At 38.7% G+C, this 144179-nt stretch overlaps 1 protein-coding gene across 1 annotated transcript; it reads left to right on the forward strand.

The window, feature by feature from the left end:
- Positions 1-4204: 4204 nt before the first annotated feature.
- PPA2 (inorganic pyrophosphatase 2) lies at positions 4205-110752 on the forward strand (the record flags this gene model as incomplete). Its single annotated transcript, XM_080697324.1, has 12 exons — positions 4205-4286; positions 29452-29516; positions 32324-32368; positions 36091-36144; positions 46092-46211; positions 54069-54155; positions 75063-75189; positions 92241-92368; positions 94651-94736; positions 101811-101880; positions 109346-109385; positions 110724-110752. Exons 1-12 carry the CDS (start codon positions 4223-4225, stop codon positions 110750-110752), a joined length of 915 nt encoding a protein of 304 aa, XP_080553450.1. The 5' UTR covers positions 4205-4222.
- Positions 110753-144179: the final 33427 nt, after the last annotated feature.

The following is a 144179-nucleotide window of genomic DNA, read 5'->3' on the forward strand; positions in this document are numbered from 1 at the left end:
GAAGTCGTAGTGACCCAGGGAAGGCACAAAATTCTGAAATCATGGGAAAGATGAACAACAATAGAGCAATGAATGCCCACAACCCCATATTATCAGAACCTGATAACACAGAAATTCAGGAATCTCCAGTAGATCAAATCAGGAATATAACTGTAGAAATAATATGGGACTTCCGAAAAGAATTTCGAGACAGTCTAAAAGAAATAAAGGAAGCAATCATTGAGGTAAAGGCCTCAATTCAAAGTATAAACAATCAATTAGACCACATGGAGAATAGAATCTCGCTCCTAGAAGATGATCACTCCAAAAACGAACGCATAATTCCTAACTTAGGAAAAAAAAATCAGACAGCAGGAATCTGACATTGAAGAAATATGGGCCCATTTTAAGACAGCTAACCTAAGAATAATCGGAATAGAGGAGGGGAAAGAAGGTGAAACCAAAGGGATCAACAATCTCTTCAAAGAAATAATAGGAGAAAATTTTCCAAACATAGAACAAGAGGTCGATACACAGGTCCAGGAAACTTATAGAACTCCCTTTAGACAGGATCGGAGAAGAGGATCCCCACGTCACATAATTGTCAAAATGACCAGTGTGGAAGCCAACTAGAGAATCTTAAAGGCAACAAAGACAAAAGGCCAAGTGACATTCAGAGGCAAACGAATTAACATCACTCCAGACTTCCCAAACCAAGTTTGAAAGCCAGAAGGGCTTGGAGTAACATATTCCAAACTCTGAAAGAAAACAACTTCCAGCCAAAAATTTCCTACCCAGCACAACTATCTATCAAATTAGATGGGGAAATAAGAAGCTTCCATGATAAACAGAAACTGAAGGATTTTATGTCTTCAAAACAAGCGCTAGGGGAGTGGTGAGTTGGCCTGGGCCAACCTTCCCCCTCATGCCATTTTGGCATGGGTCTGTAACTATTTTCTGTATTTCTATCTTTTTAATAAACTTCTTTAAATCTTCAGCAACTGAAAAAAAAGAAAAGCACTAAAGAAAATACTCAAAGAGATTAACTACAAAGAAGAAATAGGTAATACACACCAGAACCAGAGAAACAAGAGTTTTCATCCAGCAGACAACTAAGCAAAGAAGAATATTTTCATGTGTTCATTGGTTAAAATCTTTGGAGATTCATTAGTTATCTTTTACCTATTTCTAAAATGTATTGTTTGCTTTTATTGTTGCTAATTTTTAGGATTTCTATTTGGAATATTAATATACCTTCAGATATAGCATTTGGAAATATTTTATCCCATTCTATCAGTAACTTTTAACTCTGTTTACATTGTCTTTGGATGTACAATATTTTTTATTTTTAGGAAGTTTGTTTATTCTGTTGTTGCCTGTGCCTTTGAAATCATATCCAAGAAATCACTGCCAATTTCAATGTTGTGAAGTGTTATGACCCAGGTTTTCTTCTAAAAGTTTATAGTCTTAAGAGTTACATTTAGGTCTTTTATCTATTTTGAGTTAATATTTGTATATGGTGTTAGGTAAGGGTCCAATTTTATTCTTTTTTATGTAATTATTATTTTTCAACAATATTTAGTGAAAAGATTATTTCCTTCATCAAATGTTCTTAGAAGCTTTGTCAAAAATAACTTGACCATGGGTGTATTCATTTCGAGTCACCCCTCCATGCCAGTCTGGTATGGAGCTGTATTTCTATATTCTGTATTTCTATCTTTCTCATAAACTTCTTTAAATCTTCCAAAAAAAAAACTTGACCATATATGGAAGAATTTATTTCTAGGCTTTTTACTTTACTCCACTGTTTTATATATCTGCCTTTATAGCAGTACTACACTGTTTCAAATATTGTAGCTCTATAAGGTTTGAAATAAGAAAATGTATATCTTCTAGCTTTGTTCTTTTTCAAGATTCTTTTGGGTATTTAGAGTTCATTTTTCATGTTAGAATAGATTTTTTCTGAAAAAAATGTACAATAGTTTTACCTTAAAAAAGGAAAAAGAAAAAAAAATATCCTCTGGTAAGAAAGAAAGCAAAAACAAATACTGAAATGTTATCTCTAAGTGATCAAAAGTTTGATATCAGACAAATGAATCTGTTATGTGAGATTATCATTGTTAATTTTGGATAAATTGCTATAATATTAGATGTCAACCACTAAGCCAAGCATGGGAGGGATAGGGAGGGAATGGGGTGGGGATTGGGTAGGGGCTAACTGGGCGATGTGTGCATGTATGTCTACACAAGTTTTTATCCCTGATGTATGAATACAGTGCACCAATAAAAAAATTTAAGAAAAGAAAAAAATGTAATTTACAAAATAAGTTAGTGTCAAGATTTCATTTAAATAAACATTAATATTCTGAAATGCTTAATACTTTTATTAGTTTCTCCAAATCATGATGCACATATCTTGTCAATTACTAATAAAATACATTGGTAAGCTTAAGGGAAGCTAATGGCAAGAAGGGCCTCAGAACTATACTTTAGATTCTCTCAAAGATAAACTATAAGCCTTAGGATACTGAGAGTGATACTAATTTGAGAAATATGTCTCTGAGAAATTCTTCTTTTCACTCTTTCCTATAGAAAGCCATTGCTTTTAATGTCATGGGGCAGTTATGTCTAAACATCAGACACCTAGAAAATTTGATCTTCATCTAAGAATCTATACATCATTAGAAATGAGCCCACAACCTTATCTCAGTATGAATTTGTCTTGTTGAACCATTTGATCTTCAAGGGTTAATTGAACAACTGTTTTTCTGCATAAAGATACAATAAAATTATACAACCACAATGCTATATACACAAAATATGTTCTCCTGTTTATGATAGTCTGCCTGATAGTTCAACGTAGTCAAGCTGACACATTACAAAGCCATCAGTGTTGACAAAAAGCATTTTGGGATCCATAGTCTAAATAAGAATCTAAGTGGCTACTGACCTCTCTTAGAGATCCTTTCTGGAAGGTGGGCAGATCAGGCTTCTCATTTTAACTGTCATGGTTAAAATTGTAGATACTCAAAGGCCTTGTTGAGAGTTGGAGTAGAAACCTGTAGAATTTTTACAGTCCTGTCCAATGAACTAGAGGTTCCTCAGAGAAACAGTCTGTAGGAAAAGAAACTGTGGCTGATTGTTGGATGCTCTCAGATATCCATTCTCCAGTAATATAGCTCCCAATTGTTCATGGGCCATGACCACTCAGAATAAAGTTACAGTTAGCTGTGGCCTCCGATTAAGTGCTGTACAGTGGGGTACAAATAGAGGTAGCGAATGAAATTTATAGGAAGTCATCTCTACTTGGGTTAAATAAGAATGGCCAGCCAGACGTGGCGGCACACGCTTGTAATCCCACACGTTTGTAATCCCGGCATTTGGGAGGTGGAGGGCTGAGACAGGAGGATTTGGGTTCGCGGACAGCCCTAGCTACTTAGTGAGGCCAGGCGCAATGCAATGAGACACTGTTTCAAAATAAAGCACGGTGGCGGCGCACACTTGTAATCCTAGCGTTTAGGAGGTTGAGACAGGAGGATTGCACAGGTTTGAGGTCAGACTCAGCTACTGAGTGAGGCTCTCTGCAACTTGGTAAGACCCTGTTTCCAAATAAAGTATATAAAAAAAAATAGGTCTGGGAGTATAGCCTGGAAGTAGAAAAGCCCCTGGGTTCCACCCCCAGTATCACAAACATAAATAAATAAGAATAAAAAGGGGGGGCGGTGTAGCTTGGGTTCCATTTTCAGTACCAACCACACACACAAAAAAAAAAAGGAAAAAAAAAAGAAAAAAGAAAAAAGAAAAGGCCTTCGTGAAGGAAGTGGCATTTGAGGAACTTAAGGATGGATTTTTGCTGAGCCTGTGTGAGGGTCAGGTGTTCACAGGAGGCGGTCAGGCCTTACGGGGCGCCCTGTGTGTGTGCCAGTTGGTCTCTACGTGGGTGGGGTATAGCGCAGTCTGGCAGAGTCATCACTCAGAGTGTATGACTGTCGCAGATATGTTATGACAGTAACGCGGAGGGGGACACACGCAGGAGGCCAGCCTGAGCGTCGGCCCGGGGCCGTCCGCCCCGGCTGCAGTGCCGACTCCGGGCGGCAGGGGGCGCCGGCGCGCCGGGCCTGGGCGCCAGCCCCTCGGGCCCTCCCGCTCCCCGTCCCGGCCGCCGTCCGCCATGCGCGCGCTGCTGCGGCTGCTGCGCACAGGGCCCGCCGCCGTCGCCGGGCTGCCCGGGCCGCGCCGCGCCATGGCCCTGTACCGCACGGAGGAGCGCGGCGCGCCGCACACGCCGGATTACCGCGTCTTCTTCAGTGAGTAGCCGGCGGCCCTCCCCGCGCCGAGCGGAGGCCGAGGCCGAGGGCCTGCCCGCGCCGGCGGCCCTGCTGAGAGCCGCCCCCGGACGCGCGCCCCCGGACGCGCGCCCCCGGACGCGCGCCCCCGGACGCGCGCCCCCGACGCGCGCCCCCGACGCGCGCTCCGCACGTCACACCCGCGAGCCCGCCCCGCCCCGGGCGAGGCCGAGCCGCAGTCTGCGTGAGCGTCGCGACCGGGCCCTGGGCGCGCTTCTCCGTTGTGTTGTAGTGGGTCCGGGGATTAAACCCCGAGGCGTCCCGCCTCCGAGACACACCCCCAGCCCTATTTTTTAGTCTTTTTATTTTTGAAAGAGGATGAGTTGCCGAGGGCCTCACTAAGTAGCCGAAGCTGGCCGGAAACCGCGATCCTCCTGTCTCAGCCTTCCAAATGCTGGGATTACAAGCGTGCGCCACCACGCCCGGCTAGTGTCATTATTGATAAATTTATAAAATATTTATAGTTATCCTACTTCAGTTTGCAGCTGAGGATTATTTTATGGGAGAGAGAACAGAGCTTGCAGAAACTGGTTGCTCTGCCCCTCCATAATACAACTGCTTCCTCGTCATTATTTGCTCAAGATTTATCAGGAAACCCTTAACAAAAAAATCTCAAGTTTCTTTTCTTTTTTGTGGTACTGGGAATGGAGCCCAGGGGCTTTCTACCTCCGGCTACACCCTCAGACCTATTTTACATTTTATTTTGAAACAGGGTATCACTAAGCTGCAGAGAGCCTCACTAAGTGAGGCTGGCTTCAAACCTGTGTGATCCTCCTGCCTCAGCCTCCCAAGTACTGGGATTACAGGCCTGCGCCACCACACAGGCCTTAAAATCTCAAGTTTCTAAATGGATTCTGTTCCTATTACTAGGAATTGATTTCCACAGAAACAATGTTATACAATGGCAGTTAGATTTTTCTGTGTGTGTGTGTGTGTGTGTGTGTGTGTGTGTGTTTGCATGTGCACAGGCACCCTGGAGATTTAATCCAGAGGCATTCCATATGAACCGTGCCCTCAGCCCCATTTCATTTTTTATTTCGAAACAGGGTCTTACTAAGTTGTTGGATGGCCTCACTAAGTTGCTGAGGCCTATCCCCGTTTCAGCCTTCCAAATACTAGGATTACAAGCGTGCGCCACCATGACACGCTGACAGCTTTTTAAGCAGATAGGAGCATGTCTACTGCAAGATGTGATGAAAGTATTCTAGATTTTCAATAAGTACAGTGATTAATAGTTGATAAAAATTAAGTGTCTAGCATACTTGGTAGATATGGTACAGATAAGGTTTTAGTTATAGGCCTTGCCCATAAGAACTTTATAATATCAGCACAACTAATTAAGGAGAATGTAAAAATACTACAAAATATTTGCTTGACTGTTGGTTGAGAAAAAACAGTTTTGAAGAAACGAGCTCAACAGCATAGCTGGCCAGTCACTGGATTGGAATGGGGAGTCCTAGGCCTTACTTCTGGTTCTGCCATTAACACACACAGTGTCCCCCTCCCCTCTTGTTAAGCAAGCGATTACTACATTTATTTCTCAAGAGGCTAGTTTCTTCATCTAGAAGAAGAAGTTTGCCTTGAAGTGCTCCTCAAGGTCCTCCCGGTATTTCCAGAAGGCATTGAATGAATAATGGACATTCTAATAGTCTCTATTGGGACAGTTCCTGTTGGGGTCCTTTCTAGGCTATATTGACCTGTGGTTGTGGTTGGTTTCTTTTCTGTAACTAAAATGCCATACATAAAATATATTTTTAATTCAGCTGGGTAAACGGGGCAGAAAAGAAGAGGAAGAAAAAAAGGTTTTGCTGCCCGAATTGGACAAGAAATAGAAGAAAGTAGAGCGTGCTTTGGGGAGGGCTCAAAGAGTGTGATTCTGATTGGAAGGGGTTGAGTGAAACAATTCTTGAACTAGCCACCAGATGGCATTGTTGGCCCATTACTGCTTGCTGCTAGAGTAGGACAAAAATGACTGGAAGCCACTTGAGGGTGGCTGGGGTGAGGGGAAAATAATAAGTCAATTGCTCTTTGTGAAGGTGGTCAGAAGTAACTTAGAGCATAGAGTTTGAAATTTCCCAACACATACATGATAATATTTGAGGAAATGTTAACTACCCTGATTTGATCATTAACACATTATATACTGGTGTTGAATTATAATATTTACCCCATAAATAGGTACAGAGGAGTATATGTCAGATTTTTTTAAGAGATGGACACACACTCAATATGTGTCTGTCAGCACTATTAGGGTGTAATTCTGTCTTAAAAGAAAAATGTGAATGTAGCACTACAGGGCAGAAAATCGTTATTCAGTACTATGAAAGTGGAAGCACTTCCCACATTCCCAAATATATCCCAAGTCTCTGAAATACCAGTATGGTGGGGGATATGATATTCTGAGCTTAATCTGTGTAATTGGTTTCTCTTTACTGACATTAAGAAGAATATGAATAAATGACTGACGTAGTACTTCCTTTTTTAAATTGTTGTTGAACTTTGTAGAAACTATATGGAAACAAGACAGTATGGTATAGGGGAAAGAGCATCCAGACTCATCAGGCCTTGTTGGTGCCAGCCCTGTTCCTACCTGGAGGCATTGAATGAATAATGGACATTCTAATAGTCTCTATTGGGACAGTTCCTATTGGGGTCCTTTCTAGGCTATATTGGCCTGTGTTTGTGGTTGGGTTCTTTAGCTGTGAATAGACTTTAGACTCATGATTTTTCTTTTTTGTGGTATTTTTTATTTCCTGGAGGAGCTCCCTGCAGGGGCTCAGGTCACCTCCTCTCTCTGTACTTCCTGTCATTAAATCATGGAGTGAGGAGATTGTACCAGGTCATTTCTCAAGCTATGCCTAGTGAACAAGCATTCCAGTACTTTCTCAGAACATTGTGAATATCTAAGTGACGCTAGGATTTTATTGAACTCAGTTTGAGAAGCACTGTGGGAGATGTTTTTTGTTTTGTTTTGTTTTGTTTTATACTGGGGATGGAAACCATGGGCTTTCTACCTCCGGGTTTTACTCCCAGACCTATTTTGTATTTTATTTGGAAATAGGGTCTCACTAAGTTGCTGAGAGCCTCACTAAGTAGCTGAGGCTGCCTTCGAACCTTTGCGATCCTCCTGCCTCAGCTTCCCAAACGCTGGGATTACAAATGTGCACCACCACACCCTGCAGGAGATGTTTTTTGCAACTTCCGGAAGCAACCATGTGGTGGCAATAATTCTAGACCAATATTCAAACACAGAAACCTTGGTCTTGACTTCACCTTCTTGGATGACCACTTGGCTGGGAGAACTACCAGATGGCATCACTTAGCTCAGAGGATACTCTTTAGCTCAGTTTCTCTGTAAAATGGGGTTAGCACTAATAATTCTATAGAATTGCTGTGTTAATTAATTGAGACTATTAAAAATCAGTGTCTTCTATGCTTTTTCCTTTTTTTCTTTTGACTTGTAACACAGTAGACAAATTCTTATTGTTAAATTCTGCGAATGGTGAAAGTAATGGAATGTGTGTAAAAGTGAATCTTTTGAGTGCTAAATTACTAATTCCTAGATCTTAGAATTTTAATGGATATTTCCCTACAGCCTTTTGTATAGTTTTTAACTGTAAAACCATCATGCAATTAGACTTGTTCTCATAGGACCAAAGACCTACCATTTCATGTCAATACACCTGTGATGACTTGGGTGTTTTGTTGTATTAGCGAAAATTTTATATTTTAAACTTTTCTTACAGATTAGAGAAAAGCTAGGCTTTTCATAATTTGGATTTTTGTTACTGCGGAGTAGAAAACTGGTTTACTTAGAGAAACAGTGGTATAGATAATACAAGTTACTTTTAGGTAGACTGAGGATGAATCATGCAGCTCTTTAGGAATTGGCGTTATCATTTACAGTAAGCATAGGCTTATGTTGAAATGTTTTCTGTAAGTAAATCTTTTGAGTAATAGGTGGAACATGCCAATGAATGAGCCATACATTTGAGCTTAATGAAACTTTCCATGAATACATTCCTGTAACCTTTTAATTTTTAAATTGACCTATATCAAGGTGGAACTGACATAGTAAGCCATGCTGGATACCGTGTAAATAGAGAAAAATTAGATTTAGTTGACTTGAGGGCCCTCAATCCTTCAAACATCTTAATTTCCTAAAGTAGTATGAAATAGAAATAGTATGCTCTAGATGGAAGAAAGGACAAATTTTTATTGAAGTTGATTTTTAAACTTAAGTTTCCTAATTCTATCAGAAAATAAAATAGCTAGCTTTATAGAAGTTCCAGGAAGAATCTCTTTTTTTTTTTTTTTTGGTGAGTCTGGGGGTGGAACCCAGGGGCATTCGATCTCCATCTCCTGTCATATATATATATATATATATATATTATTTAATTTTGAAACCGGGTCTCACTGAGTTGCAGAGGGCCTCACTAAGCAGCTGAGGCTGTTCGCGAACTGCGACCCTCCGGTCTCAGCCTCCCGAATGCTGGGATTACAAGCGTGCGCCACCACGCCTGGCTAAGAATCTCTATAAATGGTTTTAGTAACTGTGAAATAGTATGTTGGTACCTGGCATCAATGCCTCCATTTGGTGTGTATGCATAATATGAGATACAGGTTTCACATTTCCTTCGGCTTTCTCACTTGCTAGTACAAGTAATAAATTTTTAGAAACAGGTCCCTTGCAAAATGATAGAATAAAATCTAATTTCAGACCAAAGGGAAAGTTTTGATACTGGCCATATCTTGTGTATGTTGATAGGCCTGATAGAATTCATTAATTTTTGTCCAGGCATACAGCCTGATTTTGACAGTAAAGGAACACCAAGACAAAAGGACCTGGTGACTGCCTGGCGTGGTGGCACACGCTTGTAATCCCCGCGCTTGGGAGGCAGAGACAGGAGGATCACGCAGGTTTGAAGTCAGCCACACTGGTTTAAGAGACCGTTTCCAAATAAAAAGTATAAAATAGGTCTGGAGGTCTGGGAGCATAGCCTGGAGGTAGAAGGGCTTCCAGGAACCCTAGTACCACCAAAAAAACAAACACAAAAACAAAAACACAAAAAAAAAAAAAGGACCTGGTGACTACAATCATTTATCTTACCTTTCTCCTAATAAATATTAAAGTGATACTAAGTGAAGGTAAGAAAGTGTGATCCTGAAACAACAATTCGGAAGCCTTAGAGCTTGGGATTTCAAATATGTTATAAAATATGTTTTTAGAAGATGGATAGTTACAATGAGGCAGAATGGAGGAGATCCCAGCTTAGGCAGATGTGCACAGGGGGATTCTCCCAAAGGAAGAAGCTGACCTGCTTTGGAGAGCCTGGGAGAGGCTGTGGGTATGTTGATACGGATTGGATAGAGGGTGAGAGTGAGAGGCGCAGCCTACAGAGGGGAGTAATTTAATATATATCACAAATATTTACCTTGCAGGTTTGGGCTCCCGAGGTGCCCTGGTTCCTCCTATAGAAATTGGAAGTGGGAAGGGAAGGAGAAAGGCTGACTGCCTAGTCCCCCGCCTGAACAGGATTTCTAGTCACTTTTCCTAGTTTCTTATTTTTAAGTGTAAACCAAATAAATGACCAAGGATACTTCAGTTGGGGTGTGATCACTATAAGCCCACCAAACTGTTTTTGTGAAGGCCACCAGTGACCTTCATGCTGCAAATATAAGGCTCATCTTAAATTTTAATGTTCACTTGGTGTGACATATCAACAGAACTCATCACAGTTGGTCACTTTCTTTCTTTCTTTTTATATTTTTTAGAACTGGGGATCAAACCCAGAGGCATTCTACCTCAGAGTTATTATTTTTCTACCCAGCCCTATTTTTTAATTTTATGTTTGTTTTGGAAATGGGGTCTCACTAAGTTCCGGAGGGCCTCACTAAGTAGCTTAGGCTGGCTGCGAACCTGCGATCCTCTTGTCTCAGCCTCCCAACCACTGGGATTACAAGCGTGGACCACCATGCCCAGCTTCACTTTCTTCTTTAAAACACTTTTTTTCCTTCTTTTTGTCTCTGGACAACATATCTCTTAGTTATCATTCTTTGATGGCTTCTCTTTCACATTCTTCCTTGCTGGTCCCTTCTTACAGTTCTAAATATGAACCTTTGAAGTGCTCAGGTTTCAATTCTTAGTATACTTTTCTATCTATACTGTCTCCGGGACAAAGGTTATTATCAAGCCTTTTCTGTAAATGACCACTTAGGAAATATATTTGGCTTTTTTTTTTTTTTTTTTTTTGGTACTGAGGATTGAACCCAGGGACATTCTACCTCTGAGCTACACCCCCAGCCCTGTTTTTTATTTTTTATTTTGAAAAAGGGTCTCACTGAGTTGCAAAGGGCCTCACTAAGTAGCTAGGGCTGTCCACAAACCAGGATCCTCCAGTCTCAGCCTCCCAAATGCTGGGATTACAAGTGTGCACCACCATACCCAGCTTATATTTGCCTTTATGAATAATACTGTCTATCACAACTGCCCAGATATGCCATTTAGCATACAAACTACAAGACAGTAAATGTATGGATGTGCTAGGTTTCAGTAAGACTTATTCACAAAAGTAAAAACAGGCTGGATGTGGCCCACTAACCTGAATTTGCTGACTTTTGCTTTTGCTATAGGTGAGTCCATTAAGCGCTTTAGCATTAGAGACCATCTACAATTCCCAGATTTGTACCAGTGGCCTCAGTATAAACTGATTCGGTTCACACTGATTCCTATTGAAACTCAAGATTTACACACCCAGCTTCCCACTTTGTATTTCTACTGAACTGTTCAAAAAGCACCTCAAGGTTAACATGTATAAAACAGAAGTCCTGATCTCCCACCCAATTTGTTTCTTTCTCTTTCTTTATCAAATTAGAATTAGCATATTCAACATGTAAATATTCTTTGTAGTAAGAGCGTTAAAAAGGCTTTTTTTCTAGCTATCTTGAGATTATAGTTATTATTGTATATTGAAAAATGCATCATTATTAACTATGGTCACTCTACTGTTTAATAGAATAGAACCAGAACTTAATCCTCTTGTCTATTTTTTGTTTCTTTGCTTATGGAGCTGGGGATTGAATCCAGGGCCTCATGTATATGTATGCTAGGCAAGCTCTTTACCACCAAGCTGCATCCCCTGCTCCAATGTTGTATTGCTTGACTGACCTCTCCCTCTTCCTTAGGAATAATAACCTATAACCTAAGAACCATTCTTGTTGCTTCTCTTTCTTTTACACAAATCTAGCTCATTCGTATATCCTTTGAAAACACATCCAGCTCTGCAATCAAAACTTACGTAAAGGACAGTACTTTCTTTTTTTTTTTTTTAATTGTTGTTTGTGGTACTGGATATTGAACCCAGGGGCATTCTACCTCTGAACTACATCTTCAGCCCTATTATTTATTTGTTTGTTTGTTTATTTGGTACTGGGGATGGAACTCAGGGGTATTCTACCTTTGAGCTACACCCCAGCCCTATTTTTTATTCTTTATTTTGAAACAGGGTCCAGCTGAGTTGCAGAAGGCTTCAGTAAGTAGCTGAGGCTGTCCGCAAACCGCAGTCCTCCTGTCTCAGCCTCACAAATGCTCGGATTACAAGTTTGTGCCACCACTCCTGGCCCTAATCTTTATTTATTTAATTTATTTATTTTTTATTGGTGCATTATATTCATACATCATATTAAGGTAAAAAACTTGTGTGGACATACATGTGTACATCACCCATTTAGCCCCTACCCAATTCCCACCCATTCGCTCCCCATCCTTCCTTCCCATGCTTGGCTTAGTGGTTGACTTCGATATGTTTAAATACATCGTGTATTATAGAGAATTTCCTTACCTAGAGGACAGTACTTTCTGTACCTCTATTCCTGCCACTTGGTCCATGTCACCATGTTCTTCAGTTGAACAGTTGTAGAAGCTTCCTGGTTCTTCACCTTTAGTCCCTTCTCATACAGCAGTCACACTGATTCTTTAAACCCATCTAGGCTCTACTCCAAACCCCAATGGCTATCATACTTAGAAGAAATATTTACCTTGGCCTACAAGGTCTGGTTTGGTGTACTACAGGGCTTCCCCTCTGATCGCACCACCTGCCGGTCTTCCCTCTGATCGCTGCACTCCTGTCATCCTGTCTCCTTGCTGTTTCTTACACTGGCACCTGTGTTCCCTGCCGTCACCTATCTTTTCAGTGCGTGGTGCTCCTCCTCCCTCAGGGTTCGCCAGAACCACTCCTTCACTTACTCAGACCCTCCAAGAGCTCTTCCCTGGCCAGTTAGTATAAAACATTGCCCTTCCATGAGCTACTCCTTATGCATCCTGATTTGTTTTCCCTTATAGTGCTTGTCATTCATACCAGCTATAGTATATACATATTCATTGCTTCTATTCCCCCACTAGAATACAAGTTATATAAGAGCAGAGAATTGGAATTTGTATTCCTGATACATAGAATAGTGCTTGGTATAGGGTGTATGTTCAGTAAATATTTACTGAATGAATTAATGTAAGGAAAGCTTAGAAATTAAATAGGAAAAATAGAAAACAGAAAGAGGAGACCTTGAATTTGAAGTTGGTTAAGTGTTTTCTGACGTGTGTGTGGGGGGGAGATGCTGGGGATTGAACCCAGGGGCATTCTACCTCTAAACTACACCCCCAGCCTAATTTTTTATTCTTAATTTGAAACAAGGTCTCACTAAGTTGCTGAGGGCCTCACTAAGGAGCTGAGGCTGGCTGCAAACCCAGATCCTCCTGTCTCAGCCTTCCAAGTACTGGGATTAAAAGTATGTGCCACCACACCCGGCTTTCTGAGATCTTAAATGCTGTTCTACCTGTGAAAAAGGAAGAGGAGGCTGTGAAGAAACAGCCACAGAGCTCTTGGAAATTAAAGTACAATTGCTTAAATACATAAAGAAAACCTTAGTACAAGGTGTAGCGAATTGTGTTCTGTTGTAAGCCACATTTGTGATGATTTGTTAGAGCAGCCTAAGAAACTTGCTGAGACAAGTTAGAGGAGAAGGTAACTAAATCTACCAGGAAGTAGAACGAAATGTCAGAAATAAAAAATGAGGTAAAAGGAAGAGATGTGGACATTCTAAGATTTCCATCAGATGACTAACATGAGTTTCAAAAGGAAGAAAGAGCTACATGGAGAGGACATTCTCAAAGGGATAATAGAGCTCTAAAAGTTGAAGGACCCACATGTTCAGATTCCCAGTCACCTTATCATGCAATCTCAGAAGATAGAGACTATGATGAAGACCCAAGAAGTGACTGAGGAGCTGAGGGTAGGAGGAGCCCAGGTTGCCTGCAAAGGGTCAACTTGTGGCTGACATACTGGCACTAGGGAATGGTTCATGACCATAGAGTAATACCTTTATAATTTTGAGAGAACATAATTTTCCTCCTGGAATTCTCTACCCAGCCAGCCATCAGTCTGGGGCAAGGACCACATAATGACATTTCATACTTAAGGAATTTATTTCACATGCAATCATTTGACAGAACACATGTTAGGGATTTGGTTCGGCAAAATAAGCAAGTAAACCAAAAGAGATGGCTGCATGTATCCAGAAAACAGAAGGTCTTAGCTGGGGGCAAAGGAGCAAAATCTCAGGATGCCAGGAGAGCATCCTGGCTGATTGAGGCAGGAGAATAGAGGGTTCCAGAGGGAGCTATTTAGGTAAGGAGGGGATTCCAGTTTTGATGGTGTCTGTGAGGCACTGGAGTAATTTGTACAAGATGTGATCATGACAGACAGTGCATAAAGGTTATTAGCCCAAAGAAAATAAAAGTTGAAGGAAAAAAAATTGATTTTAACAGCCACTTGCCCAAAATCACCAAGATAATGCTTCTCAAACTTGCATGAGTGTAAGAACTACCTGGAGTACCTGCTAAGATTAAGTATCTATGCCTTTCTCCCTGAGATTCTGATTCACTAATATGTGGTTCAGGGATCTGCATTCTAATAAGAGCTCTAGGTTTATCTTGTCCTCAGAAAGATTTTGGAAATATACTAATCAGAAAAGCATAGAATATCTGGTATGATTGTTGATCATTCTGTCAGCCTTGAAATGAAAAAATATGAGTACAAAAAGTTCAAAGGGAGAAGAATGAAGAAAGAGAAGTAAAAGGTAGGGTAGGGGAGTCAAGAAGTACTGCATAGCCAGGCCTGGTGGCACATGCTTGTAATCCCAGTACTTAGAAAGCTGATAGGAGGATTGTGCAGGTTTGAAGCCAGCCTCAGCAGCTTAGTGAGACTCGTCAGCAACTTAGTGAGACCCAGTTTCCAAATAAAATATAAAATAGGTCTGGAGGTATGAATCAGAGGTAGAAGGCCCCTGGGTTCCATCCACAGTACCACACACACACACACACACACACACACACACACACACACACAAAAGTACTGCATAGGGTTGGCAGAACAGGGAACTAAGGCATAAAGTGCTAAAATTAGCCAATCAAGAATTTAAGAGGCAAGAACTTCCGGGAAGATGGCGACTGAGAAAAGCGGGGCTTAAGAGCCCCGCTAACAACCAATCTCCATTACCACAAAATCAGCGCCATTCATAGCCAGAAAACATCATCACCAGAGAAACAAAAAAATCACCAGGCTCCAGAGAGAAAGCGAACTGAGAACAGAGCTCAGAGCCACAGAGGAGATACACTGGCCTCACGCCTGAGGACGTGGCAGCAGCGCCATACTGCCGGCGGCAGCAGCGGCGAACACACCGGACGGCTACAGCAAGCCGAGGTGAGCCGCTGTGGAACAGCCAGGTGGGATTTTTCAGCGCAGGGAGCATCTAAAGCTCCCAGTGGCTGAGCTCAGCACATGCTGCAGGGACTCAGAGTGGAACTCAAAACCAAGAAGAAATAAGCTAGCCTCATGGCCGAGGGTGTAGCAGCGGCGCCATATTGCCACCGGCGGCAGCAGCAGCGAATTCACCAAGTCCAGTACAGCTACATCTGCGAACTCAAGAACAGTGAGTCAAAATGCGGGTCACAGAGGAGAAATCCCAGTACTGTACTCCCTGGGACTTGACCCAGTGGGGGAGTGGCGGTGGCAGAGATATCACACCATAGGAGAACGTGCAACCTGGCACCCCCCCATAGTTTAAAGTAGCCTCTATCAACTCCCTGGGTCGGAGACTCTGTGATACAACCCAGTAAAGGAGTAGTGGGGTCTGAGATACTACAGACTTGAGATCTAGAGCACCTTAAGTGAAGTCATAGTGACCCAAGGGAAGAAACCAGAGAAGGCACAAACTTCCGAAATCATGGGAAAGAGGAATAACACTGGAGCAATGAATGTCCACAACCCCACAACATCAGAACCCGATAAAACAGAAAATCAGAGATTTCTAGAAGATCAAATCAGGAAAATAACTGTAGAAATAACAGAGGTGCTTCGAAAAGAACTCAGAGAGAGCCAAAAAGAGATAAAGGATGCAATTAATGAAGTAAAAGCCTCAATTCAAAGCACAAACAACCGATTAGACCACATGAAGAACAGAATCTCGCTCTTAGCAGATGATCATTCCAAAAATGAACGCATAGTTTCTAATCTAGAAAAAAATATCCAACAGCAGGAATTTGACATTGAAGAAATATGGGCCCATTTTAAGAGAGCTAACCTAAGAATAATTGGAATAGAGGAGGGGAAAGAAGGTGAAACCAAAGGGATCAACAATCTCTTTAAGGAAGTAGTAGCAGGAAATATTCCAAACATAGAGCAAGAGGTTGATACACAGATCCAGGAAACTTATAGAACTCCCTTTAGACAGGATCAGAGAAGAGGATCCCCACGCCACATAATTGTCAAAATGACCAATGTGGAAGCCAAGCAGAGAATCTTAAAGGCAACAAAAACAAGGGGCCACATGACATTCAGAGGCAACCCAATTAGAATCACTCCAGACTTCCCAAACCAAGTCATGAGAGCCAGAAGGGCTTGGAGTAACATATTCCAAACTCTGAAAGAAAACAACTTCCAGCCAAAAATTTCCTACCCAGCAAAACTTTCTATCAAATTAGATGGAAAAATAAGAAGCTTCCATGACAAACAGAAACTGAAGGAATTTATGTCTTCAAAACCAGCGCTAAAGAAAATACTCAAAGAGATTAACTACAAAGAAGAAATATGTAACACACACCAGAACCAGAGAAACAAGATTTTCCATCCAACAGACAACTAAGATTGGTTATCTGTGGAGATTCATTATTTATGTTAGTCTTTTACCTATCTCTAAATGGTATTGTTTGCCTTTATTGTTGTTAATTTTTAGGACTTCTAGTTGGAATATTAATATACCTTCAGATATAGCATTTGGAAATATTTTATCCCATTCTATTAGTAACTTTTAACTCTGTTTACATTGTCTTTGGATATACAATATTTTTTTATTTTTTAGGGAGTTTGTATACTCTTCTGTTGCCTGTGCCATTGAAATCATATCCAAGAAATCACTGCCAATTTCAATGTTGTGAGGTTTTATGACCCAGAATTTCTTCTAAAAGTTTATAGTCTTAAGATTTATATTTAGGTCTTTTATCTATTTTGAGTTAATACTTGTATATGGGATTAGGTAAGGGTCCAATTTTATTCTTTTCCATGTAATTATTATTTTTCAACAATATTTAGTTAAAAGATTATTATTTCCACCACCAAATCTTCGTGGAAACCTTGTCAAAAATAACTTGACAATATAGGGAAGAATTTAGCTCTAGGCTTTTATTTAACTCCAGTGGTTTATATATCTGCCTTTAGAATAGTGCTACACTGTTTCAATTATTGTAGCTCTATATGGTTTGAAATCAGAAAATATATATCTTCTAGCTTTGTTCTTTTTCAAGATCATTTTGGGTATCTAGAATCCATATTCCATATTAGGATAGTTTTTTTCTGAAAAATAAATATATAAATATATGATAGTTTCACCTAAAAAATAGAAAAAAAAATTCTCTGGTAGGAAAGAAAGCAAAAAGAAATATTGAAATGTTATCTTTAAGTCATCAAAAGCTTGATATCAGACAAATGAAACTGTTATGTGAGATTATCATTTTTAATTTTGGATAAATTGCTATAATACTAGATGTCAACCACTAAGCCAAGCATGGGAAGGAGGGATGGGGAGAGAATGGGTTGGGGATCGGGTGGGGGCTGACTGGGTGATGTGTGCATGTATGTCTACAAAAGTTTGTATCCCACTATGATGTATGAATACAGTGCACCAATAAAAAAAAAAAAGAAAATATACAGAAAAAAAAAATTTAAGAGGCAGCACCCGTTGCCAAATGAACTAAATCCTTATCTCTCACAATAGGAAGTAGTAGACAGCTTCTAAAATTGATATATGAAAACTAATAATACATATTACCTAGAAACATAAAGATAACCACCTCTATAGTATATAACTATAGTAAGTTAAAGAGGTGAAAGTGGGCCAGACATAGTGGTTAATGCTTATAATCCCAGTACTTGGGAGGCTGAGACAGGAGGACTGCAGTTTGAGGACAACCTCTGCAAGTAGTGAGACTCTCATCAACCTAGTGAGACCCTGTTTCAAAATAAAAATAGGCTTGGGAGTATAGCTTGAAAGTAGAATGCCTCTGGGTTCAATCCCCAATCACACACACTCAATCATGAGGTGAAAATGGTTTGTCTTGGGTGGGCAGATTGGAGAGAAGCAGGGATTTTTGTATTTTTTTTAAAGATGCAGGCACATTACTTTGATTTATTAACAACAAAATAAGTTGGCAACAACAACTTGTTTCTGGCAACAGCCAGTCTGAGCTTCAGATAACAAAAGTGATGTCATTAATTTACTCTAGCTCGGAGGAAGGGCCGTCTGATGTGTGCTTTAGTTCTGTCATCTTTAGAAGCACTACGTGTTTCCTTGGTGCTCATTTCTTGGACCATGTATCTGTCTGTAGCTTATTTGTATAGCATAGAGGCCCCTTTCATCTGAGAAAGGATCAGGATGGCCGCCTCTAGAGAATCTTAATTCCATGTAAGTAGAGTGTAGTAGCATGTGAAGAGCATATAGAGGCCCTGGAAAGCTTGTAAGGAGTTCCTATCCTTCCTTTGCCCTCTAAGAAAGTGGCCTGCCCTCTGAGTGCCTTTGTGGTTAAGCTTACCAGGTGATGGTGAGGACTGGAGGAATGCATGCCTTAACTTAGCTATGGGCACCCAGCACATTCTAGCACTTTTGTGTCCCAGAATCTAGTACATTGCCTTCTACATATAAAACACTTTGTAAATGTGCATTGCTCAAAGAAAGAAACCTTTGAGAAACTTAAGCTTCAGAGAAATGGACTAGAAGTCAGGCTCTTGTATTCATTGCTCCTGTGCAAATTCATAGATTTATTACCTATTAAATTATTATCATTATCTGAGATCTAAGGCTATATTTTTCCAAAAATAGGTTTTAATTTTTTTCTTTATTATTTATAAGTACTATTTTTTTATCCAAATAGCTCCTAATAAATATGGTCACCTAAGTAAATACTAACCATTTATTATGATTATGAAAAAATATCTTCCTTCTTTCCTTCCTTACTTCCATTGTATTGGGGCCTATACCCAGGGCATTCTACCTCTGAGCTACACCCCTAGCCCTATTTTTAAATTTTTGTTATGAAACACAGTCTCACTAGGTTGATAAGAGTCTGATTACTTGCTGAGACTGTTCTCCAAACTGTGATCCTCCTGTTGTGGGCACCACCACAGCCATTTGGTAATTTTATTTCTTTTGTTCTTGTGTTGCTCATAGATACCTTTGAAAGTCAAGCAGATAATTGAAATCTGATGAAGAATAAACAAGGGAAATAAGGGAAATATATATATATATATGTATGTATGTATGTATGTATATGGAACCCAGGGGCCTTCTACCCTCAAGCTACATTTCCAGCCCTATTTTTTATTCTTTATTTTGAAACAGGGTCTCACTGAGTTGCAGAGAACCTCGCTAAGCAGCTGAGGCTGTTTGTGAAACCAGATCCTCCTGTCTCAGCCTCCCAAATGCTGGGATTACAAGTGTGTGCCTCCACGCCCAGCTTAAGGTTCATTCTTTTAACTGATAAACGTTCTAGATCCTAGCAACAGTTTAATGTACTTTGCCATATGTGTGCTCTTTCTCAGCTTTATCCCTACCTACCTTCTTCACTTGTTCTGCAGGAGTTACCTTGTTGTTTGAATGGGAAAATAAAAATTAACAGTTTGTAGGGGGAAAAATGAAATAGTAGTGGAGGCATTTATTCAACAAATACTTGATGATTAAATATTTATTGAATGCCAACTAAGTGCTGGTTTTTTTCCAGATGCTGGGAATGCAAAATAAAGTAGAATAGAACAAGCAAAAATAAGAACAAACAACACCACAAACTTCCTTCCTTAGGACCTTAATTCTAGTGATATGTGCTAGGCACACATAGCATGTGAGGAGAAAGAAAAATTTTGGTGAGGTAGGGATCATCATTAAATTAAATACTTCTGTTTTTATTAGGGTGAAGCCAGGGCTTTTTAAAAAAATTGTTGTTTAGTAAACTTTTTTATTTTGGAACAGTAATTATAGATTTGGAAAAGCTGCAAAGATAAGACAGAATTCCAGTATACTCCAACATGGATACATGCTCTTAGCTCAACTCCAGACCTTATCCACTTGTTTTTCCACTGATGTTTTTCCATTCCAGGATCCAGGGGAGGATACCACATTGCATTGAACCGTGTTTCCCTAGTCTTCTCTAACCTTTAAACTATTTCTCAGCCTTTGATTTCTTTTTCCACATTCCTTTATTTATTTATTCATTTATTTAGTCACTTATTTTTTATCAGTAGGTTCTTGTATATTTTATAGTTTTTCTTCTATTTCATTAATCCATTATTTATTTTGTTACTCACATTGATCTGTCTTTGACTTATCAAAACTCTTTCAGATTAACTCATATTTCTCTTCAACATTTTTGCTTTTAGAGTACTTAGCTTAATTAAGTAATTAACTAATTAACTTGGTACTGGGGATTGAACCAGGGGCATGCTACCTGCGAGCTATACCCTTAGCCTTTTTCTCTTTTTGTGTTTTGTTTTGAAACACAGTCTCACTAGGTTGCTGAGAGTCTCATTAAGTTGCTAAGACTGGTCTTGAACCTGCAATCCTCTTGTCTCAGCCTACAAAGTACTGGGACTACAGGAATGTGCCACTGTGTCTGGCCTATTTATTTTTAAGAAAAAAGGTTTCACTATGTTGCCTGAGCTGGCCTTGAACTCCTGGGCTCAAGCAGTCTTTCCAACTCAGCCTCCTGAAATTTTCTTTTCTGGGTGCTAGTAATCAAATTTAGGGCCTTGCATGTGCAGGCAAGTCCTCTACCAACAACCCACATTCCAGCCCGTGGTTGATTTCTGGCCCTACAAAATCCTCTGGGCTCATCTTGTGTATTCTTTTTTCCAGCATGGCAACCAGCCCCTTCAAGAAGCCCAAGTTCCTTTTATTGGAGAATGGTGTACAGAAACCAAGATCTGGTTGCTGGGGGCGCTCAATGCAATTAGGTGATAGCTAATCCTGGTTTTGTTGTGTTAAATATATGTGTGTGTGTGTGTGTGTGTGTGTGTGTGTGTGTGTACTGGGAATTGAACTCTGGGGTGCCCTATATCTGACCTATACTCCCAGCCCTATTTATTTAATTTTTATTTTGAAACAGGATCTCACTAAGTTGAGGGCCTCACTAAGTAGCTGAGGCTGACTGCAAACTTGTGATCCTCCTGTCTCAGTCTGCCAAGTACTAGGATTACAAGTGTGCACCACCACACCCAGCTTGTTAACAATATTTTTAAAGTCTAATTTTGAAAATTATGCTAAAAGTAGCAGTACTTCTTTAGCATAGTAAAACATACCATGACTTAACAAATTACAAGATGAAAATTTTGCATGGCTGTATTAAGCCCACCTTTTACAAACATGTATTTTAGTAAAAGTATATATTGGGTTATTGCATTTGTTTAAATAATACATGCTTTAAAATATTTTAAATATACATTTCAGTTTACAACTTTTTTTATCGTTTTTTTAAATTGAAATATTAGTGTTGGTCAATGGTGTTATATTAAAAATTAATATTTGTATATATTTATGGGATATAGTGTGATAATTGATTATATACATACAATGTATAATTAACATTCCAATCTCCTTAAACATTTTTTAAAATTTTAGATTACCACATGGTAATTGCACATATTCCTACTTCCTTATCACTACTTTGCGTTTGGAGCCTTTAAACTCTTTTCATTATTTATAAAATAAAGAAGAAGTAATTTTGAACTATGTTCATCCTACTGTGCTGTACATATCAATAAAAGGTAGCTACTCTATGTTTGTACCTAGATTTTGTTCTAAAATTTTTTTTAACAATTTTTTTATTGAACATAAATAGTATACATTTACACTATATTTGGTGCCCTCTCCCCCTCGCCCCCGTTTTCTCTTCCCCCCTCCCACCAATGGTTGTCCAGGTTAACCATATCTTATTCATAATTTTACACATGTTCAGGTGTAGACCCTCATTAATCAAGATCAGCCTTCCTCCTCTCCTATCTTACCATCCAAACTTAGCTAGTATTTCCCCTTCAATATCTGGAGTCCCACTGGTATCCTTTGTGTTTCCTAGTTTGGGCATATTAGAGGAAACATATGTATCTTCTCCTTCTGTGCTTGGCTGATCTCACTTAACATAATGCTCTCCAGGACTTTCCATCTTCTTGCAAATGATATAATTTTGTTCTTCTTTATGGCTGAATAGAATTCCATTGTGTGTATTTACCACAGTTTTGCTATCCATTCATCTCTTGATGGTCATCTGGGTTGGTTCCATATTTTGGCTATTACAAATTGTGCTGCTGTGAACATAGGTATGCATATGTTGCTGTAGCTCTCTGAATTCAACCCCTTTGGAAAGATACCCAGGAGTGGTATAGCTGGATCATATGGTGGATCTATTCCCACCTTTCTTAGGAATCTCCACACAGATCTCCATAGTGGTTGAACTAGTTTGCATTCCCACCAACAGTGTAAAAGAGTTCCTCTTTCCCCACATCCTCGCCAGCATTTGTTGTTGTTTGATTTCTTTATGCTTGCTACTCTGACTGGGGTTAGATGGAATCTCAGTGTAGTTTTGATTTGCATCTCCCTGATGGCCAGTGATGAAGAACATCTTTTCATGTATCTATTAGCCCTTTGTATCTCTTCTTTTGTGAAGTGTCTGTTTAGTTCATTTGCCCATTTCTTGATTGGGTTGTTTATTTTGCTAGTGTAGAGTCTTTTGAGCTCTTTGTATACTCTGGATATTGGCCCCCTATCAGAATGGTGGCTGGTAAAGATCCTTTCCCATTCTGTAGGCTTCTTCTTTAGGTTATTGATAGTTTCCTTTGATGAGAAGAAACTTTTTAGTTTGATGTTATCCCACTTGTTTATTCTTGCTTTAATTTCCTGAGCTTTGGAGGTTTTGTTGAGAAAGTTACTGCCTGTGCCAATATGTTGTAGTGTTGGACCTATGCTCTCCTCTATTAACTTCACAGTCTCAGGTCTAATTTCTAAGTCTTTGATCCATCTTGAGTTGATTCCTGTGTTTGGTGAGATATAGGGGTTTAGATTCATCTTTTTACAAATGGTTAGCCAGTTATCCCAGCACCACTTGTTGAAAAGGCTGTCTTTTCTCCAGTGTATGTGTTTGGCCCCTTTGTCAAAGATTAATTGACTAAAGACGTGTGGGTTTGTTTCTGTATCTTCTATTCTAATCCACTGGTCAGTATATCTGTTATTGTGCCAGTACCATGCTGTTTTTACTACTATTGCTCTATAGTATAGTTTGAAGTCTGGGATTGTAATGCCTCCTGCGTGTTTCTTGTTATTGAGAATTGCTTTGGCTATTCTAGGTCTTTTCTTTCTCCATATGACGTTCATGATTGATTTTTCTAGGTCTCTGAAGAATGTCACTGGTATTTTAATGGGAATTGCATTGAACCTATAGATCAGTTTTGGCAGAATGGCCATTTTGATGATATTTATTCTGCCTATCCATGAGCACGGGAGATCTTTCCATCTTCCAAGGTCTTCTTCAATTTCTTTCTTTAATGTTTTATAGTTTTTGTTGTAGAGGTCTTTTACATCTTGGGTTAGGTTTATTCCTAGGTATTTTATTGGTTTTGAGGTTATAGTGAATGGAATTGTTGTTTTTGTTTCTTTCATTATGGATTCGTTGTTGGCATAAAGAAAGGCCACTGATTTCTTTAGGTTGATTTTGTAACCTGCGACTTTGCTGAATTTGTCAATCAGCTCCAGAAGTCTTTTGGTTGAGTTCTTTGGGTCTTCCAGATAAAGGATCATTGGTCTGCGAATAAGAATAATTTTAATTCCTCTCTTCCTATGTGGATTCCTTTGATTTCCTTCTCTTGTCTGATTGCTGCAGCAAGAGTCTCAAGGACTATATTGAAAAGGAGTGGTGATAGTGGGCATCCTTGTCTTGTTCCTGACTGTAGCGGAAATTCTTGCAGTTTTTCCCCATTCAATATAATGTTGGCTTTGGGTTTGCAGTATATTGCCTTGATGATGTTGAAGTACTTTCCTTCTATCCCAATTTTTTGCAGTGTTTTTAACATAAATGGGTGTTGGATTTTGTCGAATGCTTTTTCAGCATCTATTGCTATGATGATATGGTTTTTGTTCTTGGTTCTATTTATGTGGTGAATAACATGTATTGATTTGCGTATGTTGAACCAGCCTTGTTTTTCTGGGATGAAACCGACTTGGTCATGATGTATTATTCTCTTGATATAGTTTTGAATGCACATGGCTAGTATTTTGTTTAGAATTTTTGCATCTATGTTCATTAAGGATATTGGTCTGTAGTTTTCCTTTCTTGAGGTATCTTTATTTGTTTTGGAGATTAATGTGATACTGGCCTCATAGAAGGAATTTGGAAGAGTTCCATCTCTTTCAATTTCCCAGAACATGTTATGAAGTATTGGTATTAGTTGTTCACTGAAGGTTTTGTAGAATTCAGCTGGGAACCCATCTGGGCCTGGACTTTTCTTTGGTGGAAGAATTTCTATTTCTATTTCTATTTCTTTGGTTGTTATTGGTTGGTTTAGGCTTGCTATGTCCTCTTGGTTGAGTGTAGGAAGGTTAACTGTGCTTAGAAATCTATCAATTTCTTCCAGGTTTTCAAGTCTATTGGAGTATAAATTTTTAAAGTAGTTTCTGATAATATTTTGAATTTCTTCACTATCTGTGGTGATATCACCTTTTTCATTTCTAATTTTGATAATTTGAGTTGATTCTCTTTTTCTTTTGGTTAGGTTGGCCAGGGGTTTATCAATTCTTTTAATCTTTTCAAAGAACCAACTTTTTGTTTTATTGATTCTTTGAATTGTTTTTTTGTTTTCTATTTCATTTATTTCTGCTCTAATTTTGATGATTTCTTGTCTTCTGCTGGCTTTGGGAATAGACTGTTGCAGAATTTCTAGATCCTTGAGTTGTGTTATTAGGTTCTTTACTTGGTGGTTCTCCGTCCTTTTTATGTGGGCACTCAATGCAATAAACTTTCCTCCTAGTACTGCCTTCATGGTGTCCCATAGATTTTGGTAGGTTGTGTCTCTGTTTTTGTTTGTTTCCATAAATTTCTTTATTTCTTCCCTAATTTCTGCTCTTACCCATTCGTCATTCAATAGTGTTTCATTCATTCTCCATGAATTTGAATACTTTCTTTCGAGTTTCCTGTTGTTGATTTCTACTTTTATTCCGTTGTGGTCTGAAAAGATGCAAGGAATTATATTACATTTTTTGAATTTGCTGGTATTTTCTTTGTGTCCCAGGATGTGATCTATTTTGGAGAAGGTTCCATGGGCTGCTGAGAAGAAAGTGTATTCTGTAGTTCCTGGTTGAAATACTCTGAAAACGCCTATTAGGTCCATTTGTTTTATGGTTTTCTTTAATTCTAAGGAGTCTTTACTCATCTTTTGCCTTGAAGATCGATCCAGTGGTGTGAGAGGCGTATTAAAGTCTCCCAGAATTATTGTATTTGGGTCTACTTGGGATCTTATGTCCAGAAGGGTTTGTTTTACAAATGTGGTTGCACCCACATTTGGGGCATAAATATTTACTATCATTATATCTTCTTGGTGTATTGTTCCTTTTAATAAAAGGAAGTGCCCTGATTTGTCTCTTTTGATGTGTTTTAGTTTAAAGTCTGTTTTGTTGGATATCAGGGTTGCTACCCCTGCTCTTTTTTGGTCACTGGTGGCATGGTATATCTTTTTCCATCCTTTCATGTTCAGCCTGTGAATGTCTTTGGCTGTGAGGTGCGTTTCTTGCAGACAGCATATATTTGGATTATGTTTTTTAATCCACATTGCCAGTCTATGTCTTTTGATTGGTGAGTTAAGTCCTTTGACATTAAGAGATATTATTGAAATATGATTTTTGTTTTCTGCCATTTTGTGTTCTGTCTACTCTTGGGTGGTGTGATCTTTCTTCTTTACTTAAATGGCCCACTTATTAACTTCCTTTCTTCTCTGATTCTGAAGTCTACTTCTTTTTTCTTCCTTATGGTTTATTTCTTTAAGAATTTTCTCTAGTGTTGGCTTTGAATTCATGAATTTTTTGAGATTCTGTTTATCCTGAAAGACTTTGGCTTCCCCATTGATCTTGAATAGTAGTTTTGCTGGAGAGATGAGCCTTGGTTGGAATTTATTTTCTTCCAGGGTCTGAATCACGTCGTACCAGTCTCTCCTAGCATTCCTGACCTGGGTTGTATAGTCTGGGGTGATTCTTATTGTTTTGCCTCTATATGTCACCCGTCCTTTTGTTCTCACTGCTTTTAAGATTCCTTCCTTGGCCTCTATGTTTGTCAATTTGGTTATTATGTGGCGTGGAGTGGTTTTTCTTTGGTCCTGTCTCAGTGGAGTACTGTATGCCTCTTGGACTTGAAGATTCAAGTCTCTTTCCATATTTGGAAAATTCTCTGAGATTATTTCCTTGAAGATATTACAGATGCCCTTGGTCTGTACCTCTATCCCTTCCTCAATGCCTATTATCCGTAAATTAGGGCGCTTCATATTATCCCATAATTGCTGGATGTTTAGGTTTTGTTGCTGTAAAGATTTCTGTATATCGCTGACTATGTTTTCGGTTTGGGATGTACTGTCTTCTAATATTGATATTCTGTTTTCCATTTCATCTAATCTTCCAGAATTTCTTTCTATTGCTGTCTTCATTTCACTTATTGCCTCTTTCATTTCATTCCAGACCTCTTTCTGATTCTTTTTTAGTGTTTCTAATTCACCTTTAACCTCCTCTATACTTGTTTTAAATCCTTTCATCATATTGAACATCAAGATTCTGAACTCCCCTTCTTGCATTTCTAGTAGGTCAGTATTCGTGATTTCTGCTGTCTCTTCATAATTCCTGGTTCTCATATTTATATCCTTCACTGTCCTGTTTTTCTGATTTCTACCCATCGTTCGTGAGTATTGTGCTTAGTCAAATCTTAATATTAGGAGTTTAGGGGTATCGGCTAGTCAGCAGAGCCTTTCCAGTGTTGAGGGCGGGTGATGTGTGAGGAGCTGACTTGGTTCAGGATTCCGTGGGAGTCTCTATGCAGTTGTGATCCAGTCGCTGGTGAGCACACAGAATTCTGACGTGGGTGCTGCTCGCTGCTTAAGATGAGGTCCTAAGTCCGTTTTCAGTCCCGGATTATCTTGCTGCGGTAATATCGGGCAGGCAGCTCCGCGGGCAGCCGCGAAAGCAGCCCGCTGATCGGCGTTCCGATCGGCGTTCCGATTGTATCTGTAGCAGGTCCCGTGTCCGATCTTTGTTCTTCTTCTTCAAATTCAGGGTTCCGCCGAGGTACCTGGATGTGTTTTGGTTCCTGGTATGTATTTATTTTGTTGATTAAGACACTGCTTTCTAAGTATTTGAACTTTATTTGCTTCAGCTACTGAGAAGTGCTGTGTCCCTCAGTCGCCATTTTGAAAAAAAAAAAAAACCAGTTTACAACTTTTAAGGTAAGATAGTTTCAGTTATTGAAGTTTGTTTTAAGCTTCAATATTAGCACTTTTATATCTTTGAGTGGAAATACATGATTTTTTTCTTTCAGTGGAGTAGGGCCTTTGGGCCTTTCTTTTTATAGATTATAGGTGGAAATTGGGAATTTCAGTTTTAGGTTTCTCCCAGAGAAATTGACATCAGTGTTAGTCTAATTCACTTAGTAATGAGTTTCTTTTAAAAAGTAAGATTTTTTAATATTTAGTCTATTTTAGGTATTTTCTGCTTTTGGCTATTTTAAGTCATAAGGATAATTAAATTATTTCAGCAACCCAATATAGTTTAGGTGGTATATATTTCTCTTTGATCCTCTGATACGAACAAATTTTAAAAGTTGAATTAAACTTTAAATTGGGAGTTTACATTAGCTTTGAAAAAAGTGAAAAGTTTATTTTTTTATATTTTTATTGGTGCATTGTAATCATACATCGCATTGAAATACAAGACTTGAGAGGATATACAAGCACACATCATCCAATTCACCCTCATCCAGTCCCCATCCCATTCCCTTATCCTCCCTCGATCCCACGCTTGATTAGTGATTATCTATGATACATTTGTTTACGTACCTCATGAGTTTTAAAGAGGTTCCATCCTCCCCCATCCTATCCCCTCTGATTGGTCACCTTAATTGATTCTCTATAGGGCCCTTTCTACGACTTGACCTCCTCCTATTACCCCTTTCTTCCTAGTTTTTGCTAATTAGGGGAAGCATCTGGTTTTTATTTTCTGTGATATTTCTCTGTGCATGCTACATTGCAAGTTCTGATCCCACTCTTGATGGCCCCAGTAATGGCCAGGCCACCCAGAGGACTCTGATCCCTACCTCGCTGGCTCCAGCACCGGCCTTACCTCATGGGAGGCTCCGATCCCGGCCTCACTGACCCCGGCACCGGCCTTACCCCTCGGCAGGCTCCAATCTCGGCCTCGGAGGCCCCACCACTGGCCTTGCCTCACAGCAGGCTCCGATCCCAGCCTCGCTGGCACCTGCACTGGCCTCACCCCTTGGCAGGCTCCGATCCCCGCCTCAGAGGCCCCAGCACCGGCCTTGCCTCATGGCAGAGTCCAATCCTGGCTTTGCTGTCCCCGTCACCAGGCTCACCCCTCAGCAAGCTTCAATCTGAGCACTCTCTTCACCCAGCAGGTTGTCCCATGTTCCCGAGGGTGTGTGGTGGTAGCATTCTTCCTCTGGGGTTATTTCTTCAAACATTCCAGGTATATTGTATCAGATCTCTGCCTCCCCTGAGTACTGGCTGCTGCCACTGCCGCTGCCTCCACCATTTCAAATCTTTCCCAAACTCTTTTCCCACACTGCATGTTGTCCAGTGTTCCTAAGCATGCGCGACGGGAGCATTCCACCTTTGGGGTAATTTCTTCAGAAGATCGGGGTGGGTTGGATTAGATCTCTGCCTCTCCCAAATACAAGCCTCCACCGCCATCACAGCCACTGCTGCCAACACCTCCTTCCTCTTAGGTCTCTGCTAAACTCTCTCCTTAGAGGTGATGTCCAGATTCTTAAGGATATAGAGAAGAAGCAGTCCTCCTTTGTGGGGAATTTTTCCAAAAGTTCCAGTTCAGTTGGATATGTTTTGTTTGCATCTCCAGTATCCTGGCTGCCACCGCGGCCATGTTGACCCCTCTCCAATATTTTTCTTTTCTTTTTTGTTTTCCTTTTTTTTTTTTTAAATAAGAGAAGACAGTATGTGTGGTTTGAGGAGGTTGTGGGATCAGGCACTCGGTAGCAATGAAATTTTTTTTCCTCCCTTCCAAGAGCAGGGTCCAACAGCCTCAGCACGCAGAGCAGAATCTGCTGTTCTAAGCCCACCATGGCCTGGCGCAGGACAGCAGTGCTGGGTTCCTCTGAACCCATGGCTGGGCCTCCTGCCTGGCACCATGCCTTCCCGGGGGGGGGGGGGGGGTGTGCCCTGCGCGCAAATGTGAAAATTTTAAAAGTAAAAGGATATTCTTGCTCTCTACAACAGCATGTATATTGCTTTAATTCTGTATTTTGTTTTTTCCTTTGCAGAGAATGTAGCTGGTCACTACATTTCCCCCTTTCATGACATTCCTCTGAAAGTGGACTCTAAAGAGGTACTGTATCAACTTGTCTTAGGAAGAAAATAGGTACTGCTAGTGTTGCCATAAAATGCTTCTCTAGAAGCACCTTAAAAACAAAGAATATAGTTAGAAGTCAGGAAGAATAACTGAGGAGGGTTATAAGTCTCCTTCATGAATTAAAATTTGTATGAGGATAGTGTTTTTTGGAAGGACTTGGGAGAAAGGGGTGTTAGTGGCCTATTAAACTTATAATTTGGAAGGAAATAAAGATTAAAGATAAATAACAGGAAATTAACAGGAGGCTCATTTTTTTCCCGTTTTGTTTTGTTTTTGTTTTTGTTTTTGGTGGTACTGGGGTTCCTGGAAACCCTTCTACCTCCGGGCTACACTCTCAAACCCATTTTATACTTTTTTATTTGGAAACGGTCTCTTAAGCCAGCGAGGCTGTCTTCGAACCTGTGCGATCCTCCTATCTCCGCCTCTCAAGTGTGGGGATTACAAGCGTGTGCCACCATGCCTGGCAGGAGGCTCGTTTTTAATAAGAATAATATAGTTAACATTTATAGATTATCTCATTTGTTAACCACTATGTGGACATATTTAATTCTTTTGAGTTGCTGTTATTTTCTCCATGGACACTGAAGCTACAAGCAATTTATGAGCTGTATAGTACCACACTGGGCAAGTGCCACAGCTGCTGTAGACTGGCACTTCTGACCGCAGAGCTCATGCTCCATTACCTCTCTTTGAAACAGTACAAAGAAGAAAGCTGGGAAAAATGGTAGTCTTTGGATGGCTTGATTTTTAGACTCTAAAGTCACTTGGCCATTGTACTGGTATAAAGGATGTTTGTTAAGTAGAAGTAGAGGGGCCACTGCTCTAGGTAGAATTGAGAGGGCCTTAAAAATGTTAGGGCATTTTGATGTCTTTCCTCGCTGGAAGCATGACATATTTGGTGGCAGTTGTGAATGCTCATCATTAAGTCCAAATTTATTTCCTTAAAGTCCAGGTGGCACAACTGTTGAGTAAATTACCATCCTTACTTCCCAGATTGAGATTATTTAGGTTAACTATGAAGAGATCAGCATAGGTATGGATATCACTGAAGAGGTGAAGAGGCTACTTCAGATGCAAGGGTGGTTTGACCTTTTTGGTTACTTCAGAGGCTAAGTATCATGTGTCATACTGAGGTTGTGGTACATTGAAGCAAGGTATCAAGTTGTCAATAGTAGTGATGACAGGGAGAATGACACTGAGGTCATTGGGTGCTTATGGTGCTTATGAGGTACTGTACTCAGTACTCTACACCCATTACCTCAGTCTTTGGAGACCTACTGTGATTACCTTTATTTTTTTAAAGAGGACAAATGCCTTACCCATAGTCAGGAATCTAGACTGTTGTAGAGATGGGACTGAATGTAGGTGCTTTAATACTAGAGTTTGTCATCTTTATTTCTTGTATAATGTCTCTAGTTCATTACTGTAAGTTTCTATATGACCAGGGCTCATATAGTCTGGAGAGAATAAGAAACCAGAAAGGACAGAAATAACTTAGTGTTTCTGTGTATTTCTCTGAGTGTGTGAGTGTGTGTAATGCATGGCTATGTGTTTTGGCCAGTGAACTATCAGACTTAAATATCTCATGTTTCCCAACACCTCTTCTTGATTTTGGCCAAAGTGTGCATGTATTTATTTATTTATTTTTGAATTCCTTCAATAAGTAATTCTTGCATATATGTTATGAGCCATACTTAGGCACTGGGTATTCAGTGGTGAATAAGATAGATGTCCTTCACACTCAGTTGGAGGAAACAGACAACCATTAAACAAGTCAATCAAGTAATGTCAAGTACTATCAAAGGAAGTGTAGGATAAAGTGTGACTGGTGGATGGTATTGTCAGGGGTATGTGATAACAAAATTGAGTACCTCATAACAATAACAATAAAACTGTGTATTTGAGAATAATGTAGTAGGTATGGGTGGAGATAGAACAGGATGAGATGGAAACAGCTTAGTGAATATAACATTCTAAAGAGAATGGATTTAAAAGAATATGAGATTTGAGGTTAGACAAAATTGAGGATAGGGCAGGACATATTATAACAGGATATACCAGTGAGTTCTGGAGATACAGAGATTGGTGGTTATATAAATAGGATTCCCTAGTTTTCGGCCAGTTATGACTAGAACTTTGCACTTTGTACTCTGGGATGCAGAATTTTAGGAATAAATATGTTTTAGGGCTGACTTGGAATAATTGTTTTTCTGTTTGTTTCCTTCATTAGTAGTCCTTTGGGTATGTAAATGTTACATATACTGGGTAATTTGTGAATGGCATAATTTTTCTTCCCAACCCACCGAATCACCTGGCTTAATTTAAAAATGCTTGGTGGAGGCATAATACTCACACCTTGGTAAGATCCACAGGCAGGAGGTGTAGCCAGGTCCTTTCATGGCTTGTTAGTCATGCTCCCTGGAGTTTCATTTCAATAATGAAATAACTGTTTATTTAAGCATAATTGCTGGAAACTGCCAGTCTTTCCTTAAGGACTGAATGGAGCTTTTGCTTATTTTATAAAAACTTGGAAAATATACCTAAAAGAGATTTAGTTTTCCTGATAATGTATTTTGTAAAGCATTCTTGGTCTGTTCACTGGGGATGTTAATGTTGAGGGAAAAATGAACCAGGCACTTGGTAGGTTCACTGTTGAGCCAGATTTCTGGATAGGCTTCTATAATAGAAAGGATATACAATTGGCATTTTTTTTATTGTTATACAGTGCATTTGTATTCTTTTGTGAAATAATATAATCATAAATACTGGCTTTTCTTTTATAGGAAAATGGCATTCCTACAAAGAAAGCACGAAATGATGAATGTGAGGTATATCTAAAAGTTTTTAGTTTTGTGAATTGCTTTTATTCTGTCTCTTAAAGAACATGATAATACAAATAAAGTCTGTTTAGAGTAAAAAAAATAATAAATGATTTTTTGCATTTGTCAGGTGTTTTCTGAATGTCTTTCTCTCCCTTGCAAGACTTTCACATGCATCGTGACATTTTTCTTCTGTTATTTTTTAAGGCAGACATTACCATTTAATCTTTTTTATTATAGTAAAATATTCATAACATAAAATTTACCATTTTAACTTCTTTAAATTTACAGATATTTGTTGTGTGGTGATCAGCACTATCTATCTCTATAACATTTAATCGTCTCAACTAACACTCCACACCCATCAAAGAGTATTTTCCATTTCCTGTTCTCCAGTCCCTGGTAACCTCTCCTGCTTTCTGTCTTTGAATTTGATTGTTTTAAGTACTTCATTACAATGTCATTTTTTTAAGTGAAAAACCTGAGATTCTAAACATGAACCTAGATTTTTAGTTATTTATCATGGTTGATGGTCTAAGGTAAATATATTTTATGAAAATTTGGCAGTATATCTTTTTAAAAAAAATTATAACAGATAAGATAATTTTGACAATCTGTTTCAGAATTGAGGAGCAGTAGTCTTTTGGGAATAGAGGAAAAGAAAAAACAATTCTACCAACTGTATAGTGAAATAAATATATTCCAAATATATCTTTTAATTTAGTGACTGTCAGTTATTTACCTAAGACTTGAGGCTTTGGTCACCATTGTTCCCCTTCTTGTGCTCTGGATGCCCTTTTATCCCACGGGTGCTGACAGCTGCCTTTTTTTTTTTTTTTTTTTTTTTTTTTGGTACTGAGAATTGAACTACGGGCCAGACCCCAGTCCTATTTTTTATTCTTTATTTTGAAACAGTCTCTCTAAGTTGTGGAGGGCCTCACTACTAAGTAACTGAGATTGGCTATGGACCTTTGGTCTTCATGTCTCAGTCTCCCAAGTACTGGAATTACAAGTGTGTGCCACCATGGTTGGCTCACCGTTTGTTTTTCCATCCTTATTATGATCTATTCTCTGACATTAGTGAAACTTTTGACCCCATCTTTTGAATCCACTTCCACACATACCTTTAGGATTAATTCCTACAGGACTAATTCCTACAGCCGTGGCCTGCCATTCCTCTTCTGTTTTCCTACAACAGTGTTGGCCAAATGGTCCTTGAACACTGGAGCCACTTAAGAGCACTGGTTGAAAATTAAGAGTCCAGTCCCTATCCTCTGTCTACTAACTCAGAATCTGTTTCATGGGGCCTGGATACTCTGTGTGCCTAGTAGGAATTTCAGGTACATTCTCAACATGAAGTTTGAGAATCACTGCCCACATGTCAGGTGGACATTTCAGGACTCAAGGCCTTATACTTTGTAATGACTTTTTTTATAAACCCCAAACAGTTGTTTCTATGGGAAAAGTATATTCTGAATCCAGACAAGTTAAAAAGTCATATAACATAGTTTATATGTTAGAAATTATCTGATTTGTGTTTATTTAAGGATTTAAGAGTTAGGAAAGAAGGCTGATATCTTCTTGTTCTTTCCTCAAAGTAAATAATAAATTTTATTTATCTTTCTTCTTTATGTATTAAAAAATACAAAGTAAAAATGGAGAGAAAGAAAAGGACCGAAGGAGAAGTTAAATGTCTTGGTCACATATACCACTTTCCTGTCTAATTTGTATTCCTTTTTATCTTTTTGATAAATTTTCTGATAAATCTGGCAGGCCATTGTTAGTTTGTAATTAATACTAATCTTAGGGAGACCAGGCTAACACTGGCTTTAAAAATGACGGGCCAAATGCATTTTAGCCACGGAGAAGCAAGGCAGGCTTGAGTAAGCTCTCAGTGATGCGCTGGACTGTGGCTTTGAGGCTTTGAATTCAGACCCATTCTTCATCTATTTTTCTTTTGGCCTAATTCAAGGCTCTGAGTGGTCTGGGTAGGTGTCACTGTACAAAAGGATTGTCACCCACATGGCCCTCTCTGTCATCTCTGAGTATTCATTCACACACACTTGTTCTCTCATAGCCAGGCTTTCAGGAATGAATAAATTATATGAACATCTGCCATTTACTTTGGTTTTTCTTTTTAACAGCTTCTTCAGACATATTTAAACAGGTGCAGGGGTACCTCATGAAAGAGCATAGAAAATGAACCCTAATAGCAGGGCTGTATATAAGGTTGCTAAGATAGGTGTGAGGCATACTTCTAAGGAATAATTGTTAAGATCCAGTCTTGCTTTGTTTACCTCCTTATGGGTTTGCAGTTTTGCCATTTGTAACATTTAGTCTTGTCTAGAAAGTCATGATAAAAGCCATCATTACTTTTGTGGCTCAATATATATTTACGTTTAATTGTGCAAATGACATTCTTTGAATTAACAGCACTCGTGTTTCACTAAGAAACCCCAGGGTATTGAGTAGCAATGCTTTAAGCCAACTCTGGCTGCATATTAAATTGCTTGGAAAGCTTTTCAAAATAAGCAGTGCCCTAGCTCCACCCCAGACTAAGTGAATTTAAATAGATGGGTAGTAAGGCTGAGGCATCTTTTCTTTCTTAATTGGTTAAAGCTCACCAGGTGATTTTGATGTGTGGCATGATTGACAATAAGTACATTAAATTACTCAAATGATCTATGGTGAAGAACTAGTATTTGTGGTTTATTTTTATCTATTGTGAACTGATAACTTTTAAAAAAAATTGTCTAAATGAGTGATTAGAAAAGTATAATTCAAGTTCCAATTTTTTATTATTTCATTCAACAGACATAAAAATCACTGTCGACTTGCTACAAATGTCTTTAAATGAGCCAATATGGTCCTGGTTCAAGGCCACCCTTGGAATAGCACTGTTTTAAACCGTTGCTCCTCCATGATCAAGGGTTCCTTCCCAATATCAAAATGGCATGCAGATCAGTCTGCCTTTAACTCTTAACAATTTCTCATTGCAAGGCAAACTATGGGACTTTTTTTTTTTTTTTTTTGTAGTCTGCTTTTGTTCTACAAAGTTCAGAAGTAAGAAGCCATGGTCCTTTTGTAACTCTAGGGAATCTGAAGTCACTAGCCATGCCAGCTGAGTTTAGAAAGGCATGTCTCTTTGTGAACTTTATAACTGCCTGTATGATATTCTTTATTTTACATTATGATTGTAACTTGAATGTAAATATTTTGTAATTTTCAAATATTTGACTTCATAATTTTCTTTTAAATTATATAATTGATCTTATTGAGAGTCTTGAGGTGAGTGGGACAAAGATAGTTACACTTAACTTCCCGCAACATGAAAACGAACCTAAATTCATTTATGCATATGTGAGGGAGCTGGTCCCTCCTGCGTTAGCTGGAAAATGAAAATGGCCGTACATTTCCTGACTCCATCCGAGTGCAGTCAGTACACTGGAGAGGTTCCTCCAGATGCGTAGTAGCCCTTCACACTGTGCAGCAATCAAATGACACGAATGCTTAAATTCTGCTGCGTTTAGACGACTTCTCTAATTTTTAGAAGAAATGTAGGCATAGGTAGATGTACGATTCAGACACTAAACATTTTTTGTGTGATAAGAACTTATAGCATTCTTTTAACTGCTATAATTATAATTGTCCTTTAGCATAAGGTTCTCCAAGTGAAAAAATAAAAGGTAATTTTTAAATTCTTTCTCTTTCTATGTCTTTTTTAACTACAGAATTTATTTAATATGGTTGTAGAAGTACCTCGATGGACAAATGCTAAAATGGAGGTATGGGTATATTTCATTAATGGAAAATCACAATGCTAACTTAATGATATAAAAACATTGTTTCTAGCAATTTGGCATAGTATTTTGCATTGGAAATGATTGACAGATTTCTTTCTGATGAAAACAAATATTGCTGTGAACTTAGACTTTAATTTCAAAAAGAAATATATTAAAAACTGAGTATACATTTTTTACACTTTTGATACATTGTAATTATACATCATACTGAGGTATAAAGTAATAGGAGTGTACATGCACACAGCACTTGGTCGTTTCCTTCCAGACCCCACACCCCTCTCTCCTCTTCCCCATATATATTGTTGAGATTGGTATGGATAATTTCATATACTTGCATAACATAATTTAAACTGTTACTTCCATTACATCTTTTTTTTTTTTTTTTTTTTTTTTGCGGGTCTGGGGATGGAACCCAGGGGCATTTGACCTCTGAGCTACACCCCCTGCCCTATTTTTTATTCTTTATTTTGAAACCAGGTCTCACTGAGCTGCAGAGGGCCTCACTAAGTGGCTGAGGCTGTCCGTGAACCGCGATCCTCCGGTCTCAGCCTCCCAAATGCTGGGATTACAAGCATGCGCCACCACACCCGGCTCCTTCTTCACATCTTTATCACCCCTCCTCCTTCCCCTAAGCCCCCTCCATTGCTCCACCAGAGTCTTATTTGAGGTCTCTTTTCTTTCCACATTTCTCTCTACCTTCCACATCCAAGAGAAAACATACAACTATTTACTTTCTGAGACTGACTAATCTCACTTAGCATGATATTCTCATTTTCCTGCATATGACACAATTTTCTTCTTTATGACTGAGTAAAATTCCCTTTTGTGTATATACTACAATTCTGTGATCCATTCTTCTGTTGATGGACACTAGGCTGGTTCCATAATTTGACTATTGTGAATTGTGCTGCTGTAAACATGGATATGCATGTATTGCTATAATATTGTGACTTCATTTCCTTTGGGAAGGTACCAGGAGTGATATAGCTGAGTGATATGCTGGTTCCATTCCTAGTCTTCTGAAAACCTCCACCCTGATCTCCACAGCAGCTGTACTATTTTGCTGTACCACCAACAGCGTATAAGACTTCCTATTTCCCCACCTCCTCTCCAACATTTATTATTCTTGTAGTCTTGGAAACTGCCATTCTAGGAGCTTTTGTAATCTCACAGTAGTTTTGACATACATTTCTCTGATTGCTTATGATGTCGAACACTTTTTTCACGTTTATTAACCATTTGTATTTCTTCTTTGAAAAGTGTTTATTCAGTTCAGTTGCCCATCTTTTTAAATTTGATATTTTTAGTATGAAATTCTTTAAGCTTTGTATATTCTAGATATTAGTCTTCTATAAGAGGAGTAGCTGACAAGTATTTTCCCATTCTATCAGTTCTCTCTTTGTACTTATGAATAAATTTAATCAAGGAGGTAAAAAACCTTTACAATAAAAATTATAAAACACTAAAGAAGGAAATTGAAGATTATCTTAGAAGATATAAAGACCTCCTGTGCTCTTGAATAGACAGAATAAATATAATCCAAAAGGCCATTCTACCAAAAATCATCTACAGACTCAGTGCAGTCCCTAATAAAATACTAATGTAATTTTTTACAAATCTAGAGAAATCAGACCTAAAATTCATGTGGAAAAACAGAAGGTCCAGAATAGCCAAAGCAGTTCTCAGCAATAAGAACCCTGCTGGAGGCATTACAATACCTGACTTCAAATTATACTACAGAGCTATAGTAATAAAAACAGCATAATGGATACATAAATCAGTGGAACCAAATAGAAGCTTAAGAAACAAATTCTCATATTTTAGCCATTTAATTTTTGACAGAGGTGCTAAAAGCATATGTTGGAGTAATGGAGTTGGGAGAACTGGTTATCCATTTGTGAAAGAATTAAACCCCAACCTCTCACCTTGTACAAGTGTCAACTCAAGATGGATCAAAGACCTAAAAATTGAACCAGAAATGTCAAAATTACTAGAAGAGGGCATAGGAGCAACACTCCAACATAAAGATACTGGTAGAAACTTCCTCAATAAAACCCTGAAAGCTCAGAAAATTAAAATGAGAATTAATTAATGAGATGGCATTAAATTAAAATTATTGTAGCAAAGGAAACCACTGAATTTAAAGAGAGAGCCTGAGTATGCATTTTTAAAAAGAATGATTTTCAATTTGCATGTCTAGTTTGTTGTATGCATATTTATTTTTCTTTGCCCTTTCTTTGACAAGATGGCAAATATTCAAATATTTTAAAGGTTTATGTAACAGATGTTGAGGTGTATTTAGTTCATAGACACAAGTGAAGTGTTTAAGGTTGATAGCAATTTTAATTTCTGAGAACTTAATTTTCTTTTAGATTTTACTCTGCTTAGAATGAAAATATTTCCCTGACTAACTTCATTTATGAACAGTATCTAAAAGCACCTATTCCTCTAGTTAGCCTTCTTAAAAATTATTTTAATTTTAATCTTTTCCATGAAACATGAATCTATCAAGAACATTTCTTTTGTTTTTTCATTGTTATATTGTCCTCTCTTCAGTTAGGTAAGATCCCTTATGGTTCTGAGTCAAATTTAATTTGTAGCCCTTAGTTTGTGTAGTTAATTAAGCCTTCTACATATGAGTAGGGGTATGATGACAAATATTATTTTAAGTATTTAAGTTAAGCATTCTTATTTGATGTATGATTTTCAGAATTTATATTTGGGAAATTACCTATTATTTTACCAGTTCCTGGTAATATTTTTGTTAACATTTTAATAGGAGAATGTATAGATATTAGATCCTTCTTTTGGACTAGTTTTGAGTATAATATTTCATCACTCTTTTTGTTCTCTGCTCAGCTAGGTAGGGGACCAGAGGTCTGTGGGATTCTTCCTAATTACCACAGTGTTTCTTCATTCAAACATGGCTTCATCTATTTTTAAATTTTGTAACAGATTGTTTTTATTTTGTAAACAGATTTTTTTTCTTTCTGAATGACCATGTGAGTGTGTGTGTGTGTGTGTGTGTGTGTGTGTGTGTGTGTGTTAGACCTATTTTATATTCTATTTGGAAACAGGGTCTAACTAAGTAGCTGAGGCTGGCTTCAAACCTGTGCTATTCTCCTGTCTCCGCCTCCCCAGTACTAGGATTACAAGCGTGCACCACCATGCCCAGTGTGAATACATTTGATAGAAAAGTAACTTTGAAATAGAATCATATGTGAGACTCAGGTTTTTTTTATGATTTTATTCTCTTTTTCTTTTTTTCTTTCTTTCTTTCTTTCTTTCTTTCTTTCTTTCTTTCTTTCTTTCTTTCTTTCTTTCTTTCTTTTTTTTTTTTTGGTGGTACTGGGGTTCCTGGAAACCCTTCTACCTCCAGGCTACACTCCCAGACCTACAGACCTATTATATACTTATACTTTTTTATTTGGAAACAGTCTCTTAAGCCAGCGCGGCTGGCTTCGAGCCTGCGCAATCCTGTCTCCGCCTCCCAAGCGCGGGGATTACAAGCATGTGCCACTACGCCCAGCAAGATTTTAGAAAAATATTATAGGTGGACAATTTAGATTTTATATACTTACAGAGTAAAAAACAATATTATGATTTATTAATATAATATGGAGAAATTAAAAATTAAATAAATCTGTGTTACCTCGAATACTTTTTTTTTTTGTGGTGAGGGCAGTTGGATTTATTCTTTCGGCAATTTTTCAATATACAGCACATTATTAGCTATTTTCACTACTTAATGTGGTAGATATTTAAAAAAATCTTAGGCCTTATATCTGAGATTTTGCATCCTTTGACCATCATCTCCCTATCACCCCGGTAGCCTACTTTTCCAACCGTCATTCCACTTTCTGTTTATGTGATGTTTTGATACATGTATCCATTGTGCAATGTTTAAAATATACCTGCTCAAACATTTTTTCTGTATAGTGTAACTTTCACTATAGCTTTATGATTTGCACAGCCCATCATTGTTTTCTGTAGTCATACTGTGCAATACACACCAGAACCTCCTACTTACATCTGACTATATCTTAGTACCATGCTCCTGTCCTTCCCTCCCCTGTATTCTCTCCAGTCTCTGGCAAGCACTATTCTACTCTCAAGTTCTGTGAGATCAACTTTCTTAGATTTTACATGTGTAACATCAAGTGGTATTTGTCTTTCTGTGCTGGCCTATTCAGTTAATTTAAAGGTCTCCAGTTCCATTCATGTTGTTGTAAATAGTAAGCTTTGTTATGTTTTATGGCTGAATAGTATTCCATTGTGTATATGTACCTCATTTACTTTATTAGTTCATCAGCTGATGGATACTTAAGTTGTTTCCACTTTTCGGCTGTAGTAGACATGAACATACAAGAGGCTTCTTTGCCATTCTGATTTAATTTCCTTTGGCTATATATCCAGGAATGGAATTGCCTAATCATGTGATAGTTCTATTTTTAGTTTTGTAGTTCTATTTTTAGTTGTTTTTTTGTGTGAACCTTTCTAGTAATTTACATGCTCACCAATAGTGTGCAAGAATTATTTTTTCCTACATCCTCACCAGTACTTTTTTTTTTTTTTCTTGTGATACTGGAGGTGGAACACAGGGGCAGTCTACCTCAGAGCTATACCCAGGCCCTATTTTTTTTTTTTTTATTGTAAAACAGGTTCTCATTAAGTTGCTAAGGCCTTGCTAAATTGCGGAGGCTGGCTGCAAACCTAGTATCCTCTCTCAGCCTCCAAGTACTGAAGTTATAAGTATGCGCTATCACACTCAGCCTGTCTTTGTGATCAGAGTCATTCTTATTGATGATTTTCATTTTGATTTGCATTTCCTTAATGCTTAGCAACGTTGAGTTATTATTCACATACCTGTTGGCCATTCGTGTATTTTCTTTTGAGAAATGCCTGTTTAGGTATATTTTTCAACCAGTTTCATTTTTCAACTAGGTTGTTTGTGTCTTTGCTATGGAGTTTTTGAAGTTCCTAATACATTCTTGCTATCATTCCCTTGTCAGATGTATAGTTAGCAAATATTTTCTATCACTTCTCAAGTTAATTTTTTCACTCTGTTGATTGTTTCCTTTGATGTATGGGAGCTTTTAAATATTATTATAATTGTATTTAATTGTGATATGGGGATCAAGTCCAAACACCAAGATCAACATGTTGTTTTCTCCCTGTGCTTTCTTGTAGTAATTTTTTTTAATTTTTTATTGGTGCAATGTATTCATACATCATAATGGTATAAAAAAATACTTTTGTAGACATACCTGCACATATCACCCAGTTAGCCCCTACCCGATCCCCACCCCGTTCCATCCCCATCCCTCCTTCCCATGCTTGGCTTAGTGGTTGACATCTAGTTTTATAGCAATTTATCCAATATTAACGATGATAATCTCACATAACAGTTTCATTTGTCTGATACCAAGCTTTTGATGACTAAAAGATAACATTTCAATATTTCTTTTTGCTTTCTTTCTTACCAGAGAATATTTTTTTCTTTTTTCTTTTTTTTTTAGGTGAAACTATCATACATTTATTTATTTATTTTTCAGAAAAAATCTATCCTGATATGGAATATGGGCTCTAGATACCCAAAACAATCTTGAAGAAGAACAAAGCTAGAAGATATATATTTTCTGATTTCAAATCATATAAATCTACAATAATTGAAACAGTGTAGTACTGTTCTAAAGGCAGATATATAAACCATTGGAGTTAAATAAAAGCCTAGAGAGAAATTCTTCCATATATTGTCAAGTTATTTTTGACAAGGTTTCCACAAACATTTGGTGGTGGAAATAATAATCTTTTAACTAAATATTGTTGAAAAATAATAATTACATGAAAAAGAATAAAATTGGACCCTTACCTAACACATATACAAATATTAACTCAAAATAGATAAAAGACCTAAATATAAATCTTAATACTATAAACTTTTAGAAGAAAGTCTGGGTCATAAAACCTCACAACACTGAAATTGGCAGTGATTTCTTGGGTATGATTTCAATGGCACAGGCAACAAAAGGGTAAATAAACTCTCTAAAAAATAAGAAAATATTGTATATCCAAAGACAATGTAAACAGAGTTAAAAGTTACTGATAGAATGGGATAAAATATTTCCAAATGCTATATCTGAAGGTATATTAATATTCCAAATAGAAATCCTAAAAATTAGCAACAATAAAAGCAAACAATACAATTTAGAGATAGGTAAAAGACTAACATAAATGATGAATCTCCACAGATAACCAATCTTAGTTGTCTGTTGGATGGAAAATCTTGTTTCTCTGGTTCTGGTGTGTGTTACATATTTCTTCTTTGTAGTTAATCTCTTTGAGTATTTTCTTTAGCGCTGGTTTTGAAGACATAAATTCCTTCAGTTTCTGTTTGTCATGGAAGCTTCTTATTTTTCCATCTAATTTGATAGAAAGTTTTGCTGGATAGGAAATTTTTGGCTGGAAGTTGTTTTCTTTCAGAGTTTGGAATATGTTACTCCAAGCCCTTCTGGCTCTCATGACTTGGTTTGGGAAGTCTGGAGTGATTCTAATTGGATTGCCTCTGAATGTCATGTGGCCCCTTGTTTTTGTTGCCTTTAAGATTCTCTGCTTGGCTTTCACATTGGTCATTTTGACAATTATGTGGCGTGGGGATCCTCTTCTCTGATCTTGTCTAAAGGGAGTTCTATAAGTTTCCTGGACCTGTGTATCGACCTCTTGCTCTATGTTTGGAAAATTTTCTGCTATTACTTCCTTGAAGAGATTGTTGATCCCTTTGGTTTCACCTTCCTTTCCCTCCTCTATTCCAATTATTCTTAGGTTAGCTCTCTTAAAATGGGCCCATATTTCTTCAATGTCAGATTCCTGCTGTCGGATATTTTTTTCTAAATTAGAAACTGTGTGTTCATTTTTGGAGTGATCATCTTCTAAGAGCGAGATTCTGTTCTCCATGTGGTCTAATCGGTTGTTTGTGCTTTGAATTGAGACCTTTACCTCATTAATTGCATCCATTATCTCTCTTTGGCTCTCTCTGAGTTCTTTTCGAAGCATCTCTATTATTTCAACAGTTATTTTCCTGATTTGATCTTCTAGAAATCTCTGATTTTCTGTTTTATCGGGTTCTGATGTTGTGGGGTTGTGGGCATTCATTGCTCCAGTATTATTCCTCTTTCCCATGATTTCGGAAGTTTGTGCCTTCTCTGGGTTCTTCCCTGGGTCACTACGACTTCACTTAAGGTGCTCTGGGTCTCGAGTCTGTGGTACCTCATTCACCACTACTCCTTTACTGAGTTGTATCACAGAGTCTCAGACCCTGGGAGTCAATTGAGGCTGCTTTTAACCATGGGGGTGCCAGGTTGGGCGTTCTCCTATGGTGTCATATCTCTGCCACCACCACTCCCCCACTGGGTCATGTCCCTGGGAGTACAGTACTGGGATTTCTCCTCTACAGGCCACAATTTTACTCACTGTTGTTGAGTGTGCAGATGAAGCTGTCGTGGACTTGGTGAATTTGCTGCTGCTGCCGCTGGTGGCAATATGGCACCGCTGCCATGCCCTTGGCCATGAGGCTGGTGTATTTCTTTTCTGTTTTTGAGCTCCGCTCTGAGTCCCTGCAGGGTGTGCTGAGCCAAGCCTCTGGGAGCTTTAGATGCTCTCTGTGCCTAGAAATCTGCCGAATTCCTCCCGGCTGCTTCACAGCGGTTCACCTCGGCTCACTGTCCACTGTTCCTCTCTGAAGCCTGGTGGGCTGTTGAGTGCATTGGTCTGGTGCCGTCCGGTGAATTTGCCGCTGCCACCAGCAGTGATGTGCTGCTGCCGCGTCCTCGGGTGTGAGGCCGGCTTATCTCCTCTATGGTTCTGAGCTCCATTATGAGTTCCCCTCCTCTCTGGAGCCTGGTGCTGCAAGGGAAAATGGCACCTGCCGCTTTGTGCCTCGGCTCCGGCTGCAGCACTGCGGTCTGATTTCTGGTGTCTCGTTTTTCCAGCCCTCTTTTTCTCTGTCCCTTGAAATTACATTTTTTTGTTTCTCTGCTAATGGTGTTTTCTGGCTATGAAAGGCGCTGACTTTGTGGTAATAGAGATTGGTTGTTAGCGGGGCTCATAAGCCCCGCTTTTCTCCGTCGCCATCTTCCCGGAAGTCTCTTCTTGTAGTAATTTGAGTTTCTGATCTCATATTTAAGTCTGTAATCTGTGTGCGTGTGTGTGCGTGCGTGTGTGTGTGTGTGTGTGTGTGTGCATGGGTGTGTGGTCATTTTGGGAGTTGAACCCAGGGACATTATACCACCAAGTTTCACCCCCACCCCCAGCTTTATGTTTTATTTTGATTCAGGGTCTGCTAAGTTTCCAAGGGTCGCACTGCACTGTGGAAGTTGGTCTTGAACCTGCAATCCTCCTGTTGCAGCCTCCCAAGCACTTGGATTACATGTTAATTTTTGTGCATTTGTGAGGTATAAGGGTCCAATTTTATTCCTCTAAATGTGGATATTTAGTTTTCTCAACCCCATTCATTGAAGAGACTATCTTTTTCCCATTGTACATTATTGGCATCTTCATTGAACATCAGTTGACTGACCAAATATACATGAGTTCACTTCTCAGCTCTCTTGTTCTATTTCACTGGTCTGTATGTCCGAATTTTTGTTTGTACCATGCTGTTCTTTTCCTTTAGCTTTATAGTATAGTATGAAACCAAGTAGTATGATGCCTCCACGTTTGTTCTTTGTACTTATAATTGCCTTCTTTATTAAGGGATATTTTGTGGTCCCAGGTTGTTTTTTCTGTTTTTTTTTTTTTTTTAACAATGACTTTGGAATTTTGATAAGGATTACATTGAACCCATTTAAACACTTCAAGTAGTGTGGACAATTTAACATTATTCTTCCAATCCATGAATATGGAATATTTTTCCATTTATTTATGTCTCCTTTAATTTCTCTCATCAAGATTTTATAGTTTTTAGTGTGTAGGACTTGTCTTCATTGATTAAATTTATTCCTAAGTATTTTAGGAGTTTTTGTTGTTGATATTGTAAATACTAAATTATTCTTGATTTATTTTGTGGATATTTCTCTTTTAGTGTATAGAAATGCTATTGGGTTTTGTGTGCTGATTTTGTATCTTGGCAGCTTTGCTCTTTTTATTCATTCTAACAGTTTTTTTTGGTGTCCTTTAGGTTTTTCTATATGTGATTGTATTATCAGCAAATAGTGATCAGTTTACCTCTTCTATTTTTTTTTTTCCTTTTTTGTGGTACTGGGGATGAACCCAGGAGCATTCTGCCTCCAAGCTATACCCCCAGCCCTATTTTTTATTTCGTATTTTGAAACAGGGTCTTGCTAAGTTGCGTAGGGCCTCACTAAGTAGCTGAGGCTGTCTGCAAACCGCAAATCTCCAGTCTCAGACTCCCAAGTACTGGGATTACAAGCATGCACTACCATGCCTGGCTACCTCTTCATTTTTTATTTGGGGACCTTGTAAATTTTTTCTCTTGCCTAGCAAGGACTTTCAGCATTTTGTTGTATAAAAGTAGTGAAAGTGAGCATCCCTGAATTGGTTTAGATTTTACAGAAGAGGATTTTGACCTTACCATTGAAATATGCTGAAAATCTTTTAGTTAACTTTATTGTTTGTTAACAAAAGGTCCAAGATTAGTAACAAAAGCAAACTGGTTAATCTTTATTCTCTTGCCATTTCAATCATATGGAATGTGTAAATAATACAGTATTTAAATATATAATTGTTTCTTTTACAGATAGTTTTTCTTTTACAGTATTATAAATTAATAACAAAAGCTGGTTTAAAGTACCTTTGATTATTAAGTTAAAATATGAATATTTAGTCTGAAAATGGCAGTTTTAAAAATACTATTGGATGTAGAATTAATCTTTTTACTTTCTCTCTCTTTCCTTCCCCTGTGATCTGCTTAGATTGCCACTGAGGAGCCATTGAATCCCATTAAACAAGATCTAAAGCACGGCAAGCTACGCTATACGGCGAATATCTTCCCTCACAAGGGTTATATATGGAATTATGGGGCCCTCCCTCAGGTAACATTTTTGTTATAATGGTAAAACTTTCCTGTCTTCTGAAAAAATTGCCTTGTAAATCCTGTGAACTACTTGAATTTAAATTGGTTCTGAGGATGTGTCAGTTTGAGAGATTTCTAAATTTAAGTTTTTAATGTGAAGTTTTATTGTATCAATAAATTTTTTTCAAACCATATATATATATATATATATATATATATTTATTCAAGTTAGAGTTATTCATGTAGAATGTTCACATTTGACATTTTGAGCCCATTTCTTTTTCTAGGCTTGGCTATTAATAGTATCTGAAAAACTTTTAAGCAAAGCTTTATCTGTAGTCTTTTCCTTAATTATGCTTTTGTAATATATCATTACAATAAGATGGATTTCATTTTAGGCTCTGACAGATGAATCTTTTAAGCTATTAACTTTTTTCAGAATTAATTGTGAATTGATAACTTTTATTTGTATTAGTCACTGTTGTGAGTTTATACTTTTTAACTGAAAACATAGAAAGCACGGTATAAGTAATGGGAAGAGCATTCCTCTGGGAGGGTTTATTTACTCTTTTTTCTTTTCCTCCTTTCTTGCCCTCTTTTGTTTTTCTTGCCCCTGTTAAGCACAAACTTTTCCATATTATTTAGTGAGTAAAACTCAATATGCCATATACAAAGTCTTTATTTGGGGGCATAGATAAGCATTTACTTTTATGTTTATAAAACCAATTGGATCATCTGTCTGAAGACTTTGTTTTTTATTTATTTTAATTTTATGTGTGAAATCCAAGGATGCTATTGGAAAAATATCTGAGAAAAGGGGCATCTGGCTTTATCCAATCTAGCAAAACAGCTGGCCATGTAAAATAAACATTCATAAGAAAAGAAAAAAGAAAATTGTTCTCTAAAGAGTCAGGCTGCCTTTGAGGCAGTTAGACCACCCAGTTGGCTACATTCTTGGCTAAAACGGGCTCTTTTAAAATGATGTACTAAGAATGAGAATGTCTGTTGAAACCATGAAAGCAGGTTTTCTAACTCCTCAGGTTCCTAAAGAGACATTCTGTTTGACCCAGTAGTGCACAGTTACAAATACTCTGTAAAGCGTAGGGGATCCTGAGAGGAGAGGATATATGCATGAGGGAAAGGCCAAAGCAGCCGTTGCATTAGAGACGGAACAACTAGGGGATAAACTAAAGTTTGTGTTTTTGTTCCTTCCTCTAAACAATTAAGAGTTATGTACTGGACAATGTATTAGGCATTAGGTGTCCAGAGACAGATGAGATGGAGATTTAAGATCAAGATGGTGTATTAAGTGACTAGTTGAGAATGGATGCGGGGACAGAGTACCTCCTAGTCATGCAACCTTGGGCAAGCTTCTTTGTCTTCTTCCCACTTTCTTCATTTGTCAAATGGAGGACAAAATACCTGCTTTATATGGTTGTGTTGAGGTAAATGAGTTTGTTGTATTAGAATACTGTGTAATGGGTGGTAATCAGTTATTGCTATTACTCTTAAAACTAGGACTTTTATTATCTTCTTATCTATCAACTTAGGTGGCATGATGGATAGTACTAACGCTAATTCTGTTATTTTATTGTGGAAAAATAATAAAACAAACCTACCAAGGAGAAGGGAAGGGGTAAGAGATGAAAGCAAGAACAAACGAAGCTTCTCTGGTTTTCTCTGCTAAAATGTGGACTCTGGATGTCTGTGATCTTAGCCTGTCAGATCAAGTAGTTCTTGTATTAAAGGAAGTCAAGCCTCAGGAAATGAGGGGCAAGTAGACTGGATATTTATTTATTTATTTATTTATTTATTTATTTATTTATTTTCGGGTCTGGGGATGGAACCCAGGGGCATTTGACCTCCGAGCTACACCCCCTGCCCTATTTTTTTTCTTTATTTTGAAACCGGGTCTCACTGAGTTGCAGAGGGCCTCACTAAGTAACTGAGGCTGTCCGCAAACCACAATCCTCCAGGTCTCAGCCTCCCGAATGCTGGGATTACAAGCGTGTGGCACCACGCCCGGCTTAGACTGGACATATAGAAAAAGAGCAACCCAACTAGAACAGCAGTCGGAAGAACCTGAGATAGAAGTGGGCCCCAGGTATTTGAGCATCAAAAGGGTGGCTTTATAGCTAGGATGAGAGCCAGCCCTATTTACCTTTTTGGTCTCGTCCCCATCTATCCTCGTCCTCCCTTTTTCCTTCCTCCCATCCCCTTGCTCCCCTGCTAGCACTCCAGTATTCTCAGTCCTTCACAGCTACAGTGCCCTCTGTGAAACACTTTTTCCTAGATAGGCACATAGCTCACTCCCTGAAGGGTTTGTTCACAAGTTGCCTTCTTCATGATGCCTGCCAAACTTTCTTTAAAATCTTTAACTCTACTTAAGACCTCTTTTTTTGTTATTATTTCATGCTTTACTATTTTTCCTTTCTATGATACCTACCAATTTGTAACTTTCTCTCTAATTTAGCTATTTATTTATTTGTTTGTTTGTTTGTTTGTTTTATTTTTTGTGTTACTGGGGTTCCTGGAAGCCCTTCTACCTCCGGGCCACACTCCCAGACCTATTTTATATTTTTTAATTTGGAAACTGGGTCTCTTAAGCCAGCGAGGCTGGCTCTGAACCAACCCGATCCTGTCTCCGCCTTCCAAGTGCGGGGATTACAAGCGTGCGCCACCAGGCCCGGCTAATTTAGCTATTTATTATGCTCGTCAGTTTCTTCTAGCTGGAATGAAAATTTCATGAGGGTAGGGATTCTGTTTTGTTGATGAGTTTATCCCAAATGCCCAGTTGAGTGCCTGGCACTGGGTTGGTGATCAGTTAATATTTGTGGTAATAATAAATTAATGAAAGCATTGTGTATGTGCTTGCTTCATAGGCATATGTGGGTATTGGATTTTGTTGTTCCCCTGCAATTTGCCTTGCAGTAGCAGGAAATTTGTTGAGAGCAGTTACCAGGCCAACTGCTTGAAAGAACATTTAGGCAGCAAAATGCTGCTTAAGTAGAAATTTCCCACTTAGCTTGTAACTCATCAGTTTGTTGTCTTTACTTCAGACTTAAGCTTTAGATTCTTAACTGTAATAACTTTTCCCACATAGTACTTTCCTCAGTTTGAATTTGGCCTAAAAATCATCTTTGTCTTCCTCTAATTTGCTTATGTTGCCCAATTATAAGAGGTTATTCCAGTGTTATATCTCTCTTAGTGAATGTAGAATATTTGTCTGAATAATATTAAAGGACTAAAACTCACTTTAAATTCAAGATTTCTTCAATCTTAATGTAACATTGATGTGTTTGTTACTTTGATTCATTGACTCTAAATAGTATATAGTATCATTTTTAGCTTTGAGAGGCTGAGATGGAATCTTTGTAGGCCTGTTCATGCATCTATGTGATCATTCACCTACCCCACCAGGTTACTGTAATACATGAGATGATCAAAACAGAGCCGTTAGCACCATGGTGAGTTCTCAGTGATGTTGGCGTAGGGATGCCGCTGTTGGCTTAAGGATGCCGCTGGATGCCCTGTTGTAAACAGACTGGTAAAGACTCTTGCTCCAGCTTGAAGCTGGAGAAAGGCAAGTGGTGGTTGAATAACTCTTACTTCTTTTGACTTGGTGATGGGAATAATCTTGGCTACTCAGGAAGGAATTCTCAAGACCTACCTAAATATATGGCTTTATGCAATCAGTGATTTTCAAAGAGATCTAAGGACCAGAGCATGGTAATTATAAGCATATTGGTTAATATTTATAGATTATAAAGTAGTGAACTCAGACGCCTGCATGAGGATGGGTAAGATTTGCTTTAGGCTAAATCAGTAATGTATGTATTCTGATTTGTCCATTTTCATAGATTTATAATCATAGCATTATGTATTTTCCTATTAATAGGTGTTAGTTTTTTGTTATGCCTTTCTTGGATCCATGCTAATATTTTTCTCTATACATAGAAATGCATTCTTATACATATGCTTAGGAGTCATACTGTGAGTTATATACCTATTTTATTTTTTTGAAGATTTAAAGGAGTTTATTAAAAAGATAGAGATACAGAAGATAGATACAGCCTCATGTTAGGGTAACGAGGGGGTAGTTCGAGCGAATTCACCCTATATACCTATTTTATTTTACAGTATATAGGGTTCCAAGTGCTCTACATCCTAATTACTATTTAAGATTATCAAATTTTTTATATTTTTGAAATAGTATTGCATTGTAGTTTTAATTTGTACTTCTCTAATCAGTATTTTCTCATAAATTTATAAATCACTTGTGTTTTTTTCCTCTGGATTACCTGTTCATGTCTTAATCCCATTTTAGTTGGGTAGTCCATTTTTTATTTAGTTGTAGAAGTTAGTTCTAAATTCTTGATGCTTAATCTTGATCAGTTTTCTGAAGGAAATACTAAGATTTTGAACTTTCTCTTGATATTTCTTCTCCAGAAACTTCTCATTGTTACTTTGCCTAGTTATACACCTAGACCTCTATAAGAGGGCAAGCTCAAGGTTTTAAATTGTCAAGAATTCTTCTCTTGTTTAAATTATATTTTCAAGTTAATTTTCTTTTGTGTGTGTGGTACTGGGGATAGAACCCAAGGGCATTTTACCTCTGAGCTATACCCCCAGCCTTATTTTTTATTCTTAATTATGAAACAGGATCTCACTGAGTTGCAAAGGGCCTCACTAAAGTAGCTGAGGCTGTCTGTGAACTGTGATCCTCCTGTCTCAGCCTCCCAAGTGCTAGGATTACAAGTGTGTACCACCACACACGGCTTTTAAATTTGAGGTCATTTAGTGTATATCTCTTGTTGTAATAAGACAAAAGCCTGTAGGTGTGAAGTATTAAAGACGAGGTGGCATTTTTGCTGGTACAGGAAATCATGAAACAAAAATGACTTTAAAGTGAACAACGTTATATAATTTAAAAATTTTGCACTTGTATACTTATTCCTTAACAGCAGAAACTGAAATGATACATAATATTGAAAGTGGAGTTCTGAGGAGAATGCAGACCAACCAATCAACAAATAGAAACTCCAACCTAAATCAGTTGTATTCAAGTAACAGGAAAATGGTTTTATCTTAATTTAAAGAAGGACTTTCTTAAAACTGATCAAAATGAGCTAAATCAGTTTATAAGTTTGTAAGCTTCCTATTCCCTGGCCGTATTCATGCAGAGTATGAATGAGTACTAACAATCATGGAGTGTTAGGTCTCGATCTATCTAAAGATCATCTTATTTTTGCCATGTTTCCTATAGCTGAAGAAGCTGAGGTCTGGGTGTCTGAGGTAGGGATAGAATCTAGTCATAGGTTCCTAAAGTGGGCAATGCCACCCTTCCCCGGTGGTGGTGGGGTCACTGGAACAAAATATAGATACATAAAAGAATGAAAATTTGTCACTGCCTCTTTAAAAGAAGAGCTTTTAAAAGAAGGTGGGTTTCCAGAGGAGCACTTAGTAATTTTTTATTTTTCCCGGAAAGGGACTGGTAAGCCAGTTAAGTTTGGAAACCTCTGATGTCTTTCTTCAGGCCACTGTGATTTCTAGCTTTTCATGTTTGATCTCTGTGGGTGTAGGAATAGGGCCAACGGGGACTCAAAAGGATTCCTGCAATAGGAAATAGGAACCTCTTGACTGTTTTCTGATCTAGGTTATCCAGTTTTGATTATACTTTGATCCCATGTTGGTTTCTCTAGCACATTAAGGTCATTGGTATAAGTCAGACATGGTGGTACACACCTCTAATCTCAGAACTTGGGAGACTGAGACAGGAAGAGCACAGGTGCAAAGAAAGCGTCAGCAATTTAGGGAGACCCTTTTTCAAAATAAAAAAGGTCTGGGTGTATAGCTCAGTGATAGAACACCTCTGCTTCAATCCCCACTGCAATGTACACACACACAAAACAAACAGAAAACAACCCACTGTTCTGCATTGAATGAGATACTCTCCAAAGTATTGACTATTCCTAGCCCACAGTACGTATTCGATAAATATAAACATTGCTCACGATGTACTTAAGAGATTTGAGAGAATCAAAACAATAATTAAGAGAACCACCAAATAGAACTTACTATTGTTATCAAAATTTGGCCATCACAAACAGTGATTAACAGCATGAGTTCTAATCTCATCTCAACCATTTAGAAACCAAGCGGCTACTTTCTAAATGGTTGAGATGGGATTAAATAAATTTAATATTATAGATAAACTAGATTTCTGTGTATTTATCTGTAAAATGGGATTGATAATGGTACATTCCTCACAGGGTTTATTAGTGTATATGTGTATGTATCACTTAAGAAAGAGTCACCTAGCTGGGCGTGGTTGGCGCACGCTTGTAATCCCCGCGCTTGGGAGGCTGAGACAGGAGGATCACATAGGTTCAAAGCCAGCCTCAGCTATTTAGTGAGGCTCTCGGCAACTTAGTGAGACCCTGTTTCCAAATAAATATAAAATAGGTCTGGGAGTATAGCCCGGAGGTAGAAAAGCCCCTGGGTTCCACCCCCAGTACCTACCCCCCACACACACACGTTGACAGTTATGATTATTTTTATATTTTATTAGTAGTATTAGTATTTGAGGTATTAAAATATTGTTGGGCCTGATTTTTTTCTATAAGGTTGCATCAGTTTATTCCTAGAATATAGTAAAATATAGAAGGAAATATAGGAAGAAAATATTGGAATTTTCTAGGGTTTAACTACAAATAAATATACATATTTAGTTATCTACATAAAAATAGAAAAATTAACTTGCTTGGATAATCAGAAATCCAAGATAATATTGATAAGTTGAAGCCAGGTATGATGGCACATGCCTGTAAACCTAGTACTTTGGCTGAACTAGGAAGATTACAGGTTCAAGGCCAATCTCAGCAATTTAGCAAGCCTTTCAGCAACTTGGCAAGATGCTGTTCCAAAATTTAACAAAAGATAATTTTAAAAAAGGCTGGGAGTGTAGCTTGAAGGTAAAATGCCCCTGGATTCAATCCACAGTACCAGTAATATTAATAATGATAAGCTGAATCTTGAGATGACATGATTTCTGTACCCCTTACTGTGTAAATCCAAGGCAAATTTAGGAAACTTACATAATTCGATTCTGAATCAGGCAATTCTGAAATTTTTAGGAAGGGGTAGTGCCTAGGGGATATTCAAACTGGATAGCAAGATTTTAATATACTATTCATTTGTACAAATGCAACGTGTATTTTGTAGGCAAGAGGCTATTATAATCTTGCCAGTAGACTGAGGAGTTGACATCTGTGCATGTTTTTCACAAGATTTTAAGATTTAATGGCAAAAGTAGAGGATTTTTATTGGAATGAAGTATGACAAAATAGATTTTTCTCTTCTATGATGTATAATGTCTCATTCTTTATGAAAGAAAAGTTGCATTTCTACTAGTAGACGTCATTTAAAAATAGGAAGTTTATTTTTAAACGCAGAAGGCATGACCCTTCTGCTGTCACATCAAAGGCAGCAGTGAGCAACGACGCCACATGGAGGTTACCAGTGGAGATGCAGAAACGGAATAGATGGTGGGACCGACCACACCGAAACTCTGAGCAAAAATATGAGTTTGCTTACTGACTAAATTTGGAAGACAAATATGTCTGAAAATACCACCCACTGTCAGATATGATTAAATGGACAAATTAGGGACAGAAGAGAGGAAATAGTATATCAGTTGAAATTATTGCTCTGCTTAGGGATGTACTGGCATTTGGCCTTGAGCCTATGTAATTTCTGAGTATTTTTCCCTTGAATTATGACTATCCATAAAACTTCATGCAGATGTGGAAAGATTAAGATGCATTTCAGTGAGTAATAACTTACATTTCTGCCTCTTTTTTTTTTTTTTTTTTAGACTTGGGAAGATCCTCACCAAAAAGATAAGAACACAAATTGCTGTGGAGATAATGATCCTATTGATGTTTGTGAAATAGGTTCAAAGGTTTGTTTTATAGACTGTGTTAATTCTAACATTTGTTTTGGTTTATTCATGCCATGGTAGCCTCCAGTTCTTCCGTTCTTCAAAGTCCAGGCCTATTGATTCCTCTGATCTTCCACCTCTTCTCTCTTTACTTTTTTCTTCTGAAACAGGGGTTGATAAACTACAGCTTATGGCCTGATTTTATAAATAAATAACACAGCTGTGCCTGTTCACGTACACATTGTCTATGGTTGTTTTTGCATTGCAGCAACACAGTTGAAATATTGCAGCAGAGGCTGTAGGATTTGCAAAGCCTAAAATATTTGCATCTGACATTTTACAGGACAAGTTTACCAAGCCTTGTCTTCAGCTTCCTTGCCATTATCAGACAGAAACTGCAGTGCTGATAAAGCCAACTGTACCCGCTTCCATGTTACTAAGTGCTCCTGCAGAAAGTAAAACCCACATTTTTAGGATGGAGATATATATATATACACACACACACACACACACACACACACACACACACACACATACATACACACACACATACACACACACACACATATATATATATATATATATATATATATATATTCTGCTGAATTTACTACTAACATCTCTTGTTCTCTGCAGATATTTTAGTTCTTTCCGCTTGGTTCTTATTCCCAGCAGAAAATCTAGTCTTGCATTTTGTAGAACTCACAGACACTAGTGGGTAACTGCCTGGCTATTCCCAACAGGCCTGTACCTGCAAGCATTCTCTCCTCCCTTGCTCTGTGTGTTCGGGATCTGGTTTTCGGCCTTTCAAAGGATATTTTCATACCTCCCTTTCCTGTCTGTCTGTCTGTCTGTCTGTCTTTCTTTCTTTCTTTCTTTCTTTCTTTCTTTCTTTCTTTCTTTTTGTGGTACTGGGGGTGGAACCAGGGGCCTTCAACCTCCGGGCTACACTCTCAGACCTATTTTATTTGGAAATAGGATCTCTTAAGCCAGCTGAGGCTGGCTTCGAACCTGCATGATCCTCCTATCTCAGCTTCCCAAGTGTGGGGATTACAAGCGTGCGCCACCAAGCCTGGCTCCCTTTCCTGTATTTCTAATTTTTCTTTTATTATTGGCTTCTTCCTTTTTACACAAAGGTGTATAAAGTTTCCAACATTCATCTCATTTTCTACTTCTCTTATAAAATCTTTAACCCATTACAAAATTATTTCCATCTCCTTCCCTTCACCAGTATTTTGCTGAAACTGCTCTCACTAAGGCAACTGATAACTTTAATTTAGCTGGATGCAGTTGGCCTGTTTTATAGTCTTTGTTTTATTGATTTGCTTTAGTGTTTTATACTGTTAATTTCATCTTCTTTCTTGAGTCAAAGTCAGTTCTTTGGTGCATTTTTATTATTAACATAGTATTTTGTATTTTCTCTAATCATATGGTTTCTTTTTGTTTCTTTTACGAACTGCTATTCTTTTGTTACTCCTTAAATATCAGTAGCTCCTGTCCTCATGTTGAAACTCCCTTGGTGAGTCAGTCCCTCAGATTCATGGCTTTGCAGCCCAGATCTGAATACTCAGCTGCCTGCATCTTCACTCGATTGTCTGCCTAGCTAGTCATCATGTTCCACAATGTCTTCTTCTTCACAGTCCCTTCTCTCTCTCTCTCTCTCTCTCTCTCTCTCTCTCTCTCTCTCTCTCTCTCTCTCTCTCTCTCTCTCTCCTCCTCTCAGTTTTTGCAACCTCAGAGCATGACATCTGCTTCTCCCTTTTCCATCTCCAGATCTTTAAGCAGAAACAGAGGGGTCATTGATAATCATCCTTTGCTTCTCTTCGCCCAGTTAATCAGAAAATATTGGTTTTCTTTTTGTCCTGAAGAACTTTTTAAATCTCTCTTTCCCATTCTCCCTGATGCTAGCTTTGTCCAATCCACCATTATATCCCACTAGAGTTATTTCTGATATTAACCAGTTTCCTTGCTGAAACTTACTTTCCCTACAGTCATTTATTCCAGACTCTTCTGCTTTGCTCTTTTTTAGTACCTGGCCCTCCCTCCTCCTGGCTTCTTTTCTTACCACTCCTTGCTTGATTGCTACTCTGCAGCTATGTTGATCTTCTTTCACTTCCTATAATCCAGGACTATATCACCTCTCTGAAAAGTGGAACATTCTTCCCCCTTTACATTAGTTTACTTACTTATTCTTTTCACTTCTCTTCTGACTGCTGGTCTTCAGATGTCTGCTAACAAGTCATTTCTATTGGGAAGTCTTCCTTGACCCTCCGTAGAATAGGATAATTTCCTTTTGTTATATGTTTCCATACTATAACCTATTGTTCTTTTTGTGTTAAGCTCAGTGCCTGTATATAGTGTGTGCTTAAAGAATACCACACAGGATTATTATTTGTGTTATTCTTTTAGTATACATGAAGACAGACATCTTTAGAAACTCCTGTTGTCACATTAGATAGCAGCCTTACCTCTGATACTTGCTTTATTTACTGTATTATTTTGTTGCTCTCCTCTTTTCTTTCATCCTCCTCATTCCTATTCCTTGTCTTCTTCATCTTCCTTAGTCTTCCTCTTTGCTTTTTCTTTTCCCATCCTTCTACTCTCTTCTTTATTCTTCTACTCTGTCTCTCTTCCTCTTTTCTTTTCTCTTCCTCTTTCTTTTACATCTTTCCCAAGGTTAGTGATTCCCCATTCCTACTCATATTTCTAATTTTATACACAGATAAATTAGAATTCATATGTGTGACTATAATTCCTGTATCTTTCCAGCAAAAATTAACCAAATGCTAGACTTTTTTTTTTTTTTTTCAAATTTAAGCTGTGGTTTTGGAAATCTATATTTTGAACTTTTTCTCTTCAATGGGTAGCAAAGTATGTATTAAATGAGTAGCTTAGAAAGGAGGATAAAATATTTTAATGAGTTCCTCCTGTGTCCAGATACTACAATAGGTCAGTTACTTCCCAATATCTTATTTCATAATAAATAAGGATCCCTGCATTAAGTAACGGCATTGACTGAAAGATTATATGTTAGAAAATTCTTATTCTGAGGATGTAATACCTAAGGCCATTCAGTTAATGTTTAGTACAAATAATTAAATTAGTTTAAACCTTATGTAAATGAAGAGAATAAATGAAAATATCTTATTTTTACCCATGAACAAATGTGTCAGCGAACTTGTAATTAGTGAGATTGTTAACCAGAAGAAATCATACAAAAACAATGATCAAATCTATTTTGTCAGCAACAAACGCTAATTTATTATTATGACAAAACAAAGGAATAACTCTGAGAAAACTTGGTATGGGGTTTTAAATAAATTTTTTTAAATTTATTGGTACATTGTAATTATATATCTTAATGAGTTGCAGGATGGTAGAAGCATACATTTACAAAATGGTTTTGGTTTTTTGCAGTACTGGGGATTGAACCCAGGGCCATTCTACCTCTGAGCTACACCTCCAGCCCTATTTTTTTATTCTTTATTTTGAAGTGGGGTTTTACTAAATTGCGGAGGGCCTCACTGAATAGCTGAGACTGGCTTTGAATCTGTGATCCTCCTGTCTCAGCCTCCCAACTACTGGGATTGCAAGTGTGCACCACCGTGTCCGGCTCAAATAAATGTTTTAAATCACTAAATATGCAGAAAATTTTGTAGCTTAAATATAAGTGATTTTTATATAGTATATATAACTACTATTGAGGCAGGGAAGAGGACCTGGAAACAAGAGGCACTCAAGAAGGCCATGTACAATACCTTCTGTGAGGTGGGAGAGGTAAGCAGGGAGTTCAGAGACTGGTGTGTACCAGGAGATCAGGGCCCACTAGACCACAAGATAACAATTTGAATTAAGAATTGAAATTGGTCAAAAGCCATTGATTCTCCAAAACCCAATTTTGACCAATCACAAGAGAGCAGATGGGGAGCCTCAGTAGGGTTTAAAAGCCTACCTCTCAAGAACTTTGATGGTTAATTACATTTTTCTACGGACCTCTCCTCTCCATGGGGATGGGGGACTTATGTTCTATCCTTCTCTGATTTAAAATATTCTTTCATGTTTATATACCCTTTTTTAGTCCTGGGACTTCAATCTTCAAAATCCACTGGTCAAGAGTCCTGTAAGAGGAGACACCCCTGCTTCACTGGGCCCTTTTTACTCATAGCTTTGAGTCCTGTTTCCATTTGGGTCACAGTTGGGCCCCAATTGGTCCCAGCCAAAGCTGGCCTAATCTGCATCTGGCCAAACAAGTCCATAAAGTCTCTCTGCTTTTCTTTTTTTTTGTTTGTTTTTTGTGGTACTGGGGATGGAACCCAGAGTCTTTCTACCTCTGGGCTATACTCCCAGACCTATTTTATATTTTATTTGGAAACAGGGTCTCACTAAGTTGCTGAGAGCCTAAGTAGCTGAGGCTGGCTTTGAACCTGTGCGATCCTCCTGTCTCAGCCTCCCAAGCAGGAGGATTACAAGTGTGCACCACCACACTTGGCTCTTCTGTTTTGATTTTCATTCCTGAAATTTGGTGTATAATTCACTGAATACAGACCTCAATATTCATTATACAGTTTGGATATTTCCTGTTTTGAAGTTTCCTCCTCCAGCTTAATCACCCTGTCATCTTTAAATTTGGCCTCAAATAAAGTTTCAAGATCTAGGCAAAGGCCAATAATTTCTTTGCCAGAATGTAACACATGTGGCCTTTACTTCATTTTCCTATGGAATCCTCTTTGACCTCTAAAATTTCTTGAGCATAGCATCTACTTTGTCTACCTTTCTAGCCACATTTGGCCCTTTCAACTTCCTCTCATAAACCATTTCCAAAGAATCATAATCCATGTTAAAGCAGTTCCACAGTCCACATAGTCAGTTGTAGATATAACCATAACTCCACTTCTCTGCTACCAATTTCTGTCTTAGTATTTTCACTGCTATAATTCAAAGAACTGGCCATGCATCTTAGAGCTAGGAAGATTTATTTATCTTAGAGGTTTTGGGGTTCAAGACATGTGAAGCAGGAGACAATCTCAGGGCTATGGTGGCAGGAATCACAGAGGAGGAGAGTGCAAAGGTTTGTTCTCACATCACGTAGGCCAGAATCAGAGAGAAAAAGCAGGAAGAGAAGAAGACTTTATATAATTTCCAAGAACACACCCTCTGGGTCTCCTCCTTAGCAACCAAACCCTGCTTCTAACATTTGTTTCCGTGAAGGCTAGGGAGGGACATTTTAAAATCTAAACCGTTATAAAGAGCTACCAAAAACAGGAAAGGCTTCTTAGAATGATTATTATTATTATTATTATTTTATTTATTTATTTATTTTGGTGGTACTGGGGTTTCTGGAAGCCCTTCTACCTCCCGGCTACGCTCCCAGACCTATTTTATATTCTTTTATTTAGAAACAGGGTCTCTTAAGCCAGCGCGGCTGACTTTGAACCTGCACGATCCTCCTGTCTCCACCTCCCAAGTGCGGGGATTACAAGCGTGCGCCACCACGCCCGGCATGATTAAATTATTAAAAGTCATATAAAAGAGAAAATGAATTCCTAGGTGTTTTGGTTGTTAGTAAGTAAAATATTGCTAACTTATTTTGGAGCTTATAATTTTGTAATTCTAGCTTTTTTTTTTTTTTTTTTTTTTGGTGGCACTGGGGTTCCTGGAAACCCTTCTACCTCCAGGCTACACTCCCAGACACCTATTTTTTATATTTTTATTTGGAAACAGGGTCTCTTAAGACAGCGAGGCTGCAAGGCTGGCTTTGAACCTGCATGATCCTCGTGTCTCAGTCTCCCAAGCGCGGGGATTACAAGCGTGCGCCACCAAACCTGGCTCCTAACTTCTTTTTAAACTTCTTTTTAATCAGTAAATTTTTTTCTTTATTGGAACAGATCTCTCTATCTCTCTTTTTCTCCCTCCCTCTCTCATTTAGTCAAGTTTTATTTTTATTTTTGACCCTGGATTTCTTAAAATGTTTTAAACTTTTTTTCTTCAATATTATTTACTATACAAAAATATTCAAGTTATATTACTGGAAAACAAAACAAGGACAAATCTGCCCTTGCAATCCTGCTACTGTTCTTATGTAAATAAGCCTTTATAAAATAATTGACACTACATAATATATGAAATTATCAAGCCCTGCCTTAGAACTGCAGTAGACACTGCAGCTAAGGTATGGTCATAGTGGTTTCGGAGGTTTCTTCCTAGCTTTTAAAGGAGCTGCAGTGACAGTTCCACGCACAACCATGCAGTTGAAGTAGACAAAATCAAGGCCAAATCCACCAAGCCATGGCAAATTTCAAACAAAGGGCATCAAAGTTGTAGGAAAATGAAAACAGATAAGACTGACCCAGACATGTTTACAGATGCCTTAGTGTGCTTTGATTACCATTTAGTCTACCCTGTCAAGAATCCCTCCAATCTCTTCTTAAAGGAGGATCCCAAGAAGAGAAAGGCATAAGCTGCTACAAACAAGGTGGAAAGAGAGTCTCTCTCTCCAAAGAAAATGATCAAATTGAAGAAGCATAAAGATATGGTACTGGTTACTGACGGAGCACTAACCAGGAAGATGACATCGTTTTTCCTGATCCAGAGATAGAGGAGATAGCATTAGAAAGCCAGACACATACTGTTCCAAAAAAGAATAAAAATAGGATAAAAAATTAGAGCTTTCTCAGAGCACTGCCTCTAAAGTGCCCAAAAAAGCAAAGTCCTTAAGTGCATGACCAAAAGGCAGATATGTTGGCTTTCTAGGCTTTTTTGCACCAACACCAGTCTAAGCTCTGACCTTGGTTCCTGTCATCAATGACAGACTCGTGACATCCTGGGGGCTGCTGAGACAGGAAGGGGGAAAACTCTTGCCTTTGCCATCCCAATAATGCAAGCAGTGTTGCAGTGAAGAAGAGGAAGGCTTCACCCTTCCCAAGAGATACGGGAGTGCCTCTTGGAGATACCACAACTACAGCTGAAACTGACACTGAGTCACCAGGCAAGCCTAGAACTGAGTCTGAAGTGTTCCCTGATGAGACTGGACTTGAGAGTGAAGAAGCACTGCTCCCTGAGGCTCTAGCCAAGACTGGTGTCTGTCTATAACCAGGCACCACTCTTCTGTGATGCTGATGCTGACCTTCTTCCCTGATCACAGAGAAGCCTGTCCCCAAACAGAATGAGGATGAAGAGGAAAAGCTTGATGAAGATCAGACCATAACGTTTAAGAATTGAAGGGTGAAATTGCTCCCTGTAAAGCACATCCAAAGTGTTCTCTGCTCAGACTAGTTCTGACTCCTACTCGGGAGCTGGCCGTTCAAGTCAAACAGCATTTTGATGCTGTGGCCATGTTTATATGGATTAAACTGCTGCTTTAGTTGGTGGAATGTCCACACAGAAACAGCAGAGAATGCTGAACCACCATCTGGCAATTGTGGTTGCCACTCCTGGACAGCTGTGGGAGCTAAAGAAAGACACTCTCATTTGAGCAATCTTTGGCAGCTCAGGTGCCTGGTACCAGATGAAGTTGACCAAATGGTTGAGAAAGGCCATTTGCTGAGCTCCCTTGGCAACAGACGTGGCAGCTTGGGGTTTGGATATTCTTAAAAGTCCAGCTTGTGATCCATTACCAGGTCCCTTGCACCTCAGAGATTTATATCCACCAAAGTGGTTGAACTGCCTGGGCCAAAAGGGAAGGCCTCAGCCTGATGCTGATCAAGCCAGAGGATGTGATGCACTTTTAAGATGATTTATAAAACCCTCAGGAAAGATGGGGGCATCCCACTGTTCCCTGTGTGGTTCAAGTACATGGACATAATCAAAGAGGGAATCTGTTTAGCTAGACAGATTAAGAAAGCTGAGTATCAGAACTTCTAGGCTTGTCTGCACAACTCTTGGAGACAGCTGCCCTTGAGACGGAGCTGGAAAAAGATGTGTGTAAAGGAGGAAACGCTGACCAGCCAGAAGAGCATTGGTGACAAAAGCAGATGAAGGTCTTAAAGGAGCTTCGCGATCTGCTCTCCCAACCATTGTTCAAAGAGGACCCGAAAACCAAGGATTGCACTGTCCAGCAGGATGCGCAGCTCATGGCTCCCCCAAGGAATGGTGAGTCTGCCTTGAGCTGTCTCTCCAAACAGGAGGAAGAAGAAGAAGCCAAAAGAGCAACAGCCTGTCCCATCGCAGCCAAGTACAAGTTAACTGCCTTGGTCACAGTGTGTCAGTGCCTGCAAATGATGTCTGGTCTCTGGTTATATGTGAAAACCTTCTTCCTACTGTTGCATTTAGCTCCATCACTGACAGCCATTAGGAAAAGCTTCCACTCTTCCATTCCTCAGCAGGAGAGACCTTGTTGAAGTCAAAGCACAAGTACTTTGTTTTGGAGTAAGAATTCTATGCAGCAGCGTAGTCTTTCTGTATTCCAGTGTTTACAAATTTCTTGTGTGTTCAGCTGAATTAAAAATAATGGTCAGAGCCGAGCATGGTGGTACACACTTGTAGTACTAGTACTTGGGAGGCTGAGACAGGAGGATCGCACAGGTTCGAAGCCAGCCTCAGCTACTTAGTGAGGCTCTCAGCAACTTGATGAGACCCTGTTTCCAAATAAAATATTAAAATATTAAAAAATAGGTCTGGGAGTGTAGCTCAGAGGTAGAAAAGCCCCTGGGTTCCATCCCCAGTAACACACACACACACACACACACACACACACACACACACACACACAGATGGTCAGATTTCAACATCGCTCTCATTACTGCATATGAGGAAGAAAAGGGAGCAGAGCAAGAGCTGTTATGCATGTATGTCTTTGTCACTTGGAACTCGTGTGTGTGTGTGTGTAATCAAATTTAAGTGGATTCTTCCCTGATTCTGACTTTGTGAGGCCCTAAGCAGAAAGACTCCAACCTGTACTCCTGATCCTTGGAATCTATAAGATAATAACTTTACACTGTTCTAAACCTTTAAGTTTTATAATAATTTATTACCCAGTGGTGGAAACCTAATTTACAGGTCAACAGGCTTTAAGGATTCTTATTTTCCATTGTTTTCTTGTGTTTGTTGGGCTCAGGCAAAATTTATCTCATTTAGATTATGAGTCAGCAAGAACTTGTGTTATAGACCCTGTTACATCCTACTCATACAGAGACCCCTGAGATTTAGCGATTGGTAAGTAGGTGCTAGTAAGTTCATGTAGAACCCAGAGTGGGGAAAAATCATATCTGTAAAATACCACCTGCTCTAGTTCATGCACCTGTTGTCAGCCCTTTACTTCAGCTCTTTGGGGAATAAGTGATATGACCTCCATTTTACTCTTGAGAAACTGACACCTAAAATATTGCGTGAAATAATTTGCCTTGGTTTACCTCTTAGAATGATTGAGGGAATAGTCAGCCCTATGGATTTATAACTTGAAATTTCTGTCTTGAAATTTTTCCACATTAGCTTCAAAATTTGATAATAACTTTATTCTGAATCCACCTAAAACCTTTGAGATGTAGCTACGCATTTTCAGAATCTCAGTTCAGTTTTCAATCGTGATGAACTATATTATTTCTACAGAATTGGTAGCAAAATCTGCTATATATATTCATTCCTTCAGAAGGGAAGACTGACAAAGGGTAAATTGACAGTAGAACTGGGTGAACAGATTTCTTCTTAACAGCTAGAGTAGTTTATTCATTCAGTAAATGAGACCCGTGGTTCATATTTACTAAATAAGAAGTAAATATGCAACATCTAAGAGTAAGATGTTACGGCCATGGTGTTTTCTTTTGTGTCTGGCTATGAGAAGAGTGCTTAAACCAGCTACAGGGAACATTGTGGTAAAAAGTCTCTTCTATTACCATATCAACAGGCAAAGGGAAGATGCAGAATTCTGAAATTGATCAATGATCAAGAGCTACAGATGGAGAAATTTTTATCATTGCGTTTCTTGAGGAATTATGTGTTATTCAGTTGGTGTCTGAAAGAAAACTAAGCATTATAAAGTTAACTTGTGTTTGTTGAATTGATTTAGATCGACGTGTAGAAGTTTCATAAGAATTTTACCATTTGTTCCTAAGACCTTTCCTAGAGGTTTTGGTTTGACTGAAGTTTCCTGTCCAGTTTTTAAAGGTGTTATAGTAGAGCAATGGTTTATTTGAAGTAAAACTATCTCTTTGTTTCTTATAAGATCAAAGGGCATTTATCAATTGATGGAACTTGACAGTCTATTATGCATGTTTTCTAGCTGTCTTGGAACCCATAAAAAAAAAAAATCTGATTTCTTCTAATGCTGTATGGAAATTCAAAATAAATCATATTGTGAATCAAATATAGCTTTATTATGATTCCCAGGAATTTTAAAAGACACCCCTGTCCCCAGCTTCAGTGCTGCTGATGTTTTGGATAGTGGTTCTGTGTTAAGACTGTTCTGGGAAGGTCCATGACTTCTTCCACTAAAGGTTAGTAATACCTCCCCAGCAGTGACAATCAAAAATGTGTCTGTAGACATTGCCAAATGTCTCCTGAGAGGCAAAATGGTCTCTGGTTGAGAGTCAGTCACCTGTGTAACATTTAGAACTAATGCAGCCAGCCTTTCATTAGTTATTACATGATAACATTAAATTCGACCATTTTTGTTTTATGAAGAATTTTACAGTTCTTTTGGTTACCTGTACCATGGCCTCCTGGAGTTTTGATTTGAGGCTTCTTATTTTAATTCGTGTAGTTTTTCCTCTGATAGTATTGTAGATCTTTGTCCACTGTGTTTTCTGTTTTTTTGTCAGATCTCTGTTTATAACTTCTTTAGAATGGGAACTACCAACATTAAACACACTTTTCTTAATATGATCCAGCCTGAGTAAAAAACGGCTGCAAAATCGTTCTGTGAAGTATTTTAATTTTGATATATGGCACCCTCTGATCAGTCAATATCACCCATATCTCTATCAGTACTTATCAGGTCTTCGTTTTAGACTTGGAAATACAGAACTTAAGAAACCACAGTCCAAACTTAAGACCAATTTCCTGAGAGATTCAGTGATTGCAGCTGGTGAGAAGCATGACAGGCGTAGGGTTATTGGGGGAGGGGTTCAGAAGGGTGGAGACAGCATTTCAGTATTTCAGACAGTTGAGACCCAAACTATAAAGGGGAATTCTTTGTTCATAATGTCACTTACTGTAATTAAGTATTGCTGTTACATTCCTTTACTAACTTTAACCATTAACCCAGAGGCCATGTAAAAATAGCAGCTGAGCGGATCAATCATTGATTTCTGTGATTTGGTGCCACGATCAATTCAGAGGAACCCATTTTTAAAGTCTGCGGTTTTCATTGCCATCTCCAGAACCAAGAACAGCCTGTACTTCCAGGAAGTTTCCTTAGCTTCATGTAGGAAATGTAGGAATCCAGTTTTGGAGTGAAAGAAGCTCATTTATTCACCTGTAATAATCAAGGAAGACAGACTTCTTTTTCTATTAAGACATAGAAAAGCAGGTTAAGAAATCTGGAGTTTGTTGGGATTTGTGTGTGTGTGTGTGTGTGTGTGTGTGTGTGTGGTACTGGGGTTCCTGGAAACCCTTCTACCTCCGGGCTACACTCCCAGACCCACTTTTTATATTTTTTTATTTGGAAACAGGGTCTCCTAAGCCAGCACGGCTGGCTTCGAAACCTATGCGATCCTCCTGTCTCCACCTCCCAAGCGCAGGGATTACAAGCATGCGCCACCACGCCTGGCTTGTTGTTTCTTTAAGGATCCTATAAATGATAATTAAATGCCCTTTTATAGAATTAGATTAGTGTAGGAAATAACATGAAATGTCACTTAGAAACTTTATTCTTTATGTTTCCTTCTTTAGGATAATCTTGAGGGGCAAGCTCCCTCTCTCTCCTCCCAAAATATTTTGTTTGACTAGAGTGGTAAGGTGAAATAAAAATTATGATTTCCCATAGGAACCCAAACCTTAATATTGGCACTTACCAAAAAGAACTAGTTTATAAACAATTCTGGGAGGTATTCTGGATGCATTGTTTAATTTATTTCTCACTGCTACCCTATGAAGCAGGTATTTTTGTTATCCCCATTTTGCATAAAATTATATTCAAGGGAAGTAAACTCATGTAACTAGTAGTTGTCAGAATTGGGGTTGAACCCCAGACATTTGATTCTAGGGTCTGGGTTCCCATCCTCTGCGTTATTCTACCTCTAGTGCTAATAGTCATGAAAATATGTGCACATATTTATGTTCACCATACTTATATCCTTTAAAATATGTATGTTATAACCATATTATTTCAATTGTTATTGCGTGAAAGGTTAGAGTCCTAATTTTTGAGTTCTGCTTTCATTAAAGTACATTTGTTTAAATCAGACATGATTTAAATAAGATATATTTCAATAATTTTTTGCAGATATTTTGTGTATCCTTTTGTTTTAAGTAGTCTTTGATAAGTTTTGAAGATTTTATTGTCTGATCAATTCTGTAGGTATACACACAAAAAAGTAATCATTTGCTTATTTCAGTTCTGAAAGAATTCAGAAGCAGAATTTGGAAGAAAATAAGCATCCACTTACTGATTAGGGATGGTAACTGTTTTGTTATAGTTCATTTTTTATCATGTGCTATAACTATGAACAACCACCATCATTTAAATTAATTTGTGGTTTTTTTTAAAGTGATATTAAATTAACATAACAAAATTACATACCATTTTAAAGTGTACATTAAATTAGGTGGCATTTAACACACTCATAGTGTTGTTTAACCAATCATCCCCATTTAGTCCCAGACACTTTCATGACCCCAAAAGGAAACTCATTAACCATTACTGTCCATTCCATTTTCCTCCTAACCCCTGGAGGCTTAATCTGCTGCCTGTTGATTGATCTATTCTGGATATTTCACATAAATGGAATCATATATAACTTTTTGTGTCTGGCTTTTTTCACTTATCTTGCTTTTGAGATTCACCCATGTTGTATCATGTATTTGCACTTAATTTCCTTTTAAGACTGATGCTCCATTGATGGACAATACTGTATTTTCCTTATCCACTAATGAGTTGATGAACATTTATAATATTCCACCTTTTGTCTATTATGAACACTACTTCTAAGAACATTCATTTACAAGCTTTTGTTTGAATACTTCTTTTCAACCAAGAGTAGAATTATTGGGTTATATGGAAATTCTAAGTTTAACTTTTCACCACACTGTTTTCCAAGCATTGTGCATTCCCATCCACAATGGAAGAGTCCAATTTTTCCACATCTACACTAATACTTTTTTTGTGTGTGTGTGGGTCTGGGGATGGAACCTAGGAGCATTCTACCTCCGAGCTACACCCCCTGCCCTATTTTTTATTCTTTATTTTGAAACTGGGTCTCACTGAGTTGCAGGTCTCACTAAGTAGCTGAGGCTGTCCACAAACTACGATCCTCTGGTCTCAGCCTCCCGAATGCTGGGATTACAAGCGTGCGCCACCATTCCCAGCTGACACTAATACTTACTATTATCCTTTTTTTCAAATGATAGTCCTCCCAGTAGGTATAAATGGTATTGTGATTAACTTAAAATTCAAACAAGTTATATGTCTTGTTTCAGCTGGGGCTTTCATTTTTAACCAGGAAAGCAGTAGATGTGTTTTTAAAGTTTTAGCTTTAATTGTTGTCCCCTCCCCAGTTTTATTGAAATATAATTGACATACAATAAATTATACTTTTTATGTGGAAACAGGGTCTCTTAAGCCAGTGCAGCTGGCTGCAAACCTGCGCGATCCTCCTGTCTCCGCCTCCCAAGTGCAGGGATCACAAGCGTGCCCACACCCGGTGACATACAATAAATTATATGAGCTGTACATATTTAAAGTTTACAAACTGATGACTTAAGTACATGCAAAACTGTTAGCAAATCAAGATCATGAACATATTCATCCCCCCACATGTTATCCACCCATTGGTAATTCTTCCCTGTCCCATCTCCTGGCCTCAGGCAAGGGACTGATCTGACATCTCTTACCTCAAACTTGATGGGAAGCAGAAGCTTTGGTGTGAATCCCAGGTTGCTCCTGAATTCTGATTTCAGGCATAAATTAATTGTTTTGAGTCTCAGTATTCTCATTTCTAACGATGGGAGTGATATGTACCCTGCACAGTAATGTCTGGGTGTTAAATGATATGATCTACATAGAGGACATTGTATTGTGCCCACCATAGTGCTTGGTAAATGCTCACTTTTCTCCTCTTGCTCTTGATACTTTTCTTTTTATGGATTTCCTTTAAATGATCCACCGTCTACTCCCTAATACACACATTTCTTTGTATGTAAAGTATTGCAATAGTCTTCTGATTTTTCAGCTCCTCTTCTCTCTCTCTCATACTCTTGCAGAACTACTCTGACACTTTCTAGAGCAAGATAGTGGTGTAGTAAATGAGGAAGGCAAGATGTGGAAAATGATGCACACAGAGTTGATACTCACATTCACTTAAACCCACCTTTATTTGGCTTTATAGTATTCTCTTCTGGCCTAATGTCTAAAGCCTGTAATTCTAAACAAGATTTTGAGAACAAGAATGTATGTGTGTACCTGATACAGTTTTGGGTATTTAATGGAAGCCAAGCATGTGGGAGTCTGGTTAATATAACTATCTCCCCCTAAAAGTGAGGTTTCAGTTATACAATAACATTAATCTATTGTATAATTATAGCTTCATGCAGATTTATATTAGGACTTTAGAATAATTTTGAAATGTTCTGAAAGAATTGACTTTATGGTTTAACCAGTTGTGTTTCTCAAACTAATTACAACACACAACAGCAACTTTCTCTTGCATATCATTTTTATAAAGTATGTAGTCAGCCAGGTATGGTGGTGGCACAAGCTTGTAATCCCCGCACTTGGGAGGCGGAGGCAAGAGGATCGCGCTAGTTCGAAGCCTTGCTGGCTTAAAAGACCCTGTTTATATACATATATGTGTATTAATATGTATATATATATGTCTACATATATATTTTTGTATGTAGTATATAGTATATATTTGTGTATATATATATATTTGTATATATTTGTGTGTATATAGTATATATTTGTGTGTGTGTATGTATATATATATATATATATATATATATATATATATATATATATAGGGTCTGGGAGTGTAGCCCAGAGATAGAAGGGTTTTCAGGAACACCAGTACCACCAAAATAAATAAATAAATAATAAAATAATAATGTATGTATTCAAATGTCAAGCTTACAGTGAAATTCTATAGCTAAACCTTTAAAAATAAAAGTATATAGGAAGAATGCAGGCATTGGCTACTTGAGGAAATCACTGGAACAAATTTCTTAAGCACAAGAAAATCAGCTTCAGCCTGGCGTGGGCGTGGTGGCGCAAGCTTATAATCCCAGCATTTGGGAGACTGAAATAGGATGATCATGGTTTGAGGACAGCCTCAGCTACTACTTAGTGAGGCCCTTTGCAACTCAGTGAGACCCTGTTTCAAAATAAAGAATTTAAAAAAATCAGCTTCAACATCTTGCTGTTTTAAATTTTTTTCCTAAAATCTCCTAGGCATTTCAAGAAACCTGTTATTTATTTATCTTTAACATTGACATATTTTTATTCTCATTTATTACCTTCTTAAGACTATTTTAATACATTGGGCTTTTCATTAGTAACTAACAAAAAAAGTTACTGTGAAGCAATTTAAAAGGATTCTTGAGCCAGGCATGGTGGCACAGGCTTGTATTCCCAGTATTTGAGAGGCTGAGACAGGAGGATCAAGGTTCAAGGCCAGCCTCAGCTACTTTTTGAGGCCCTGTCTCAAAACAAATAATAAAAAATAGAGCCATGGGTGGAGCTCGGAGGTAGAATGGCCCTGGGTTCAATCTCCAGTTCCCCAAAATAGAGAAATAACAAATATAAGGATTCTCAAGAGACTTGAGAATTCTGGAACTAGTAGATTAACTTTAATCTACTGAGTTTCTGGAACTAGTAGATACTTTAAATTTATATATATACCCCCTAATATGCAGAAGCTAGGATGAAAATGGGTCATAAGAGGAACTCTAAACAAAGGAGGAGAAACCTTAGATGAGCAAATAAGGCGACCTAACTGAGGGGGATGGGAGGAGGAAGAGGGAAATGCCCTAATGTACATGATGTACAGTCACTAAGCCAAACATGAGAAGGAGGCAGGAGGGAGGGAATGGGGTGGGAATTGGGAAAGGGCTAAATGAGTGATGTGTGCATGTTTGCTGCTACCATCTTGTACCTCTTCAATAAGATGTGTGACTACAATACACCAATAAAATATACATTATATAATACATATTATATAGAGATAGATGTAAATATACATATTATATAGAGAGGAATGTATCACATCAGCCATTAATTCACAAGTAATCATAACACTGCATTAGAAAAATGACTGGGACATGATCAAATTGTTTTCTTTTAGCCATTTAAAATTTGCCTAATGGGTAAAGCAATTTCCCTTGCATTTCAGGAGGATAATTCTACAATAAATTTATGATACAAAAAATTATACATAGCCGGGCGTGGTGGCGCACGCTTGTAATCCCCGCACTTGGGAGGCTGAGAAAGGAGGATCTCATGGGTTCGAAGCCAGCCTCAGCTACTTAGTGAGGCTCTCAGCAACTTAGTGAGACCCTGTTTCCAAATAAAATATAAAAAAGGTCTGGGAGTATAGCCCGGAGGTAGAAAGCTTCTGGGTTCCACCCCCAGTACCACCAAAAAAAAAAAAAAATTATATATAAACATCTTAAATTTGGGGCTTCAATTATCTACTTCATACTATATTTTTTAAATATATGAATTATATTTTTGCTTATTCAAAGTAATTTTATTTGGATTTTTAAATTCAATACTTTTTAGTTAAATGATATTTAACTTTTTAATATAAATATCATTTTAAATGTTGGTTAGGCATCAGGGAATGAGTACTTAATACTCTGGTACTGAAGTCTTGCACTGAAGTCTTACATTCTAAGATAGGAGGAGTGTCACCCTGGAACATGGGAAAGCGTCTTTATTCTCATTTCCTTGTTTCTTTTACTTTGTTTTTATTTGTGAATTTCTTGTTAATGGAACAATGCATTTCTAGGCACACATGACTGCCACATACTGTCCACAATTTGGGAGCTTATTTTGGTCATTATAATGAAATCACAGGATTTTCTTCAATTTCTCATTCCTCTAGATAGACCAGGAAAAATGATTCCCTTCATAGGTTAGTGCTGTCAGCCAGATAAATTCCCCCCAAAATTGTTACAATTTGAGAATATGTTATGGTTGTGGGGAGACTGTCCCCAGGGACCCCTGTTAGGGTCCCAGACACAATTTACCTCAAACCACAACAAAACACAAAAACAAGAACAAAAAAACCACGGGTTCTTGTCCTGAGCTAAGGGTAAATACACATTAGCCTGGATTCTTGCTGAAGATTTAAAGAAGTTTATTAAAAAGATGGAAATACAGAAGATAGTTAAAGCCCCATGCCATTCAGAAATAGCACAGGAAGTGGGGGGGGGGATTCAAACAAATTCACCAAAGATGCAACACGTGGACCCAGCTTTTTTATACACATGACCTCCATCTTGTTTACATAATTCTGACATAGTAAAAACCCTGTAAGGTTCCTCCCCTTATTTCCCTGCCAAGGTGGAGCCCAGGTGTCCTTTCCGCCTAGGTCTCTTTTCATGAAGGTCATGATCAAAGATCAGGTCAACCCCCTCCTCTCATCCTAGCTAGATTATGTAATTATTATGTAGATCTGTCTTTAGACAGAGAAAGTCCTAGTCCCCCTCTCCTATTGACTTGCTAATTACTTTTAGCTAAGTCAATCTAAGTTTCAATAGCTGTTTGCTTCCTGACAGAAACAAAGTCTTTCTCCAGGTCTGCCATTTTGACACAATTATTTTTGAAATATATCTATTAATAACCAGAGCTTTCTCAAATCTTACTAAGCCATTCCCAATACTGGTACATTCAGAGAAAGTCCTAGTTCCCCTCTCATATCGACTTGCTAATTACTTTTAGCTAAGTCAATCTACGTTTCAGTAGCTGTTTGCTTCTTGACCGAAACCAAGTCTTTCTCCAGGTCTGCTATTCTGACACAATTATTTTTGAAATATATCTATTAATAATCAGAGCTTTCTCAAATCTTCCTAAGCCATTACTGATACTGGTACAAAAATCAAGGAAGCAAAATACTGGGGAGAAGATGGAGATAGAGGCAACTTCCTATTCTGTGAAAATTTCTGGGAACACTAACCAGAATATTAGCTTAGATTACAAGGTGGTTATATTACGACTGAACTTGAACTTTTTTATACCATTAAAACTTTTCATTTTTCTTCTCTAATTGCCTGTCATGGTTTATTCCCATTTTTAATTGAGTTTTTGGTGATTTTCCTCTTAATTTTGAGTAACTTTTCATGTGCAAGAGAACTTTATCTTTAGGTGTAATATATAAGTTGCTAATATTTTGTTTATTTTTTCACTATTAATTTTTATTAATATATGGCTTATATTCAGTAAAAACACATGCTTTAGGTATAAAATTTAATGACTTTGGGCAAATGTTATACCCACGACGTAACTTCCACCCCTTCTAGTCAGAATATAGAATATTTCCATTACTTCAATTTCCTCTTGACACTTGCACAATCTCTCTGACTCCAGACATTGTATATTGGTAGTCTTTCTTTGAGAATTTTAAAAGTTCTATTATTTTGGCTTTTGGATTTATTGTTTCTAAAGAGAAATCAGCTATCCTTCTTTTGATACTTTTTTTTTTTTTCCCAGTACTGGGAATGGAACCCATGGGCATTCTACCTCTGAGCTACACCCCCAGCCCTGTTTTTTATTCTTCATTTTGAAACATGGACTAAGTTCCGAAGGGCCTCACTAAGTAGCTGAGGCTGGTTGTGAACCTGGATCCTCCTGTCTCAGCCTCCCAAGTAATGGGATTACAAGCATGCGCCAACTTTGATACTCTTACATACAATTTCTTCCCACCCATCTGCCTATAATGTTTATTCTGTGTCACTGGTTTTCATCAATTTCATTTGGATATGTCCAGTTTGGTTTTCTTTATTTTTATATAATGGAATTTTTAATTAATTTATTTATTTATTTATTTGGGTGTGCTCTCAATTTGTAGGTTTATGCTTTCCACCAAATTTGGGAACCTTTTGCACATTATTTGTTCACATATTTTTTTTGCTTCTTTCTCATGCTGGAATTCCAATATTACATGAAGGAGATTGCTTGATGTTGCCCAACAGGTCATCAGGATTATTATTGACTTTTTGCGGGGGAATAATTCTAGAAGTCGACACCAGGGACAGTTTACTTCCTAGCTATATCCACAGCCCTTTTTTAAATTTTTTTGTTTTTGAAATAGGGTCTTGCTAGTTTGCTGAAAATATCAGTAGGTTGTTGAAGCTGTCTTGAACCTGTGATCCTCCTGCCTCAGCCTCCCAAGTATGCACCAACACGCTTAGCTATTAATTTCTCCTTCAAAGCCTTTTTGTCTTTGTGCTTCAGTTTGGAACATTTCTGTCACTATGCCATCAAGTTCACTAGTTTTCTCTTTTGCAGTATCTATTTTGTTGTTAAACTTATCTGGATTTTTCATTGTAGATAATGTATTTTTTAGCTCTTCAAGGATACAGTTTGTCTATCATTCTTATATTTTTTTATTTTTTTCTTTCACATTTTCATCTTTATTAAATCCATGAACATATTTGCAATAGTTGTTTCAAAGTTCCTGTTAATTCCATCATTTGTCATGTCTGGATTTGTTTCTGTTGAATGATTTTCCCCACCCTCATTTAGGGCTTAGATTTTCTACAGAAGTTTAGCTGTTGTGACTGCTATGCTATTGGATAGATTTTGTTTCCTTTTAAAAAGTATTTGTGCTGGGCGAGGTGGTGCACACTTGTAATCCCAGCGCTTGGGCGTCTGAGACAGGAGGATCACATATGTTCAAAGCCAGCCTCGGCTACATAGTGAGGCTCACAGCAACTTAGTAAGACCCTGTTTCCAAATAAAGTATAAAAATAGGTCTGGGAGTATAGCCCGGAGGTAGAAAGCCTCTGGGTTCTACCCCGAGTACCAAAAAAAAAAAAAAAAAAAGCATTTGTTTTGGCACATGGTTACTTAGAGACCATTTGATTGTTTCTGGGCATTAAAAAAAAAAAAAACTTTGATATGCCAAGTCTATTGTGACCTTTACTTGTGGGTTAGTTTAGCTCTTCCATTAAGGCATGCCTGTGTGCAGGCCATCTGTTGAATACTCCTCATGCAGCATGTGGTTTCCCTTGTGATTGGAACGCCTTGTGCAGTTCTCCAGAGTTACTGTTTGCTTGGCTTCCTGGGCGTTCACCCCACGCACACACAGGTTAATGTTTCAACAGTGTCACGGGAGCCCCTGTGTAGATTTTCAGAGTTCGTTCTCACCTTGAGCCCACGCCCCACACACTGCGTGTGCCTCATCTTCCCTGTCTGTTTTCAGCTCTGTTCCCGAGACCCTGGGCTCTAACTGGGTTCTCTTCTTTGCATCTTTGTCTTGAAAGTGTATTGAGCAGAAAGCCAGGCAACTGAGTGGCTCTTCACAGTTGTTTTCTTCACTCTGGGATCACAGTCCTGCGCTGCCTATTGCTTAGTGTTTAACAGGGTGCTTTTATATGTTTTGTCCAGTTTTCTGAGAGGACTGGTTTTTTTTAATCAATAATTCCATCATAGATAGAAATGAAGGTTTTGAGATAATTCTAGAAGGGACATTGTAAGATAGACTTTATGGCTATTTTTACGCTATTTTTTAATTATCGCAACTAGTCCTGGTGCCTTTGACACTTTACATGTTTTTTATGATATATGGATAAGTTCTTTAAAGCCTTGTAAATGATGAATTTGTTTTCACTTAAAAGGTTCTTTCTTGTGGAGAAGTTATTCCTGTGAAAATCCTTGGAATTTTGGCTCTTATTGATGAGGGTGAAACAGATTGGAAATTAATTGCTATCAATGTGAATGATCCTGAAGCTGCAAAATTTCATGGTAAGTCTGGAACTTTCCAGGAAACAAAAGTAAATTAGTGTGTCATTGGAGTTCTTAGAACTTAAATTAGCATGTCACTGAAACTCTTAGGGCTCGTATAAAATAATTATATATTTGGGAGTTAAAAATATATGTTTTGTTTTATTCTCTTCCCATTTTTTTCTGTTTTTTTCTGAGTAGTGTCATATTGCTAGGAGTAATGAGAGAGGAAAAGATGTTGACACACTAATGATACTTCATACCAAGCATCTACATTTAGTGAATTCTCCTCCATTCCCTTCTCCTTCCCTTCCTTCTCTCTTTCCCTCCTTCCTAACTCCACTTCGTCTTACTTTTCCTATATTTTTTTAATGTTCTTATTTCTTTTGACTGGCCACTTCTATTCTGTGAACAATGTGTTTTTATTTTTATTTCCTAATGCATATATATTTCCTTTATTGACTTTAGTTGCTACTTTGAAAAAGCAGGTATTTACTTTCTTAAACATTGCTCAATTAGGCTATCATATTTCACTTATTATCCTAACAGTTCTCAATCTACCTTTACTGTTCCATTGACTTTAAGCAGTACCTCTTGATTACCCAGTATAGAACTTAGGACACCTCAGAGGATTCTGTATTTTTCTTGTTCTTACCCTTCAGATCCAGCTTCCATCTGTTCTATTCCAACTATTGGTTCTATAGTGTAAAAATTTATGTTTGGCTGGGTTCTATAGCTCAGTGATAGAATGCTTGCCCTGCATACAGGAGGCCCTAAGTTCAGTTCCCAGTACTATAAGAAAAAAAATCAATTTAAAATGTTTAAGTTATATTCTCAAAGTATAATTATTTTTTATCTTTTCTTAGTTGAATGTGGAAATTAAAAATTGACAGTATTTACAGTGTTTTATGTAACTATAATTCACATAGTTTATTATATCATCTGTTAGATCATTAATATTGCACAAACTATTCTCTAAGCCTATAATAGAGCTATAATGGGTTTTCTTTCTCATTGTGTGGCTTCCTGGATTACTTTTCTTTCTTAGAGTCTATCCTTCCCTTTTTTTTTATTTTGTTTGATTTGCCTTTTTCATTGTTGGCTGGTGTACATTTTCCAAAACTTTTTACAAAAAGTTACACAGGAGATTAATTCCTGAAATTTCTTTTGTTTTTTTTAGAGGTGGGGTCAACTTCTACTTAAGTAACGTTAAGACCTCTAATGCATTAATATTAATATAAATAACTGTAAATTGAAATTTTTGTTACAAAAGAGATAGTGATTTTCTTTTTACATTATTAATATAGACACATTTAAGTTGTGGTTCTTCAAAGAAGTTTTGAAGTGGTTTTATTTGTGATAAAATAATTTTTAAAAGAGCTGGGTGTGGTGGCAAATGCTTGTAATCCCAGTACTTGGGAGGCTGAGACAGGAGGATTGCAGATTCCCAGCCAGCCTCAGCTACCTAGTGAGGCCCTCTGCAACTTAGTGAGACCTTATTTCAAAATAAAAAATAAAAAATAGTACTGGGGCTGTAGCTCATAGGTAGATTGCCCCTGGGTTTAATTTCCAGTTCCACAAAAACTAGTTTTTTCAATCTCGGTGAACATATGTGTAGACTCTGGTGACTGTAATATCCCTTTATAATATTTATGACTTCTAACTTTGACATGACCGAACTAAAAACCAACCTTTGCATCAGATAGCATGTTTCAGTTAGTAAAAAGAAAAAAAAAAAAAATCACCTTTTGTTTCTGGCTGTGTTTCTGTAATTTTAATGTTACTATTTTTTTTTAAAGATTCCATTTTATTTTATTTATTATTGTTATTTTATTTATTTATTTATTTATTTTGCGGGGTGGGGGGTCTGGGGATGGAACCCAGAGGCATTTGACCTCCGAGCTACACCCCTGCCCAATTTTTTATTCTTTATTTTGAAACAGGGTCTCACTGAGTTGCGAAGGGCCTCACTAAGTAGCTGAGGCTGTGCACGAACCACGATCCTCCAGTCTCAGCCTCCCTAATGCTGGGATTACAAGCGTGCGCCACCACACCCGGCTTGTTATTATTTTATAAACAATAGATTGGTTTCAACATGTTCTCACTCATATTATTAAATTTAAAAAGTTAATATATTTTAGCCGAGCGTGGTGGCGCACACTTGTAATCCCCGCGCTTGGGAGGCGGAGACAGGAGGATCGCGCAGGTTCGAAGCCAGCCGCGCTGGCGTAAGAGACCCTGTTTCAAAAATATAAAATAGGTCTGGGAGTGTAGCCCGGAGGTAGAAGGGCTTCCAGGAACCCCAGTACCACCAAAAAAAAAAAAAAAAAAGTTAATATATTTTTAAAATACACTATAATGAGTATCAGGACTACAATACAATGATTGCACAAAACCATAAGACATGAGCCCACTGTCTGGATGGCATTCAGAGGCAACAGTGAGAGAAAAACCTACAGCATCAGAGGCATGTGAGATTTAGAATACAAGGAGCTGATGCTGACTGACCCCCACATGAGGGAAACAGACTTGACTGTAGTCACTTTTCTCAATGTAGGAAGTGCTTATGCAACCACAGGGCAAAGTCACTAACTGAAGAGAAAGGATAACTTCTATCTGTGATTGTGGGAGTCTGGAAGGCTCCACCCAGAGGGTGTAGAGAGTGGCACAAGACAGTTCTACAGTGGAGCTCAGACATCGCTGAATGGTGTGGAGACTAATTTTTTAGTGATTGATACACTGATCAGTAACAGCCAAGCGCTCCCTATGGAAGTCTCTTCATTAATAATTATTGAATAGATAGAGAAGGTGAGCCTGTCGATTTAACCGTCCTTTTTAAAATCTTCCAGTTCCAACTTCCAAAACTAGACTAGTCCTGTGAAAATCTTTAAAAAGTGTAAATAACATTTGAAACCAAACTCCTTGTACTCCATGATAGAATATTGGTCACTTTTATTCTATCATTCATTGTTCTCCAAGGCTCATTAACACTTGAAGAACACTAAGACCATTTAATGCCCTGTAAGTAGGTTCCAGGCCCTAATGCTCTTGATACCTTAATAGCCTGAAAGAGTTAATAAGACTCCCGGGGCACCTAAATTGTTACTGGAGAATGCCTTGGCCATTAGAGATAATAGCACTTGGTTATGAAATAACCAAGTTCAGAGCTCTTTTAGAAGACTGGAATGCTGGGCCAGCTTGTTTCTTTTCTTTCTTGATTAAATCTCATAAGTTAGCAATTCAGAAATTCACTAGGCAGATGTTTCAACTTCTTCAGAACTTCCAGCTATGCCTAAGATCCTTTTATTGGAGAGGGAATGTCATGAAAAGGTAATTTAACCCTAGAAGGTATTTCAACTTGCAGAGCAAAGGAGATTTTGGGGGGCTGGTCTTTAAATAAATGAAAAGTAAGCCAGGCATGATGGCACATGCTTGTAATCCCAGTACTTGGGAGGCTGAGACAGGAGGATCGCACAGTTTCAAAGCCAGCCTCAGCTACTTAGTGAGACTCTAGTGTACTTGCAATTTTTAAAAATAAGTATATCAATAGACCAATTGGTTTTCTTCTTCCTAGAAAATAATACTGTCATTAAAAGATGAAGCAAAAAAAGTGGGAATAGCAGTCTTACTGGGAAATGTTAAGTGTGCACCTTTGTAACCAAAAGAAAGAATATTCACAGGAGGATACTGTGGAGAGTTAGCACGTCTCCACAGTATCCTAATGGCTCTTGTGGAACATTACTGTGTACCTAGGAACCGTGCCACATGCTTCTTTGGGAATTATCTGGTTAATAGAACTTTAGACAAGATGTGCTGCTGTCCTCATTTCCTCAGATAGGCAGCTGAGGTCCTGGTTGAGAGAATTTTGTTTTGTTTTGTTTTGTTTTTGCGGGTCTGGGGATGGAACCCAGGGGAATTGGACCTTCGAGCTATACCCCTTGCCCTATTTATTATTTTGATTTTGAAACATTGTCTCACTGAGTTGCAAAGGGCCTCACTAAATAGCTGAGGCTGTCCATGAACCGTGATCCTCCGGTCTCAGCCTCCCAAATGCTGGGATTACAAGCTTGCACCACCACGCCTGGCTGAGAATGGTTAATAATTTGTCTAAAAAAGCACATGAGCTATTTGAGTTCCAGCCTGGGTCCAGAGCCCATGCTCTTCATGATCACCACATGCCCCCCTCCTAACATGCTGGAATGGCCTGTTGTATGTGTCACTCCCTGTCAGTGCTCACCATTTTCTCTTAAATGATTCAGGCATGGTGAGAATATTTAGAAGTCCAGGATGAAGGCAGCTCCTTTGATCTTCATCCCTTTGATTTTATTAATAGCTATACCTTAAAAGGCATAGCTCTGAAGGGATGGGGTGTAGGAGGAGACAGTTGAGGAATAGGGACAATAACTGAGTTAAAAGCATTGCAATTAAGAATTAAATTACTGGAACTCTGTTGTCTCTCTTTTGAACCTTGATCTCATACTGGTGTTTTGCTGTTGTTATTGTTGTTGTTGTTGTTTATTTGTTTGTTTGTTTTAGCTTTTAGTCATAAACTTATGATGTGGTAAAGTAGGAAAGAGACCTAAATTCTAAAATTCTCCCCTTTGCTTTATTGGTGGCACATGCTTGTAATACCAGTACTTGGAAGGCTGAGACAGGAGGATTGTGTAGGTTTGAAGCCTCAACTACTTAGTGAGCCTCTCAGAAACTTAGTGAGACCCTGTTTATAAATAAATCATAAAATAGGTCTGGGAGTGTAGCCCAGAGGTAGAAGATCCCTGGGTTTCATCCCCAGTACCACACACACACACACACACACACACACACACACACACACAAGTAGAGTCTAGAAAACAGAAATCTTTAGAAATCCTGAATAAGCACAGACTATTAAGAAAATCTGTGCTCTGAGCAGTAACTTCTATTAGTGGTGCAGAAAATAAAGTGAATGTGATGAAATGATACTGTCGTTTCTTGTGAGTATTTATAAAAAGACATTAAAAACAATATGTTCTTGCCACCCACAGATTTTTGTTTAGAAAGGGCTAGTTATACATGTTTAACTCCATGAGAACAGCATAGATAGTACTAGGATGAGAACTTTGTTTAAATGAATGTATACTCTTTCCTTTAGTAAAGTTCCATAGAATTATAAACTTCTTTTCCATTTATCTTATTTTTTAACCCCACTTTGGACAAAATGTTAGCATGAGACCATTTCTGGTATCATTTTTTTTTCTTTTAAATAGCAAGGGCAAAGATTACTAAAAATTATGATACTAACTTTTATTTAAAATTTAAAATCTTCAGTTACTGTATATGTTTTCCTATCTCTGTGTTATGGTTTGGTGGAAATAATCCAGATAAAAGAGCATTTTTTTTTCTTCTGATCTCTGTGGAAATGGAGATGATTCCCAGTTTGTGGAAATTAGTGGTAAAGTTAGAGATGTGAATTTATATAGTTTGATAATGTTCTCTGGATGATTCTATATAGTGCCTGGCATGGCATAGGTGCTCAATAAGGGTTTTTTTTTTTGTAATTGATCAATAAATAAATGTGTATATTGTATATTTTTAAACAAAAATAAATTTCAAGCAAAGTCTGGAAATACCTTCAATATTGGTGCATCTTCAATTATTTTAAGGGAAAAAAGTGTTCTCACTTGAGGTTTGGCATACTTAATAATCACAGTTGTTCCTCTAGGGTCATATTCACATGCCTTATTTTTATATTTGTGGTATTCTAAACTTGGTCTTCTGTGTCATTAGCGATCTTTCTTAGTAAGTCACCTGCAGTCTGACAACTTCTATCCTCTGTTATCCAATTTCTCTGAATCTTATCTCAAAAATATCTTTCAAACTTATTATTTCTTCTTTCCTATTGTCTTAAACTGTCATATCCTAGCCAGGTGTGGTGGCGCACTCTTGTAATCCCCGCGTTTGGGAGACGAGTCAGGAGGATCACGCAGGTTCAAGGCCAGCTGCACTGGCTTAAGAGACCCTGTTTCCAAATAAAAAAGTATAAAATAGGTCTGGGAGTGTAGCCCAGAGGTAGAAGTGTTTCCAGGAACCCCGGTTACCACCAAAAAAAACAACAAAAAAATACGATCATATCTTGTTTTTCCACTGAAACAGTGTTAACATTTCTCTGCTCTCAGCCTGCTACCACTAAAATTTATCTTCTACACTGCTTACCACATTTAACCTGAATTTAAAGAAAACTTACTGTGTTAGTATTTTCACAGCTACAGTTCAAAGACCTGACCACATAACTTAGAGGAAGGAAGATTATTAGCTCATGGTTTTGAGGTTCAGTCAATGTAAGGCCAGGGACCACGGATCTCAGGGCGTGGCGGCAGCAGAAAGCAGAGAGAGGGAGAGAACTTACACTGTGCTCTTCATGTCATGGAGGCCTGAGGCAAGAGAGAGCAAGAGGAGGGAGGAACAACCATACATAATCCCCAGGGCTGTAGCCCCAGGGACTCACCTTCTTTAGCCAAGGCCTGCCAGCTCAGGCCACCACCCAGACAAATCAATTATAATGTGTTTACCCACTGCTGAGACTACAACTCTCATGACTTAACTATATCAACCCTGAATATTAGTAAATGAGCTCTTCAGGGGACAGTTATATCTAACTAACATTGACCTTAAAGGAAAGTAGAAAACCTGACTCCACCTGCATTTTTAGAAATAAATCCAAATTTTCTATCTTGGAAAAAGTCTTTAGTAACCTCCTCCCACTTATTTTGTAGATATTCACCCTCTATATCCAAAGCTCATGATACACAGTGCTTCTCTGCCCCTAGATGTTCTCTGCCCCCAGAGGTTCCAGACTCTTCTGTACCTAGTAGATTTGCAAGTGATTTTCTATCTCTTCAAAACACTCTTTGTCTACCTGGAAGCATCTGTTTATCTTTTAAGAAATAGTCTAAATGCCATTTTTTTCAGTGGATTGTCTTTGACTCTCTAAGAGAAAGATAGTTACCACCTCCTTTTTTCCTCCCACACCATTTTGTTTAATTCTGTGAAATGTCTTTGATTGTGAAATCAATTTGTAATTTGTTTTAGTTTGTTTCCATGTCTACCCAACCATCTAGATTATGAATGGTTTCAGACCTGACACTGTCTCTCACCTTTCTTTAGCCAGCTTTATTATATTTACATAGTTTTATCTCATTTTAAATATATAATTTAAAGAGTTTTAACAGATGTATATAGTTGTCTAACAACTATCACATTCATAACACGGAGCATTTTCATTGCCTCAAATTCTCACATGTCCCTGTGCAGTCAGGCCCTCCCTCCTCCCCTGCATCCCTAGCAACACTGAGCTCCTTTCTGCCTCGGGCATCTTTCCTTCTTAGAACTTGCATCAGTGGAGTAGGGTGCCATTGTCTTTGGTATATGACTTCTTGCTCTTTGTAATGCTTTGGAGATCATGCATGCTGATGCATGTGTCAGTGTAGTTCCATTTTATTGCTGAATGAGGATCCTGTTGGTAGAAATTGGTTTCCAGTTTGTGGCTAATATAAATAAAATTGTCATGAACATTGAAGTATCAGACTTTGTGTGACTATATGTTTTCATAGTACCTGCATGAATACCTGGGTTTTTTTTTTGTTTTTGTTTTTGTTTTTGTTTTTTCGGTGGTACTGGGGTTCCTCGAAGCCCTTCTACCTCTGGGCTACACTCCCAGACCTATTTTTTATACTTTTTTATTTGGAAACAGGGTCTCTTAAGCCAGCACAGCTGGCTTCAAACCTGCAAGATCCTCCTGTCTCTGCCTCCCAAGCGCGGGGATTACAAGCATGCACCACCACGCCCGGCTAATGAATACCTGTTTTTATTTCTTATGAGAAATACCTAAGAATAGGATTGTTGGGCAAAAACTGTCACACTGTTGACCAGACAATGCTGTTTTGCATTCATACACGCAGTGTCTGAGAAATCTAGTTGCTCCCCAAACCTCCATCATTTCTGCTTTTGTTATATACTGTCTTAAGTAATAAAAAGGTTTTAGCCAGATGTGGTGGCACATGCTTGTAATCCCAGTACTTGGGAAGTCTAGACAAGAGTCTCGTGGTTCTCAGCCAGCCTCAGCTACTTAGTGAGGCCCTCTGTACCTAAGTGAGATCCTGTTTCAAAATAAAGGATAAAAAATAGGGCTAAGGGTGTAGCTTGGAGGTAGGATGCCCCTGAGTTTCACCCCCAGTGTCACACACAAAAAAAACAATAATAATAAGAGGTTTTTAAAGAAATCAAAGGAAATACACACGTGTGCATAACTTTGTATATATTCTTTTATATTTGCTCACATATTTGCCATTTCCATGCCCAAATATTTTATTCCCTCTTTAAGATCTGTAGATCTGAGTTTCTATTCAGTGTCATGTCCTTAACTTTTGCTTAAAGACTTTCACATTTCTGGCAATTTCACAATTCTGCTGGTAATGAATTTTCTCTATTTTTATTCTTATAAAAATTATCTCTTCTTGTTTTTGTTTTAGAAGTATAGTTTCATTGAATATAGAATTTTGAGTTACAGGGTTTTCCTTAAAGCTCTATAAAGATGTTCACTTTTTGGTATCTTTATTTCTGATGAAGCATCAGTATCCATTTGTATTATCACTTCACATCCTCACATTCTATATTGCTTGTCAGACTGTTTTAAAGATCTTCTCATATTTAGAGTTTAGCAATTTTTCTATGATATGTTAAGTTGTTCTTTATGTTTATACTTAGGATATTTTGAACTTTGTGAGCTGTACATTTATGCTTTTTATTATATTTGGAAAATGACTTGCCATTATTGTCTTCATCCCCCGCCTTCTTCTCCTTTACCTTCATTCTGATAGTTACACATGTGCACACACACACACACGTGTGCACACACACACGTGTGCACACACAACTTTTTTTGGAATCAGGGGTTGAGTATGTTGTAGAGGGCCTCTGTAAGTTGCTGAGGTGGCCTTGGCCTTAAACCTTCAATTCTCCTGTCTCAGTCTTCCAAGTACTGGGAATATAGGCATACCCCACCATGCCTGGATACCATACACACATTTCAGGTCTCTTTTATTGTCTCAAAGAAAACTGAAACTTTCTTCATGTCCTTTCAGTCTTTTATCTTCATCATTTCTCAGACTGGATAATTTCTGCTCATCTGTCTTCTGTTTCTCTGATTTTTATTTTAACATATCCAAATTCTGATAAGATGATTTTTTTAGATATTCCCTCATTTGATTGTTTTAATAGATTCATAGTTTCTATTCCTTAACTAAGATTTCTATTTATTTGTACATTGTGAACATATTTCTTGAAAAGGCTTAACACATTCCTAGTAACTACTTTAAAATCTTCTTTTATGGGGTCATCTCAGTAGGGCAGTGTGTTGATTGCTTTTTGTTTTGATCCAGAATTCAGATATATATCAGAATCTACAATAAATCCTATGGTCATCCTGCCCTTACTTGATTAGGAGCTACATTTCTGATGTTCCCTTTCTGTTTGTACATCTGGATCTCTATCATGGAGTCAGACGCCATGATCATTGTTTTGTATTTTTGTCCCATAATAGACTTTAGAGGTGCTTGTCTTGTTTGTTTCATCTTTTAGGTTTTATCTTTTTATCTGTTTTGCTATGAGTTAACCTAAGAGGGGTATGTTGAAATTATAAATGGTTTCAGTTCCCATCTTTGTAAGAGGGCCTGTTTTCTTCAAAGCAAAGTGCTTTGGAGAGTTGAGATGTGTTTTTAATTTCTGATAAATTTTGTCTAACATAGTTGACCTGAGTCAAAGTCTGATTTCAAATATATGTATTTTTATCCACTTTACTTACGTAATTTTATTTACACATTTCCTCTGTGCTCCAAATGTGTTTTTATTATTTATTTATTTTTATGTGTGACACTGAGGATTGAACCCAGGGACTTTCTACCTCTGTGCTACACTCTTAGCTCCATTTTATTCTTTATTTGGAAACAGGCTCTCACCAACTTACAGAGGGCTTCACAAGTTTCTGAGGCTGGCCAAGAACTTGTGATCCTCCTGTCTCAGCCTTACAAGTACTAGGATTACAAATATGCAATAACCACACCTGGCCAATTTTTTTTTTTTTTTTCTGGTACTGGGGATGGAACCCAGGGGCATTAAAAACGGCTTTCAATTAAAACACAGTGAGAAATAAAGAATTTTAAGAAAACTGAATTGTATATTAGAGATAAAAGTGTCAATCATTAAATTAAAAATTAATTACAGTTTCAGCTGGGGGGGGGCGTGTCTAGCATGTGTGAGGGCCTGGGTTCAATCTCCACTACTTCAATAATTTTAAAATGTATGAAATTAATTTGGTGTCTAATATTTAGTTTCAACAACTAAAAAAGATTTATAGCAAAAGATTATGAACAAATTTGCCATTTACATCTGTTGTTTAGTATTTGTTTATATTCATTTATATCAGTACCTAGCTACAGTGGTTTTCAGTGGCATTATAAACATTAAAATAGCAATACTAGTGAAATGTATTTTTCTAATTAATTAATTCACTTATGATTAGTATGTTTATTCATCATTTTCAAAGATAAAAGCATGTGAGATTATAGATTTTTCTCTTAAGTATGGCTTTAGCTGCATCCATGGACAAAGTTTTAGGAGACTAAAGAGATGATCATTTGTATTTCTCTCTCTCCCTCTCCCCCTCCCCCTCCCCCCTCCCCCTCCCCCCTCCCCCCCCTCTCTCTCCTGGAAATTGAGCCCAAGAACATTCTATCTTTGAGCTACATCCCTAATCCTTTTTATTTTTTTGTTTTTAAACAGGGTCTTGTTAGGTTGCAGAGGTCCTTACTACATTGCTAAAACTGTCTTCAGACCTGTGATCCTCTTTTCTCAGCCTCCCATATACTGGGATTACAGGCATGCACCACTACACAGCTCCTTATTTTGTGTCAGATGATTTTTATGTATTTATTTAAATCGCAATAGCCTTTGATTTTCCCCTTTATTTTATTTTTATTTTATTTTATTTTATCTTTTTTGGTACTGGGGATTGAACCCAGGAGTATTCCACCTCTGAGCTACACCCCCAGCCCTATTTTAGTTTTATTTTAAAACAGAATTTCACTAGGTTGATGAAAGTCTCACTACTTGCTGAAGCTCTCCTCAAACCTATATAATCCTCCTGTCTCAGCCCTACATTGAGACTTGAAGAAACAATTGATTTTTTTCCAATATGATACAATATATAAGTACTGTAACTGAAATTTAAACATAATAATAATTCCAAACTTGTTTTTCCTAGTTTACCTTAGTTTTTCTTATAAACTTCCTCATTATACTCATTATCATTTTCTGAAAATTCTTAGTTTTAATTTTCTTTTGGACCAAAAAGTTATTTAGCCAGACTTTTTGTTTGTGTTTAATATCCAATTTTTATTTATTTATTATTTTATTTTATTTATTCTTTTTTATTTATTTATTTATTTTACAGTACTGAAGATTGAACCCAGGGGCATTCTACTTCTGAGATACAACTCAGCCCCCCCCTTTTATTATTTATTTTGATATTTATTTTGAAACAGGGTCTCACTAAGTTGTGGAGGGCCTAAGCAGCTAAGGCTGGTTGTGAACTTGTGATTCTTCCTGTCTCAGCCTCCCAAGTACTGGGATTACAAGCATATGCCACCAAGGCCCGGCTCTTTATTCTTTATTTTGAAGTAAGGTTTCACTAAGTTGTGGAGAGCCTCACTAAATAGCTGAGGCTGGCCAAAAATTCATGATCCTCTTGTCTTAGCCTCACAATTACTGGGATTACAAGCATGCACCACCACACCCAGCTTAATATCCAATTTTTAGTTATATAAAAAAATGAAGCAAAAAAGTATACTTCTTTTTTGGTAGGCCAGAGAGTTATTTAATTTTTTTTCTTATTTATCTTTAAATTTACTGAGCTTACAAATGTGTTGTCTTGAAGTTTATGTGTGTCTAAAATATCCCTGGATTAAGTAGGTCTCATACTCTAGGTTTCTTCCTCTCGCATTTACTATTCTTGTGCTGTATTTATAAAATGTACCTTATCAATTGGATTTTTTGATTTTAGATTAATTTCTTCATTTTATAGAAGTATAAATCAAAATTAGTTAAAAATTAATTAAGATGGAGAACTCTAGACTGGGAAAACCAAATTGAACTTTAAGATTTGCCTGTTATTATATTTCATCCTTATTATTTTTGTGTTTTGCTTTTTAACTGACATTTCTTAAATTTCTAGAACTTCCAGTGGATTTATATAGAACTATGATTATTTATGAAACATATCCTTTTATAGTTTTATTATAAAAATTCTCTTAAGGAAAATTTAAAAAGGTCATGACTTGCTTTATAAGAGCTATTTTCAGATTTGAAAATTTAACAAAATAAGTTATGGCTACACATTATTTGCCACTTTTATGAAGTATTTTTTTTTAACTAGGGCAATTTGTATTTTGGTGACTTTTTTAGTATTTCTGTGATTTAAAGTAATTGTTACACTTATCCTTTTCATCTCTTTGATTCTTTTAATTTTACATAAATAATCTTTGCTGGTTTGTTATTTTATTTTATTTTTCTCCCAGTTCTACTTTCCTCTCAGTTCTGCTTTCTAAAAAACATCAGAATCTGGCCATTTCTTCCCATCTCCACACAGTGGCCTTGGTCAAGGCCCTGCCTGTCACCGCGCACCTTTTCTTCTTGGTTCAGTCCTTTCTCCACGTGGCAGATGGCGAGGTCTCTCTAGACATGAACCATCCCAGAGTGAAAGCTGAGTCCTCAGTGTGGACTGTGGCTGCTGCCCCATCTTATCTCCTCACACCTTCTCTCCCTGGCTTCAGACTTTCTCCTCCTCTTCCTCTATCTTTGAAAGCACACTTTTGCTTCAGAACACTTGCACTGATAGTCTTCCTCCCTGAATTCACTGCTTCCAGAAATCTGAATGGGTTGCTCCCACACATTATCCAAGACCCTGCTAAAATGTCTTTTATTATTAGAGGCTGTTCCTGATTCTCTTATCTAAAATCCTCTTCCCACCCCAGTTGCAATGTATGTACATTGTAGATTTTTTTTCCTCTAGCTTTAACTCTTTTTTTACCCAGGCCTAATTTTACATTAGATATTTTTAGCAGTTTCATTGAATTATTTGAAAATACTAAAGTTAATTTAACAAAAAATCTTTTTGTACTGATAATTCACTGGCTTACATAATACTTATTAAAATCTCATAATTATAATACATACATTTGGCACAAGTGTTTTGGTAATAACCACACCTGAGGATTGGTAAAACTAAAACTTACCTGGTAGAAGCAGAAATTTGGGCTTCTCAGGGTATTCCACCAGACTCAGAGCTCAACAAGTAATCCAAAGCAAAAATGAAATAAATTTAGCCTGATTATATAGAAGAGCTTTTCCAGATCCTCCCAACTTTATTTTTTGCATTACTTTTGAAATACATGACATACATATCTATAATAGAAATATTCATACAGAATTTTTTTGTGTGTGTATGGGGGTACAACCCAGTTTTGGCCTCCAAACTACACCCCCTGCCCTATGTTTTATTTTTTATTTTGAAACAGGGTCTCACTAAGTTGCAAAGGGCCTCACTAAGTAGCTGAGACTGTCCGGGAACCACTATCCTCCTGTCTCAGCCTCCCGAGTGCTGGGATTACAAGAGTGTGCCACCGGGCCTGGCTCATATGGAATTTTTAAGTGGAAGTAAAGGACTACTAGATAATTGTTACTTATCTTAAAATAATATCTATTATAAAAAATACATCTAATAGAAAGGTTCTGCAAGCAGATAGTGATAATTCTACATCACTGAGTTATACACTTAAAAATAATTAAAATGGCCGGATGTGGTGGTGCACCCTTACAATTCCAGCATTCGGGAGGCAGAGACCAGAGGATCGCAGTTTGCAGATGGCCTTAGCTACTTAGGCCCTCCCCAACTTAGTGAGATCCTGTTTCAAAAAATAAAAATACTAAAAAATAGGACTGGGGTTATAGCTCAGAGGTACAGTGCCCCTGGGTTCCATCCTCAGTACCACACACACAAAAAATTTAAAATGGTAGATGTCATGCAATGTATATTTTGCTCAATAAAAGAAAACTAAAAGATATAGCTCTACTTATTTTTAATATAATATAACCTTTGACTGGACAATTTTGTTATTCATTTTATAAGAAAACAAATGTTATGGAATTAGAAGACTTGTATTTATATAATAATAATACTTCTACCATGAATGGGTTGAGTAAATTTTGGCAAACCTTTTAAGATAATCATAGCTGTAACTTCTTTATGTTTAATATTCATGTATTACATAAACTGCAAATGAGCTTATAGACTTTAGGTATGATTTTCCATAATTTTAGAAGAATATCTCACTGAACTGACAATCGATATTAAATATAAGAATTGGGCTTCAGACATTTGATATTGAGGTTTCAAAAATGTTAAAACTACTTACTTTAATTTTTTGTTTGTGAAAATGCTGCTGTTCTAGGATATAATAAACTGAGAATGAACCCAGGCATGGTGACGCACTTGTAGTCCCAGTACTTGAGAGGCTGAGACAGAAGGATCATGTAGATTCAAAGCCAGCCTCAGCAGCTTAGTGAGATTATCAGTAACTTAATGAGACCCTGTTTCCAAATAAAATATAAAATAGGTCTAGGAGTATAGCCTGGAGGTAGAAAGCCTGGATTCCAACCCCAGTACTACAAAAAAAAAAAAAAAAAAATTTAAGCCGGGCCTGGTGGCGCACACTTATAATCTCAGTGCTTGGGAGGCTGAGATAGAAGGCTCACACAGGTTCGAAGCCAGCCTTGTCTACTTAGTGAGGCCCTCAGCAACTTAGTGAGACCCTGTTTCCAAATAAAGTATAAAATAGGTCTGGGAGTATAGCTTGGAGGTAGGACACCCCCCCCCCCCAACCCGGGTTCTAGCTTTTCCTTTCTTATTTGAAGTCAATGAGTTAAACAACAATAATCAAATGAAATTTGATTGCTCGGTAAACATGAGTTTACTCTTTGACAAACAGAACATACATGATCTGTGTTCAGTTTCAAGTGGTTCTCCCCCCACCACACGCACACTTTGGTTAAAGGCATTGCTACTTTTTGCTTAGAAATTATTTTAGATAGATTTGTGGCCATCAATGACAGTTTGGATTTTAAATTTGAATGCCGTTAGGCAGCAAACTCAATCTTCTCTTTGACCTGATCTCTGCCATTCCACACTCATTTCTTGATGTGAAGCATCTAGCCTCAGGAGATGCTAAGCTTTGTGGGCCGGCAAGAGGCAAGGGTAGAAGGCAAAAGAACCTTGTCTGTGCAACCAGTGCGGGCTGCAGCATGCTTACCTTTTCCTTGACAAGCCTAGAAAGTGGTATTCCTTAAGGTTTGGCTGACTCAATCTGAAGCCCAATAATCTTTGAATATCTCTGTGTAGCATCATCTCTTGGTTTCTAATTTTCGAATTTTTCAAATGCTACTAAGTTTACTTGTTATTTACTATAATATATGATGCATAAAAGTGCTATGCTAAATATCCCTTAAGCCACAGTCTGGTAGAGAGTGTTTATTCATTATACATTTTGAATTGTTATTTATTGGAAAAAATACATTCCCTAGGGATCTCTTTGAGGGAGGAATTTATTAATATTAATACGGTAATTTTATTTCTAATTATATTCCATTGAATGTAGTTAAATGCAATGGTTAAGCAGTTTATGTGATAATAGAACTTAAAAGTAAAGCCTGAAAGTCATTATAGAATTTGAATGAAAAATTCAGTTTATCATTCAGATACCATCCTGTTTAAAATTGTCTGGTTCATATTGTCTTTCTTACTTGTCTTTATTGTCTTCCCTGGACTTTTCACCATTTAACATACTGTGTATTTGTTTACTTGTTGTTGTTGTTTTTTTCCTGTCTTTTCCTACTATGTATGCCATGCCAGCAGGGGCATGTTTCTTATACTCTTCCATCTCACTGCTTCAAACACATACTGAGCGTAACACATACTGAGATCTTACTAAATATTTGAATAGAAATCATGAAACCTTTGTTACCCATCTTTGACTTACTCTCTTCTAGGCACTCCCCTTCTTTGTTTTACAATTCTTTTTTTTTTTTTTTTAATGGTACTGGGGATGGAACCCAGGGGCATCATTCTACTCCGAGCTACACCCCCTGCTCTATTTTTTATTCTTTATTTTGAAGCAGGATCTCACTGAGTTGCAAAGGGCCTCACTAAGTAGCTGAGGCTGTCCTCGAACCGCGATCCTCCTATCTCAGCCTTCCAAGTACTGAGTGTGCATCACCACACCCGACTGTTTTGCATTCTTTAAGGCTGATATTTCTAAAATGCAGATGCTGCCTGCATTTTTTTAAGACCAATGTTCCTAAAATATAGATGCTGACGTTGTGAGTTTTCTACTTTAAATTCTCTATTGCTTATAAAATGACATTAGCCCCTCAGCACAGCAGATGTTCCTCAGCGGCCTGCCCTTCCTGCACCTTTCCTCCCACCGTGCCTTCCTGATCCTCCTGCCCTAATCACACAGGGCCAGGCTGGCTGTTTTATTTTCTGAAATAAGCTCCCTTGTTTTGATGGCTGTTCTTCTACCTTGCCCCTCCTTTCCTGCTGTGATGCGCCCTCCCTCTCAGGATGTCACTCCTGGTAGACATGACCTATGTGCATCTCTGTTAAAAGCTCAATGCACCTTATTGCAACTTGACTATTTGTTTCCTGAAGCTCAATCTGTGAGTATCTTGACCAAAAGAAATTTGTTTTAATCATCCACTTATTCATCCCTAACACATTATCTAAAGGTCCTCAGTAAATGTTTGTAGATTGGGGGAGGGGAGTATTTTACATATGAAAATAGATTTGCAAAAGCTGCTGCCCATTACATAGCCATTTAGCATAACTGATTATGATGCTCTTTGTCAGGGCTCCCTCAGTCCTGTGCTCTACCACTAAAAGAAATGAATTTGGGTTTTTGACAGTATTAATTTTTCTTTCTTTACAGATATTGATGATGTTAAGAAGTTCAAACCAGGTTACCTAGAAGCTACTCTTAATTGGCTAAGACTGTACAAGGTACCAGAGGGAAAACCAGAAAACAAGTTTGCTTTTAATGGAGAATTCAAAAACAAGGTAAAGATGAGAATCTGTATTTTAACATGTACATTCTGACACCTATAAAATACTTGTTTTACTTAGATAATTTCTCATGTGAATATTCATATGTAATATGATGGAAGTGTTTTTGACTGACACATTTATAAGGACATTATTTCATCTTTTAAGCAGTTTTAGACGATCTAAGGGAATCAAGGCTGAAAAATACCTATTTCAAAGCTCTTTGGTGTTCTCAGAAAACAAAAGAATTTCATGATCAGTTTAACTTTGTAAACTGTATATGAAGAAAATCCTCTATTTACTCTTTTTAGGAGGAGAAAATTACTTACCCTTAGTATAACTCTATAGGAGCTTTTCTTCTGAGGGTTCATTCTACCATACCTGAAAGTACTTGAATTGCCAGGCATGGTGGTGTATTCCCAGTAATATTGGGAGGCTGAGACCAGAGGATTGAAGGTTCTAGGACTGTGTGCAGTTACTTAGTGAAAGTTTGTCTCAAAATAAAAAATAAAATAGGGCTGGGGCTATATCTCAGTGGCTGAATACCCTTAGGCTCAATTCTCAAAACTCACAAACAACAACAACAAAAAAAAAGTAAGCAAGCATTTGAATTGTTTTGCTATCATAGAATTTTTCTATTGGACTACTACACAGAATTAACAAAGTATCTCTAATTTGATACAAATGGAGAAGACAGGCCAAGGAATTAAAGTCTAAAATATGGGATATTTTTAAGGCTATTACCATTAATCAAATTACATATTCCTAACCAATTTCTAAGTGAATACTAAAAAGTAAAGTATGTTTTACAAGTAAAATAAGGCACACTAATGCAAACTTAAAATTTATAGTAAATATTTTGGCATATAAAAATTAATTGCTGGAACCAGTATTTTTTATTTTTCCATAAGTATTTTTTATTTTTTCCTTCATAAGTTATAGTTTACACTTGAAATAATATAAATTTCAAGCCTATGTAAGTACTTTTGTGGCCCTTTATTGCCTTGGAGTAAGTCTCCCAAGTAATTAATCTATAAAAAATGAGGCATCTTTAGTGGGGTTTTTTGGGGGGTTTTTTTGTTTTGTTTTTTGTTTAGACAAACGAATTTTTTTCTATATGAAGACTAGGTCATTTTTACAACTTTAGAAAATAATCTTTTTACTAGTGCTTTTAGAGCCTTTCTCAAGAAAATTTAATTGTGCTTCTTTAACATGCTTATAAAACATGGCTTACGTTTTTAATTATAGGATTTTCCTATCTACTTTGTTGAGCAACTACTGACAAATATGTATTGGCTCTAAATAGTCACAGTTATCTGGATAATTTAGCTAAAATGCTTTTGTTGAATTATCCAAACAATAAATTGCATTTCTTGTCCATATCTTAGGCGGGATTCCCAAGACCCGTTCTTTAAGAACTGAGCCATTCTCCTTCATCTTGGCCAAAAATAGACCCAAAAAGACTTGCATCGCAGAGACTTAATTTCCCATTATCATTATATTGCTGAACCCAAGATTTTTATTCTTTCTTATAATATGTTTAATTGTCATTGAAGAGGGAAGGAACTAGTATGAATTAATTAATAAATAAGGACTCTCCTTAAAGAAAAGCTGCATTTTGAGGGAAACATTAAAATAATTCTTTGCTCTAGAATAATAAAGCAAGTTTTCCATAGTCTTATTAGATTTATATCTTGCAAGATGTGTATTTTATGCTGATTATGCATTTTTAGACATCTGATAAATTAGTAGTAAGAAAAAGTTTGGAATACATTAGGAGATATTCTACTTTCACATGGTGGATAGTCTAAAATTACAGCTAAGAGTATTTGCAGTCATAATGGTGATGAAATAAATAGGTGCAAACACTTTACTTATAGCTTCTTGTTTATTTTCTCAATGACTCATACTTTAGATCAGGATTGGCAAACTTTTTCTTTGTGGGATAAGATAGTAAATATTTTAGGGTTTGCAGACCATATGGTTTCTTCACAACTACTCCACTTTGCCGTTGTGGCACTAAAATAACCATAGGCCAGAAACAGACGGCAGGTGGATTTGACCCATAGGCTCTTGTTTACCAGCCCATAATGGAAATTATTCCTGTTACATCCATTTTACAGGTGGGTAAGTTGAAGCTTAGTGAGGTTAAATATTTGCCCAGAGTCACACAGCTATTAAAGGGAGCCAGAAGTTACACTCAAGGTGGCCTTATTTCAGAACTCAAGCTCTTTGGTCAGCTCTCACATTAGTTCTGTATCGGTGCAACAATGTCCTCACTCTCTCTTTCGGACTAGGCTTTTGCTCTGGAAGTTATAGAATCTGCTCACAAATGTTGGAAAGCATTACTTATGAAGAAGTGTGATGGAGGGGCTATAAACTGGTAAGAATTTGTCTTTTCTATGTAAATAATGTTATTTTATTATCAAATGGTACTGAATAGACATGTAATCCTCGTCAGATCTCGGGCATTTTGGAAAGGGGATTTCAGTTATTTTCCACTTACAAAATACTCTTGGAGAGCCTATTCAGTGGGCATTACTGAGTGTTGGGCATTGTGTAGCTAGGAATTGACATGGTTCCTTTTCTTGAGGGATTTATATTTTAATAGGAGACACGAACAAGTAACAAGCATTACATTGTAATGTATTGTGATATATGCAGAGAGAGTAAAAAACAGGAATTTTCAACATGCAAATGTGTGGTTATTTTATTTATTGAATAACACCATATCATTTTTTTGGTAAGAATAGTAAGATTTTTTACCCAACATGATCTGTGTCATTAGTTGATGAAGAGGAATGAAGTAGTAGTAACGTACCTAATTCCAACATTGTATTTTAACATAACACATTTAGTTTATTCATTGGTCTTTAAATATAGGAATACACAGCCTCTTTTGTATAGATCCTATGTAGATTGTCTCCAAATATTTTAATATAAAATAGAGACTGAAGATTCTCTAGTCCTTAAGCTCCTTACAACTTAAAAACCCTTGCAGATTTTTAGTGTCCCCCCAATATTACAGTTATAACATTTGATTTGACTTTTTGTTTTTTGTTTCTTGTTTGGTGGTACTAGGGGTGGAACCCAGAGGCTTTCTACCTCCGGGCTATATTCCCAGACCTATTTTCTACTTCTATTTGGAAACAGGGTCTCACTAAGTTGCTGAAAGCCTCACTAAGTAGCTGAGCCTGGCTTCGAACCCGTGAGATCCTCCTGTCTCAGCCTCCCAAGCGCGGGGATTACAAGCGTGCACCACCACGCCCGGCTTGATTTGACTCTTTAACAATTTACCTTTACTGAGGCAGAGCCTCAAGATCATTCACAGCCTCAGTAGCTTCAGAACACACGTAATGTTCACAGTAACACTTCTCTTTCCATACCCCTTTCATTGATGAACACATAATTATTACTCAAATTATGAAATTATAGTAGCAAATTCAACTGATTAAAGAGGTAGGAAACAACTCACTCTTGGTAAATCTAACAAGTGGTAGAGTGAGCTGGAAGTTACACATTACTGTGCTGAGTCCCTCTGAAACGTAGGGGTCTCTAGTTATCTGAGGAGGAATTGGTTTGCTGTGTGCTGTCTCACTATGTCTAGACCTCTACTTGGTTTCTTTCCTCTGCCACACTTGTCTTCTCACTTCCTGACCTGGCTGGCTTCCTCACCTTTTAGTCTAAGTTCAGACACCTTCTCTGGGACGCTTCCCTCGCGCCCACCCATGCTGCTGAGGAGCCAGTGCATGTGTGCCTTGTCCCACGTGTGCTCTGTCACTGTGTTTACTGTAGTTATTAAACACGAGGCTCGAGAGCCATCTCCTCTACGGTTCCAAGAACAGATGGATAAAAGATGGCTTATTCACCTTTATATTCCTAATGCTGGCTACTCGGTAAATGTCTATTGGAGTAAATCGTCAAATTCCTTTGAGCCAACAAATAATTTGTTATTTTTTTTAATCCAAACGTGACTCTTCTATTCCCAGGAGCATTGCATTTTTTTTAATTACTACTTTGAATACTCTTTTTCCCTGTAAGTATTGTGGATATCTTTCTTTTCCACTGTGTAATGTATACTCTGGAAGTCATATATTCCTTTAACAAAGAGAATTTTGTCATTTCTAATATTACCTAGAAAAATTTGCATTCTGTTGTGAGAGAAGTAAAGCTTTTTTGACATTTGAGCTTACTCTTCAGCCATTTTCACCCTCTCTTCAACCATATATCTTTAAATCGATGTTTTAAGAAATGTATTCTGTCTTTAGCTCACCAGGTTGTTTTACCAGCCATTATTTATTTTGGTTCATCTGTATTAAGAATTTTTCAGGTTTGGGTTGATTTCTGAATGTCCTTCTAGTTATAAAATTTGCTTTAATTTAGCGATTTATTATTTTTTACTCATAATTTACAACCAGTCTTCTACTTAACATAATTTATGTAGCATTTTCAGAATTATCTTTAAAAAGTACTACTGTGAAAATGTAATTTTGATGCTTTAAAATAACTATTTTGGCTCCCCTCAACTATAGGGCTTAATCCAGCTCTTCTGTTAAGCAGTGTGTCCACTTCTCCACCTCCTGCTCTGTCCCCTCCTACCTCACTGTCTCTCCCCATGAATGTCGCCTCAGTCTTTAAGAAGCAGTTTAGACGTCACCCTTGCACAGTCTCATTCCTTCTGAGTTTTCATATCACTGCTGTATACACCTTTGTACAACTAGGGGTGTTTGGTGGTTTTGTAGTTTTTTTTTTAGTGCTATATATTGAGTTTGTACCTAAGCAAATAGTAATAACACTTAAAATAGTAACAGCACTTACAGGAAATAGTTTAACCCATTTTCCCCATCTATAAAAATTTAAATATAGTATATTAGATTAATTAATATAATCATATATATAAGTCCTAGATTATGACTTCCAGCCTATTGTAATGTACCTGTGCCAATTTCATTGAAATATTTACAGAATTAAAAACTTTGAACTTGCCGGACGTGGTGGCGCACGCTTGTAATCCCCGCACCTGGGAGGCGCAGACAGGAGGATCGCCCTGGTTCGAAGCCTGCCTCGCTGGCTTAAGAGACCCTATTTCCAAATAAAAAATATAAAATAGGTCTGGGAGTGTAGCCCGGAGGTAGAAGGGTTTCCAGGAAACCCAGTACCACACACACACACAAAAAAAATTGGAACTTAATTAATGAAACATGCTCACTGAATAAAGAAATATGCACTCAGATTTTTCAAATTATTTAGGTCTTGAAAGTTGTTTCTTTTTGCCTTAGCAGAGGAAGGTGTATTTAGTTTATAGATATTCATACTTCTTATATACTTATAATTCAAATTCTTTTAGCTTTTAAACATTATATCAGCAATACTTTTTTCTACAAACTCCAGAGGTTCTGTTCCAAAATCATTGTTACTTTTACCTCTTTGAATTTTTCCTCTATTTTCTTGACTGCTTTGCTTTAGATAAATAGCCTTGACAAACCTATATCCTGGACATTGTACACACACACACACACACACACACACACACACACACACACACACACACGTGGACCCAAAGGCATTCTACCTCTGAACTACACCCCCAGCCCTTTTTAATCTTTTTTTTTTTTTTTTTTTTTTTTTTTGGTGGTACTGGGGTTCCTGGAAACCCTTCTATCTCTGGGTTACACTCCCAGACCTATTTTATATTTTATTTGGAAACAGGGTCTCTTAAACCAGCTGAGACTGGCTTTGAACCAGCGCGATCCTCCTGTCTCTGCCTCCCAAGCGCAGGGATTACAAGCGTGTGCCACCACGCTCGGCTAATCTTTATTTTAAAATAGGGACTCACTAAGTTGTTGACGGTCTTGCTGAGGCTGGCCTCAAACCTGTGATCCTCCTGACTGAGCCACCCAAGTTAGGATTATAGGTATGTACCACCACACCTGAACGGAGACTGTCTTTTAAGAATCTCATAAGTATGGGTCTTTATCTGATTTGAGATTGACATGAAGAAAATAATTTTCTCTTTACTAAAGTTCTGTATGACTGGCCCTGTAAATTCTACCTAATCATTTATTTTGTGCTATTATCTACCTATGCAATTGGGTTTCTTTTACACAGCACCTTTTTTTTTTTTTTTTTTTTTGGTGGGACTGGGGATGGAACCCTTCTACCTCCAGGTTATACTCCCATACCTATTTTATATTTTGAAACAGGGTCTCTTAAGCCAGCACGGCTAGCTTCGAACTTGCGCAATCCTCCTGTCTCCGCCTCCCAAGCACGGGGATTACAAGAGTGTGCCACCACGCCCGGCCAACACAGCACTTTTGATATTGCTGATTCTTTACTTTAATATCATGTCTGCTTTTTTTTTTTTTTTTTTTTTTCCAGTACTGGGGATGGAACCCAGGGGCATTCTACTCCCGAGCTACACCCCCAACCCTATTTTCTATTCTTTATTTTGAAACAGAGTCTCATTAAGTTGCGGGCCTCACTAAAACTGTGATCCTATTTCATCCTCCCAAATGCTGGGTTTACAAGGGTGCACCACCATGCCTGGCTATGTCTGCTTACTTTGGATAGCACAGTTTTACATATGCCATATAGCATTTATAAATTTTATCTATTATTTATTTTTGCAGTACTGATGCATTTATAAATTTAGACCACTATATGTAGTACCTTTATAAAAAGGAAAACAGCACATTCTTCTAAAGCATTAAAGGAATTTAAATTTTAAAGAATCTTTTGAAGTCTCACCGTAGTAAATTCCAATATCACAGTCATCCTGCTTTACACGTTTACACTGCTTCCCATGTTGGCTGTAGTCAGTTTGAAAGCTCAAGAGAGCCTTCGGATTATAAGCATCGTGAGGGCTCCATGGGTCAGTGTTGTATCCCCGGCACCTAGAAAAGCCGCAAGCTCACAGCATAAATTTTGAATCAGTAAATAAATATGAACCAGTGGTAATCATTTTAAATGAGGGCCAATTCAGAAAAATTAAATTTCTTGGTAACATACCTTTGATTACGCTTAAAACATTAAAAGTACAAATCACTTCATAAAATCCAGATGGGGGAAAGTTACATACACACATATATATGCCCACATAATTGTTCTTATAACCTAGATTGTACATATAATTGACTTAAATAAATATTGACTTTATTGACTAATAACTTTTCCAAGGTAAATAATAGTGCCAGTTTGCTTTTCTAGGTTTCTGCAGGTTACTTGTCAAGATAGTTTATTAGAAATGTTCTTTAATTGTTTGATGTTTTTAAAATTTTTAATATTGGCTTTAATAGTGCTGTTCTTTTCTAATATTTCTGCTTATGGTTTCATTTTGTTATGGGAATAGAGGATTATTTTGGATATAGTCATCAGGTATTGTAGATGAAAATACAGAACACCAAGCTAAATTCAAATTTCAGAACTTTTTTTCCAATATAAGTGTGTTCTTTTCAGTATTTGGGCCATACACTAAAAAAGTGTATCTGAAGTTTGAATTTAATTGGTATTCTGATTTTATCTGGCAGTCCTATTTAAAGAAAACCCATCTTCTGCTCTTTTTCACCATCTTTTCCCCAAAATTCGCAATTCTTTTTGGTTTGGTTATAATATTAAAAGCATTGCATGGCCAGGCTTGGGAGGCTGAGACAGGAGAATTGCACAAGTTCGAAGCCAGCCTCAGCTGGTTTAAGAGACCCTGTTTCCAAATAAAACATATAAAATAGGTCTGGGAGTGTAGCCCAGAGGTAGAAAGGCTTCCAGGAACCCCAGTACCACAAAATAAATAAATAAATAAATAAAAGCATGCATAGAGCATATTTAGTAAACACAATGCTTTCTCCGAAGACTTAACAGTTAAGACTTTAGAATGTCTAAATTTTTTTCTTGGTTCTTTTAAATTTTCCTTTACTGTCACTAGAAAACCATCAGACTTACAGAATATACCTTTTTTTCAATTTTAAATACTTAAAAGTAAACTGTGGAGAAAAAAATACAAAATAAGTTAAGTTTAAAGGTGATTCTGTCAATTTTATTTATGCCAAGAATAAACATAAGTGGCATATTATTAGTCTGGATAGAAACAAAAATTGACCACTTCCAGTAACCACTGTCATTGGTCTCTTTATCACAGATCTCCCAAAATATTTTACAGAGCAATTGAGAAAACTTGATAATATATAGCCTTTAGGTTCATTTGAGAGGGAATATGTGTTTTTGCTTCACCTCTTATCTCCTTTAGAAGACAAATCACTGTTCATCACTTTCTTCTTAAAATAAAAAAATTAATTTGAAGCCGGGCATGGTGGCACACACTTATAATCCCAGCATTTGGGAGGCTGAGACCCGGAGGATCGCAGTTCGCAGACAGCCTCAGCTACTTAGTGAGGCCCTCTGCAACTCAGTGAGACTCAGTTTCAAAATAAAGAATAAAAAATAGGGCAGGGCGTGTAGCTCGGAGGTTGAATGCCCCTGGGTTCCATCCCCAAACACGCAAAAAAAAAAAAAAAAAAAAAGGGCCCTAACTCCTTTCTCTACTGCCTCTTTTTAATATGTTAGTTTCTTTGATGAAATATAACAATCAGCCTTGTTATGTGTTTGAGGGATGGTGCCTCTGCTTTGAATCAAGAAGCAGGCCATGTGCAGTCGTGGCATGCTTACAGGGACAGAAGGAAGGCCTTGCCTCTGCAGCTCTTACCACCAGGGAGGGAGCTGCTGTTCTTATGCTGTCCCAACTGCCCTGCTCATAAGAAAACAGTTCTCATGTTCATATCATTTCCTTATCTTTAGTCATCTGTATCCAAGAAAGAGATGTACATCATCATTGTGTAGCAGATCACAACATTTATTTATTTATTTTTATTTTTATTTTTATTTTGGTGGTACTAGGAGTGGAACCCAGAGGCTTTCTACCTCTGGGCTATACTCCCAGACCTATTTTCTACTTTTATTTGGAAACAGGGTCTCACTAAGTTGCTAAGAGCCTCACTAAGTAGCTGAGGCTGGCTTCGAACCTGTGCGATCCTCCTGTCTCAGCCTCCCAAGTGCAGGGATTACAAGCGTGCGCCACCACGCCCGACTAGATCACAATATTTATGACTTAAAGGAAATTTTCTCCTTATAGTTAGTCCCTGCTATATGTCAAATTTGATTTTTTTTCTTTCAGTAATGGTGAATTGAATTGTGGTATCATTTTCTATACAAAGCAGGGAATTATTAGGATTTGTATATTATTTTAAACTTTTTAATTTGGGAGAGTGCGATGCTATGGAGAATTTTATATTTGTAGTATACAAGAAGAATATGCAACAATTTTAATTGTCCTGATTTATATTCATTTGGCTTCCTGTTCATTGGCTGAACTTATTCAACCAATGTGGAATATTTAGCATTGGTTTTCTCTTCTGGTAATTGCTCCTTTTTTATTGTGTTTAAAATAACATTCTCTTTTCTTCTCTAGCACAAACGTGCAGATGTGTGATAGCCCTTTCCATTGCACTCAAGAGGAAGCAAGATCATTAGTTAGATCGGTAAGGAGCCAATGTCCAAGGCACCCTTTAATCATGTAATGTCATGGGGAGTCTGGCAGAAATTCTGAAATATCTAGCAGTGAAATGTATCGAGTCCTTTTGGGAAGGATAAAGTTAAAAAAATGTTGAAATTATTTTTGTAATGCAAGGAATTTAAATAAAAACTTTGAAGCCTTTCAGTTAAATTTTTAAGTTCTCTTTTGAAAAGTACATTAACCTAAATTCAGCTAATTTCAAATAATACTATTTTCCTTAGCATCTATGGTTTATTATTGTGTGTGTGTGTGTGTGTGTGTGTGTGTGTGTGTGTGTGTTCTGTGCTATTGTGTCCCTGGGGAGTTATCTCATTCAGTGTTTAAATTGGGACAGGCTGTTGCTACAGATGCATTCTGGCTCAAGAAAAATAAAATAGATAAAGCCCTTTTCTTTTTTTATTTCCATTTGGCTTGGCTATCTCACATGCTTTCCTTCCCCAAACTGAAAAGCAATCCTTGGATTTGTATATGTGTTAGTTGTAATGCTACGTGGAGGCAACTAAATTTATTAGTAAATTAATGCTTAATTTGGAGAACACTAAATGAGAAAATTAATATTCTGACAATTAAGTACTATTGCTGTATAAAGTATGTTCAGGAAGACTCTTGGGCTTGAAATCCCATTTATGAATTAAGGGTTGTTAAAAATTAATTAGGAGCTAGAAACTAGTGAATTTAGGTCTTTACTTTAGGAACAATAAGATGTTCCTAAACATTATTACTTACTCATTATGGCCGCTTTTAATTTGTTGCTGTTTCCACTGATTCATCAGTTGTTTAATTAGTGCCTACTCTGCTATGATCTTGGTGCTGGTGGCATAGTACTAAAGAAAAGACAGAAACCCTCTGCCCTTGTGAAGCTCACATTTTATTTGGGGATGTGGATAATAAGTAGATAAGCAAGTAAAATATTTATTGCCTATATTATCTGTAGGCAGCAAATAGTAGGATGAGAATTGAGTGGAGGGGATAAAGTTACACAAGTGGGATGGGAGTTGGAGGCTATTAAGAAGCTGGTTGAGACAGTCTCATTGAGAAGAGGGCTGACATGTGCCTTCAGGTTTGTAGAGGGCAAGGGAGCGAGCCAGGTGAACATCTGGAGGAAGGGTACTCCAGGCCCAAAGGCCAGCAGGAAGGAGGATACTGACACACTCAAGAAATATGCACAGGGACTGCATGACCAGAGGAGTGAGGAAAGTACACGTTTGGATCTGGGGTAGAAATGGAGGCAAGTTAGCAATGTGATCCCAGTACTTGAGAGGCTGACAGGAGGATCGCAGGTTTGTGGCCAGCCTCAGCCACTTAGATAATGACACGATCACTCTGGCTGCATTAATGAAAATGGACTAGGGAAGATGCAGGGAAGCCATCATAGTAATGCTGGTCACAGTATTGATGTATTTTCTCCAAGCTGTCAGCTTGTATCCCTATAGATTATATTCTAAACTTGGTTTCCATCAAAGTTCATTACTCTTTAAGGAAAGGTAAAAGAAAACTAAAATACTTTGCATCTTTAAGCAGTCTGTCTCACTAATCTCAGATTAAATGTACTTATTTTACTTTTGGATTCATTAATAATAGAATACTTATCTTAAAATTAGTCTCAAGGTTAAAGTTTCCTGATATATCTTCTTTTTAATGGATTCCTATCATATCAGTAAGAAAAGTCCTCTTAGAAAAATAATTAGAAGATATAGATATGATCTAGATAGTTAGATTAGGAAAATATGATTGAAATTCAGAAACATTAACATCCAGCTTTAATTACATGGTTTGCTAACTTTGTTAAGCTTCATAATAAAGAATGTGCTATATTGACTGATTTTTCACTGAGAATGACAGCAGGAATTCACAACTTAGCGAATCCAGTCTCTCTTCACTAGCTCTATGGAACTTAACGTATGCCGGTTTTCATTAGTAAATATTTACCGTATTAGCAAAAATGAAATAGACTAAGTTTTTGAGTGGTGAATAGAGCTTTTATAGGAAGCATATATTGGATAAACACAATTTAAAGTGTAGCACTGAGACAAAAAAAATCACCAAATAGTCACTGAACAATATGCGTCTCTCAGTTAGGGAAAACATTGTCACTATATCTAAGAAACTTAAAAGCCAACAAATTAATGAGCACTATTAAGTACCATTTTAGAAACAAAACAGAAAATATATCTGCTGGCATAAGTTGTTATACTTAGTCTAGAGATCTTAAGAAGGATAGCAGATGTGGGGAAGATTTTAAAAAGGGAGTTGAAATGTTGTAAAAGATTGTCTTATGAGTACAAATACGTTTAAATTACATACAATCATGAAGGTATGACTGTGTCAAAACCAGTTTCTATCAGTTTGCTGCCAGCAGAGGGCTCTGAAAGTCTAGGCCTGTGGCCCCAGGTGGTAGGACAGCCGCATGGCTCTGCTGTGATGGTTCAACCCAGTTACTTTTTTTTAATGATTTAATTTTTTTTCTTTTTTCTAAACCTCTACATAATTTTATAATCAAAAGAATTGAGGCCTAGCCTGGCGCGGTGGCACACGCTTATAGTCTCAGCATTTGGGAGGCTGAGACAGGAGGATCGCAGTTCAAGGACAGCCTCAGCTACTTAGGCCCTTTGCAACTCAGTGAGACGCTGTTTCAAACTAAAGAAAAAAAAGATAGGGCTGGGGTGTAGCTTGGGGGTAGAATGCCCCTGGGTTCCATCCCAAGTACTGCCAAAAAAAAAAAAAAAAAAAAAAAAAATGAGGCTTGTTCTTATTCTTAGTACTTTAGAATTTTAATAGTTGATTGTTTGCGCTGATGATGCTACTGATAGAACCTTTTGTTTTACTTAAATGTTATTTTGAAAATATGTGGAGAATATGGAAACAAAATTTGCAAGTTTAATTTAAGAAACATATATGATAGAGGAATCATAGTTTTTTTAAAGTGGTATGGGCATTTCCAAAACTTAAGCATATATTTGGCCACAAGCAAAATTGTAGAAATTTCCAAAGAATTGTCATGCAGATCACATTTTCTGTCTCAGTGTAATAAAGTTATTAATCATTTTTAAAAATACAAAAAGGATTCAGGTGCAGTGGCACACACCCATAATCCCAACTACTCAGTAGGCTGGACAAGAGGTTCATAAGTTCAAAACCAGACTTGGCAACTTATCAAGACCTTTTCTCAAAAAAATGAAAGCAGGGGGTAGAGAAGAGCTGGAGATATATCTCAATGATAGAGTGTCCAGGGTTCAATCCTTATTACTAGAAAAAACATAGATAGATAGATAGATAGATAGATAGATAGATAGATAGACAGACAGACATAATCTATATATGAAGAAACTGATCAGATGTACACAATGCAGCAAAAATAGTACTTTAGAGAAATGAAGTGTGTGCAGTAGAAATAAAATTAAACATTCAGCTCAACAGTTGGTCTGCTTTTTTTCCTCCTTTTCATGAGAATAAAGAAAATTAGAAAGAGTAGAGCAAATATTTAATCTAATAGAAAGCAAAGAATGGCAGAGGGTCAACTAAAACAAAAGCTGGTTTGTGTGTTTTTTGTTTTTGGGGGGGGGTGTTGCAGTACTGGGGTTGGAACCCAGGGGCATTCTATCTCTGAGATACAGCCCAGCCCTATTTGTTATTCTTTATTTTGAAACAGGGTCTCCCTGAGTTGCAAAGGGCCTCCCTAAGTAGTAGCTGAGGCTGTCAGCTAACTGCAATCCTCTTGTCTCAGCCTCCCAAATGCTGGGGTTACAACCATGCGCTACCACACCCAGCTCTTTTTTCTTGTAATTATAAATACACACATACACACACACACACACACACACACACACACACACACACACACACACAGTGAACTGCAAATATTTTGAGTCAGGGTCACTCAAGTTACCCAAGCTGGCCTTGAACTTGAGATCTTCTTGCCTCATCTGACAGAGAGGATAAGATCACAGACATAAGCCATCACACCTATCTGTTTGTTTTCTTTTTAAACAAGGCTTTCTGTGTTTTAATTATATTCTACTCTACTAATCAAGAAATATATTTTAAGAATGAAGAAATAAAAACCAGAAAATATGTTAAAAATAATATATAAATGATAAGTGTTTTAGTTAGTGTAGCTTGCCCATTTCTTTCTTTTGCTTTTTTTTTGGGGGGGGCCTTTTTTTAGGGTTAATGAGAAGTTGCTCATTTTGTACTCTTTTTTTTTTTTTTTTTTGTCTGAAATGTTTGGCAGCTCCAGAAAGAAGCAGGTGTTAATTTTTAAAAGGAAACTTAACTTAAATTTTCTAACAAATTTTATATAATAAGTATCCTGTTCAATTTAAAGAGAGTATAACAATCTCAAAGAAAAGATTATTCTACTTCGGAAAATAGAGCCATCGAATCCCAATGCTAATCTGAGTGAGTAGAATGTTTATGTTGCATTGTTACTATTACACTCAGATTTATGTTCTACCATCCTCAAAAACAGTGATGACCAAGCATTTTTTCTGTGTGGGGAAGTTAAATGGATTTTTTTTTTATTTGAAGTACTTGGAAAAGTTCAAGGATATTATAAAAAGAAATTAGTAAAGTGTATTTTTTTTAATGTGGTTTCATCATAGTTTCAAACTAAATTTTAAGAAGTACATTCAATCAGTCTTCTTTTAAAGAGTAGGAGAAAACTTTAAACCATTTATGATCTGGGGAATATACTAGGGTCTTCCACAGGAACAGAGCTAATAGGATGTGTCTGCAGCCACGCAACTTGCCAATGGCTGTGGCCCCATGAACTAACTTATAATAGAGCTGAAAAGTTCCCATCATCTTGTCTGGCTGTAAAGTTCTCATCATCTTGTCTGTGGGAAGCCAGGGTGTGGCACGTCAGCCCAAGATGGCGCCCGGGCTGACTGCCAAGGCTGGTGGTCTCGGCTGGCACATGTGCCATTGGTCTTGGCTGGCGCATGCGCTGTTGTCAGTATCACGCGCCTCATGCATGGACTGTGATGTAATGCCTCATGGTTAGGCCAGTACACCTATGAGGTACCTTCTAGGGAGCATGGGATGGACATGGGCGGAATGGGATTGGTGGATATTTTGGGAACAGGCTTGGTATGGTATATAAGGAAACTGCTGCGGGGAATAAAGAGGAAGTAGCTTCATCAGCAAGTCGGCGTTTGTGTGTTTCTTCCCTAGGCTCTGCTGGTCAGAGCCTTAGGGTCGCAACATTGTCTGGATGCCAAAGTTGCTGGTATACACAAACCCACTGCTCTTTCCATCACTGAGAAGTGTAGCACATACAGTTATATATGTACAGTATATAATATTTGATAATGATAATATGTAACAATGCTACTGGTTTATGGATTTACTCTACTATATTTACATTTAGATTGTGCCTCTGTTTATTAGGGGAAAATGTTTACTATAAAACAGTATGCCATTTTATACAAGTAGACACTCCACAGATCTCTTAACCAAACCCTGCAATTATATTATTTATCTTGTGCTTGATTTGATCTTTCTGCTCATCATAGTCTCTAATGGTATAAAATCTTCTGTTAATGTTGCCAGTAAGAGACCACATCAAGTGCTTGACCTGGAAATGGAATTTTAAAAATTAAGAATTACCACAGTAGAAATTAGTGCTCATTGATTCTGAATCAGACATGTCTCATTCCACCACAGCTACATCTTGAAGAAAAAGAAAAGGATGGGGTCTTACAATAAAGGGTCTTTTTTACACTGAAGGCACCAAGACTAACAGATTCAAGAAGGGTCTACTTTAGAGATGAAGGCTTGAAGACCAGACACAGAAGCACATCCCTTTCAGCACCACGAGACCAGCCCAAGCAAAAGTTTGTTTGTGAGGTTGAGAGGAAGGGCTGAGCCTGACTACAGGGTCAAACCTATAACTCAAGAATTTTTACTCAGCTGGGCAAGCTGGTGTACAACTGTAATCCAGTACTTGGGGGCTGAGACAGGAAGACTGTAGATCAAAGAACTTGGCAACTCAGTGAGGCCCTCAATAACTGAGAGTGACCCTGTTTCCAAATAAAAAATGAAATAGGGCTGGAGGGTGTGTATATATATTCCTCATTACATAATGTGGAAGTGAGTGGTAAGCCAGTGAGTGTTGATGTGAAGATAGCTGAGCAGCTGAAGAAGTTTTGGAAACTCTAGATGAGCTGATTGTGAAGGAAAGTGACATGCCACAAAAGACCTGCAGTGTGCATAAAACCTTTTCATCCTGGAATCAGAGATAAGAAAGTGATATCACTAAACAGACATCAAACACCTTTCACCTGGACATGGATGGGGACAACAGGGCCTCTTAGGGTTGCTACCTCAGTGCTGTGATTTGAATGAGATTTGGCTTTGCCAAACTCAGGCTAAAGGCTCAGTTAACTGAACGGTGGTGGTACCTTTAAGGGATGGGTCTGGCAGGCAGTGATCAGTCGAAAAAATAAGAATAATGAGACAAAATGTTTTTGTACAGCTGTAGAATATGTGTTTTAAGCTAAGTATTATCACGAAAGAGAAGTTTTAAAAAGGGATTGGTGCTGTAGATTGTGTGCTAAATATATATGTTTTGTGCCTTCTTCTAATAGATATTAGATCCCCCAATAAAGTATTACAAGAAATCAAAAAAGATATTCCTAGGGAAAAAATATTATAGTTCAGAAACACTTTTCTTTCAAACTTGCTTACCATAGACTACATTACCTTTATTCTACTAATCTTGGCCCAGACATCAAAGGAAACAAAAGGCAATTTAGAAGCTCTAGGAGAGAGCCAAGTGATATATGCACTTTATATTATGGCTATACTACATACATACACATGTATTTGAATGTGAGTGTGTTTGGCATTTTGTTCTCAAGAACCCATCCTTGGAAGCAATTGAAAGAAAATCTCTTTAGTCAGGCGTGGTGGTGCACACTTGTAATCCCAGAGCTTGGGAGGCTGAGACAGGAGGATCACACAGGTTTGAAGCCATCCTCAGCTACTTAGTGAGGTTCTCAGCAACGTAGTGAGACCCTGTTTCCAACTAAAGTATAAAGTAGGTCTGGAGTATAGTCTAGAGGTAGAAAAGCCCCTGAATTCCATCCCCAGTACCACCAAAATGGAAGGAAGGAAGGAAGGAAGGAAGGAAGGAAGGAAGGAAGGAAGGAAAATCTATTTACGTTCCCAGCCACAAGCTCCTCAGTAGTTCCTGTGGGTTATTGATCGAAAATATTTTCAAGCATGCTTTTGTATTTGACTCTACATCTGTGGTTTGTTTTTTGAAAAGAATAAGCAATGGTAATAAAAGGCAAAGAGAAATATTTACATTTTTCAGGCTAGATAATTGTGTGTCAACTTTGTTGTATAATTTCATAAAGCAACTTTTCTGGATTCACTTTATATAAATATTCATTGTAACAGATTCTTTCTCTATTCATGTCTTTCAGGTATCAACATCTTCACTGAATAAAGAAAGTAATATAGAAGGTATAGTATATCTTGGTTCTTGAATTTCAAATGTATGAATTTGCCGGGCGTGGTGGTGCACACTTGTAATCCCCACGCGTGGGAGGCAGAGACAGAAGAATTACACGGGTTCAAAGCCAGCCTCGCTGGTTTAAGAGACCCTGTTTCCAAATAAAAAAATATAAAAGTTGGTCTGGGAGTGCAGCCCAAAGGTAGAAGGGTTTCCAGGAACCCCAGTACCACCAAATAAATAAATAAATATATATGAATGTATTTGTTTATAGTAATGGCAACCAAAAATTAATTAGAAAGCATATAAACTTAGTAAAAATCTTTTTTACGTAGTCATTAAAATTTTTAGGGGCTGGGGATGTAGCTCAGGGGCAAGGCCCTGAATTCAATACCAAACACCACAAAAAGTAAAATAAATTTCAAATAAAATAACCGTATTTCCTAATTACAGAAAGTGAGGATGAACATATTATTTTCAGGCTAGAAAAATGGTTTGATTATGAAAAGTAACTTTTTGGTGAAGTAATGAGAATGATAATTTTAAAAGATTCCAGATATCTGTATATAGATAATTCTTTATTATCTCTGATCATTTTAATGACTCACTCATTTTAACTGAATATCTTAAAGTCAAAATACACAATTAGATTGAAAATAAATACCAGAGTTTTAGTAGTTGAAGCTATTTTGAGAAATCAAGTAAAAATATTCTTTTGTAAACATTTCAAAATGCAAGCATGTGCACATTATTTGCCTTTCAAAATACTGCAAGGATTTGACGATTTAATGTAAGATATAAGAATATTCAACTTTACAAGTTTACAGAAAAAATGAGAACTATTTACTATGAATCCAGTTGTAAGATGTTTAGAAAGGAGTGAATCCCTAAACATGATTTTATGGGAAAGCAAGCTATATTTTTTATATGGTAAACTAACAGATTGTTTCTATTCAATAGTAACTATCTTATTTGGGGAATTTGACAGACATTCAGATTTTACAGTTAAAGGTTTTTCTACAACTTTCACGCTGTAGCTAGGATTCTAACTTCTGTGTTGTTCATCCAAGACTAAATGACCCGCGGAGGCATAGGAAATAAAGTGGGGAGGCTCTAGAATTTTTAATGTAATTTTATATGAGGCTTGAGCCAAATAAGAAAACTTAGGATAAAAATTTAGAAGGAAGTAGGTTTAAATAGAGAAAAATGTGATGTGGTAGTCACGATGCTCTCTGCCTAAGTACTTCCTAAAGGTCTAAGTTAAATTTGTCCTGTATTTCCCTTCCTGCCTCCCTCCTCCTCTTCCTTCTTCCCTTTCCTGACACCCTTTTTCTCCATTTTAAACACAGAGCAAGTTTGGCACTTTCTTGGCAAGTAATTGGAACACTGAAGTTCTGCCATCAAAACTCCAACCTCCAAGGAACTCCAGACTCCTTTTCTCTAAAGTGTTATGAGCATTTCTTGATTTTCTGCCAAATCATCATTGTTTTCAGATTTTTTGAGCTCTGTAATATGTAAATAAACACTGAAATTTTTGATTGTCTCTTTTGGATGTTTATAAATATAAAAGAAAATATTTGGTTTACTTTCTTAACAGAAATTGAGAAGGATTGAGTTTTTTTGGTTTTTTTAGTTGTTTTTTTTTTTTTTTTTTTTTTTTTTTTTTTTGCGGGTCTGGGGATGGAACCCAGGGGCATTCGACATCCAAGCTACACTTTCTGCCCTATTTTTCATTCTCACTGAGTTGCAGAGGGCCTCACTAAGTAGCTGAGGCTGTCCACAAACCGCGATCCTCTGGTCTTGGCCTCCCAAACGCTGGGATTACAAGCGTGCGCCACCACGCCCGGCTAGAAAAGGATTGAGTTTTGACCAGTTCTAATCTTACTCATGAAGGAGCCTAGTTTCTATGGGATAAACATGACAAACACAAATTTAATAAGTTAGTTAAATTTTCATTTTTAATTTAATGTTTTCGTCAATATATAGTTGTTGTGTTGTTTACAGTGCTGGAGATTGAATCCAGGGCTTTATGTATGCTAGGCAAGTACTTCACCGCTGAGTTATACTTCTATCCCCAGTCATCATTATTATATGAAAATTTGCATTTCATTGAATGGGTTTTTTGTGATTTCAGAATGTTTATTTCAGAAATGTTCAGAATTATTTCAGAATGGCTAATTTAATCTTTGCCAACCAAACTTCATGGAACAATAAATTGAGTAAACTTTATATTAAATGCATTTGAAGAAAACCACCAGGAAATAATAGAGTGAGGTATTGTTAAAATTGCCTAAAATAGATCACAGAACCAGAATTGACCTATGGATGAGTTTTTCAGTAATACAGCCAGCTTTTATGAATAGGAGAAGCCAAAGGAGTGGACTATCCAAGACTCATTTTTCTTAAATTACTGTAATTGCAAATTTGGGGAAATTTTAGAAACTTTCATTTATCTTCCACGTACAGATAGGATCATTTTATAATGATACATTTAGCCTCATTGTCATTCTATAGAAGGAACTCAGTGAAGTTCATGGAATCCATTGCTCCATCAATGACTTTAGTAGTTTATACTCACCAATAACATTTGATGCTTTATTTTCAGAAGATTCATTGCCTTTGCCTGGGTCCAGGTTTATCTTGCCACTGCACCTATATCTTCTTAGTACTAGAAGTATTACATAGTGAGTCAAATATTTAAATTGTGGTTACTCTGTTATTTTCATTCTCCTTTCTACATTCTGTACAAGCTGTATAGCAGTGTTTGCCAGTGTCTATCAAATTCCTCATCAGAATCACTTGGAATCTATGGTAATTCCTAAACATCTACTAAATCAGAATTTCTAGGGTAGGGCCACAAGCCTGATTTTTTCCCTTCCTCACCCCCATGAGTATTATATATTAGAGTTTTAAGCTTGTGGGCTTAGGTAATCAAGGAATAGCTTAAACCTGGGGGTTTTTCAATGTTAATGTTTTGTTTTCTTTCCTCTAAGAAGAGGAGAAAGAAAATCATATGTTTGCCTGTGTAGCAGACTCATACACAGAATATTATCATTACCTTCTATTTGAAAAAAAAGAGGGGAATAGTAAATTATTAAGAATTAGTAATCATGCTGGAGCTGGGAGAAAAAGATGAACACCAGAAGATGGTTCACAACATGTATCTAGTAACCCAGCACATGTGTGAAGAGTTTTGCTTCTTAGAGATGCTTAGAACACTTGCCTAAAGTCACAGAAAATCACTTTCATAACCCAATAGATTTTCACAAAGGTTTTCTAAATTGTATTGCCACCAGGAATAGATGAGGTTTCTAGTTTCCTCCCTCCTTCCTAGGGTAAGATACTCCAGTATTATTCAAAATATATTCAATTTTTCCATATATATTTATTAGCTATGGTGACTTTCTATATAATGTTCTGTATATTTTCTTTGCCTGTTTATTTACTGAATCAATGTTTTATCAGTTTCTATGATATCCTAACTTTTAAATCTTCAAATCTAAAGAGAGTAGCCCACATTCAAATCAGTAATCTAGACCTAGCCTCTAAAAATACTCATGCTGTGCTTACTGGGGGAGCCAAGGTGAAACATATGAATTCTCTTTGTTGGAGACAAGACCATCTATGGGACTGTTCCTTTTATGTTACTGCTTCCTGTTCGCTGTTAGAAGTTTAAAGTGAAAATAACATTTTTTTGAAGATTTAAAGAAGTTTATTAGAAAGATAGAAATATATAAAATAGAAATACAGCTCCATGCCAAAATGGCATGGGGGGGTGGTGGTGACTCAAAATGAATACACCAAAGGAATTACACATGGACTCAGCCTTTTATACCCATGACCTCCATCTTGTTTGCGTGACTCTGACGCAGTGAACCTCCCTGTAAGGTACCTCCCCTTACCCTTTAAGTTACCTCCCCCAATAAGGTGTGGCAAAGTGTCTACTTTCATGAAGGTCGACCCCTCCTACCATCTTAGCTGGCTTATCATGTAGATTTGTCTTTAGATAGAGAAAGGCCTAGTTCTCCTCTCCTATTGACTTGCTAATTACATGTAGCTAAGTCAATCTAAGTTTCAATAGCTGTTTGCTTCCTGACCAAAGCCAAACCTTTCTCCAGGTCTGCCGCCATTTTGACACAATTATTATTGAAATATATTAATAATCAGAGCTTTCTCAAATCTTCCTAGGCCATTTCCAATACTGGCACATTCCCCCCTCTGTCTAGTAACTTCCTGACACCTGTCAGGCCAAAGGTAGATACAGAAAATACATTTTGACATTTACAATTTTACAAACATTTAACACGAGCTCAATTTCCATTAATTTTCCCCCTTTCTATTACATGAATGTACCCCTCAGGAATAAGGATGTCGAGTCAGTCATAAACTGCTTCGAGCTGTACAGGGGTGAAGTTGGGGGACCCCAGCTTTAGGGTAACATTCATGCATGTAGTTGGCATGGGGGAATCAGATGGGTCCATGCTGTGTGCGTCTATGACGATCCAAAGTGCCTTGATATTTGTCAGGTTCTGTCTGTCGGAAAGCTTTAACCCTTTGAGACAACACTCACAATACAGGTTAACCATGAAAACCCAAAAGATAGCACTTAAATGAGAAATTAAAACCTGTTTTTCTGACTTAGGCTGAAACACACAAAAGTAGGATGTATTAAGTTTATTTTGCACCATGTGAATCCAGAAATTAGTGCTGTGGAGACCTGAAATAGGCTTTGGAATAAAGATTTTAGATGATTTGATGAGTACCAGGTAACCTGGACAAAACAAAATTTATCCTTTTCCTCTGGCACTGTTTGAAGTTTACTTAAAACTTGCTGGTACGCTGACAATAGGGTAACATTGTTATCTAGAGCTATGTTCCAGTCAGAAAAGATCTAACAGTTTCCCTTGGCATGAGTGAAACCAAGCTGCCAATCTTCACCTGGACATGTGTCTCTAGATTGCTTGCCTGGTAGACTTAACAAGCTTTTGGAATTAATTTCTAAAGCAAATATCCTAAATCCCTGTATGATATGATTTAGTCTCCTGTAACTTTTTTTTTTTTTTTCCGGTAAACAATCTTGAAGCCAGTTTTAAAGAATTACAGACTTTGGGGTCTCCCAATTTCATTGCCAAAAGTAATCCTCTATAGACTCCCTACATCTATCTTTTGTTGTTACATACAAGCAAACCCAAAAAAGCATACCATTTAATGTTGTTCATACACCAGCAATTAAAAACAAAAACCATTTAAAGACTTAAGTGTTGCTTTAAACCTTATGAAATTAAGAGCATTTTAAAGCATTGCATTTGGCATTTTTCTAATTTAATAAATGCACTATAAATTACATGGAAAATTAAGACATAAATACCACTAGCACCTTAAAACCTTAATTTTGCAAAAGGAATAATATTAAAGAAAATGCATATCTTATTTGACCACGCACCTTAAAAACTGTATCATAAATTACCACAGAACTCCATGACATCAAAAAAGCACCCCTAGTGTCTTAAAACAATGATTTTGTCAAAAGAAAATAATGTTATTTAATCACATCTCACAGGAATCTAATTGGACCACTTTCCTGAAATTACCATTTTAGCTAAGACTGATTGAGATAAAAAAAAAAAAAATCTTTGAGCAATAACTTTAGTGTAGGCAGCAAAAGGAAAAAAAAAAAAAAACTTGTTAGCAGAAGAGCTGAATTCTCTGGTGTGGCTAAGAATGGGAGAAGGTCAATGAAGGGTCCGAGAATCGCCCACCAACCCAAATATCGAAGGACTCACAAGAGATGTAAAATGCACGCGAGGTTTATTGTGCTGCAGCTGTCCCGGCTAGCCAGGGGTCGAGACCAAGACACTATGGCCGAGGTTCGACCCCTCCCCACTCCACGCTCTGAATTTTATAACCCTAGGAGGGAGTGGTTACACATGAGGGAGTGGTTACACACGTCAGAGCCTGCCAAAAGTTCGAGCTCGCCAACCTTAGAATACAACCAATCAGATACAAGGACAAACAAGTACATCCAATAATTTTAAAACATGCATCCACACACGTCAGAGCCTGCTCTGCCTTTCCCACCCACCTTGGCTGGGCCAGGCTTATCTCTGCACTGAATAATCTGCCTGGAGAGCAGATTAGCCTGGCCTTGTTTGCTGATCTAGCTCGGAGATATGGGGATGGGGTCCCATTTACAAAGACCTTGGCCGGCAAGCTGGAGATTAGAGGCTTTGACCTTGTGGGTCCCCTGCCCTCGTCCTTGAATCCTGCAACCTGGGCAGCTGGGCTTATGGATCTTCATTCTATTTCCAATCCTACCTTACTTCTATATCTTAACTCTATATTTTAATACCTTATTTCTAATCCTAATATGGAAGAAGACTTCTCTAGTTAACCTCTCATACTGGGGGGGGGGGGGGGAGGAAGTGCTTCTTCCAGCCTGCTTTCCAGCACCCCTACATCACCTTGGACACAGCAGGCTGAATCTTGAGTAAAAGTTTGGTTCAGGGCTGGCCTGATAAGACCCCCCCACACCCTGGCTAAGCTTTTGGTCCTTGGGTCGGGAAAGAAGGGCAACGCCTTAGATCTGGCCTCCATCTCACTGTGATCGCCTAAGGCTCTTTTAGTCAACTCAGGTGGTGGTAATTTACTGGGAACTTAGGTCTGGGGACCACAGTTCCCTCCGGTACTGGGGGCGCTCAGCCATTTAATGGTCCCCCTTTGCACTGTGAGCCAGGCCTCGGAGGGCCTACTTGGCCTCCTGGTTGAGAGCACTACTCCAGAGATGTCCTTGCTTTCCACCCTGAAACAGACTTGAACCTAGGTTTCTGTGCTTGGCCAGACTTCTTTTATGGCTTTTGTCCATCTATCTTTCCCTTTTCAAGTCCCTGTTAAACCAAATTGGCAGCCTGCAGTAGTAGACTTTGTCTGAGGATGGCCTCCCTTTCTACCAAGTAAAGATTTAAGAATGCCAACACCTATTGTTTTGAGTTGGTGATATCGCTTTACACTCAACTCTTAAGAAAGAATTGCATATGGACAGACTGAACTTTAAACTCTCTTCCCCACACTACTGTAGCCAAGGCTGCCACAATTGTCTCAACCCTGCAATCATTAAAGAAATCTGGGTGGTCTTTGAAGTTAAAGAACAGCTGAAGATAAGCTACTTCGAACCTCCCTGGCTGGGCCACGCGTCTTTGTTCCCCAGCGCATACTGTGGCCATACTTGGGTGCAGAAAAAAAAAAACGCAAGCTTTCTTTAGCGTTTGGGATCCAGCTTTTTTTCCCCTCCCCTTTGGAGAACACATGCGAGTGGAGATCTGGCACTTACTTTGGATTTCTGGGATCTCCCTTGAGAGAGAAAGGGTGTGGTTTTAGTGGCTTGTCTGGGCAAGGTCGCCTCCATCTCCCCAGAGCCTCCCACTCAAAAACCCATGAATTACCCTAGCATTTAAGATATTGCTGGAATCTCTTCTTAAGACAGAGAGAGGTATTCTGTGCTCAGAAGGTTGTCCTCCTGTCCCTGCACCCTGTGTGTGGTGGGGGGAGGCCTTGAAGGTGGCCTCATTTCCCACCAGTTTGCTGCTCACTGGGAGGGTATTAAATGGGAAGGGGCTTTGCCACCCTTTCCCCTTGCTCCATATTCCCCTGTCCAATTGAGCTGCGTGGCCCTTCTCTGTCTGGATGAAGTTTCCTGCATTCCTAAAGCTAGTAGCCAAACTGGGGGCGTCCAGCTGGGATGCCTGTGTTGTGGGAGCTGCGAAAGTGGCCTCGCCGTCCACCAGAAGGACAGGGTAGGCTTGAAGTTTTGCCACTCTTACTTCTGCCCTACCTCTGAGCCTTCTTCCCTTTGAATCCTTTCTCTTTCTCTGGAGGAGGTTTCCCAGATGAAAATATTGCTCTATTAATTTGCCTCTCTGAAAATGTTCTCCAACTTTGGTGTGCCTAAGGATCCCTAGCTGACAAGCAGTCCAGAGTAGCTCTCTCTTTCTTTGGCTTCCTTCCTTGAGGGCTTTCTTATGCCAACAGAGCTGTATCTGCCAGTTACCTGCAACCAGGCAATGCCTCCAAGGTTTTGGCCGTTCACCAAAGAGGCATGGCAGGCTGTTATTTAACTCATATTGACTAGGAGTTTGGGGGCTGCCAGAGACTACGACCTGCCATAGTGACCACAGGGTGCACGTGGCCGCAGTTGCTAATGGCCACACTTCCTAGACCCTGCCGCTAAAAACAAACGCTTATCTCCCTAAAGCCAGTTTCTAACCACCAAAAAAAACTTACTACCATTTGCTGGCTTGCGTCTCCTGTTTCGGGAGCTTTCTCTGTCCATTTATCCTCCTTTAGCTCATTTCCCTAGAACCTGTTTCCCATTGCCGGGGGAAAAAAACTCACTGCTATTTAGAAGTGGGTGCTGGCTGGTGTTTCCTGTTTGGGAATTTTTCTGGAGGTAGGCCATGGGCATTTCTCTTAGATTTAACCTTGTATAGGGCTTTTAAAAATGTCCCATCTGTGATGTGGGCAGAATGGATGGGCACTCATTAGGCCTAACAAGCCTACACTATTTAAAGGGGTTTCTTCCTGGAGGGGATTCGACCACAGGCTCCTTCCTTGGTCGGGGGTTCCCCATGAGCCAGAATTGCCTTCCAGACGCCGGACAATCACGGTCATTCTGGGGGAATTCCTTATCGCTCCAGGAAGGTACATACTTTTTGGGGTGCAGTGGTACTAGGACCACCGACGAGATGCCCTGGAAGTCACTTTCAGAGATGCTGTGATGCAAAGGCTGCTCTATAGTTGTTTTAAAGCTCAACAGTTCACCAGCTGGAGCTAAAACTGCTGCTGTTCCCCACTGGCCCACTGGACAAAAAGTCCCGTAAAAATTACTGAGCCATATGCCCCGTGTTGCCCCAAGACGTTGGGCGCCAAATTATATTATGGATTGGGAGAATATGGTTTGGGAAACTGTTCCCCGGGGACCCCTGCTAGGGTCCTGGACACACTTTCCCCAACCCATAACAAAACCCAAAACAACCAAAAACAGAAAAAAAAAAAACCACGGGTTCTTGTCCTAAGCTAAGAATAAATATGCATAGCTTGGACAGTTGCTGAAGATATAAAGAAGTTTATTAAAAGATAGAAATACAGAAAATAGAAATACAGCCCCATGCCAAAATGGCACGGGGGGAGAGGGGGCTCAAAATGAATACACCCGAAAATAACATTTTTAAAGCTTTCAAAGTCACTTCCAACTAAAAATGGATAAAATAGTGGAACCATTACTGGTTGGATGTTTGTTTGTTTGTTTGTTTGTTTGTTTGTTTGTTTTTGGTGGTACTGGGGTTCCTGGAAGCCCTTCTACCTCCGGGCTACACTCCCAGACCTATTTTATACTTTTTTAAATTTTGGAAACAGGGTCTCTTAAGCCAGCGCGGCTGTCTTCGAACCCGCATGATCCTCCTGTCTCTGCCTCCCAAGCGCGAGGATTACAAGCGTGCGCCACCACGCCCGGCTGAACCATTACTGTTTTAAAGAAAATCATGAAAAGTCAAACATGAGTCTTTTTTTTTTTTTGGTGCATTTTTTTTGGGGGGGGAGGTGGACAGGAGAAGGGATTGAACCTAGAGGCATTCTACCTCTAAGCTATACCCTCAGCTTGATTTTTCATTTCTTTATTTGGAAACATGGTCTCACTAGGTTTCTGAGAGCCTTGCTATGCAATCCTGTCTCAGCCTCCCAAGTACTGTACTATAAGTGTGCGCCACCATGCCTGGCCAGACACAAGTCTTAAAGAGTTGAAGCTGCTTACAGAGGTGATGTGCATCTTGGTCCTCTACTAGAACTTGCTAGCTGAAGAGGTGTGGGATTGCCATCGTAAAGCAGAAATTTTTCCCAGTTAGAAAGTAGAACGTGAACAAATACTAGGGTTCAGCCCAGATCTCCTGCCTCAGGAACATGTGCATCCACAGCTGAACAAAAACAGCCAAACCCACTGTGAAAGCAGCAAATCCAAACTCTCAAACCAAGTGCAACTCCAGCAAGACCTTATGCTCCTTCACCTCTGGGCCCGAGGTTCCTGCTAGCTTCTAGTGAGTGGTGGAGGCGGAGCAGAACAGATCTCTGGCTTCTGACACCAAGACTACTAACGCCCTTTCCACTGTGACAGTGCTGCCTGAGCTGGTTATCCTCAAAGCTCAGTGCAAATGCTGCTGTTCCTGTGAGGCCTTCCCCAGCCCTTCAGGTGGCAATCAATCATTTCTCTCCTCTGTGAGAGTCCAGTTGCATTGTTTATTCCTCCATTGTACTATGCAGGTCATTCTGACTTGCATTAAAGTGATTGCTCTTGTCTTGCTACTGAATTATAAGTTCACTGAGAGCAGAGATTATATCATGATAATTTTGCGTGTTTGTTTGTTTTGTGGTACTGGGGATGAAACCCAAGGGCTTTCTACCTCCAGGCTATAATCCTAGAGCTATTTTTATATTTTATTTTGAAACAGGATCTCATTAAGTTGCTGAGAGCCTCACTAAGTATCTGAGGCTGGCTTCAAACCTTCGAGATCCTCCTGTCTCCGCCTCTCAAGTACTGGGATTACAAGTGTGCACCACCACACCCAGCTCTTGTGTTATTGTTTTATACATTAAAATTTTATGTTTGAAGCCAGGCATGATGGCACACACCTGTAATCCCAGGACTTGGAAACCTGAAACAGGAGGATCTCAGTGTTTACAGACAGCTTCAGCAATGTAGCAAGACTCTAGTCAATTTAGTGAGACCTTGTTTCAAAATAAAAAAAAGAATAAAAAGTGGGAAGATAGCTCAGAGGTAGAGAGTCCCTGGGTTAAATCCCTAGTACAAAAAAAAAAGTAATTCATGTTTCTTAAATTAAATTGGTACTGTATCCTATGAGGGAGATACATCTGTTTTTCTGAATGCATTAAGTATCTCAGAGAGGTTATGTGAGTTCCTGGGAGGCACAGGCTTTCTGCTTCTTCCATCCCTGCAGCTGAAACACTCTGAGGGTTTCTCTTCATTCTGTTATAAGAGCCCATGTAAAATCTCTGAAACATAAGAATCTATTCATGTTACAAATATCCAAAAAACAAGTTTAAAATGCCTAATCTAAATACCAGCTTTTTAAATTTCGGTTATTTTTATTTATTTATTTATTTATTTATTTGTTTGTTTGTTTGTTTTGGTGGTACTGGGGTTCCTGGAAACCCTTCTACCTCTGGGCTACACTCCCAGACCTATTTTATACTTTTTATTTGGAAACAGGGTCTCTCAAGCCAGCACGGCTGGCTTCAAACCTGCGTGATCCTCCTGTCTCCGCCTCCCAAGCGTGGGGATTACAAGCATGTGCCACCACGCCTGGCTATTTTATTTTTAAAACATATAGACTCAACCACTGAATTTAGAAAACTCATAGGTCATAAGTATTAAAATTAAGTGTTCATTATCTTTTCCCACTTTGCACTTTTCTGACCTAAAATCCTCACCATTGAGACTTTTGTTGAAATGCTAAATTATTTTTCCTATGGATTCTCCAAATGAATGTAGTAAATATCTGCCTAGTATCAAGACAGAAACCAGCACCTCATTTCTTATGCATTTTATATGCCTTTTTTTCATACTGAAGATTGAACACAGAGGATTTCTACCACCAAGATATAACCCCAGCCTGATTTTATATCTTATTTGGAAACAGGGTCTAACTAGGTTGCTGAGACCTTACTAAGTTGCTGAGGCTGGGTTTGAACCTGCAATCCTCCTGTCTCAGTCTCCCAAGTACTGGGATTACAAGTGTGTGCCACCATGCCTGGCTTCCATATGCCTTTTTAATGCAACCTGCAATGTTTTGTGGTGTGTGTGTGTGTGTGTGTGTGTGTGTGTGTGTGTGTGTTTGTGTGTGTGTGTTGCTAGGGATGGAACCCACAGGAATTCTATCTCTGAGTTACACCCTCAGCCCTATTTTTTATTTTATTTTTGAAACAGGATCTTGCTAGATTTATCAGAGCCTCACTAAGTTGCTGAGTCTGCCATCCAAACTGATACCCTCCTGTCTCAGCCTGCCAAGTATTGGGATTACAGGCATGCACCACCTTGATCAACTGGGAAATTATTTTACAATGGTTTACCTCCCAGCATCCCATGCTAGAAACCGGGAAAAAGGCAAATGCAAACCTGTGACCATTATTCATTTAACACTCCAACATTTGGGAAGGGGGAGAAAACACAATTCTGACATAATTATGGGAAGTCACAGATTTTTATTATCATTAGCTCACTTGAGGGTTTTTTTTTTTTTTTTTCACTACTGGGGATGGAATCCAGGGGCATTCTACCTCCGAGCTACACCCCCAGCCCTATTTTTTTTATTCTTTATTTAGAACAGGGTCTCACTGTGTTACAAAGGGCCTCACTAAGTAGCTGAGGCTGTCGTGAACCATGATCCACCCGTCTCAGCCTCCCAAATGCTGGGATTACAAGCATGCACCACCACACCTGGCTTCACCTCAGCTTTTCAATGTGACCTGAGCTAACATTCTCTTTCTTTCTTTCTTTCTTTCTTTCTTTCTTTCTTTCTTTCTTTCTTTCTTTCTTTCTTTCTTTCTTTCTTTCTTTGCAGGACCAGGGAATGAACCCAGGGGCATTCTACTTCTGAGCTACACCTCCAGCCCTCTCTTATTTTTTATGTGAAACAGGGTCCCACTAGGTTGCTGAGAGGCTCACTGTGTTGCTGAGGCTGTCCTGTAATCTGCAACCCTCCTACCTTAGCCTCCCAAGTACTGGGATTACAGGCATGAACCACCATGTCTGTCTACAGCTAACATTCTTTTTTTTTTTTTTTTTTTTTTTTTGGTGGTACTGGCATTCCTGGAAACCCTTCTACTTCCGGGCTACACTCCCAGACCTATTTTATACTTTTTTTTTTTTTTTTTAATTTGGAAACAGGGTCTCTTAAGCCAGCACAGCTGGCTTTAAACCTGCGCAATCCTCCTGTCTCTGCCTCCCAAGCACGGGGATTACAAGCGTGCACCACCACGCCCGGCTACAGCTAACATTCTTAATGCCACCAACTCTGATGTAATATTCTTTTGTCTAAATACTATACACTAAAAATTTTAATTTTCAAACTATAGCATATTTATTTAGAAGATTAATGAGAACACAGTAGGGGGGAAAATCTCTTTATAACTTGGAATGATTCCAGAATTAATCCCAAAGAGAATGCAAATAAGACTGCCAAATAATCTATTAATTATCTATTATAAAGAAATTAAAGTTATCAGCCCCTTTTATGATGTCATAACAACTTTTGCTTTAATGATTATATTCTCCGTCATAATAAGGGGCAAAGAGGCACTGACTACCTGATGATAACATTATTTTACTACATTAAAAATGTTATATTCTGGCCAGGCGTGGTGGCACATGCTTGTAATCCCCACGCTTGGGAGGCGGAGACAGGAGGATCGCACAGGTTCGAAGCCAGCCACGCTGGCTTAAGAGACCCTGTTTCCAAATTTTAAAAGTATAAAAATAGGTCTGGGAGTGTAGCTCAGAGGTAGAAGGGTTTCCAGGAGCCCCAGTACCACCAAAATTAATAATAAATAAATAAATAAATAAATACTAAAAAAAGTTATATTCCTGTTTTCACAAATTATACAAAGATATAACTTCTATGAATTTTCTTTCAGAACACAATTTTTTCTATTGATCTTGTCATCAAAGCTTTCTATTCTGTGGGGAGCCATTAAGGCTTTCCCCTAAATTAATGTCTCTGACTCAGCTGACTGTCCATCACCCAGAGTCAACAAGGTTTGGGGAGAAGATCAGGTAGTGATGGCACGAAGGTATTGATTAATCTACCTGTATTGTATGTGCTTTGGATTGGTCTATATTGTATTACGGTGGTGATAGCATGAGAATGTTGATTGACCTGTAGCTGTGTATAAATACCTCTGGAAAAACAAACCCAGCGTCAGGCGTCGGCACAATAAAGATGAGATTGACCCAGAAGTAGGCATCAGCCAGGAGTGTCAGCACAATTGAGAATACTGACCCAGGCGTTATTTGTCGACCAGTAGGAAATATTTTTTTGTGTGTGTGTGGTACTGGGGTTCCTGGAAGCCCTTCTGTCTCCGGGCTACACTCCCAGACCTATTTTTACATTTTTATTTGGAAACAGGGTCTCCTAAGCCAGCGCGCAGCTAGCTTCGAACCTGCGCGATCCTCCTGTCTCTGCCTCCCAAGCGCGGGGATTACAAGCGTGCGCCACCACGCCCGGCGACCAGTAGGAAATATTGACCCAAGAACAGGGGTTGGCCAGTAGAGATAGTAGGCTGGCAGCTCCCCCACGTTAAAATAAATATTCTGAGAATCAAATTCTTAGAGATAAATTCTTCATCCTCACACCTCTCCTCAGAACCCCTACTTTTTTTTTGGGGGGGTGGTACTGGGGTTCCTGTAAGCCCTTCTACCTCTGGGCTACACTCCCAGGCCTATTTTTTATTTTTGGAAACAGGGTCTCTTAAGCCAGAGCAGTTGGCTTTGAACCTGTGCGATCCTCCTGTCTCTGCCTCCCAAGCGCGGGGATTACAAGCGTGCGCCACCACGCCCGGCAGATTTGCCGGCTGGCTCCGGCACTATTCTATATAAAGCAGTAGTCAAATTTCTGTTTAAGGGGTAAATAAAGACATTGTTTCTCCCACTTTCCCCTAAGAACCTTCGCCATACAAATGAGTGAAGGCACATAAACCATCAAGTTTGTAAGATGACCGTTTTAAGGGGAAAGGGGAAGAAGCCAAATACTATGTGCATATAAAAAAGTGCATCTTTCTTCTGTATGTAGTGGTGCTTGCCTATTATCCCAGTACCTAGGAGGCTGAGACAGTTTGAGGCCAGCTGGGCATAATTTAACAAGACCTTGTTTCAAAATAATTAATTAATTGGCTGGTGGCATAGCTAAGAGGTAGTGCATTCCTGGGTTCAGTCCCCAATACCAAAAGAAAAAAGTACCTTTTTCTTTAAAAAAAAAAAAAAAGTAATAATCTGACTTTAAATTGCATTTTAAGCATCAGATTTTTTTATTTTTCTTTTTTCTTTTTTTTTGCTGGTCTGGGGAAGAAACCCAGGGGCATTCTACCTCTGAGCTACACTCCCTGCCCTATTTTTTTATTCTTTATCTTGAAACCAGGTCTCACTGATTTGCAAAGGGCCTCACTAAGTAGTAGCGATCCTCCAGTCTCAGCCTCCTGAATCCTGGGATTACAAGCAAGCACCACCACACCTGGCTTTAAACATCAGATTTTTAATGCATGTTGTTATCAGTAAATAATTATTTGTCATAGTCACCTCAAGTGGCTGACCTGAGACCAAATCTTAACATTCCTCACAAAATGTGTCCCTTGTAATACATTGTAAAAGGCTTTCAAGGGACAGGCAACTGGCTAGAAAGGATGGATCTGTGCCACAGAGTATTTTCCATCCAGTCAATTCCAACTCCCACACCACCTGTTCGCTCTGGAATTCGGTTTCTGTTTTAAATCTTTCATTCAATGAACATTAGAAATTATCACTAAGGGGTGGCAAACATAATTTTTTATACTTTTTGGTTTGTGCCATGGGAAAATATCCACACAAGCATTAGTATAAGGACAGCATTTTTTAATAGAATGCTTGGTCCACCAAGCATGGGGGTGCATTCCTGTAATCTCAGTGCTTGTGAGGCTGAGACAGGAGGATTGCAGGTTTGAGGCTAGTCTCAGCAATTTAGTGAGAGTCTCAGCAACTTAGCTAGACCCATTTCAAAATAAAAGTAAAAAGGGATGGGGGTGTAGCTTGGAGGTAGCATGTCCCTGGGTTCAATCCCCAGTACCTGCCCCTTTCTCCTGCAAATATAAATAGAATGATTGGCTTATGTTTTTCCATTTGCTAAAGGTACTAAAGCACCATTAATTTTCAACACTGAACAACTCAGATTGATACACATTTTCATTGTACAATGTAAAAATTAGGGGAAAGACAGCCACCGATTTGAAATTTTTTTATACTATTCCTAGCATAGGATTCTGGGAGCCACAGACTAGAATCATTGCATGGAGCTGGGCGTGGTGGCGTATGCTTGTAATCTCAGTACTTGGGAGGGTGAGACAGGAGGATTACAGGTTCACAGCCAGCCTCTGCTACTTAGTAAGGCCCTCCACAATTTAGTGAGATCTTGTTTCAAAATAAAGAATGAAAAAATAGGATTAGGGGTGTAGCTCAGAGGTAGAATGTCCCTTGTTTCAACCCCTAGTTCCGCAAAAATATATAAATAATAAATAAATAAATAAGTAAATAAATAATAGGGCTAGGGGTGTAGCTTGAAGGTAGAATGTCCCAGTACTGCAAAAAAAAAAAAAAAAAAAAAAAGAAAGAAAGAAAAAGAAAGGAAGAAACATTACATGGGTGAATACAGAGTCTATCATCAGACTCATACACAAATGTTAAGCATAATTTTGCTCAAAAGTTGCTTTTAATTTCACATGTTAAGACTCACATAAAATTCCTGCACTCTGTGTGTGTGTGTGTGTGTGTGTGTGTGTGTGTGTACTACAAGTACTGGAAATTTATCCCAGGGGTATTCTTCCTCTGAGCTACCCCCAGCCATTTTGATTTATTTTTTGGGGGGATCTTGGTAGGTTTCTGAAAGTCTTGCTATGTTGCTGAGGCTGGCCTCGAACCTATGATTCTCTTATATCAGTCTCCCCAATACTGGAATTATAGGCATGTGCCACCATGCCCAGCCCTATAAGCATGTGCCATTACGCCCAGCCCTGGACTTACTCTTGATATTTAATTCACAGTCATGAAATACTACCAGGTTGGACATTGGTAAAATTCAAAAAGAAATCTGCATCTGAAAAATACTATTCTGTACTAAAGACATTGTTGTTATTTATTTATTTATTTATTTATTTATTTATTTATTTATTTGCAGTACTTGGGATGGAACCCAGGGGCATTTTACCTCCGAGCTACATCCTCAATCCTATTTTTTATTCTTTATTTTGAAACAGGGTCTCACTGAGTTGCGAAGGGCCTAAGTAGTAGCTGAGGCTGTCTGAGAACCGCGATCCTCCTGTCTCAGCCTCCCATGTACTGGGATTACAAGCTTGCACTACCACACCCGGCTAATTTATTGTTTTAGCTGTCCATTAGAAAGAAATTCACAATCAAGACTAGTAAATGATGTGCATCTTTGTCTCTGAAGCCAAAATAACACAATTTTATTTATTTGTTTAATCATTTTTGAGACAGGGTATCACTATGTCTCCAGCCTGGCCTCTAACCCCTGGATTCACATGATCTTCCTGCCTCAGCCCCTGAACAGATGGGACTACAAGCACATGCAACCGCGCCTGGCTGCCACCAATTATTCTTGAATGCATAAAGCATAAATAGAGGAAAGGTCACTTCTACTTTAAAGAAGAAAAGCACAGAGAAAAGCATGACAAACACAAAACAAAGCCAAAGCCAGGCACGGTGAGCCCTGAAATCCAACCACTTGTTAGGCAGAGGCAGGAGGATCACAAGATGGAAACCAGCAAGACCCTGAAAGAGAAACAGAGTGGGAAGGGTTGAGGGCGTAACTCGGTGGTGGCGCAGCCCTGGGTTCAATCCCCAGCCCACAAAAACAAAACAAAACACAAAAGCAAAACCAAAGCAAGTTTGGACTTTGAAGACTGGGTTTTCAAGCCAGTCTTTATCACTTGCTGGCTGCATCAGCTTTTCATCTCTGACTAAATACCTGAGAAAACAACTTACAGGTGAAAAGCTTTTGTTGTTCTTGTTGTTATTCCGGGTTCAGTCTGTGATCAGCCACTCCAGTGCCGTGGACCTCAGGAGACAGGAGGAGGGAGGAGGTGGCTGGGACAAGATGCCCTCCCTCACTGACCTGCTTCCTCTAACTCCTCCACCTCCCAAACCACTGCCAACTGGGACAGAGCCTCCATTCAACATTCGGATGGTTTTTGGTTTTTTGGTCATGTCCTTTGGGGGACATTTCAGATCTAATCTATAACAATCAATTAACCTCTGTAGATTCTACATTCCTATTTTTACAAAAAAAAATTTCCTTATAGTCTAAAAATTATATATTCTAAATCCTCTTTCAGATTTGGAAAAGCAACCTTCAGTCTATAGCTATGGTCCTCTCTGTAGATTTCTGAATTACATAAAGTCCACTTTAAGTGGATAATATCTGACCACCCGGATACTACTGTAACTTACATTTACAGGACTTTGTTTTGAAAGGTAGGAGAGTAGGAACTGGGTTGGGAATTGGAAAAAAAAAATCAAATTATGGTTTGAAAGCCTATCAAGAGCTGGGTATGGTGGCACTCACCTGTGATCCCAGTTCTTGGGATGTAGAGAGAGCAGAATCACAAGTTTGAGGACAACTTCGGCAACTCAGTGAGGCTTGGCAACTTACAGAGACCCTGTTTCAAACAAAAAATAAAATAGGGCTTGGGTGCATCTTGGAGGCAGAATGCTTCTGGGTTCAATTCCCAGTACCACAAAAGCAACACAAGCCAAGAGTTCTAAAAATCTTCCCAAGTAAATGAATTTCCAAAGCATTCTAAAAAAACTAGAGAAAGATAGTAGAGGAATGACATTTAATACCGTGGGAAGAAAAGAAAAAAATAACTTTACTGTGAGAAAAATATCCTGTGCAATAGAGTAAGCAGTTTTACATGTAACAAATGCCCTTTAAAACTATTTTTCATGAGAATTTATCAATTAAACTATTTATATTGACTCCATATGGCTTATGTTTTCTCATTTTATTACTACTTATTATTCTTGTTCAACTGCTTTCTTCAGATTACTCAGGTCTTCTATCATGTGCTTCCCGGGGTACTTCTGATCTGTAAATAAAAATATAATACTTCTTTTTTTATTTATTTATTTATTTATTTATTTATTTTATTATTATTATTATTATTATTTTTTGCAGGTCTGGGGATGGAACCCAGTGGCATTCTATCTCTGAGCTCCACCCCCTGCCCTATTTTTTTTTTTACTATTTTTTTTTAATTGGTGCACTGTATTCATACATCATAGTGGGATACATACTTTTGTAGACATACATGCACACATTGCCCAGTCAGCCCCCACCCAATCCCTACCCCATTCTCTCCCCATCCCTCCCTCCCATGCTTGGCTTAGTGATTGACATCTAGTATTATAGTAATTTATCCAAAATTAAAAATGATAATCTCACATAACAGTTTCATTTGTCTGATACCAAGCTTTTGATGACTAAAAGATAACATTTCAATATTTCTTTTTGCTTTCTTTCTTACCAGAGAATCTATTTTTTCTATTTTTTAGGTGAAACTATCATATATTTATATATTTATTTTTCATAAAAAAATCTATCCTAATATGGAATATGGACTCTAGGTACCCACAACGATCTTGAAAAAGAACAAAGCTATAAGATGTATATTTTCTGATTTCAAACCATATAAAGCTACAATAATTGAAACAGTGTAGTACTATTCTAAAGGCAGATATATAAACCATTGGAGTTAAATAAAAGCCTAGAGCTAAATTCTTCCCTATATTGTCAAGTTATTTTTGACGAGGTTTCCACGAACATTTGGTGGTGGGAATAATAATCTTTTAACTAAATATTGTTGAAAAATAATAATTACATGGAAAAGAATAAAATTGGACCCTTACCTAATCCCATATACAAATATTAACTCAAAATAGATAAAACACCTAAATATAAATCTTAAGACTATAAACTTTTAGGAGAAAATCTGGGTCATAAAACCTCACAACATTGAAATTGGCAGTGATTTCTTGGTTATGATTTCAATGGCACAGGCAACAGAAGAGTATACAAACTCCCTAAAAAATAAAAAAAAATATTATATATCCAAAGACAATGTAAACAGAGTTAACAGTTACTAATAGAATGGGATAAAATATTTCCAAATGCTATATCTGAAGGTATATTAATATTCCAACTAGAAATCCTAAAAATTAACAACAATAAAGGGAAACAATACCATTCAGAGATAGGTAAAAGACTAACATAAATAATGAATCTCCACAGATAACCAATCTTAGTTGTCTGTTGGATGGAAAATCTTGTTTCTCTGGTTCTGGTGTGTGTTACCTATTTCTTCTTTGTAGTTAATCTCTTTGAGTATTTTCTCTAGTGCTGGTTTTGAAGACATAAATTTCTTCAGTTTCTGTTTGTCGTGGAAGCTTCTTATTTCCCCATCTAATTTGATAGAAAGTTTTGCTGGGCAGGAAATTTTTGGCTGGAAGTTGTTTTCTTTCAGAGTTGGGAATATATTACTCCAAGCCCTTCTGGCTCTCATGACTTGGTTTGGGAAGTCTGGAGTGATTCTAATTGGTTTGCCTCTGAATGTCACTTGGCCCTTTGTTTTTGTTGCCTTTAAGATTCTCTGCTTGGCTTCCACAGTGGTCATTTTGACAATTATGTGGCGTGGGGATCCTCTTCTCAGATCCTGTCTAAAGGGAGTTCTATACGTTTCCTGGACCTGCGTATTGACTTCTTGCTCTATGTCTGGAAAATTTTCTGCTATTACTTCCTTGAAGAGATTGTTGATCCCTTTGGTTTCACCTTCTTTTCCCTCCTCTATTCCAATTATTCTTAGGTTAGCTCTCTTAAAATGGGCCCATATTTCTTCAATATCAGATTCCTGCTGTCGGATATTTTTTCCTAGATTAGAAACTATGCGTTCATTTTTGGAATGATCATCTTCTAAGAGCGAGATTCTGTTCTCCATGTGGTCTAATCGGTTGTTTGTGCTTTGAATTGAGGCCTTTACTTCATTAATTGCATCCTTTATCTCTTTTTGGCTCTCTCTGAGTTCTTTTCGAAGCACCTCTATTATTTCTACAGTTATTTTCCTGATTTGATCTTCTAGAAATCTCTGATTTTCTGTTTTATCAGGTTCTGATGTTGTGGGGTTGTGAGCATTCATTGCTCCAGTATTATTTCTCTTTCCCATGATTTAGGAAGTTTGTGCCTTCTCTGGGTTCTTCCCTTGGGTCACTATGACTTCGCTTAAGGTGCTCTGGATCTCGAGTCAGTAGTATCTCAGACCTCAGTACTCCTTTACTGGGTTGTATCACAGAGTCTCCGACCCAGAGAGTCGATAGAGGCTGCTTTAGACTGTGCGGGGTGTCAGGTTGCACGTTCTCCTATGGTGTGATATCTCTGCCACCGCCCCTCTCCCACTGGGTCAAGTCCCAGGGAGTACATTACTGGGATTTCTCCGCTGTGGCCCGCAATTTGACTCACTGTTCTTGAGTACGCAGATGTAGCTGTACTGAATTCGGTGAATTTTCTGCTGCTGCCGCCGGTGGCAATATGGCGCCGCTGCTACGCCCTCAGCTGTTGGGCTGGCGTTTTTTTTCTTGGTTTTGATTTCCACTCTGAATCCCTGCAGCGTGTGCTGAGCTCAGCCACTGGGAGCTTTAGATGCCCTCTGCGCCAAGAAATCCCGCCTGGCTGTTCCGCAGCGGCTCCCCTCGGCTTGCTGTGGCCGTTCCGTGAATTCGCCGGTGCCGCCGGCAGTATGGCGCTGCTGCCGCGTCCTCGGGCATGAAGCCGCGTCCTCGGGCGTGAGGATCTCCTCTGTGGCTCTGTTCTCAGTCCGCTTTCTCTCTGGAGCCTGGTGATTTTTTTTGTTTCTCTGGTGATGGTGTTTTCTGGCTTTGAAAGGCGCTGATTTTGTGGTAATGGAGATTTGTTGTTAGCGGGGCTCTTAAGCCCCGCTTTTCTCGGTCGCCATCTTCCCGGAAGATAATACTTCTTTTTTTAATGATGCTTCTACTTTCAAGTTCAGGAGGCCAAGTTTCAAACTGCAAAATCCATGTCAGAAGCCATCGTCTGCACTGAGTCTCTTCTTATTGTTAAGTATTCCATGCATTTAGTTCTGTTTCAGTCCGCAAGAGAGCAGAGAGTAGGCACGTGAGGATCCACCTTCCGAAGTTCAGCTTTACTCTCGGAGGCATTAGGGAGTCTTGTATGAGAGCTTTCAAAATGCCTTGACTACTACAAATAAAGTCCTTTTCAGAGGAACAGACCTTCTGAATATTATTTATTCACCTGATGGAAAATCTTCAAAATCAGTAGCACTAATCATTGTTCAAAAAAATACAAAGTATAGCTGGGTGTGGTGGCCCACACCTGTAATTCCAGTACTTGTGAGGCTGAGGCAGGAAGATGGTGGGTTGGACGGCAGACTCAAGCAACTTAGTGAGGCTCTGATCAACCTAGTAAGATTCTGTTTCAAAAATAATATGTCCATGACATTGTGTACATGTGTAAGATAGTGATGCCAATCTCAGTGTCCTGTATGAGGAAGGCGGGAGTGGGGAGGGAATGGGGAAAGCCCATCGCCTGCTGTGTGCATGTACGTCACCATCACTATGAACTGCATTATGATGTGAGACTGTAATACACCCATCTCTACCACCACTCTTAACCACAGCCAGTGGAAACCCAACATGTAGCAGAAGGCAGTGTGTGAAGAGAAATCAATATTAGCAATCTCTAAGGGAAACGTTCCCTGGCAGAGGATTTGCAAAGGACACCAGAGTCAAACTTGAGGTCCACTGTGGGGGAGGTTTTTCCTAGGAATAATCAAAGGGCAAAGAGCATCCAGTCAAGAAAAACACATCATATCCAAAACATTTACCAAAAATAAATACTCACATTGATTGAAAGCATTCAGTGAGTGCCAGGTTCCAGCCCTAGCAGAGTCAGGGTTCGTGTGAAGGTGAGGGGGAAAAACCGAGGCCAATGAGAAAAGTCAACACATGATTCAGATTCAATCTTCTCCGTTTTATTCAGGATTTGTTACAACTTTTATACTTCTTTTGTTGGCAGAAAAGCAAGTGCATAGTCATGCAAGCAGGATCTTCAAGGACAGGAAATGTTATTATTTACATACATCAGGGCAGGGTGTTAGACATTTAATTAGTCATAGTATGCTTTGTCTCACTTTATAAAGCTGACTCAAACCTAATCTGATACAGTGGCTCAAACTAAGGTCAGTTTGAACTTAATGTTTGGCCCAATAACTTTATCCTTGGGCTTTGCTGTCTGAGTCTCTCACAAGCCGCTGCCCATCAGTTTTAGTCATAATGTTTATACATAAAATTCCAATTATACATATTAATCCAAATAATCCTAAAATAATTTTATGAAAGAAAGGAATGCCAGACATACTTCATGGGAGATCTACACCGTTGTGGATCCCCTGATCGAGCTTTCTCAAGATCTACATGAAATTGCTGTGGCAAGTGAGTAGTGCTTTTGGCATTTTGTGCTTTGAGATTTTTGTAGGTATCTGGTGAGTCATGAAAAATATAGAAGATACAGAGGGATGAACAACTTAGAGGGAAAATAGAATAAGCTAATACACTTAACTGCTTTTTTAAGAAAAAAAAAACTATTAAAGATTTTAACAGACAACTGTCAAGGAGCACAGCAGTGGAACTCTTGGTAGCCTGCGTTTCTCACCATTGCCTGCAGGTTCTGGAAGTTGCAGGACTCTGACCATCTGTAGGAGAAGGACAGTGACAAGGCTCTTTGTGTGGGTGTGCCCGGTGATTGCCAAGGGATTTGTAGTGTATGAGATAGACTATTAAGTAGCAAAAGTGTTTGGGAAGCAATGAGATAGTATGGTATGATTGTTAAAAGTTTTGATTCTGGAGTTGAACACTCTTAGTTAGCTTCCTAGCATCAATACCCGGCAACTGCATGATCTTTGGCAAGTTGTTTAATTTTTTTGAGCCTCAGTCTCCTTTTAAAAAAAATGGCATTGCCAATAGTATCTATCTCAAGGGTTTATTTTGAGAATCAAATGAAACAACATCTAAACCACTTAGTGGCATACAGTGAATATTCACTAAATATTAACTACTCCTTTTTTTACAAATTGATGACTGCACATGTTGATGAAAGCAAGAGATGAGGTGGAGGACCCAAGGTATGGAGTGAGGATGAAAAAGCCATAGTGTCATTCAATCACAAGCAGGAAGGGTGGAGGTGAGGGCGGCGTAGGGTTTGGGTGGGAACGGTGAGGTCACTTGTCACTTTCAGGCTCTTAAGTCTGAGGTGGCAGCAGGTGACACTGTCCAGATAATTCTTCACACATTCAGATGTGAGCTTAAGTCTGGAGGCAATGATTAGGGGCACCATGGTCTTGTGCCCCTCAGTTATGGCTGATTCAGGTAAGTACCTAACCCTTTCCTTGGACTGTTCCTCCAACCAAATGGATTGACTTAAGACTAAGCTAAGCCAATCAATATCCTCTCTTAGAAATCTGAAATTCAGACTAGGACACTACAGCCCAGTCTCTTGCTTTCTAGAGCAAAAGATATATAAAGAATAGCTGAACACAAAGGAGAAAAATGAGTTTTAAAAAACCTATGTATTGTGAGTCCTTGACCTCAAGTGTTCCCGTGGCTTGACTTCATTCTTGCTGGGGATATCTTTTCTTGCTTTAAATAACTTTAAAAAATGTATTCCAGTTCCAGTTTGTTTGTATTATTTGCAACTCCAAAGTAATATCAAGAAGGCACATGCTGGAGATGGCTGCAGCATGTGTCATCAACAGACTCCCTGAGGGAGCAGGAAAAGTGATGGAAACAAGTGAGATACAGGGGAAAAGAGAGCAAAGTGAACTTGGAACTGTGGGTGTCAGGGATCCAGGAGCCGAGGAATAGAGGGACAGCACAACAAATGCCAGAGTGCTCAAGAAAACCAGGGTCAGAAGAGATGCCAAGGAATTTAGTTAAGAGGCCACTGGTAGCTTACAAGGTGTGTACCATTCTTAACAGACTAAGTATGGAAATCGCTGACTTATAACTTTTTTCAAGCTTAGCAAACAGGGCTCCCTCCTTTATAAGTATTCTTTACCTACCACAGGGACATGGAGCATGTCAGAAGTTAATTTGTATCTCTGAGATAAGCTGACTACATTAATTCTATGTTGGCCATTATTCAAAATTGTCTGATTGTTTAAAGGGAAGGTTACTAATTCTGGCAGTCATTTGCCTAGTCTTGAGCTGAGGAAGCAGCTCAGAAACACCTAAGAGTGATGTCACTGTGGCCATGACATGTGTGGTCTTTGCTGCAAGCCCAAGAGACACTGTGGCCATGACATGTGTGGTCTTTGCTTCAAGCCCAAGAGACACTGTGGTCATGATTGAAGGCAGAAGGGCGCTTCCTGCCATTCCAGGAAGACTAGAATGGAGACCTTCACAGAAGGGAGAGGGCCCCGACCAGAGTGAAGTGTGGTTCAGAAGGATGTAGCACCTCAAACAGGTTTTTCTGAGAAGCAAGAAACATTTCCAGCAGGTAAACTGAGTACACATAGCTTCTGGAAACTGAGCAACAGGTAGCAAGTTGTATAGCTTTTTAACACTTGACCCAAAACACATGAATTTCAAAAGAAGAGATACAAATGGCCAATAAATACATTAAAAAAAAGTTCAACATCATTAGCAATCAGGGAGATGCAAATTAAAACTACACTGAGGGTCACGGGACTCTGGGCCCCGGGCAGAACTGTGCGTAGCACGCCAGACCCCTGGAGAAACCGGGCCCAGTAAGACACTGGGTTCTGGGCGGGGGTCACGTGGGGCACGCCAGCTGGGGCCCGGGCCGCGGGACTCTGGGCCCCGGGCCGGAACATGCGTAGCATGTCAGACCCCTGGAAAACCAGGCCCAGTACCCTGGGACCCGGGCGGGGGTCAGGCGGGGCACACCAGCCGGGCCCGGGTCGTGAGACTCTGGGCCCCGGGCTGAACTGTACATAACATGCCAGACCCCTGGAGAAACCGGGCTCAGTACCCTGGGTTCCGAGCAGGGGTCGCGTGGAGCACGCCAGCCGGGGCCGGGTCGTGGGACCCTGGGCCCCAGGCGGAGTAGTGCGGATCACTCTGGACCCATGGGGAAACCAACAGGGTTACAGCGCTACTGAGTGCCAGATCCCATTACCTCCTCAAACCACATATACTGTCTTCTCTTATTTAAAAAAAAAAAAAAAAAAAGGAACAGAAAAAAAAAGAAAAATATCGGAGAGGAGGTAAGAAAGCCGTTATGGATGCCAGGACACTGGAGATGCAGACAAAACTTATTTAAATGCACTGGAACTTATGGAAAAATTCCCCGTGAAAGAGGACTGCTATTTCTCTACATTGTTAAGAATCTCGGACATCACCTGTAAGGAGAGAGTTTAGCGGAGACCAAGGAGAAAGGTAGTGTTGAAAGAGGTCTCCGCGATGGTGGTGGAGACTTGTATTCAGGAGAAGCAGAAACCGGATCCTACCAACCTTATTTTTTTGGAGAAATTACATCAAATGTCGAATGCTACCATCACGCATGCATGCTTAGGAACACTGGACAACATTCAGAGTGGAAAAAGAGCCTGGGAAGGATTTGAAATGATGGAGGCAGTGGCAATGGCAGTGGCCAGTACTCAGGGGAGGCAGACATCTGATACATTACACCTGGAACCTTTGAAATAATAACCACAGAGACAGTGATCCGAACCTGCTGAGGGGTTAGGCAGGCGCCGGGGCCAGTGGCCGACATCGGAGCTTGCTGTGAGGCAAGGCCACTACTGAGGCCTCCGTGGCTGGGATTGGAGCCTGCTGAGGGGTTAGACCAATGCTGGGGCCAGCGAGGCCGGCATCGGAGCCTGCCATGAGGCAAGGCTGGTGCTGGGGCCTCCGAGGTCGGGTCTGGAACCTGCTGAGGGGTTAGTCCGGTGCTGGGGCCAGCGAGGCCAGCCTCAGAGCCTGCTGTGAGGCAAGGCCGGTGCTGGGGCCTCCGAGGCCAGGATAAGAGCCTGACGAGGGGTTAGGCCGGTGCTAGGGTCAGCAAGGCCGGCATCGGAGCCTGTCATGAGGCAAGGCCGGTGCTGGGGCCTCCAAGGACGGGACCGAAGCCTGCTGAGGGATTAGGCCGGTGCTGGGGCCAGCGAGGCCAGCCTCGGAGCCTGCCATGAGGCAAGGCTGGTACTGGGGCCTCCGAGACCGGGATCAGAGCCTGCCGAGGGGTTAGGCCGGTGCTGGGGCCAGCGAGGCCGGCAGCGGAGCCTGCTGTGAGGCAAGGCTGGTGCTGGGGCCTCTGAGGCCGGAATAAGAGCCTGCCGAGGGGTTAGGCCAGTGCTGGGGCCAGCAAGGCCGGCAGCGGATCCTACCGTGAGGCAAGGCCGGTTCTGGGGCCTCCGAGGCCAGGATAAGAGCCTGCTGAGGGGTTAGGCTGGTGCTGGGGCCTCCGAGGTTGGGATTGGAGCCTGCCGAAGGGTTAGACCGGAGCTGGGGCCAGTGAGGCCGACATCGGAGCCTGCCATGAGGCAAGGCCGGTACTGGGGCCTCCGAGGCCAGGATAAGAGCCTGCCGAGGGGTTAGGCCGCTGCTGGGGCCAGCGAGGCCGGCATCGGAGCCTACTGTGAGGCAAGGCCGGTTCTGGGGCCTCCGAGGCCAGGATAAGAGCCTGCCGAGGGGTTAGGCCGGTGCTGGGGCCTCCGAGGCTGGGATTGGAGCCTGCCGAAGGGTTAGACCGGAGCTGGGGCCAGTGAGGCCGACATCGGAGCCTGCCATGAGGCAAGGCCGGTACTGGGGCCTCCGAGGCCAGGATAAGAGCCTGCCGAGGGGTTAGGCCGCTGCTGGGGCCAGCGAGGCCAGCATCGGAGCCTACTGTGAGGCAAGGCCGGTGCTGGGGCCTCCGAGGCCATAATAAGAGCCTGCCGAGGGGTTAGGCCGGTGCTGGGGCCATCAAGGCCAGCATCGGAGCCTGCAGTGAGGCAAGGCCGGTACTGGGGCCTCCGAGGCCAGGATAACAGCCTGCCGAAGGGTTAGACCGTTGCTGGGGCCAGCGAGGCTGGCATCGGAGCCTGCCGTGAGGCGAGGCCCGCATCGGAGCCTGCCATGAGGCATGGCCAGTGCTGGGGCCTCCTAGCCCGGGAGCAGGACCTGCCGAGGGGTTAGGCTGGTGCAGGGGCCAATGGCCAGCATTGGAGCCTGCCGTGAGGCAAGGCCACTCCTGCAGCCTCCAAGGCCAGGACCGAAGCCAGCTTAGGTGTTAGGCCAATGCAGGGGCCAGCGAGACCAGAACTGGGGCCTCCCATGAGGCAAGGCCGCTGCTTGAGCCAGCGAGGTCTGGATTAGTCCACTGAGTAGCCAGGCCACTACTGGGACCATCAAGAGTGGGATCGGTACTTGCAACGCAGCATGCACAGAGAAATAGCACAGAAAATATAAATCAGGCGCTTCTCTTAATCAGCAATAACTAGGAGGAAAGGGGCAACAGGAAGAGGTTGAGCTATAGAAAGGGCCCTATAGTGAAGCAACTAATGTGACCAATCAGAGGGTATGTAATACTGGAGGACAGAGCCTCTTTAAAACGCAGGAGGTACATAAACAAATGTATCAAAGTAAATCACCAAAGAAGCGTGGGATGGAGGGAGGGGGAGGGAATGGGATGGGGGCTGGAGGAGGGCTAATTGGATGATGTGTGCTTGTATATCCTCTCAAGTCTTGTACTCCAATGTGATTGATATATGACTACAATGCACCAATTTAAAAAATAAATTAATTAGTTAAAAAAAAAAACCCTACACTGAGATTCCATCTAACCCCAATCAGAATGACAATCATCAAGAAAGAAGTCAAAAAAAGTAAATGTTGGTGAGGATGTGAGGAAATTGGGACACTTCTACACTGTTGGTGGGATTGCAAATTAGTTCAGCCACTATCGAGATCTATGTGAAGATTCCTCAAAAATCTTGGAATGGATCCACCATATGATCCAGCAATACAACTCCCGAGTATCTTTCCAAAGGAGCTGAAGTCAAAGAACTACAGTAATATATGCATACCCATGTTCATAGCAGTACAATTCACAATAGTCAAATTATGGAACCAACTTAGGTGTCCATCAACAGATGAATGGATTACAGAATTATGGGATATCCATACAATGGAATTTACTCAACAATAAAGAAGAAAATTATGTCATTTGCAAGAAAATGGAAAGACCTAGAAAATTTTATGTTAAGTGAGATTAACCAGAAACAGAAAGTAAAGGGTCATATTTTTTCAGCAGAAGTGAGGCAGTAATGGGGATACCAGAGGGACTCCAGATAAGGTTGGAGAAGCCTCAGTGGAAACAGGGAGGTGGTCTAAGGGAAGTGGTGGAGAAGAGTGAGGTTCACTGAATGTATTACTACCATCAGCTATGTACTCATATGTGACAAAACAGTGTCGACCTCAGTACTCTCTATCAAGAAGTAGGGAGATGGGGCTACCAAGTACTGAGTACATGTATGTTACTGTCAACATAATTTATTATGATGTGAGACTATAATGCACCAATATAAGCATATAAACAGAAAAATTAGCCGGGCGTGGTGGCGCACGCTTGTAATCCCCACACTTAGGAGGCTGAGACAGGAGGATCGCACAGGTTCGAAGCCAGCCTTAGCTACTTAGTGAGGCTCTCAGCAACTTAGTGAGACCCTGTTTCCAAATAAAATATAAAATAGGTCTGGGAGTATAGCCCGAAGGTAGAAAGGCCCTGTGTTCTACCCCCAGTACCACCAAAGTAAATAAATAAATAAATAAATATAAAAATTAACCTTGAAGAATAAAATACATAAATTTCCCTTTTAAAAGTTGAAGCTAGCCGGATGTGGTGGCACATGCTTATAATCCCAGCATTTGGGAGGCTGAGACAGGAGGATCTCGGTTCTCAGACAGCCTCAGCTATTTAGTGAGGCCGTTTGCAATTCAGTGAGAATTCAAAACAATGAGGACTTGTTTTGAAATAAAGAATAAAAAAATAGAGCTGGAGGTGTAGCTCGGAGGTAGAATGCCCCTGGGTTCTATCCCCAGTATTGAAAAAAAGTTGAAGCTAAGGGATGGTCAGCAAAAGCACATTGGGAAACATGGGATATGCCTTTACTCCCACTCCTCCTCTGCTTTTCTTGTTACTGTGTGGTTCTGGGTATTTGAATTTGATCTTGATAAGAAAACATATCTGCATTCAATAAAGAAATGCACTGCTTTGTGTGGGAAAGTATGTGTATTTTAAGAACAGATAGTAGGATTGAGCATGGTGGCACATGGCTATAATCCCAGCTACTTGGGATACCGAGACAGGAGGATGATAGATTTGATGTCAGTCTGGACAATTTCATGAGACTCTTTATCTCAAAATAAACAATAATCAGGGCTAAATATGTAGCTCAGTGGTAGATCACCCCTAGGGTCAATCCTTAGTATTGGGAGAGAAAAAAGAATAGATAGTAGGTTTTTGGTTACCCAGATTTACATTTCTCTGGGCCTAAATCATGTCAAAGAAGTACAGAGATCTAGAAGCACCGAGGAGCCAAATGAGAAGGGTAGGAAGATGTACAGTAAAAAAGACTTAAAGACTCTGATTGTTTGATGTGGTCAGAAGGGAGAAAATGCCATCCTACATTTATCTGTAAGACATTTGGGGAAATAATGTGAGAAGGCAGAGGCACAAAGCTTAGCATGACCAGAGAAAGCTCTAGTTTCAGTTTTTGTGCATGTCCCCTACTGACCCGGATGGCTCACAGAATGGAAAGTGTCACTGTAGTGGTTCCCAGCTGCTCTTTCTGTTGCTTTTGGATTCTAAGTGTGAAGCAAACTCAAAAATCTTCTGCCCAGATTACTGCCAACAAAGAGACTGGTTCATCCCGATCCCCTGCCAGGCAAAAGAAAAACTGGTAATATTCTGGGATCAGCTCTTCTGCTGACAATTTGTTTTGTTTTTACATGTAGATGTAGCCAGTGCTGGTCAATACCTATGGTAAGGGAGATGGGCATGAGCTTGTCACCTAAAAATCTTCAGCAGTTTTGTTGAAAGAAGTAACTGAGAACACTAAAAGTTTAACATCTAACATGGTAAATATAGCTACTCAAATCATAATTAAAAGAATTAGTACAAAAAAGTGCCTCCTTTACAAGTTAGGTAAAGAAAACTAAATGCAAAGTGGCGTCTGCTATGAGTAACACTAGGTAGATAGCATACACACAGAATACAAAAGATATGGAAAAATAAAGGAAGGTGATTTGTTAGGGTAGTAGCCCTAGCCATCTGGATAATTCTACAAATTCTTGTCAATGTTATGATGTTAGAAGTACAAAGAATTTGAAGTAACCAAAATTGATGCATTTATATCAAGTGATTTTTTTTTTGCTTGAACTACAATGAAAACATCTTAACCTAAGCCATAACCATAACTACTGAATCAAAGAGTGGTCCAAGTCCAGATTTTCATGAGCCAAGCATTTTTATATATGGTGAAAGAACGGTGAAGCCTCCCATCCCAGGACACAGCCAAGAGAGCTCAGAAATGGTAGCAGGATAACTCAACTGATCTTACTTTCTCCATAAAGAAGGTGTAATAGCTGAACCCTAATACTGAGCCATTGAGAAATTGTCAAAGTAACTCTGGGTTTATGGCCATTTGAGAAGAGAAAAACATGCCAATTTCTTCTGGGAAAAAAAGACCATGAAGAAAAACAGTGAGGATGGTTTAGTGATAATAAATTATGCATAGAAAATTGACCAGAAAAAATTAAATTATTTTCCCTTGGAAGAAGAGGACTCTAACTGGAGATATATGTTTTCTGCAAAAGCAATTAGAGTCCATGAAAGAAGGCCAACTCAGCTACAGAGCAGGAAGCTTCACTTCCCCAGATTTAGCGATGGAGATGGAAATATGGATGCTCTATGCTTGTCTGTTTCCAATGAGTAATTGTTTTAAATCTTAAATTCCAAGAAGACACAGTAATAACTTTTGAAAATCACCAAGGTTCTAGCGTGGCATTAGCAAATAGCAAGGCATGTAGAAATTCTTAGGTCTAAATTAATCCAGAGATGTGAAGCACATCTTTTGGAGTCATGTGTAGAGACTCAGCCTTACATTCTACCTTTTACTATCTGCATTATCTTAGGGAACTTGCTTAAAGTTTCAATTCCCTCCTAAAGAAAATGAAGGTAAGAACACTTTCTTAGAAACAATTGTGTTGTATTGAATGTATTAAAAACATTATTTATGGTCATTTGAGAAGAAAGGAGAAATAGTTTTAAAGAGATATATATATATATTTTTTCTGGGTATGATGGCACATGCTTGTAGTCCCAGTCCTTGGGAGGCTGACATAGGAAGATCATAGGTTTGAGGCCAGAGTGCAGTCACTTAATGAGACCCTGTTTCAAAATAAAATAAAATAGAGCTGGGAGTATAGCTTAGAGGTAGAATACCCCTGGTTCAATCCCCAGTGTGAGTTAGAAAGAAGAGAGGGAGGGAGGGAGGGAGGGAGGGAGGGAGGGAGGGAGAGAGAGAGAGAGAGAGAGAGAGAGAGAGAGAGAGAGAGAGAGAGAGAGAACATCTTATGAGTCCCCAAGGACAGGAAGGATAGTAGGCCTCCCCATAATCTTTGAAAGTAAATCCAGGAACTGGAAGATAACAGGGCTTCTTCCTCAGTCAGTCAGTCACTGTTAGAGGCAAGTTGTCTCTGTGTCATTCTTAATTCTCTCCAAAGACTTGCCAATGAATCCAGCATGGTTTCTCCATCAGAACATTTCTTGGTTTTAATATTTTATCGATATTCAAGTGCCAATTCCTGTAAGGATCAATTTAATTGACAAAGTTTGCCTGGCAGTTATCTTCCTCTGGTTTAGTCAACTGTGACCTAGTGAATCAATCAGGCTTTTGTCATAAAAAAGTCTACCTCTTCCTGGAATGGGATGATAGGCAAAACTGACAGGCGTCTCTATAAGTGAAACTTGACTTACAGGGACAATATGAAGATCAAATTAGGTAATGTGTGTGAAGTAATGTTTGCATCCGATAGTACCTATCTGATACATGTGAAGCACCTAGAATATTGCCTGCATAGCTCAAAAATGAAATCTTTGAGCTGGGCGTGGTGGCGCACACTTGTAATCCGAGCATTTGGGAGGCTGACATAGGAGGATCTTGGTTTGCAGCCAGCCTCGGCTACTTATGAGGCCCTTTGCAACTTAGTGAGACCCTGTTTCAAAATAAAAAATAAAAAATAGGGCTGGGGGTGTAGCTCGAAGGTAGAATACCCCTGGGTTCCATCCCCAGTATCACAAAACATACAAAATAAAATAAAATCTTTGAAATAACACAGCTGACAGACGAAAGGCTTTAAGTTCTCATCCACATCATCTTTGAAATCATATTTTTCTGCAGCAGAGAAAGAAGCTCAAAGAACTATTAGTTCTGTCATAACTTTGAAGACTTTCTTTGTAGACCGAAGTGGCTGTTGCAAGGAAGGGCTGCTCCCGCGGCTGAGGGGATGGTGGTGGTGATGGAGTCCTCCCATCCTGCTCAAGGCTCATGCCGCCTCCCCCGAGGCCTCAGTTCTGCTTCCCACATACCTCTACTGACTTTGGGTAAATAAGCAGACACAGTTTGAAAAGCTACCTAGCAGAATGATTAAACTATTTGAATATATTCTTTGGATGTCTGTAGAAGGCATATGGTAACCAACCAACTTCATGGTGTTTATTAATTTTTTCTCCTCTTTCATTGATTTTGATGAGGTTATTAAGTATGAGAGACAAGATAAGTCACAAATGGAAGCTCCTGGCTTTAACTTTGGAGTCACTTTGACTCTTAAGCACCTTTACCTTAGTTGTGAAAGTATCCCTCAAGCAGAATGAAGGTGTCAGGCCCCATACAACCAAACTCAGCTAAAACACAGGCCCCTACCCAAGATGTGCAGTTTCCTTCCTGCTTAAATCAGGCCACTTATTTTTAGAATTTAAATATCGCCTTTAATTAAAGGAATATTCTGAAATAGGCATGAATGCAGTTTTTCTTTTGCACCAGGTGTTCAGAGGTGGTGCTGTCTATAAAAGAAAAATTTCCCCAATAAACCCGAGTTCTAAAATTGAGAGTGGATACTAGGTAATTTTTTTTTGGAGAAAAATTTCAAAAACCTTAAAAAACTCCAGACAATTATTTTTTGGGGAATTTGAATTTATTAATGTATCAAATTTTAAAAATGTCTTCACTTGCTGTCCTGTCAGGTTTTAAGACCAAAAATATTACCAAAGGCAAAAAAATCTTTCTCTCTGAAGGATTTTTTAATGATTTAATACTTGTGGGAAACATGACCTAATATATTTTCTTCTTTTCTCACTTGTAGCTTTTTCAGACTTTCCCCTTTAGGGCTAACTTTGACTTTAGTCTGAGGTCAGTATTTACTTTAGAATATCAATGCAGTTGTCAGGAAATGTCTCCTAGTAAACCATACACCATGGTGCACAGCTTCTGAGAAACATACTTTTTTGCACAAGTCAGTGAATGGACTATGGCTACCTCTGATTTTAGGCTGGAGAATTTTGGGGAGAAGCCCAGTCTTCAGCCTGGCTTAGAATAACATCAAGAATGTGCATTTGTCCTGCCTAGATCCAGCCAATTCCTGAAATTGCCCTAGATGGGCTTGATAAAACTGGACTTAGAGGGCCTTCAATGCTGGGGAGTAAACGTGGTTTTATGGTGGATCCAGTCTGTCTCATGAGACATGTCTCAGGATTGCATGAACACTGTGGATGTGAACATCAGAGTACTCTGTTGTTGAATGGCCAGGGGTGGGCGGAGACTCGGCAACAGTACTGCCCTTTCTGCAGATGCTGGATGAGGCTGCTCTGGGCCTCCCATAGGTCTAATTCCATTCTCTC

This window comes from Muscardinus avellanarius, assembly GCF_963383645.1.
Source record: "Muscardinus avellanarius genome assembly, chromosome: 6".
NCBI classification, from domain to species: domain Eukaryota; kingdom Metazoa; phylum Chordata; class Mammalia; order Rodentia; family Gliridae; genus Muscardinus; species Muscardinus avellanarius.